The sequence below is a fragment of the Herpailurus yagouaroundi genome, unplaced genomic scaffold, assembly GCF_014898765.1.
Source record: "Herpailurus yagouaroundi ecotype Mexico unplaced genomic scaffold, PumYag 100, whole genome shotgun sequence".
In the NCBI taxonomy this organism is placed as follows: Eukaryota; Metazoa; Chordata; class Mammalia; order Carnivora; family Felidae; genus Herpailurus; species Herpailurus yagouaroundi.
The window spans coordinates 53,396,290-53,531,840 of record NW_024412391.1 but is presented as its reverse complement, the minus strand read 5'-3'; the positions used below and the strand labels follow the sequence as shown (position 1 = coordinate 53,531,840).

Here is a 135,551-nt window from a genome sequence, read left to right as displayed (position 1 = left end):
AAAAAAAAAAAAAAAAAAAAAAAAAAAAAAATCTTAAAAAAAAAAACCTCTTAAATAAATAAATAAATAAATAAATAAATAAATAAAATTTCCAGATATTTGTTTTTCTAACATTACTGGTTTCTACTGTAATTTCATTATGGTCAGAAAAGATACATATTCTATATGATTTCGGAGTTTTTATGTTTATTGAGACTTGTTTTACAGCCCAGCACATGGTCTATCTTGGTGAATGTATCATGTGCATTTGAGAATAATGTGCAATCTGCAGTTGTTGGAGGGAATATTCTATGAATATATGTAAGATCATGGTGGTTGATGAAATTGTTCAGAGATTCTGTCTTCAATGATTTCTTTGTCTGGTAGTTATATTAATTGCTGAAACAGGGGTATTAAAATCAACCTCGATTGTAAATTATCTGTCTATTTAATTTGATCAATTATTGCTTCATGTACCTAGAAGTTCTGTTATTAGATGCATACACATTTATGATTGCTATGGCTTTCTCATGAATTGGCCAATTTTTCCTTAAGAAATATTTCTCTTTACCTCCAATGACAATCTTTGTCTTGTGAAGTCCACTTTATCTGATAGTATAGTCCCTCCACCCTTTTTAGGCTTCCATTTGTATAGCATATCTTTTTTTTATCCGTGCTATCTGTGCCTTTGTATTTAAAGGTAGACTCTTGTACACTGCAGGTAACTGAGTCTTGCTTTAAAAAAAAAAAAAAATCCAACCTGATAATCGTTGCCTTTTTAAATGGAGTGTTTGGTCCATTATTGATATCATTAAATTTAAATGTACAATTTTACAATTTTTTCCTACTTCTCCCCTCTGGTTTTTACTCCTTTGTCTTTTGTTTCCTGCCTACTTTTATAATTAATTGAATGTTTGTTACAATTCCGTTTCAATCTGTTGCCTTCTAACTATACTACTTTATGTTATCTTTTAGTGGTTGCCCTAGGGATTATAGTGAACAAATGTTATTGTTCAAAATTATAATGAAAAAGTTTCAGTCTAGTTAGAGTTAATGCTGTAACACTTTACATAAAATATAAGTATATTGTAACAGTACAGATCTCTTTACCCTCTCCCCATTCTTTCTTATAAAACTTGTTGTACATACTGCATCTATAAAAATTAAACCCTCCAGAAAACAATAACCTCTTGTTTTAACAGGTCCATGTGTTTTTTTTTAATTTAAGACAAACTTGTTTTATGCCTATCCATTTATGTACCATTTCCGGGGCTTCTTTTCTGCGGTCCGAGTTTTCACCTTATATCATATTTCTTAATGATAAAATCAAAACCAAAAAGCCCCATTTTTAGAATTTCTAAAGGTATAGATCTGCTGACAAATTATCTTAGTTTACTTTTACTTGAAAATGTCTTTATTTTGCTTTTATTATTAAATAATATTTTTACTGGATATAATGTTCTGAAATAGTAATTATTTTTTAATGTTTATTTTTGAGAGAGAGGAGACACAGAGAGAGAGTGCAAAGGGGGTTGCAGAGAGAGAGGTAGACACAGAATCTGAAGCAGGCTCCAGGCTCTGAGCTGTCAGCACAGAGCCCAACACAGGATTTGAACCCACGAACCATGAGACTATGACCTGAACCAGAATTGGATGCTTTACCAACTAAGCCACCCAGGTGCCCCTGGTATTATGATTTTTATCTTTCAGTGCTTAAAAAAGCCTGTTTCACTGCATTTTGGCCTCCACTTTTTTGGATGAGAGGTTGGCAGGGAGAAGATTCGAATCAGTATTCCAGAACTGCCCCCACGTACAAAGCTTTTACACACGCACACACTTTTTTAAAAGTATGGAGGAGACATACCCCACCCAGTGCTCTTCTCTTCTAAGTGTCAACTCCTCCCATTGTTTGCCCCCCAAGTAGCATCTGCCTGATTTCTTGTCATTCTCCAGTGCCTTCACATAATTGTTTCTCTTACTTTGTTTGGAGTTCATAGTTGTTACCTATAGAGAGTTTGATCTCATAGACACTACTTAGTCATTAGCAGAAGCAGAAACTTGAGCAATGAATTCTTTTAGGAATCTTATTGACGAGCCCAACATTCCAGCTTATAGCTATATACATACAATGCCCACACCTCTCCTTGTTCAGGTATACATTTATTACATGTAAGCTTTTTTCAACTGTTACATTTGTCTCATTTAAAAACCTGGGGGGGGGGATAAAAAAAAACCTGGGGGTTCCACATCTGGAGAACTAACACTAGAAGCAATTTATCATATTATTGTTAATGGCCTAGAGTGGGATGCAGCTTACCCCAAAAGTCAAGAGAGACCGAAGAGATAACAAAGAAGAGCCTATGTCAGGAACTCGCTATAGAGTTGTGACTTTAAAAACTCAGGTAATAGACTTGAATTGCTCAAAACAACAGTGAACTAAGGAGTAGGGCCCATGACTGTTCATTTTGGAAGGGAGCTGTGCTTACCACTCTACCGGCATTCTTCATACTAGCGTCTGACTCTACGACCCACAAACAAAATTCACATTCTATACCACGCCTAGATCCTACTCGGGGATAGGTATGAGAGTCGGTTAACTTATGTTCAAATCGATTGCTCACAGTTCCAAGGAGAAAGCTCTGGTTCTAGAAATCTCCTTGTACCTTAGATATCATCCCCATCAGCCATTAGTTACCTGGCAGAAGCAAGAAAAGCAGATGTTCTGCAGGAATCATCTTAAGTTCCATAAGACAAAAATCTCTATTAAAACTTACCCACGAAGACAGTTATGTTCACCACTATCAAAATAATAATATTGATAATCACAATAATACATTTTTAAAAAAGATCAAGGACTGGGAATTTATGTGGAGAAGAGAGAATTCCTTTAGGTCATGATTTATGTAACGAAATTATTATAACTCGGTGAATGAGCATCAATATCACACGTGGGAGTAGGGGCAGGATTTTTTTGTATTCTGATGGGCACCTTTAAAAGCTATTATACCTTGTTATTTTCTAGTTGATAGGAAAAACACAAAATTGTAAATAATGCTGTGTATCCTTGTAGTTTTTTTTTTTTCAACGTTTATTTATTTTGGGGACAGAGAGAGACAGAGCATGAACGGGCGAGGGGCAGAGAGAGAGGAAGACACAGAATCGGAAACAGGCTCCAGGCTCCGAGCCATCAGCCCAGAGCCTGACGCGGGGCTCGAACTCCCGGACCGCGAGATCGTGACCTGGCTGAAGTCGGACCCTTAACCGACTGTGCCACCCAGGCGCCCCGATCCTCGTAGTTTTAATGTCACCTCTCCTGGCAGCCTATTCAAAGCACTTAAAGACAATGATGACAACTTTAAAAATAGACTGTGGGTTTCATTATGTTACAGAACTTATTCAATGATTCAGTGTTTTTAGTGTAATATGATATCCAGATATAAGAATACCAAAATCTGTATTGGTCAGAGTTCTACCAGAAGAATAAAACCAGTAGGAGATAGATAGATAGATAGATAGATGTCTATCATTCGTTTATTTTTATAATAGCTTTGGAGGATCATGTTTGTTTATGTTCAAAGGCTGGAGTAATGTGGTTTTGGGGACAAGTGCATCATATGGGATTCAAGAGACTATGGTCTCTCCCTCCCCAATTTTTTTTTTATTTAAAAAAAAGAGGCCATGTGCTCTCTGTTCTTCATTCTTATCTTCTCTTGAGTTACTTCTCCTGCAAACTCCGATGATTAGACATGATGGCCTCTAACAGCATATATCTTTCTACACGTGTGTGATGGCATAATTCCATGCATACATAGGCCCTGAGACTTGGAGAGACTCCAAAACTGCTTTCTGACCTCTTTGAACGCTACATCTGTGCTCTCAGGACACCATAAAAGAATGTTGTAATAAAAAGATTTAAGGATTTGTTAATACCACAATCACAATTTTTAAAAATGCTAACAAAATTAATAAAAAAACACTGATCAGTTCCTCCACTATCCTGTGGTTAAAAATATTCAAGTCAAATGTTAATTCCTAACGTGGTTTTAGATGGAGTCCAAAGATTTGCTTGTCTTTTCCCTTTGTATTTATAAAGAAAATATTTTCCATATACGATGACCAACAAAGTTTCAAGTAAACAAATTAATTCCCCAGAGCTTTTTATGATTTGCACATGTGGGGAAACTATGTTGGTTCTTCAAATCATGCGGAAAATTAAAAAAATAAAAATTCTAATAGCGAAAGATTTGTAAATAATTAAATGAATACAGTAGATGTCTTTGAAGATGGGCTTGCAAAATATGTTAGAGATGTGTGCATTCAGGAAAAGTGCCTAGAACTCATACACGAATATGAGGATTTAAAAAAAAAAAAAATTAGCAGCCAGCTGGCAAGGGCTTATCAAATAGTGGTATCAAGTTAGCTACTAGTCAGGACAGCCTGACTCCCACATGTGCCATTGTCAACTCCCATGCTAGCTTCACATTTTGTCCCGGGTGCTGTTCTTTCTTCCTTCTGACATATGATCACAATGGAAGAATGAAGAGCAGGGGCGCCTGGATGGCTCGGTCGGTTGAGCATCTGACTTCGGCTCAGGGCATGATCTCGTGAGTTCAAGGCCCACCTCAGGATCGCTGCTGTCAGCCTGTCAGCCCAGACCCGTTTGGGGTCCTCTCTCCCCCTCCCTACCCTCCCCCAAATGCACTCTCTCAAAAATAAATAAACAATTAAAAAAAAAAGGGAAAAAGGAATTGGAAAGGGATCTCAGGGTATAGAGATTTGAAGGGGCAAAGTTAGGGCTGATGAAGCGCTTGCTGTAGTGACTCACTTACTTCTTTTTGTCCATCTCAGGAGTTGGCTCTAGAACCCTTTAAGGTACTGTTTCCGAAAAAGTCCTAGCTCATTTTCTAAGAAATATGGAGTAGTTTAGGCAACTCGCTGTATATTTCTGACTTTAAAAACTCAGGTAATAAACTTGAATTGTTCAAAACAATACTGACCTAAGGAGTAGGGCCCATGAGTGTTCATTTTGGAAGGCAGCTGTGCTCACCGGTCTACCACCACTCTTCATACTAGTGCCTGTTTGGGATTAATTAGGTTTTGTTTGGTTTTGTTTTTCTTATCCTTATAAATACTGGGAAAAAAATTAAATTAAAAGACCTAGTGTTAAAGATCTAATTTTTGAAACTTGATTGGGATGTTTAGAGGTAGTACTAGCCTCTAGAGTAGTAAAACCCAGAGTAAACTAAATATAACTTCATGCCATGCCTTGTTAAAAATCTTTTCTCTTAGAGACCATCTTTCAGCAGAATTTCAGCCAACAAAACTGGCGGGCGTGGGCACACACGTACACACACAGAGACACACACTCAGACACTCACATACACGCTATCTCTGAGGTTATTATCTCAGAGGGTAAATGAGGGAGGAGATGAAAAAGCAAGAATAAAAACCGAGAAGAATAAAAGGAGACAGGCTCACACTCTTAATTTTACGTGGAAGCAGAAGTAAGCCGTAGACAATCTGGGCTCTGAACCAAATAGGAAAGAAGATAATCAGAGGAAACCTCAAAGATCGATATTTAATTAAAGAGAATAAAAGTATTGCAGTTGGGAAACATTTTTCGTATCAGTGTGGTCTGATTGTTCCAGACTTATCTCAGAACAATAAAGGTTCAAGATGAATATATTCTACTCAAATTTACAGGAAACTCAAATCAGATTAAGCAGTGATGAAGAGCAGTTGAAACTTACTGATTAGAGTCACTAATTGGGTTCAGGTATTGCCATTTCCTTGAATGATCCTCTAAGTTGTCTATCTTATTTAAAATTAATTTGTTAGTGTTTTTATTATAGTGAATAGCTTTCTAATCTGTATCTTGGGTAGGGACACGGAAGAGAAACCCAGCTATTTAGTATAAGGCAGTTTAGGCAGCCCCATTCACCTTGGGTTTCAACCACTTTTTAGGCCACTAACTGGAGGTGCTCCTTAGAGCATTACTGACCTCATAAACACACCTAAAAGCAACACCACAAGCAACATATTCAGATCCCATAAAGGGATGAGTAAAAGCTGCTTGCAGACCATTGTCCTAATTTCCTCCCAGCCCTGTAGCAAATCACCACAAATGCAATGGCCTACAAACACACAAATTTATTATCTTCCTGTTCTGGAGGTCAGAAGTCTAAAAGGGGTCATCAGAACTGTGTTCCTTGTGTAGGCTCCAGAGAAGAGTCCTGGTCTTTGTCAGCTTCTAGCAGCTGTCTTCCTCCGCTAGTGGCCCCTTCCTCCAGCTTCACAGCCAGCAGCATAGCCTCTGGCTATGTGCATCTCCCTCTTACAGGACTCTTGTGATTCTATGGTAATTCCATCACACTTGGATAATACACGACAATCTCCCCATCTCAAAAATCCTTAATTTAACCTTATCTGCAAAGTCCTCTTGCCCTATAAAGAAACATACTCACAGGTTCTGGAGATTAGGACATGGGTCTCTTTGGTAGGGAGTGGGTCACATTATATAATCTGCAACAATTGTCAAAATGCCAACAGGATATAAAGAAACTTGGTCCTAATGCTCATTCACAATGAACTATCATAAGAGGAAAAAGAAACGATTAGCCCAGGATACTTTAACTCCACCTTGATTAAGCTAAAGGAAAAGAGCCAATGTAGGTAAAGATTCCTAAAATGTAACCTGAAAGGAAAAATAAAACAGTACTGAAACAATTAACTCCAAGGATTCAAAGTACCAGGTCAGCCATTACTATATGTTTAGAGAGATAAGGAAAAATTATGAAGAACAAAGAATATTTGGCCTTTATTTGCCATGTATTCTGTTCCTTATCATCCTAAAGTGAATACCTTAGCCTGTTTACTAAAAGAAGTGAAATTTCCCCTAACATTTCAATTTTTTATTTTTTTTTGTATTGATATTTAATACGTTTTTATTAAGTATTCTCTAAGCACTCTTGACCTTAGAACTACTTTGACCTTAGAACTACTTTTTAACAGGAAGCAGTGTTTGTGAAAATACTCATTCTGGAGAATTGTTTGTTCACTTAAAGTTGTAAACAATGTTTGTCTTAGGAGGTTGAATTGACTCACCAGCCCTAATAATTTCTGTGACTTAATTGATCCTGTTAGAAGCAACTCAGCCAATAGGAAAATAAAAGTTTAGGCATTTAAATGAGGAGAGTGTCCCATAGCCTTCTTATTTGTAAAACTTGATTTTGTAAAAAAATACTTTGTTGATTTTAAAAACAGTTGTTTTTAGGGGCACTTGAGTGGCTCAGTTGGTTAAGTGTCTGACTTTGGATCAGGTTATGATCTCACGGTTCATGAAATTGAGCCCCTCATCGGGCTCTGTCCTGTCAGGGAGGAGCCTGCTTGGGATTCTCTCCATTCTTTGTTCTCTCTGCCTCTCCCCTGCTTGCTCTCTCTCTCTCTCAAAATAAATATATAAATATTTTTTTTAAAATGTAACTTTTTAAAATCAGTGACACTGTATTTTTATGAGTCTTCTGACCCAACAAGTCCTTCAATAGCATGCAATTGAATCTTAAATGTGGATATCCAAGCATCCCAGCAGCTCTCTTCCTTATACATTTGAAACTTTTCGTATTTCAAAGTGAAAAAAAAATATTTTTACACCTATTCTAAAATATACACCTAAACTTTTATTTTATTATTATTATTATTAGTTAGAGTGGGAGAGTGTGAGCAGGGGAGAAGAGCAGAGGGAGAGAGAGAATCCTCGGGACACCTGGGTGGCTGAGTTGGTTAAGTGTCTGAGCCTTGATTTCTGCTCAGGTCATGATCTCACAGTTTTGAAGACTGAGCCCCTCGCTAAGAATGAAGAGCCTGTTTAGAGTCCTCTCTTCCCCTCTCTCTGCCCGTTCCCTGCTTGTGCACACATACGTGCACTCTCTCTCTCTGTCTCTCTCTCTTAGAATAAATAAATAAACGTTAAAAGAGAGAGAGAGAGAGAGGGAATGAGAAAGAGAGAGAGAGAATCCTTAGCAGGCTCAGTGGGGAGCCTGACATGGAACTCGATTCCACGATCCCAGGATCATGACCTGAGCCAAAATCAAGAGTCGGATATCCAACTGATTCAGCCACCCAGGTGCCCCTCAACTTTTAGAATTTTGAAGCTGTACCTGGTGAGAGCTCGCACAGAGCCTCTGGGCTTTGAGCCCCCAAGCAGCCACACCTGGGACTACTTGCCTTCTTCCATGTGGAATATAATACCTACGGCTCCTCCCTGGGCTGTGTCGATGATGGGCAGTGTCACCCGTAGCCAGATGACAGAACACCTCTTGTGCATCACCAAGGTATCAGAGGAGCGGTGAGTACCGCTGTCATTCATTTTGCTTATTGTTTTGGAGACCATGACATGCCCTTAAACTCCTCTCACTTCAAGAGCCCCTGAGGTAACTGACTGGGGCTAGAGGTCAGCAGACTGGGACCTCCCACAGCCCCAGAGCCTGCCTGGTCACCAAAGAGCTGCAGATGCCCTGTTGCATTAGATAGCAGAGTCTTCTTTCTGTTGGTGTTATTCTTACTTAACTCTTAACAATTTGTTTGTTTTTATCGGGGCACCTGACTCAGTTGGTAGAGCACACAACTCTTGGTCTTGGGATCGTGAGTTAGAGCCCCACCTTGGGCGTGGAGCCTACTTTAAAAAATTTGTTTGTATTATCAGTATTATTGTTCTGCAAGCTGGTGAACACTTTTGAGCACCAACTTGCTCTAGACTATTGAGTATTCAGAATACTTGCAGCATCTTTTTGGCTCTGTTAGAGACTGCATTGGGTAGTGGCTGTCTAAAGGCTAACAAATACAAACACATAGAAGGAAAGTCATAATAGTATTTTAAATTTACTGTGGGTTATTGTGTGCCACTGGGCCCAAATCTGTAAAATGTGACTTGCTAGTTCCTTCTGAATCATTTGAAAACCCAGAGTGGTACATAAATAATTGAATAGTGACTTTTAATTAAGGCTCTGTAGTGAAAGCTGCTTTATGCAAAATTAAATGCTTTTTAATAGCTAATTTAGAAATCACGTTTAAACACTGGAAGTACCATACAAGGAAACTCAGCAAATTACTAATTTGATTTGGCAAAGTGTTCTCAGGTGACACTTAGGATTCAATTTCTTTTTGTAAATGAGCGTTTCCTTTCATTCACAAAGCTCAGAATTTTATTTCAATTGCCTATACTTCTCAAAGAAGAGAAGATATCAAATGAGAAAACAGAGACCACATAATATATTAAATAATATTTTATCTTAATGTGAAAAACTAATATGGCCTATGAATACGTGGGAACTAAATAAGGTTTCCTATCCTTGTCTAAGTTTTATACTTTTAGAGGTAACTAGGTGTTATGGATTGAATTGTGGCCCCCATTCGTATGTTGGTGTCCTAGCCCCTAATACCTTACAATGTGAATCTATCCAGAAGTAGGACCACCGCAGATGTATTTAGTTAAGATGAGGTTATTCTGGAGCAGGGTCGGCTCCTAACCCAATGACTGGTGTCCTTATGGCCTGGGGAGAATTGGACACAGAGACACTCAGGGAGAACATTGTGTGAAGATGAGGGCAGAGATCAGATTGATGCAGCAGAAGCCAAGGAATGCCAGAGCTTGCCAGCAAACTAGCAGCGGCCAAGAAAGTGGCATGGAAGAGGTTCTCCTGCATAGCTCTGAGCAGGAACGAGCCCTACTGACATTGATTTTAGACTCTCAGCCTCCACACCTGGAAGACAATAAGTTTCTACTGTTTATACCACCCAGTTTGTCGTACTTTGCATGACAGCCCTAGAAATGTTATGGACTGAGTGTTTTCATCCTTCAAAATTCATACGGTGAAATCCTAACTCCCCATGTGATGGTACTTAAAAGTAGGGTTTTTAGGGGTTAAATGAGGTTTAGATGAGATCATGCTGGTAGGTTCTCCATAATTGTATTAGTGTTCTTATAAAAAGAGACATCGGAGAGCTTGCACTGTGTATCTCTCTGCCCTGTGAAGACACAGTGAAAAGGTGGCCATCTGCAAGCCAAGAAGAGAGCTCTCACCAGAATCCAAGCATGCTACCATGGCATCCTGATCTTGAACTTCCCAGCCTCAGAACTGTGAAAAATAAATGTGTGTCATGTCAGCCACCCGGTCTATGGTGGTTTGTTAGAGCAAGCAGCCGAAGCCGGCCAAGACACCAACTAACACACGAGGTGATGTGTGCGGAACTCTGAGATGCAGCACCAGTAGGTCTGCTGGCTGTCCCAAATCAAGCTGACATAAAATTTCTTCTAAAGTATTACATGTAATTATGATCAAAAGCCACATTTTTAAGCATCCTAACATCGATCAGAAATTGCTTTTAGAAACAGATGAATATAACAAATACCATTAAATATGCAGTATAATACCATTTTCTAAAAGTCTTCAACATTGGGAATTTTATCACCCAGAGCTAATTTAAACATTTGCTAAATTAAAACATATGATAACCAAACACGGTTTCCATAAATGTGACTAAGGCAAATAAAATGTTCATTTCAGTAATTATACTTCATTTCCTAAGGCCAAATAATTATATTATCTTTTAATCTTCAAAGCAGCACTGTAGGATAAAGCTAGTATTAATCTGACTGTACAGTTGATGAACCAGCTTAGCAAAGCGAAGTTACTCATCCAAATTTTTACAGAAAACAAGTCATGGAAATCTGATTTTACTTTCTTTGACTTAGTTTTGCCTTCCCACACATGTTCCTCCAAGCCTCCCTTTATTAATGTTATTATAGTCCCTATTAAAAAGTTTATTAACTCCTCATAGGGTCACAGCTGAATGAGATGAAAGTTATTTCACAGCACAATATCTCATATATAAAGAGTATATATCTCATATATAAAGTTATTCAAGTTAGCCTCTAATTGTAGTCACAATTAGGTGAAATAATATATATAATATGCTTAGCGCATTGTCAGGCCCCCAGTAAGCACTGACTACATATCACCTGTTAATAGCAACAAAATTCTTTTAATAATGGATAAAGAGATTTATGTTACAATAATGGGTCATTATTATATTATATGTATACATATACACTGATAATAAAAGGATGGTGAAAAAGGGAAATAAATCTTTTGCCTATGCTCAATAAACTTAAAACTATGTAATTTTTTGTCTTTTCTTTATACCTGTACACCTTTGTACTTTTACCTGTTTATCTGTAGGGATGACCCAGAAAGTTGAACAAAGAGACCCAGATTGCTCATGGGGGCCTGGACTGCTGTTGTACTTGGTCTCTACAGGTGTTTTATGACTTGTCTCATTCATTCTCCAGGGCTGCCCTGAGACCAGAAAACAGGTCTCCAAGCCGTGGATGACTCTATTAGTTGACTGCCCTGAGATTGCTTCCCATTATTTGCTGTCAGGAGGTGCTTAATATATTGAAATTTGTAGCTCCTCATGCAGATGACTGAGCTCATGATATCAGATATCTGGAAGGATGAAGGTTACGCATGATGCATTCTTCTGCTGGGTAATACTTTCAGGAGTTCCAGCAATTTCTTAGTCCCAGAACCTGGTTAACTCTGTCATTGTCAACTAGCTGAAGCCAGATGTATAGGTAATTATGCCTGTGCTATCTTCTTACATAGTTCTAGGTACTAGAGTCTTTCTTTCTTTACACTTACTATTTGCCAGATGTATAAGTAATTATATCTTACAGAGTTCTAGATACTACAATCTCACTTATTTTTTACACTTATTATTTTCTGTAAAAAAGTAGATTGTTTTTCCATTGGTGATTAAATTATTAGATGACTGACAAAAAAGAATAGATTACTCTTCGATTGTTTTAATGCCGTTGGGCCAGAACAAAATTTGCATAAGCATTTTATATTTCTGTGAGTAGCTTCTGAAATAGAAATGATTCAACCAATCTTATTGAATAGAAACTCTAGTTACATAGCTGATATAATAGTGGAGGAACTTTAGAAATGTCCATGTGGTAAAAGGTTAAGGATGATTCTAGACTGTATAGCTCCTCAAGAAGAGATACATTAATAATGTCGCTGGAGCAGGGGATGGAATCACTAAAGTATGTTAATGGTTGGAAATTTCTTGTTCCCCTGGTGTCCCTGGGTGATTCGAGTGGTATTCCTAGCTGTCACACCTCCCCCACAGCTCATGTTTTATGAGCTACATCACATCTTGCCTGACAGATCTCTGCTTTAAAATAATACTCAACAGTAATCCACCAGACCCTTTGGGCAAACAGGCACATGGTTTTATCCAGGAAGATAATCTTTCAAACCATAGACTGGCTTTAAAGAGCACAGATTACGAGGAAGCTTCAGTGTTATACCTACCCAGTTAGGATCGTAAAGTCTCTTACAATCTTGATTTCCTCATCTTCAGCTCCTCTCTGTGAGAGCCAACCTAGGAATAATGAATACTTCTCAATCTTCCAGTCAAGAGAATCCCATGGATATTGATACCACGAAAAGAGGGAGCTCCAATTTTAATCATTTAACAAATATTTAGTGTTTGAGGACTAGGAGACCCGTACGGTGATCCTTCGTGGGCACTTAGCACCAATGAGACAGAACTAGTCTATGACTTCGTGGAACACAAGTTTTCCTGGGAAAGGAAAATATAAAAACACAAAAATAAATGCTTAATTGCGATTATTGGAAATGCTTTGAAGGAAGAATACAAGGTGTTAGTGCGTTTATTAAGTGGACCTGATTTAGAATGAGGGTAACATTTAACTTGAGAAACCCAAGGTGCCCAGAATTTGGTCAGGCCAGCATGACAGGGAAGTGGTATGGGGAATAGGTATGTGGGACTGGGGAGAAAAGATGTGAGGACGGGTGCTTCAGGCAAAATGAACAATGATCCCGTATGAAGGCCGCACAGGAGACCAGATTTGATGCGGCCTAGAAATAAAAAAAAGAAAAAAAAGTCGGTGAAGACATAGAAACAGGGTGAGTTAGGGGTGGGGGTTGGGAAATTAGCCTGTAAAAGTGGACTGGGCCAAGTAGGTCAAATTAAACAAGTTGAATTTTATTCTTAGAGCAAAAGAAATATCTTTTTTTTTATTCTGGGTTTATTGAGATATAATTGACATATAATGTTGTGTAGGTTTACAGTGTATAACCTATTGACATGACGCATTTATATATCGCAAGAGGATTACCACTGTAGCATTAGTCAACACCTCCGTCCTATCACATAATTGCCATTTTGTTTTTGTGGCGAGGACATTTAAATTCTACTCTCTTAGCAACTTTAAATATATAATACAGTAATGTTAGCTATAATCACAATGCTGCACAAAGAGCCCCAGAACTTGCTAATGTTATAAATGCAAATTTGTACCCTTAGACCAATACCTCCCTACTTCCTCAATCTCGACCCTGGTAACCATCAGTCTGAGAAAGATCTTGAATGATCTTCAGCAAGAGTGAGTCATAACCAAATGTATGTGGAGGATGAATTGTAGGAAAACAAGAGTAGAAGAGAAGCTGGTTCAAAGACGATCCTAGTAACCCAGGTGCATGTGAGTGGGGACTGGAGCCCTCTGAACATAGGAGACGCACGGGGAAATAGGTAGATTTTCCAAAAGTAAAGTCAGCAGGACTTGATGACTGAATGTGGGGGGTGTGAGGTACAGCAAGATGTCAGGCAGTTTTTCCCACCAGTCAGGGGTGATGATGCTTGTTTGAAGTGATAAAGATACCTGGGAGGAGAGGGCAGACACAAGAAGAATGAAGTTGAATTTTGGGGAGAGGTGTATAAAAATCAAGAGTTTAAGTTTGGAGTGAAACAACACGTGTAGTTACAAGTGTAACTGTGGTCCCATGGATAGTAGTCCTTATAGCAGGAGGCTAGCAGATCACCTAGGGCAGAGGTACTCAATTCTGGATTTTCATTAAGATCACCTGGAGGGATGTGTGTGTGTGTGTGTGTGTGTGTGTGTGTGTGTGTGTGTGTGTTTAGTATGGATGTCCAAGACCCAGTCTGAAGGAATTGGATCAAAATACGTGGAACTGAAGCCAAGAAACCAGTATGTTTAAAAGCTTCCTCGGGCAATTCTTGTAGGTCACCAAAATGAAGAATTACTGGCTAAGATGAGGGAAAAGCTAACATTAAGTTGCTTCTCACCTCATGTTCAAATTTTCGTATATCCTTGTGCATCTTAGGGCTAACATCACCTAACTGATGATAACCTCATTTGCTCACACACACCATTTCTTTTGCGTCTACTATCACCCTGGACCTGGGTTCTTGCTCTTCCCTATTGTCTGGATTAAATCTCCTGGGTCTAACAAGAACAACACAATTTTACAGTGGACAAAATCAAAAGCGGGGACATCATCCATGGGACAATTTGAAGGTTTAAGGATCTTCTGAATAATTAATATTTGGAGGTCTCCTTAGAGAGTGAATGCCTGTGGATAACATTGCCACACACAAAGAATCCAGAGGCAAACAACAATGCTCTTGCCAAGCTGTGTAACATCTCTTTTCAAATGCAAACATCTCAGAGGCTGGGGTATCTTTTACTCATTCTAAAGAAAAGGTGGATACCCTCAGACCTCGGCAGGACTTCACCCCATCAGCTCAGCTCTTCAGTCACTGTCAGTGCAACTAAAAGAATAATTTCCTGCCTGGCGAGCTGCTGTGGCTTGAAAATTTAAGTATAAATAACAAGTGTCAGAAAGTCTTTAATCAGTGAATTAGCATTTCAAAGATCAAAGATAATAGACCTTGAAGTCTCTGCCTGCTCTATAGAGCTGTCACTAGGCTAATAGTTTAGACACTCCTGTCTCCTTCCTTCCTGTCTCTTTATAGCCCTTCTGTGGCCTAGAGTGTGGCACCCCCCTCCAGTTTCAGGAATGTACTGGTCACTCCTTTTCCCTTTGTGGTTTTTCTATGAATGTCTTTTTCTATTTCCTGTGCTTGTCCAGCTCTTCTTCCGCCTGTATCTTTCATTACACAAATACTTACTGAGTTTTCAGTTAGTTTTATGCTCTGTGCTAAATTCTGGATAGTTAACAAAAAAATAAAACAAATATGATCCTTGCCCACATATGCAAATTTCCTGTTTGCCTTTTCCTTTTCCTTCAGTTTGTCTACTTCGTTCTTTTTCTTTCTACTTTGTTAAGAAGAAAACCACAGACCCCAAAGGCATCATTTAGGTTAAAGGCCCCAAAATCAGTAAACTAAGACTTAATACCTAACCTAACTGCAGTTTCAACCCCCTAGAAATAGAACCTTTAACCGGAGGACATGGGAATTTCCTGGTCAGCACTAGGAAATTTACCGATAGTCCCCTTCTTTTTTCCTCAGAAGGGTGACCTTGCCTAAAACAATTGATTCTTTGCTAATGATTTCCTTTTTTTCACTCCCTCTCTACCTGTAGAAACCTTTCCTTTTCTGTAGTACTTTGGAGCTCCCCTCTGCTTACTAAGTGGGACGCTGCCTGCCTGATTCATGAATCAATTAATAAAGCCAGTTAGATATTTAAAATTTACTCAGTTGAAATTCTGTTATTTAACATCTTACATCTCCATTAACTGGCTATAACGTGGAATTAAGTTTTTTAGAAATGCAATTTATGCATATTGAATCTAATCCCCCTTCTTTTCATTGTGCCATGTTTTAATGCTTTTTTCCTTCAAAAATTAAAGTAAAACAGTCACTAAAGCTAACTGAGCGGAGTCTGGGATATTATCTGGTATTCAAGCACATTAGTAATTCTCAGTAAAATATGTTAAAATTATTCACATCAAGTGGAATAAATAAAAGACTGTGCTTAGTCTCATGTCATTTTAGGTCAAGTTTTGCTAAAAAAAACAAACAAAAAAAGAATCTCTGCACCAAACTTATAAAAACTTTATAATTTTCAGAGCCTTTTAGATTTTAGAATAAGGATGAGGGGCGCCTGGGTGGCGCAGTCGGTTAAGCGTCCGACTTCAGCCAGGTCACGATCTCACGGTCCGTGAGTTCGAGCCCCGCGTCAGGCTCTGGGCTGATGGCTCAGAGCCTGGAGCCTGTTTCCGATTCTGTGTCTCCCTCTCACTCTGCCCCTCCTCCGTTCATGCTCTGTCTCTCTGTGTCCCCAAAATAAATAAACGTTGAAAAAAAAATTAAAAAAAAAAAAAAAGAATAAGGATGAAGATTTTGGACTTGTCTAGCACATGCCTGCCCACAGTAGGTGTCCTTAGAAATATGTGTTCAATTTGCATTGCATCCACGTTATTGTCTGGGACACTAAAATAAAATAAAAATACATGCATAATGCAAGGATAAATATAAATTAAAAATAAGAGAGACTTGACCTCTCTGTTGAAAATAAAAGATTTTCCTCCCTTTGTTTTTTCAGAAAAGTTGTAATTGGAAGTACTTTCTCCTCCCTTTGAAATGTATATAAATCCTTTTGAGGACTAGATTGGCAGTTGGTCAGTGATAGGACAGAGAATGTGCTTCTCAAGGACCTGATAACCATCTCTTTGAACGTAAGGGAGATAGGACCCTTGTTTCCCAGTTTCTGGGGCGAGGGAGGGGGAGATAATGGCGGCCTAATTTGGTGGGCACCTTGCTCCAAGTTGCAAAATTACTTTCTGTTATAAAGATATGAGAAGTTTGTTTTTCATCATGATAAAGCCAATTAGCTAACATAGGGTCGTCAACCAATTGCCAGGTAAAGTTAGGATGAACTATGTGTGACAAATGGTGTTGTCACATCTTCTTACTTGAGGAGTAGTTATCATTTATCTTGCAAGCATGTACATTACGGGTTGTACCTTCTTGGCTATCTAAAGTGGTGTGAGTCCTTTCTGTTTTTGCAGTCACTTAGAGTATTGCCTGTGATGCGTATGACATCTTGGTTTAATGCTTAATTGGTTAAAAAAAATTTTTTTCTAGGGGAGCCTGGATGGCTCAGTTGGTTGGGCGTACGACTTTGACTCAGGTCATGATCTTCCCGTCCTTGGGTTGGAGCCCTGCCTCAGGCTCTGTGCTGACAATTTGGAGCTCAGAGCCTGGAGCCTGCTTCAGGCTCTGTGTCTCCCTCTGTCTCTGCACCTGCCCGTTCGTACTCTGTCTCTCTCAGAAATAAATAAACATTAAAAAAAGTTTTTTTTAAGTGTTTCTCAACTACCTTTGTGGAGAGGATTTCTGGGTTGGAAGAAGATTTTGTTTTTAATTTTACTTCCCCAACAATTTATACCATGGTATAGTAGCCACATTTTAAAGATCGTGTTCAGCTAATTTTAATTCCTTCCTACCAAAACTTTTGCTTGCTAATTAATGATAAATATCAGTTAATGTTAAATTAACTCCTTGCATAAAGTATGGGCAGTTGGCAGGTACCACTTGTAAAAGTAATATGTGTACCTCTTAAATATTGCTGCATAAGTCAGAGACTTCTGGGACAGTGAGAAAGGGAGGATTTTTGAGTAAAATGAGAGAAAAGATAAGGAAATTTTCTAAAGTCTGTCACAAAAGGTAAAGAGAGGAGAGAAAAGGATCAGGGCTGAGCTAGTCTGAGAGATTATTTTATTCAATGAGTGTGAGGGTTAATTATATGTGTCAACTTGACTGAGCTATGGGATGCCCAGAGATCTGGTAAAACCCCATTTCCTGGTGTGTCCCTGAGGGGGTTTTGAGAAGAGATTAGCGTTTGGATCAGTAGATGAAGTAAAGAAGATCTACCCTCGCCCATGCCAGTGGGTGTCATCCAATTGTTTGAGGGCCTGAATAGAACAAAAAGACAGAGGAAGCTCAGATTTACTCCTTTTGCTTGAGGTCAGACATCCAGCTTCTCTGGGCCTTGAACAGCAGCACTTTGGATTCTCCAGTTTTCAGACTCAGACCTAGACTTATACCATTGTCCCCTTTCCGATATTGGGGCCTTAGTACTCAGACTTACACCGTTGGCTCCCTTGGTTCTCAGGCCTTCAGACTGAAACTGAATTACACAAGTGTTTTTTCTGCTTTTCCAGCCTTTAGATGTAAATCATGGGACTTCTTGGCCTCCACAATTGGATAGGCCAATTCCTATAAATAAATCTTCTCCTCTCTCCCTCTCTCTCTCCTATTGGTTCTGTTTATTTCTGGACAACTGTGACAAATACAATGAGACTCATTACAGTGTTCCTGTAGAGTTATCAATTTTTAACTCAATTAGGATCCCAAACACATGCGCTGTCATGTAAACTTAGTTTATTGGTCAGCTCACTGCATGTATTTGGACTTATTGTAAATATTGTAGACCTGCAGATATTTTCAGAATTTAGGTGTTAAATCTGTTATAATATCTTTGGCTGCACAGAGAATGCCTGACTCAATGGCCTTTGAAGATTTACGCTAACTCCTCTGACTGCAAGTTTAGAGGAAGGGCAGGACTTCATCATTGAGTAAATCCAGGGCTTCAGACTCCATTTCTTTTTTATTCTACTAGTTGTGATTTTGCATTAGCATGATCCTCAGACTTTATCATGGTATGTTCCATGCTTTACATCTGCCTACCACGTAAGGAAACTGTTGACCAACTATTTCAAGCAAGACTACTGAGATTCTCCTTAATCAGACCACTTAATTGACATCTCTACATCTGGATGAGAGCTTCTGGACAAGGGAAGGCCATTCATCAAACCATGTAAGATCCATCCTTTAGATAGAGTGAAATTACCTTCCTCTGTTACATGTACTGCTTGGGAAATTAGTGTGTACTTTCATCAAGGAAGAAGGTAGTTGGAACAAATGGACACTGGGGAGATACCCAACACATCATGTATTGTATAGGCCAACACGTGTCTGTTACATCGAATTGTACAATGTACCATCTACCAAGGAACATATGAGTTTGTTTTCCTAGGTTCTAGAGGAGACTCAGGGTGTATCTGCTTTGTGTATCTTTTCATGCAAGTAATATCATACTAGCAATAAGTCATTGCCATGTGACATGCCTGTGGGTAAGATGAACAGTGCTGACTACATTTGGCTTTCTGAACAACACCATAGTCTTTTGCAGTAGTTATTTTAGAAAATGAGCTATATGGAGTATCTGGGCCATAAGTTCCTTATGCCAGTTTAAGCCTGCCATGCTCCCTCTTCCTGCGCTATGACAACCTTAGAAGCCTCATGTTGAGATATTCACATCACTAGGTGATAGAGCCTCCATTAACCCAAACTGGGTGATAATATAGAGCCAAAGGCTCTGCTATCTCTGATGAGACAGGATAGGCCAGAAATAAACCTTACTTCTGTTAATCCATGAGATTTCTAGGTCATATGACCACAACATAACCTAGTCTATCTTGATTAGATATTATGTCATTATTATATCATATATGGGGTTATCTGAGTATTATTATAACTTTCAAGTGTTTTTATCTCATATTTATAAGGTAATATTTATATTAGCAGGTGTTGACTGTGGGCTTATTGGAACATTTTCTCCTTATGGTCCATCTTTGTCTCTTTTAGGGCTATAAATTAGTATATAAAACATGTTTTCCTTACCCAGCCTTCTCATTGCACCTATAGTTTAACAACAAAAGTATGTTACTTTTAGGAGTAAAAATTTTAAGCTTTGAAGTATGAATTTCATGGTTAAGGATTCAAGTAACTACTATACAAGAGTCCACTTAAGAGCACAATTGAGCTACATTGAAAATGCTGCTTTGTTGCCACTAAGTCGAGAATATACAATAATGTTTTACATTATAATGCTTTCATGTTTTCAAACATTTTTTTAAGTATGGTTTCTCTCTTTTTCTCTTCACTGTGATTCAATGAGGTATTACAAGAAGAGTATAATTACAGGTTACAGATGAGTACACTGAAGGTCAGATCTAACCAAGGTCTAATCCATGGCTAAAACAAGATTTATAGACTCTCAAATCAGTGGTATTTATATCATGCCACATGTCAAAACCGCTTCTCTAAATAAATGTAATAGTCATATTTCCTATGATTTTCTAAAAAGATGAGGCAATAATTAGTCTTACTTTTAGCAGTATAAACTAATTTACTGCATTTTGCCTTAAGCTAATTGGTTAGAACTGGAAGTTTACTTTATGCTTGCCAACTAACACAACAATGATTGAAAATTCTCTTATTTAATGCTATTTAGTAAGTAAGCTCCAAGTGTAAAACTATGTATCTCTGAAAATTAGCATTGGCACGTTTTATTATACAAGAGTTAATTATAAAAAGCACTTATTTTCCAACTGGGATCCTAGCCACTAGAAGGAGTCAGAAAGGCTGTTATATGCATGTTGGAGTTTATTATTTACCCAGTGAGAGGATACAGATTAAAATCAGCAAAGGAAAAAGGTGCATGGGGAGAGGCCCAGGAGTCATCAGGTTCAAGTTTTCAGGCATTCCCTCCAAGTGGGGTCTCAAGGGGACACGCTTATTCTCCCAGCAATGATGCATGGCAACACATACAAAGTGTCGTGAACTATGGAAGCTCACTTAAGCCTTGATGTCCAGGGTTTTTGTTGGGGGTCTGTCATGTAGGTGTGCAGCCCAGTGACTGACCACAACTCAGACTCCTGTCCTTCCCCTGCTCCCATCCCCTGCTGGAACAGAACAGACATTCACTATAAAAACAGCATACCCCAAGGCCTTGGGCATACAAACACACTTAGGTAAGCTATTCCAAGGGCTCTGGCCTTCTCTCAGGAACTGGTCCAGGGCAGTCCTAAAGACTGGCTTTTCTTTGGAATGTTCAGGATTTGAGCAATGCAGGCCTGCACAAAATAGTGAACGTTTTTTTTTCCCTAGATATAGAATGGGACTTGAAATTAGAACAAAGGAAGTCTGCCATATGACCAATAATGAATCCTTTGTGATCCCTAAACCTCAACTTTGTGATCTCTAAAATGGAGTAAATAACATAAAAAATCATAATGCTCTCACTGGAGTATCATAAAAGCCAAGTAAAGGAATAGACGTAAGTAAGTTTTATAACATACTTTATTCAGGTGATTATGGAAAGTAGGGGCTAGACATCTTGTAAATACATGATAGCATCAATATTTTGTGCATTTATTTATTCATTAAGTAAACACAAATTGAATGCCTAGAATTTGCTGAGACTAGGAGAGAAAAAAAATATTAAACCATACTAACATGTTTGTTCTCTCACAAAATGTATCATATACTAATAAAAGGTAGAGAGAGAAGTGAAAAGACCTGGGAACATTGTGTTAAAGATGGTGATGGGTCTGGTAGGAGCTATGATGGGGGTAGCTTAGATGAATAATGTGACTAAGTTAGTGGTGTTCACCAATTACTACAGTAATTTGATACATTCTAGTCAAGCAGAAAGTGCATGGAGGCTTTAATAGCAGGTCTGTGTTCTCCAGGCTCTTGGGTCACTGCATGAAGAACAGCCCTTCTGATTTCGACTTCTTCATGTGGGAGGAATAAATGTCTGTATTGCTAGGATTATGAAATTTAATGGTCAAACTGTTATTGCAGCTTAGTCTACCTTAGTTGGCTGATAGGGTACCCAACCCAGACCTAGGAGTGAAGAAGACCCAGAGTGAAAGAATACCAGGGAATTAAAATAATTTAATGTGATTGGATTAAAGAGTGCTTGAAGGGCAGTAAGAAGTACTAGGATGAAAGGTAGTTATGGTCCAAGCTTTGAAAAGGCTTGTAAGCCATGTTAAGGAATTGGACAAATGGCAAAGAACCACTGAAAATTTTAAGCTAGGGGCACCTGGGTGGCTGAGTCATTTTGACGGCCCTGATTTCTTGATTTAGGCTCAGGTCTTGAGCTCACAGTCATGAGAGCATGCAAAGCAGCATGGAGCCTGCTTTGGATTCATTCGCTCGCTCTCCTTCTCTCTCTCTGCCCCTCTCCCCCTCAAAATAAAGAAATAAACATCTAAAAAGAAAAGTTTAAGCTAGCATGACAATCAGGTCACATTTATGTTTTAGAATGATTACTCTTGTTGCAGGATAGAGAATAGATTTAAGTAGGCCAAAATCTGAGGTAAGGAGGCTCATAGAGGCTAGTGAAGAAAGCCCCAGGAAAGGTATCCTGAATTGATGACGAGACCGGGATGAAGGGTGGGGGTGGGGTGGAGAAGAATATAAATAAATCTTTCACAGGCTTTGGGAGGGATTCTAGCAATGTGTTCAAATAATTCAATGTTTTTGTAAAATTTGCAAACACAAGATATTTTAATGCTAATCAGGTGACTCTCTCTACTCCAACTTGCCCTCTGTTAATCTTCTCCATCTTGTTGAATGGCTTTGTAGAGACTGTGAACATACTTGGGTTCAGTGAGGGGAAGTTGAGTTGGGAACACATTTAGTTTGGGCTTAGTGTGATATAATTATGTAGCCTGCAGCCACTTCCATATGTAGTTAGTTATTCCATATGTATATTGCATGTATAGTTTAGCTAGTCCCATGTAGGAATGGCTTCCAGGAAAATTCATATTGACACTGTGTCAATTCACCCTATGAAACAAGGTGCAGTGCCAGAAGTCATAATGTGTTATGGATTTATCCTATGGAACCCAGCACAAAAAGAATATGAAAAAGAAAGTTTTGTGATTTATAGGGCCAGAAGGAAGTCTGTAGAATTTTTTTTCAATCATTAGGTATGTAAAATTGTAAATGGAAGATTCCATTTCAATCACACCTCATCAAAATGGAAGTTTTCTCATAGCAGATAGAATGACATAAAACTCATAATATTTCACTGCACATGGACATCCATGCAAACTTACTGAGTGTTGTCAATTCAAGAGTATTTAGGATTATGAAATGCCTTGAATTGGAAGAAATTTGTTAAGTGGTGGCAGCTAGCATCAAAGATAGCCCAAATGCCTCCTGGCGGCTATGCCCTTGTATATAGTCTCCTCCGCTTAAATCTGGGTTGGCCATATCAGGCTTTGACAAATAAAATATGGTAGAAGTAGTATAGGGGAGTTCTGAAGCTAAGTTCCAAGAAGTCTTTCAGCTTCTGCCTGGATCTCTTGGAACACGTACTCCAGGAGCAGCAATACATTGTGTAAGAAGTCCAGTTACCCTGAAATTGCCATGTGAGGAAGCTCATGCTACTCATGCGAAAAGCCTGCATCCTCCACCTGCTTCAGCCATCCCAGCTGAGGCTCCAGACGTGTGGTGAGGAAGCCATCCTGAATATCTGGCCATTTTGAGCCTTCCGATCACTTTAACAGTCTCCAACTGATAGCAACAGAATGAGAAATCTGAAGTGAGAAATGCCGAGCTGAATACACAAAAGACACAGAATCATAACAGTTGATGACAAATTGTTGTTTAAAAAAATTTTTTTAATGTTTATTTATTTTTGATACAGAGAGAGTGAGAACGAGCTGGGGAGGGGCAGAGAGAAAGGGAGACACAGAATCCAAAGCAGGCTCCAGGCTCTGAGCTGTCAGCACAGAGCCTGACCCGGGCTCAAACTCATGAACTGTGAGATCATCACCTGAGCCGAAGTTGGATGCTTAACGGAATGAGCCATCCAGGTGCCCCACAAGTTATTGTTTTAAGCTTTGGTGTTTGAGGGTGGTTTGTTTTATAGCTGATAGGTAACTGAAATAGAATCACTGTGGTATAATTAAAGCCACAAAATCTTTGCCACACTCCCATCAAGAGGGTGGGTCTATTTTCCTTTTCCCTTGAATGTGGCCTGGCCTGTGATGGCTTTGCCCAACAAGTTCTGTGGAGGTGATACTGTGCCAGTTCTGAGTCCCATCTTTGAGAAGATTATTACTGTCTTCCTTGCTTTTAGAGCACTGAGCCACGTATGTAGTCAATTCACAGACACTACATGAAGAGGCCTTGAGATGACATGGAGAAGGGGTGTCTCAGGTGAACTCCAGGACGTGAGGATGGACCCTCCAGACCAACTTAGCTGCTACCTGAATATCACCAAACAACCCTGTCAATTCTGTACGGAACAGAAGAATTGGCCAGTCAAGCCCTGCTCAAATTCTTGACCTATAAAATGGTGAGATATAATAAAATGGTTATTGTTTTAAGCTATTAAATTTAGGGGTAATGTGTTATGTAGAAATAGATAATGATTAGGGGTTTCCTCCAAATTTATATAGCATTACCAATAATGCATTGTGATTGTAAGTTGTAAAGCAGAAAATGTTAAACTAAATTATTGATAATAAAAAATAGATTTCAATCAACCATGCTAGAGGAAACACTGAATTATGTTTCCATCCTTTTTGTGGAAAATACTACAAAATGGTTGTCATGTAAAGAAGAAATCAGAGTAAGAAGACAAAAGAGTAGGGAAAATGTATTCTAGAGTTAGATAAGTGGTTAGTAAAAACAATATGAGTTTTGTGAGGTTTGTAGAATTTATCGTTTATTTTAAAAATTTATAATTTGCTGTGTTTTCTTTTTCCATTTTAGACAATTACTTTTTGCACCTAAGTTTTTTTTTTTTTTTTTAATTTTATTTTTGTACTCTAGTATCCTTTTTCTTAAAGAGCTCCTCCAAGTTTTCAGAACACTGCAGTCAAAGGGAAGGTCTTACAAGCTTCCAAAGAGAGAACAAAAAATATAAATTGTCATAAGCAAAGTATCAGGAATCAGAAAGGCTGGATTTTTCAAAAGCACTGCATGATAAAATTTATTAGAGAAAGACCTTCAAACTTATAAAGAGAAACAAATTCCAACCTAGAATTCAATACATTAGGAGCCATTAATAAAATGAGAAAGCAGGATGAAAATATTTTCTGACTAGTGTATGGTCTCAAAAAATTTACCATGCTTCCTATTTCAGGAAAGTTTTAAACATGTGCCAGTATACTTAAACTTGTGTAAATAGGATATGACTTAACTCTGGCACACATTTATTTCCAAAAACTAGGTCTCTTTGCCCTAAATTGTACCTGCTAGACTTTGCCAAAAATATCTTGGAGACACAATTGGCACTTTATGGTAGCAACAGTTAATATACAAAACCCTCTGATGTGAAATGACAAAGGTCACCTTATCAGCTACATTCCCTAAAAAAACAGTTACTGTTCAAAAGAAAAATTTGTGCAAGAAACTAAGTTTGAAAATACACTGATGATTTTTTTTGTATTTTTTCTAGAATAACAATAATATCGTTTATATGATATAAAATCTCAGATTACTCGTACTTAAGGCTGTAAGTTTTTTTCCCCTCCTCCACTCTTCATCAGAGTAATCATCAGAAAGGGATCCTCGAGGAACATGAGGACACTCCAGGAGACCCCCTTCACCCTTTTCCAATCACTGTTTCCACACATACCTCCCCAAACGCATGACTATCCTGATGTTTATGGTTACCCACTCCTTGCTTTTATTTATAGTTTGCCTCTTGAGCGTTCATCTCTGAATACTGCATTAGAATTGATGTTTTTGAGTTTTATATAAATGGAAGGATGCACTATACATTCTTGTATTTCTGGTTTCTTTTAACCCAGTGTCTGTAAGACACATGCATATTATGGAGGTAGCTGTATTTTGTTCAGTTTCAGTTTGGGATACGTTTCCATTATGTGAGTGTACCATGATTTCATTATCTATTTCCGGTACTGATGGATATCTGAGTTGTTTCCAGCTTGAATGATTTCCAGTGTGCCAGGACCTGCATTATACTATATCAATCTTATTTTAGAACTCATAAACTGTTTATAGGTAAGAGTCAGAAAGATACTTTAAAAAAAATTAAGTACATTTGGTCACCCTTATAAATGTCAGATTTCCTTTCATTTTCTCAAACATAATGACAGCTTATTTTAATAAATTCAGTTGAGCCCTATAATTGTACCTTTTCCTATTCATTTTTTACCTATTTTTCTCTGATGTATGTGTCTTAACGAAGGCAGTATTATTATTAGCTTTCAGATATAAAAATTACGTATTTACTGAAGTAGCCACTGGACTAAATAAATGCAATACATACTGATCTACAGTACTCAAAATGGAAAGCCTTAGATTTCCAGAAATTTCTTTCATGTGATGGAACCTTAAAAATATCATCAGTTTACTTCTAATTGTACTCTCATTGGTACATCATTAATATAGCACATGAAAAAAAAATGGAAGGGAAGATGTGGAGAAAACCGAGGCAAAGGGTAAGCAGATTATCTCATGCTTAAAGCTGATTGTCCCCCCTCATTACAGGCAGCTGATCGGTGGTCTGGTTGGTTTGTCTGGCCGTCAAGCTGGATTTGCCTGTTAGGCCCTGGAATTCTCTGCAATGCTATAAAAGCTGAATTTGCTACTACAAATGGTCACAGAAATTTAGAATTGAGATTTTAATGCCATAGCATATGACAAGATAGTCACATATATGCATATATTTTAGTCCCATTGACATTACATAGAAGGAAATAAGAAGTCGGTAAAAGCAAGAAAAACTTCAAGTTTAATTTGTGGTTGGAAGAAAAACTTTCTCTGAAAATGAATTATCATTTGAAGTCATTTGGCATTAATGTTGAAACATTCTGCGTAGCAAAAGGGAGACAATATTATTGTAGGATGGAGGAGTATGTCACATACAATTGCTAAAACCTGGCAAAACATCAAAAAGGATAACAGGGAAAATAGCGGAAGAGAGAGACTTGGAAGGAGAGAAGTAACAATTGATCAGCTGCTTTGTCTTATTCTTGGCCAAGAAGTTCCCTTCTTATGCTTCACCGGATCCAAAAGATTACAAATCATCTCAACTAGAAGATTCTACAGTCCTTTCTTTTATTTGTCCAGGAGACAGAAGAATATCAGAGAATAATGGACAAAAAAAAAAAAATGTGGAATAAAAAACGTATTTGTCATTAGAAATCATTTAGCTGGATCAATTTTAGTTAAAACCATTGACAGACATTTTAGGAATTGGCATTTAATTTATTTAACAGTATTTTATTGGTTAAAGCAATATACTGGGGTTTAGCTATAACAAGGTGTACTGTAGTTGAAGTGTTTTAAAATTGCTATATTATTTATGTGGCCATAAAATGTGCATGAACAATTTCATATTCGTATTTCTGAGAAGTCTAAAAAGTTTTTTGGTAGAGTAGTTAACAATGTTGTACAAAAGCTTAGGAGTTGTTTTGTTTAAGATTTATTGAAAACAATGAAATCCTCGTATTGAATTATTAAGAGGAAAATGTGGAGGTGCGCTTGGGTGGCTCAGTCTGTTGGGTGTATGGCTTCAGCTCAGGTCATGATCTCACAGTTTGTGAGTTCAAGCCCCGCCTCAGGCTCTTGTGCTGACAGCTCAGAGCCTGAAGCCTGCTTTCGATTCTGTGTCTCCCTCTCTCTCTGCCCCTTCCCTGCTCACACTCTGTCTCTCTCTGTCTCAAAAATAAATAAATACTTAAAAAAAATAAAGAAAAATTAAAATATATATATATATATTGACCTTAAACTTGAATGGCAAAAAATAATAAAAAATTAAGGGGCACCTGGGTGGCTCAGTTAATTGAGTGGCTGACTTGATTTCAGCTCAGGTAATGATTTTGGAATCATGGGATGGAGCCCCATGTCAGCCTCTGTGCTGAGCATGGAACTTGCTTAAGATTCTCTGTTGATCTCTTCCTCTGCCCCTCTGCCCTGCTTGTGTGCACACATTGTCTCTCTTTCTCTCTTTAAAAAAAAAAAAAAAGATTCAAATAAAAAAGTTAAGATAATATCAAGCTAAATCTAAACCATGAAGAATTTAAATTTATTTTTTAATATTAAAAAAATTTTTTAAAACAAATTATTCTCGTTAATTTTTTTTAAATCTGTCTTTTAAATGTTTGTTTTTTTGAGAGAGAGACAGACAGAGCATGAGCAGGGAAGGGGCAGAGAGAGAGGGAGACACACGATCAGAAGCAGGCTCCGGGCTCCAAGCTATCAGCACAGAGCCTAATGTGCCGCTCGAACTCATGAACCATGAGATCGTGATCTGAGCCAAAGTCCGACACTGAATCCACTGAGCCACCCAGGCACGCCCCTGTTTAAAATTTTTTAAATAGACTCTTTTTTATTTTTAAGTGAACTCTACACTCAACATGGGGCTCAAATTCACAACCCCAAGATCAAGAGTCACATGCTTTCCCAACTGAGCCAGCCAGGCACCCCCATGAAGAGTTTTTAAATGTTCGTTACAGCCTGAAGTGGATTACCCAGATGAAGTTAGAGAATTTCCTTCCCTGATAAAATGATGAGGACTGAAAAATTCAAAGACGGTTTGAAATGTGACTAGGGAAATATTTTTAGGGGAAAATGTAGTTTGACTTATTTTTCAAGAAAATGGACCTCTCAGATCTATTGTGGAGAGCATAATTGAAGCCAGTCCCAATGTCCATCACTGCATTTGTGCTGATGTTTCTAGCCAGTGACTGAGTGTGGCAAGGATACTGAGGCAGCTGCATTTCAGGAGAGTGTGCTAGATTCTTTGCACATCTGACTCAAAGACTCTTTGCTGGCCTTGCCAAATCTTCTTAAAACTGCCCTGAAGTCTAACACCTTCCTCTCTCCCTCCTTCTCTCCCTTCTTTCCTTCCCTCTTTACTTTCACAGAAGTCAGACCTCTGTTGCATTCTTTTAGTGCTCACAGCCTTCTGTAGTACCTGGGAAACCTCACAGATGTGTCTTCCAATAAATCTCTTGCATATCTAGTACAGTCTTGGTGTCTGTTTCTCAGAGGATCCGGACTAACGCACAAGAATGCTGTTTCCCTGGCTAAAAAAAAAAAAAAAAAAAAAGAAAAAAAAGAAAGCAAACAAGCAAAAAAGCAAAAAAAAAAATTAAAACAAAGGAGAGAGGAGTATAGCAATCTCCTAAATTGTTAAAAATTCATTTCACATTCAAGGACCAAGAAATTATATGTAAAACTAATTAATTTAGTTTATCTTTGTTATTTCCATCTAAAACTATTAAAAACAATATGCTTAGGAGACCCAATTTTAATTAATTAATTAACTAATTAATTATTTTAAATACTTATTCATTTTTGAGAGAGAGAGAGAGACAGAGTGAAAGTGGAGGAGGGGCAGGCTCATACTGCTGTGGGCATACCAGTAGGTAGAAGTGACCATTCCTGGATCTGTGAGTTGATATCTCTTACTCACTTTGGAAAATTCCTGACCGTTATTCTCTTTATATATGTCTTTTGTCCCATTTTTTTTTTTTTTTTTTTTGTTTTCTCCTTCTGGAACTGCAAACACACTATTCGATTTTGTCCTAAAGGTATCAGAGGCTCTGAACCATTTTTTTCACTTTTTTTTTTTTAATCTTTGTGTTTTAGTCTGAGTAATTTCTATTTATCTCTCTTTCAACTGAATTTTTTCTTCTGTTTTATCTAGTTTTCTTAAATCACATTAAATTTTTTTTCTGATTGTATTTCTCATTTCATTTACATTTTTTCCAATAATCTTGATCTTTCTGCTGAAATTCTCCATATGTTCCTGCATGTTTTCCACTGAATCTTTAACACATTTATCATGTTTAGTTTTCAGGACCTGTATGAAAATTTGAACATCAGGATCATCTCTGGGCCTGATTCTATGGATCATTTTTTCTTTTGACCATAAGCCAATTTTTTTTGATTATCCACACCTTTCATAATTTTTGATTGTGTGTCACAGAGTGTATATAAAAGAACTGTTGAGAATGTATTAAATGATACAGGCCTTATTCTATCAGGCTGCTATGCTGGGTGCCTACCTCGATAGAAGAAAAAATACAGGTTTAATTAGATTCAGTCAGCATTGGCTTCAAATATTTTGATCAAGACCTTTTTTCTACAGGAAGGAGGTCTGTATGGAGAACGCTTTGTACTTTGTGCTCAGTCACCAGCTTTCTGAACCTTGGAAGTTCTCTGTTTTATAACCTGGCTGCTGCCATTTTGTTTGCTGTGGAGTGGTCTTTGTTCTCCAGTCATGTTCTCTGCTTTCAGTCATGTCTTTGTAAGATCTCTCCTTATCCTGCTGTTCTATTTCAGGCATGGAGGATTCTTACAATATATCATAGGGGGATTTCTCTCTTCTACCCCCTTAGCCTTGAGTAGCCAATGCCTTGGATTAGGTCAAGAGTCAGATTGCTCCATAGGGGTCTTTCTTGTCTTGCCCATCCTGATCCAGCTGTTAACCACTTTCTTGTATTTGGGGAAGATCTGTGAACCTTGAGATAGTTGGGGAAGGAGTACTCTTCTCTGACCACAGACTTTGAAACTTGTAACCCCTGTACTAAGTGAAGGTTCATGGGTTAAATCTGGCAAGCAATCATAGACTCACTCTGTAGCTGGAGCCCCCTGGATTATACACTGTCACACCAGTTCACACATGGGCAATAAAACATGGTTAAAAGATCACCTCATTTCTCTTTGTCCCTCTCTATGCAGTCTTCTTTCTACAGCCAACCCACAGAAGATAATGGCAACTGTGAACTTTTCTTCCTAAGACTGTCTTATTACTTCCCGGATTTTCGTTCTTTCAGATGTCTTTAGGTCTTCAATTCTCTGACAGTTTTTGTTGTTGTTTTGTTTTAAACTGTGAATTTGTAACATATCTGGCTCATTCTTATTGGGATGGAAATAATTGGTCTTTTATAAATCCTAAGGAGAAATTCATCATGTTCACTACCTCCCACCCTCCTCCCAATTTGCAGTAGTTCCTCGGTTTTCCCCATCAAAGCCCATAAATCCTATGAGGGAATGCTTCTACCACTACAGCTCTTGCCCGGCTTCTGTAATTGTTCCCTAAATTCCCCTTTAGACTTCAGGAAAATCATAACTACCCATTCTTGCTAGAGCTGAGCTGCTCCATTATTTTTTCTTGGCTTCCTTTAACTTTGTCCACACTTTAAAAAATAGTCTCTTTATTAAAATCTTTTCAATTATGCTATTTGAATGAACTATATCCTTCCTGCTGGACCCCTAACCAATATTTGGCATTTCGTTGAGATAAACAAAGAGATTCAGTCCACAGGGAGATAGTAGAAGATATTATGAAGGAGACAAAAAAAGAGTTGCCATGACTAGGGGGAGCAATGAAGTGGTACAATATTGGTGGCCTCCAGGAATGAGAAGTGGATGAACCGATCTCCTCGCTCGGACTTCTTTAGTAAGTTTTTGGCTTTTACAGTGGAAGGCTGAGCAGCATTGTATTGTTTGGGTTGGATGGTCATTTTCTAGAGTGATTTTCGGAATACTTCGGGGTGTACAGAAAAGATTAATGTGGAATAGAAAAGCAAAAGAATCAATGGAGCCTTCTTGGTGTGGTGGGATTTGGGGAAGTAAGGAGAGCTTAGAAGACAGAGCAGGAAATTCCAAGAACACTAACTATTTCAACCAAGTGTAGTGTTCTACTTAACATATGTTTTAGGGCCACCTGGGTGGTTCAGTGGGTTAAGCGTGGGACTCTTGATTTTGGCTCAGGTCATGATCCCAGCATTCCATTTGTGAGTGCTGACAGTATGGGGCCTGCTTTGGATCCTCTCCCTCTCCCTCTGCTCCCCTCTAATAAATAAATAAATTTAAAAAAATCCATATATTTAGCATTTGCTATCACATAATTTACTCAGTATGAACCTTTAGGTTCCATATAAATATCTGAACATTTCTTTATAAGAACTTGTTTTGGTAGATGGTACTATGAAACAACCAAGCCTTTACTAGCTTAGCTTAGGTGCCTGAAACACAGTAGGCATTAGAAAACTATTAGTCTTGGGGTGGCTGGGTGGCTCAGTCAATTAAGTATCTGACTTCAGATCAGGTCATCTGTGGGTTCCAGCCCTGCCTCAGGCTCTGTGCTGACAGCTCAGAGCCTGGAGCCTGTTTCAGATTCTGTGTCTCCCTCTCTCTGTACCTCCCCTGCTTGTGCTCTCTCTCTTTCAAAAATAAATAAACATTAAAAGAAAAAAGCCTATTAGATCTACTAATACTGGCCTACACTTATTGAGCACTTACTTTGTGCCAGGCACTGTGCAAAAAAGTGCTTAACATAATATCTCAATTTATAGGTGAGAAATCTGAGGATACAAGATGCATTTCCGCAATAGACAGTCAATAAAGTGATAATGGACTGACTTGAGGTGAGAACTGTATCACTTAAATATTTTTCACAATTCTTATTTGGGAGAAAAAGAAAAATTTATTGATATTTAGTATTGAAAGACAAAAATAATCTCTCCTGATTTTCTCTGGCATGCACGTATTCATAGTTTATCAGTATTTGGAAATTCCTGTAGGATAAATTTGACGTGACAGGAGTCACATTTATGGGCCATGTACTGTACCTACTTTCCTAGAGAAGCCGAGAATTCGCTCTCTCCTTTTATTCCTTCCTTTATTTCCTTACTTCTATTTTCCCCCACTTCATTCTCTCTTTTAAATCATTCACATTCGTTTATTTATTTCTCCATTTATTCCTGCCTTCCTTCAAACAAGGCCAGGTGCTTAATTTAAAAATCTCATTCAAAATGGTGCCACGTCATCCACCAGGGCCAGGAACCGAGAGGTGCTGTCATATTTCTCCCTGCCAGCGTGGATCTCCGTCGAGCCCCGCCCTCTTCTCCTCACCTGCTCCCCAGGAAACGACAGGGAGGCCGCTGTCACACGGTCTGGCCTCGAGCTAGGTCCCCTACGGCCTCCACCCCCTCCCCCTCGGCCCCGGGCCGTCTAGCCTCTCCCGGCTGCCGGCAGGCGGAGCGCATTTATTTGCATATTTCTACCTTTGTTCCCTGCCGGCGGCCAATCAGCGCGCGGGGCGAGGCGGGGGTGCTGGGCGGGGCTCGGGCTCAGGCTCCAGCTGCTGCGGCCGCAGGTTCCAGAGCGGGTTCGAGCCGCGGCGGGCGCGCAGCGCACTGCAGCCGCAGCCCAGGCCTCCCACCCCGGCCTCGGCCAGGCCTCAAAGGCAAGGACAAAGAGGCTGTTCCGGAGGCTCCGCCCGAGCCTCGTTTACCTGCGGTTTCGGCAACCACAGGCTCCAACATGGTTTGCGGGGGCTTCGCGTGTTCCAAGAACTGCCTGTGCGCTCTCAACCTGCTGTACACAGTGAGTACCCTGAATCGGTTCCTCCCCGCCTGCGGGCTTTGCACCTGCTCGGTTGCTCCTTGGTTCCCCTGCCTGACCAGCGACTCTGACTTCATTCCGCACCTCTTCCCGTCTTCCCACGCTCTGCGCGCCCCTGACCTCACCATCACTCCCCGCCGGAGACCAGGAGCCGGCTCTTGTCGCAGTCTCTTCCTTTCCCTCATTGTGAAGCCGCCGTCTTTCTGGCTCACTGGCCGCGTCTCTGCCACATTGCTCTACCCCGCCCCCTCACCCACCGCCTTGTTTTTCTGTCGTTTGACCAGACCTTTCCACTTACCATCCTTATCCCTTCGGATACTCGCTCCTGGCTTCCAACCCCGTCTGGGGCGGGTTTGGAGGCGGGAGAGCAGCCTCAGGTTTGAGGACAGTTTTGCAAAAATAGCGTGATCTGAAACTGACAAGGCGGCATATGGATGGTGTGCATCTTGGTTAGCTGTCCGTGCTCTTGTGATTTAAATTGAGGTCACCGAGTAGGTTCACAGGATATCCGCAGCTTCCGAAGTTTGTTTCGTGCTTACATAAAGGGATGCCTTTTTTTTTTTTTTTTTGTCAGTTTGTTCATACTGGATGCTTTTTCCATGTGGTCTCCCGATTTATTAATATCCTAACTCCATTTTAAGCAAAATCCTCCAGTAAATAAGCAAGCCTCCACCCAAGTCATTCCTTTCTCTGCTAATAAGCTTGGGCCTTTTAGTTTTAATGGTGCAGTCTACCTCTGTGATTTTTGAGGTGCAATTCTGGGCGAATGGAGCAGTTGCCGTTTATTGATTGCCTATCACAGCCCAGGTCTTCATTCATGATTTCATTCCTCATTCTGACAGCCATCTGAGGCAAGGGGCATGGTGTAAATCTTAAACATAAGATAACAGACCAAAAAAGGTTTTAATAAGTTGGCAAGTCAGGAATAGAACCTAGGCTGTGAGATCCAGATCTTTCCAAAGGCTTCTCTCCCAGGTGGAAGAAACTTCCTCTTCTGTCATCATCCCTCCATCATAGTCTATCTCCCTTCTATAAATACACCTGCTGGTTTGCAGCACCCACCCTGAAAACAAACCCAGTTCTCCTGTATTAGCAGCGAGCTAGGCCATCTGTGCAAGCTTAGGTTACATCCTAGGAATGGAGAGGCTGCCTTGTGGTCACCAACAGGAGAGAGAGGCTGGATTGGTTTACCATTAATGTTCCTTTGTACATGAACATGCTTGCAAAGCTTTGAAGGCAAGACAGTGGAATCAAGTATGCTTTTCTGGTTAGTTAGTAGGAATCTAATCAACACGGTCACAGATAGTAGACTCGGGAGAAAAATTGTAAAACACCTGGTGATTCAGCTCCTTGTAATTGGAGAACCATGTCAAGTTTCAGACCAAAATTCACCTTTGTCTTGCTTGAAGCATGCTTATCTTATTGACTGTATATTAAGTAAGTGCTGACCAATTCTCCAGGTATTTTCTTTTCTTAGCATGAATGGCCTGCTATTCAAATTCATCATTTTGTGCCCTGACTTTCGCCCTCTCCCCATGATTTGGTCACCTGTTCCCCAGACACTTAGTCTTATAATATCTGCTTACACACATTAGAAAGTCTACTTTGCATGCTTACTTGGCTGTGGGGTCTATATAAATTAATGTGCAATCTATGTATGTATATCTATATATCTATACACACATATATATGTATAATATATATTATATATACATGTTAAAAGACAAGTTATTTTTAAGTCTAGTTGTTTTCAAGATATGTCACTTTTGGTTGTATTTAGTGTGTATCAGGAAAGCAAGGAGAAAGGTGATCTAAAGGAACATTTTAAGATTTTTATATCTATTCCAACTTATTGGCCTTCAGAATGCATTCTATTGATTTTTAATAGTTATGTAGTAAACCTTAATTAGAAGCCACAAGGCTATATAATAGTTAGCACCCTATTAAATCCTAGACTTTTTAGATAAAACGGGTATTTCTTAAGATGAATTAGTGTCTACTCTTTATACATTGTGAACAAGCTTAAGTAAGTTCAGCAGTTTAAATTGGAGGTGAATGAGACATACAATTTGGACCAGGTCTTAAATAGATGCCGACAGTAGCCACTACTATTATTTAGATTCCATATCTTCCTTGGAACATTTTAAGATGAGAAATGTGAAGTAGTTAGGATTGAGGATTGAGGTTGAGGGTGGATTGAGGGTGAAGGATTGAGGGTGAAGACTGAGGAGACATTTCCTTCTAAGGTGGAACTAGGTGGACCTTTCATAGGTTCCAATCCCACCAGGGTAACTACCTCTAAAATAGGCGCAAAGTTGCAAGATGAGTCTGAGATCATTCCTGAAAGTGTTAGTAAGATCAGGATTGCATACGGGAGTGGCAGGTGTAAAGGCCATGGCCTGCTTTTGTGTTGAAGCATTTTCTTGAGGAACTTAGGACTCTACAAGCCCAACTGTCCACATGCTCAAGTGGCCTGCTGGTGAGCCTAAATTGAGAGCAGAATTCATGATCAGACCAGAATGCATGTCACTAAAATAGCTTGGAAGGAACTTCCCCTGAACCTGTCTTGGACTTCTGATCACTAGCCAACGGAACAACAGTTGATTTTTGTTGTTATTTATGGTTGGGTCATTTTAAATCAATAGGATCCCTAGCCTTGAATAAGTTTAAGTTAGTGTAGTGAATATAAACTGTTTATAGATATGGTAGGAAGAGGAGAAGCCGAGTTCTCTTCCCTGCATTTTCATGGTGTTATGAGAAAAAGAAAGGCTTGCTTCAGAACTTCGTATTAAAGTAACTGAACATTTCTTCACTCAGTAAATATTTATTTATTTATTTATAACAGGCACTGTTCTCAGCCTGGGAAGACAGCAGTGAACCAAACTGGGCTTTAAAATTAATGCGCTTTGTGAAGCCTCGTTTTTTAAAATGTACTTTTTTTTCCGTATGACCTCAGGAGCTTTGTTCAGTGAATAAATTTGCCTTGTGTATTTCCCACTGAGAACATTGAGAGGTAATAAACACATACAAAGGCAAATACCAATTCTGTGAAAACAGGATCTAATTGGGATTCGTGAAGTGGGAAAACTAAATGTGATATAAGGGAGGGACTGACGTTAGCTGACGTAAAATTTAGGACTAGGAGACATCTTTGTGGATTAGAGAAGTGGGAAGGGAAGAAGCTGTAATAGAGTCAAGGGAAACATAGAAAGAGTGTGAAACTTTTTCATACTGCTTAGGATATAAATGCAAATGAGAGCTACTCTGGGAAAATGGTCTATTTTATTTTTCATGGTTTATTAGAAAATAATTTTGGTTGGAAATGTTCTGACAAATCATGAAAAACAACTTTTTTAAATTATAAGGGGCGCCTGGGTGGCTTGGTCAGTTGAGCATCCAGCTCGGCTCAAGTCATGATCTTGGGGTTCTTGACTTTGAGGCCCACTTCCGGCTGGGCTTGCTGCTGACAGTGCAGACCTCACTTCTGTTCCTCTTTCCCCCTGTCTCTACCCCTCCCCCGCTTATGCGCTCAAAAATAAATAATTAAAAAAATATATAAAATTATACTTATGATTTATGGGGAATTTTCAGAATATGAAATAAATGTTATACTAAAATATGTTAACATTTATAAGATTTATAATTTATCTCCTTGTGCTTCCTAAACAGAGAAGAAGAGGCTTGAAGGAGTTGTGCTAATTTTCAATATATATATAATATATATAAAATACACATGCACATGTATGAATAGTTTTAATTGAGAATGTAAAGAACATAAATAACTAGTCTTAAAATGAGAAAGGTCATTTCAGGAGTTTGTTTCTTTTTCCATATTCATTCTTTAAATTCTTTCCAAGTTTGTTTTCTTGATTTCTTTTATTTTTTGCAATTTTTTTCCCCTATACCTTTGGTTGCTTTGGGAAAAATCTCCATACAGCATCAAAAATTATACTGATTTACATCCATTCTAAGACCTTGAATTACAATGATTTTACCTCTTTCTCTCTCGGAAATTGGATTGTCTTAAAATAGATAAAACATACCATATTTATAGATAAAAAATACATCTATACAGTCTGTAGGGAGAAAAAGAATTGGATTCAGGAAGAGAACGTAAGTCTAAATACCAGCTCTACAACTTGCTTGGAATTTATCGTTGGGCAAACAGCTTACTTTATTTGAGCTTCAGTTTTTCCATTTATAAACTGGTGATGATATTTTTCACTCTTCCCAATGAGTTTTTAGGATAAAATGGAAAAATGTGGGCAAACGCTTTGGATGTACTACAGAAAGCCAAAAAAAAAAAAAAAAAAAAAAGTTGTTTCAGCCTCAAGTGGAAAAAGTTTATTTTAAATTTCTGAATTACAAACCTGCGTGTGATGATGAAAATATTTTTAGGCTATTGGGGTTTCTAACACTTAAGGGTAGTTAGTGTTGACTCAAGCAGACTCTATGGAGGCATGAGTTCATGGCCTGAAAATAATAATGTTAATCTTTCAGTTGTAGGGAAAAAATGATGGAAGCACAGTAGGTGTAAATATGGAATGATTAACCTGTGTATTTTTTTTTAAATTTTTTTTTCAATGTTTTTTATTTATTTTTGGGACAGAGAGAGACAGAGCATGAACGGGGGAGGGGCAGAGAGAGAGGGAGACACAGAATCGGAAACAGGCTCCAGGCTCTGAGCCATCAGCCCAGAGCCCGACGCGGGGCTCGAACTCACGGACCGCGAGATCGCGACCTGGCTGAAGTCGGACGCCCAACCGACTGCGCCACCCAGGCGCCCCTGTATTTTTTTTTTTTAGTCACTCTGGTCATTAGGGTGCTGGAAAACTATAATTTTGTTCAGTCTTAACTCTAAAATAAATGCCACCAGCACTGCAGCCAAAGAAAAACCCATGTATTGCTGTTACTTTCAAATGATGACGCTTGTCATTTTTCAAAATTCGGAGCGTCAGTTTTCAAATTATTCCTGTTTCATATTTTAATGTGTGGTTAGGTGTATGTGATTTTTCCCTGTGTTCCTGTTCACACTGCTGAATGAATTTAAAATGGTTACGTGGTTGCTGAATATTTTCTTGCGTTTTGAATTTAAAAATGATTCACTGTTGACAAAACCTGAGATTTTTCACATGATGCTGTTGTGCTGATATTTATAGTCTGCCTTTGTGCCAAATGCGTTTGTAAAATTTCCCAACTTTCGATTTAAAAATGGTAACCCAAATGTGCTATTTATGCCATTTCTCACTTGAAGTGAGGTTATTGACTTTCGTAAAGTTTAACAACATGAGTCAAGAGGCATTGCAAAAAAAGAAACAATTCATTTTGGGAAAAATTGCATTTCAGCCCAAATTCGAAAAGTGAGATTTGAGTATGTCAGTGGCTTGATTTACACACAGTTTTAAGTGGTTTAAAAATGGGCTATTATCACTTTGAACACATTTGGATTACTGGTGAATGCAGGTTAGGTTTAGATACTCTTCCTTCACCTGAATTTATCCTCCCAATTATTTTATGGCTGTGAAATGAATGACCCAAACCCATTTGTGATAATAGAGGAAAACTCTTAGTGAAATCAACCCAAATTCTTTAACACGCCATTCAAGATCTTTCCCCACCCACCCCTCCTGTCTGCATCCCTTTACATATTTTAGCCACACAGAATTCCCCACACAAAATGCCCTTTGTTGCCTTTCCATCTTTGCTGATCCTGCCCTCAACCTATAGTACCTTGCCCTGTCTTTGTAAAGTTACTCGAATAAAGCCTCATTTCTTTTCAAAGGCGTTGTTTCCTTAAATTTTTCCTTGGGTATCTTAATACTTGAGTGCCACTCCAGACTAATTCAGTCAGATCCAGGAGAGAGGGAAGGCATGTGATTATTTTTTTTAAACCTTTTTAAAACTTCCTACCTAATTCTAAATTACACTGAAGGCTGAGAGTCAGTAATGTAAGATTTTGTTTTACTCTGTCTTTGCCCTTGACCATACCTACTCTCCATATTGTAGATTGCTTTGTGTTTGCTATTTACCCCAGCTAACCATTAACCGTTTGTTGTTGTTGTTGTTGTTGTTGGCAGAGCTCATCGCTTTCCCTTTGTTGGATCCTTCAGTGTGTAGCATTTTCTTTTTTTAAAACACAGAGGCTATACTCTTCAAATACTTCTTGAATCAAATTGAGAGAATTGGCTGCCCCCTTTTCACCAGGAGTAAAACATACCTAATGAAAACTTCATAAAAATGATAATTTGACCAAAATTAAATCTAGAAGACAGCCAAATATTTTAAAACGTGGAAGTTAGCATTGGGTTACAAAATAATATTAAGTAGGCATTACATTTATATATCCAACGTAGAATCTAATGTGTTTCTTGAAATACTCTTTTTTCCTCTACTGTTGACCAACATTTCATATACTTCTACTCAGGTTTTCCTGTAACGTTTCCCATGAACAAATCCACTTCCTCTAAAATTGGACTGTAAATCATAGTTGGCTAGGGATTTCACATTACTAGTCTAATATACTGTTAGTCTAATATAAATACAAGATGAAACCAAATAATTTTCTTTTCTTTATTCATTCCAATAATAAATACCGACTGAGCATCAAGAGCAGTGAACAAAACAAACCAAAATGTGCTGCCTTTATTGGTCTTTTATTTATGGGACAAAGTTAGATGATAAATAAGTAAATACATTATATATCTTATGAGAAGGTAGGCAAGTGCTGTGGAGAAAAATGGAGTAAGAGGAATGAAGAGTGGTGAGGCAGTGGATAGGTAGGGGAGGATAAGTACATATTTAATATATGGCCAGGAGAGTAAAGATTTGAAAGTGATGAAACACAAATAGGAAATAGGAAGTGATGAAAGACAAAGAGGAAAAGTATTTCAGATGGATGGAACTTTGAAAAAGATCCACTAAGAGGAGTATTCCTGGTTTATGTAAGGGACAGAGACGAGTCCATTGTGACTGGGACAGAACGAGCCAGGTGTGGAGTGGTACAGGATGTGAGTCAGAGAAGGTCTGAGGTGAAGATTGTGAAGGGCCTTGAGAACCCTGGAAGCATGAGAGCTTTTATGCAGAATGAAATGGGCAGCCATTGGTAGCTTTGGGCCTGATTTTCATTTAAAAGATTGTCTGGCTACTGAATTGGGAATAGATGATAGAGGGCAACAATGGAACCATGAGATCATATGTAAGGTTACTGCAGTAATTCAGGCGAGAGGTGTACCAGTATAATATCAATGGAACAACATTATTTTCTGATGGTTTGGAATGAGGTGTGAGAGAAAGAGAGGAGTCATGGATTACTCATGATTTATGGCTTAAGCCACTGTCAAGATGGATCTTCTATTAATAGGAATGGAAAGACTGTGGGTGGAGAAAGCTTTGGGAGGAAAATAAGGGGTTCAGTATTAGATATGATTGGCCAATCAGATACCCAAATGGAGATGTCAGGTAGCAGTTAGACTACCAACGGTGCAGTTCAGGGGAGAAAAGTAGCTGGAAGTTTAAATCCTGGGAGCCATCAACATAGAGAATGGTAGTTAGAGATTATGTTGGATGACGTCCACAAGTTAGTGAGGTTAGAGGGAGAATAGCACTTATCTGTGGATTGATCCAGGGGCACTGCTAGTAAGAGTTTCAGGAGCCAGGAAAGAAGCCAGAAAAGGTAAGAGGAAAACCTGGTAGAGGTTGGTGTCCTAGAAACCAAGTGCAAATCTTTTTAAGGAGATAGAATTGAACATCTGTGTCAAATGCTGTTGAGTAAGATGAGGACTAAGACTTGATTCTAGAATTGATCAGTGGAATCATTGGAAAGAGCAATTGCCCTCCTCCTTTTCATATGATCAACTCTGTACCTCTCAGCAGTATGGGCAAGGTCCCAATCACTTTTCCTTTCCTGGGTGCCCAACACAGCCTTGACGTATAGTTGACATTTAGTTAATTGAATGAAGGAGTCAGTGCAGGGCTCTTGCTTCCATAACTCTATTTCTTGTCTCCCAGAACTGCTCCAGAGAAGGAAGGGGTAGGATACAGTTGGAACTTGGTTGGCAGCCGTGAGCGCCGCCTCAAACTGTGATCCTTGGAACATGATAAGTCAGGATCCCTTACTTTTGATACCTTCTATATCATTTCTTAGCAGATATTATATAATAAGTATATGTTATTTTGTGCCTGGTAAGTATAAAATCTGCTTGGCACCAGGGAGAACATAAGGAAGAAAAATATGTGACAAATGCACTTCAGGCTTCTTTGTGTCATTTGAAGAATGAAAATGACACAAAGAACTGAGGTCTTGGCTTCAACACTAAATGTCTGGGTATTTAGCAATATCTAGATTATTTATAGAATCTTCAGATTTCTATCCAGATGTTTGGCATGGTAGAAACACATGCTTGATCATCCATAGCTGAGTTGTTCTTCAGTTTTCCACATTAGGCAGAAGTTCAGAGGGAGAATTGAGCGTTCAAGTGTAATTGCTCATTGTGAATGTTGAAGCATGTACAGGGAAGACAGTCTGGGGCCTTTGCTTTCTTTATATGCCTGGGTGGGGGGTACATTTTGGTGGTATAGTCCCTCTGAACCTTATTACTGTTTTGAATTTCTTATCCTCTGCTACCATCACAACCTCTCTCCTGTTTTAGTGCTGACAAACCATTTTTGAATAATTTAACTACAGAATCGAATCCAGTTCTTTTCAAATGTTCTATCTTCCTTTTTCATCCTTAAAGCAGTTCACTTACATAGAATTCAGATGCTAAAAAAATGCAGAAGTAACTAGAAATATTTTGGAAACAATTCACATTTTTCTTTGCATCTCATTTTGAAATGTGGATATTTGATGAAACAATGAAAATCTTTTTTATAGCTTACATAGAGAAAGGATAATCTGGAACATCATTAAGCTAAATTTCTTTCTCCCAAATACTGTATTGGTTAGGGACTAAGCATTTGCCTGTCCTTAAAACATAATGAGTGCTGTCATGAGCTCTTTCTCATTCAGCAGTGTATTTTAAGTACCTCTTCTGTACCAGGCACTTAGCCAGGTGCTAGGAATATCAGAAAAACATGTGCCTTGCTTGTGTGGCACTTAAAGTATAGAAGGCTCATTGGAAGAATTGGAAGTATGGCTGGAGGTGGGGAATAGTGGCCAATGAATTACCTCCAGTGGTAATTCAGCCTCTGCACATCCTTGGATTTGTTCGCCTGGGATTTGGACTTTATTCTAAGATGAGAGGCAAAAGATAGCTGGCCTGAGAATGGCTTGATATTGCTGGCTTTAAAAAAGGACCAAAGACCACTGTATTAGCAATAGGTAATAGAAACCCAGCTACTGCTGCTTAAAATAGTAAGCTTTGGGGGCGCCTGGGTGGCGCAGTCGGTTAAGCGTCCGACTTCAGCCAGGTCACGATCTCGCGCTCCATGAGTTCGAGCCCCGCGTCGGGCTCTGGGCTGATGGCTCAGAGCCTGGAGCCTGTTTCCGATTCTGTGTCTCCCTCTCTCTCTGCCCCTCCCCCGTTCATGCTCTGTCTCTCTCTGTCCCAAAAATAAATAAACGTTGGAAAAAAAAATTTATAAAATAGTAAGCTTTGTTATTTTCATGTAGTAAGATGTCCAGAAGCAGGTAGTCCAGAGCAGGGGCACAATTCAAGGATCTTATCAGGCATCAGTCTTCATTGTTTTCCTGCCCTACCATCCTTGGCATGTAACTTTCTTCCTTTTCACCAAGTTACATCAGCAACTCCAGGCATTATGATTTGTTCCATTCCAGAACAAGAATGATACCGTAAAATGCTTTTCCTTGGAAAGGTGTATCTTTCTTTGAGACAATTTTATTGAGGTATTATTTACATATCATGAGCTGCCCATATTTACAGTATAGAGTTGATAAGTTTTGAAATATATCTGTGAACCCATTGCTACATTCAAGACCTTGAACATATCTATTACCCCTCACAGTTTGCTTATCCTCCTTTGTAATCCCTCTCTCCTGCTGCACAGCCCCTGCTCCCCATGTACAAGCAACCACTCACCTGCTCAGTAGTAAAATTTAGGCTGGAGTTAAATTTGGTAATTCTCGAGAGCGTGTTTGCACAAAGAAGATGCTGTGGACATTTTTCTGGATCATTGATTTAGCTTCTTGTTTTGTCCTTAGAGTAAAGAGTTTTTGGGAGGGAGGTGTTTTCAGCTAAAAAGGAAGGGCTCATTTTTTTTTAAAAGCCTACATTCAAGGTGAATGATTTAGTCTATGTAGGGAAAGTGGTCTCAATTGTGAAGGCAAAGTCTCTACAAGTATAGAGGTATGAAAAAACTTATGATAAACATTTGCAAGATGAAGCTTGTATTAACCAGAATTCTTGATGGGTTATAGATGAGCTTTAAAGACTACGTTGATGAGAGAGCACAAATTCTTGAAATAATACATAGAATTGGGACATCCAGTAGTTGGATTGTCAAGTATGGCTTGACCAAGGGGATCAGAAAAGGTCAGAACTCTCTTGCTCCTTTTATCTACTTCTCAGCTCAGCTTGCTTACATTCTTTTTGAAGATCTTACCATGTGCCAAGATGGCCACTGGCAGAATCAATTTTAATTGTGCTTGTAATTTACTGTGCCGGAGAAACTCATTTTTTTTTTTTTCTTTCAATATCCCTATTGGTTTATGGACCCATCCCATGGACCAGTAACTGTGGACAGGAGGATGAACAACCACGGTTGATAGGCCTATGTTGTGTGTCTCTGCCACCGGTACTGGTCAGATGGAGCCAGTGAAATACTATAATTAAGAGGTTTACAAGGGGTGGGGCACCTGAGTGTCTCAGTCAGTTAAGTGGCCAACTTTGGCTCAGGTCATGATCTCACTGGTTCATGAGTTAAAGCTCCATGTTGGGCTCTTTGCTGCCAGCTTGGAGCCTGGAGCCTCTTTCAGATTCTGTGTCTCCCTCTCTCTGCTCCTCCCCCACTCACACTCTGTCTCTCTCAAAAATAAACAAACATTAAAAAACATTAAAAAAAAAAAAAGGTTTACAAGGGATGAATGTGCTGGCTTATAAAGGAAACATGTGTCCATTACAGAGGTCATTCCTCTTCTGAGCAGTAATTTGGTTCTTCTGTTCCTAATTCTAGAATATTCTAGCAGCTCCCTCATTCGAAAAGCTTAGTGTTTTGTTTTAGTACTTCAACACAAACCTAAGCTAGATTATAAAGAACATTATACACAATGTATTTTTTTCCTTGTTCTGTAATGGCATTGCATGTATCCAGAAGTGTACAAGTACATGTTTATTAGTGTTAAACGATTTTACCTGCTGCAGTGATGTTGAAGATAGACTTTTTACTCTTCCCCTCTACTCTGGGCGATGCACTGTGTGCTTTTGTGTGAAAGTAGGCCTATGTGACAACATTTCTAGGTTGGGTAAAAGGAAAATAGAAAGCACAAAATGAACAAGCTACCATTTGGTGGTTAATTAATAGAAAAATCCTGTGAGTAGAAGACTTCCCTGTTCTTTTATACATGGCTGTGCAGTCAGGTCTCATAAGGAGTAAGCTAAAGAGATACTGTACAAACCCGTAACGATCTGGGTGCAAGGCAAGAAGTACATCTTATGCAGTATAATACTGTCTTCAGTATTATATTTCAGTGTTAATAATTACCTAAATATAATGCTAGGCACTATGATATGGAGAAAAAAATGCACCAAGCAGAAAGCTCTGCTCTGTGTCGTTGGGCGTGTGACTTAGCCGTTCTGATTTATCACCTCTAAGGAAGGGGATATGTCACTGGCCAGGTAGCTTTGTGCCTCACTGTTCTGTGAGTTTGTGCTGTCTTGTGAGCCCTGGTTGAGAATTGCTTTCTCTTCCGCTAGCACCCTCCTGTTGCTTCCTTCCTCACAATCCATCCCTGTGTGAACTACTGTGTCTCCCACCACCTCCTCGTTTTAGGACTTGGTTGGGGAAGTAATGCCAGTTGTAGATACTTTTATAATCTTGCTTTGGTGTGGCTTTTCCATTGTAGCTCATCTAATCTCTCTTCTAGAAGCTCTTTTTATGTGATGTACTTTTCTTTGTTTTAAAGAGAAAACAGGAAGGGTTGGTGCTTCCTGCTCATAAAAACATTGCTGTTGCGGAGTTAACGGATCCATAATCTGTTTTTATCAGTACTCTGTCTCCCATGCGAAGGAAACTATTTGTTATAGATCTAAATTTACTTTCTATTACAATTGGTCTCATAAGGAAACTTGTTATTATTGAACAAAGGATTCTTGCAGTTTCTTTGTCTACCAAGTTCTGGTGACAAACTTAGGCTTTTTAATTACACAGTTAGAATTAATTTTATTGGAATCAATAATTTTTAGATCACTAGTTTGGAAGACTTCATCCAGTCCTATTCTCTTCAAAATTACAAACCAACCATAACGTATAATTACCACTACTCAGAAATAAATTGTTGCATTACTGTCTTTAAAGGGCTTCTTTTCAGTAAGTCAAAGAAATGTTTATAAGCAAGTCTAATGAAAACCATATCATAAACCTTTGGGTGCTATTTCTAAGTAAAAAAATTGTGTATATTGAGGGCTTTGTGTTACAATGTGTTAGAAACACCAGCCACACAGAACAAAACATTTATATTGTTTTCAATTATTTTATTAAAAAAAAACAACAACGGGCGCCTGGGTGGCTCAGTCCGTTGAGTGTCCGACTTTGGCTTAGGTCATGATCTCACGGTCTCTGAGTTGGAGGCCTGCGTCGGGCTCTGTGCTGTCAGCTCGGAGCCTGCTTCGGATTCTGTGTTTCCTTCTCTCTCTGCCCCTCCCCTGCTTGTGCTCTGTCTCTCAAAAATAAATAAATGTAAAAAAAAAAAAATTAAAACAAACAAACATTTTGGGGGTTATCAGAAAATTGACTAGCCCAATTAAGTTTATGTCTGGACAAAGTGTAGTCATAACTGCGAAGTTTGTTTTGGATTGGACAGTTAAATCTATGGTCTCTTCCATCTTACAGATGAGGATGTATGTGTGTGTGTCAACATGCCTGTGTTTGAGAGCTGGATACAGGAAGGGGAGATAGTGTGGTGTCATTTGCACACATGAGATCATCCAAGTGTGATAGATCTAGGGTGTTGCTTTCTGTTATAAACAAGGGAAGATTCAGCAAATTATTGGCTACTGCTTTCAAGTATATACCACCGTTGTCTTAAAGCCTTCCTTTTTCCTAAACAGAAGCAACTTACAGGATAGATGTGGACAGTACTTGCAGGTGCACAGATGAAAATTAATGTGGAATATTTGAGAAATGAATGAGAATATCTTGATTTATATGGCTGTGTTTGAGGAATAGTGGGAACAAAGGTTTGATGAGGCAAGTTAGAACAATTTACAAAGGAAGGCACAGCAGGAGAATTGAGAATTGGTGCCCTGGTAAGAAAGGGGATGTTAGATTTTCAAGGCTCATTTAAATTAGGAAATATTTCATGTGCACAGAAAATATGGTAGACTCTTGGGAACCCAACAAGCTAATTACACAGATGCCAGTGTTTTGCCACATCTCCCACTTTTTTAGAAGTTAAGTGTACAGGGGTGCCTGGGTGGCTCAGTTGGTTAAGCGTCTGACTTTGGCTCAAGTCATGATCTCTCGGTTTGTGGGTTCGAGCCCTCCTTTGGGCTCTGTGCTGACAGCTCTGAGCCTGGAGACTGCTTAGGATTGTGTGTCTCCTTTCTCTGCCCCTCCCCCACTCTCACTCTGTGTCTCTCTCAAAAAATAAACATCAAAAAAATAAAAAATAAATAAAGAAGTTCGGTGTTACAATACAGGTAAAGGATCACTCCATTCCCTTTCCCATTTTTCCCCTCTTGAAAGTAGTCACTATTTTAAAATCAACATCTGTCATTTCCATCCATGTTTATATACTTACGACAATTTTAACTATTAACCACAAAGAACATACGGTGGCTTTTTATGTGTTTGAAAATTGATGAAGTGGTATGTCTTATCAGTATTTATGTAATGTGTTTCATTTCTTTTCTGTTTGAAACTTATTGATTTAATAGAAATAGATTAAAATCATTTGTATTCTACTGTGTGATCACATTAGAGTTTATGAATGTCATATTCATGGTCTCTGAGATTGTTTTCAATTTTTTACTGTGACAAACAAGACTGCAGGAAAATCCTGATGTATGATGTCTAGTTGGGGACATGGGTATTTCTCTTGGGTATTAATCTAGAAGCAGAATTGCTGGTTTAGTAAGGGGTACATTTCTTTAATTTTCTTAGGTGCTGCCAGATTGTTGTGTAAAGTGACTACAAAAATTTACACTTTGACTTAAATGAGTTCTAGACTGTCCACATCATTAGTGTCATCAGGCCTAATTTTTGCATGTGAGATGGTATCCTGTTGTTCTAATTTTTGTTTTCCTGATATATAATGTGATTTAACGTCTTCTGCGTGTTAATTGCCTTTTGGATTCTTCTTCGGTGGATTGCCTATCATTGCCTTTGGCTACTTTACAGTGTGCTTTTTGTCCTTTTAAATTGTTTTGCAGGTATTCTTTAATATTTATGTGCTGGAAATATCCTCGAGTCCTAGGCTTATTCCACAGTTGTCTGGTGGTTTTTTTTTTTTTTTTTTTATCATGTAGAAGTTTTAAATTTTCACACCAGGTGTAGTGTGATAGGTAAGAACACAGAATCCACAGCCATACAGCCTCCGGCTTCAGATCCCCTCTTATCCCCAGTTCTGTCTCCTCTTTGCTGTGTAACCTTGGGCAAGTTACTTCACATCTCTGTGCATGACTTTCCCCATCTGGAAAATGGAGGCAACAGTATTACCTACCTCTTATTGTACTAAGTGCTTTATGTAAAGCACTTAGAATACTTCCTTGCACATAGTAAACATTACATTAGTATAATATTTGATTTTTGGGGCGTTGTGTTTAAGAAGTTTTTCTTTAACCACAAGGTCAAAACAATTTTCTCTATTTTTTCCTAAAACTTCAAGTTTTGCCTTTTTTATTTAGGGTTTAAATCTATGGCATGAGGTAGGGACTACTGCTATTTTTTGTTTGTTTTAATGGGCAGGGAATTGTCATAGGGCTATTAATTAAAGACTACTCTTTCCCTACTTATTTGGAATTCTATCTCCTTCCAAGCCCAGACTATTGGCTTATTTAGTTTTGTGTCAACGACTTGATTTTAATTACCAAACTGTTACAGTAAGTTGTGATACTTGTTTGGATTTGTAACTTATTTGGTTTTTTTTTAGTTTTATTTATATGTTTAATTGTACTAATTAAAAAAATAATAAAACATGCCCAAAAGATATAGAGTCAGGCTCAGGTTTTGCAGAGTGTGGTGAAAGCAACAAAAAAGAGTCTGGGACAGTTCTTGTAAGCACTGACAAAGTCATTTCCATTTGCCACTAAGAGCATTTCTTATGCATAGTGCTGGTGAGAGTGCAGCCGGGCTGAGAAAGAGTACAACAGCTATAGCCTTTCTACTTAAGCTTAAAAATGTTCCTAGCCCTTTGGTGACATTTATTCTTCCATGTAAATTAACGGATCGTTGTATAAAGTTCTATCCAAAACAAACCTTATTGAGCTTTGACTAGAAATACATTGAATTTGTAGGCTAAATTGGAGGTGAATTGATACTTTATTATAGTCAGCGTTCCCACCCGTGAACATGTTATATTTCATTTTAGTTTTTTATGTTCTTCAATTAATTTTATAATTTTCTCCATGAAGGTCTTTAATACTTTTGGTAGATTTATTTCTGTGTACCTGATATTTGCAGGGCTATTATGGATCACCTCCGAAAAAATACATTAAAAATTTGGGGGAATGCATGAGCACACTGTTGATGTTTGTATATTGGTCCTATTTATAGCAACTTTTCTCATCTTACCAATTTTAATATTTGCAGTCTCTTGGATTTCCCATGTGGATACTCCTATTAATATGGATAACGAGAGCTGTGTTTCCTTCTCATCTGTGTTCAGTGCTCAGCCTTACTCAGTTGTCTAAGATCTCCATTACAATGCTGAATAGAAGGGGTGATAGCACCTTGGTTTTATTCCTGAATTTTGAAGGAAAGTTGCTCAGGTTTTATCATGGAGTATGATTTTTGCCTTGGGTTTTTGATGGCTATTCTTTATCAGTTAAGGAAATTTGGGAGAATTTACTCTTGTTCTCTTTAATAGAAAATAATTTTGCTGAATGCCTGTCACCTTTTTTTTTTTTCTTTTTTAATAAAGCTTTATTTATCCTTCTTATAATATGCTTCTCTTCTTCCTACTTTCTTTGACTTTGCTCTGTTTGGCTCTTTTTCCAGTCTCTCTTTTTAAATATGGTTTTGTTTTGTTCATATTGTTTGCATTTCTTCTTTTATCTTTTGAGTCAGTTTAAACATAATAATTTTAGGGGCACCTGGGTGGCTCAGTCAGTTAAGCCCCAACTTCGGCTCAGGTCATGATCTCACTGCTCGTGAGTTCGAGCCCCGCATCGGGCTCTGTGCTGACAGCTCAGCCTGGAGCCTGCTTCCAATTGTGTGTGTGTCTCTCTCTCTGTCCCTCTCCTGTTCACTGTCTGTGTCTTTCTCTCAAAAATAAATAAATGTTAAAATATTTAAAAAAATAATAATAATTTTAGTCTCATTTGGTTAGTTCTAGTACCTCAACGTCTTGGGGACTCTAATTCTTCTTTTGCTGTGTCTGTTGTATCTCTCTAGTGGTAGATTTTTTTTTTTTCTTATGTGTTTTGTGATTTTTGACAACAGAGTTTTTACTTTTTTCCCTGGGAATGGTGTGAGGGCTAGGACTTGCAGATGTTCCCCCTGAATCATTTTGAATTTGCTTCTGTGAGTTTTCCTTCCCTAAATACCATCACTGCCTGTGATGAGCTTTTATCTGGATTGCTTGGCGTGAAGCTTCCTGCACGCCTGGGTAGTGACATTGAGACTCCATACATTTAGACTATAGACTCTAAGCTTGGAGTTTCTCTTTTTTACAAAAAGCTTTTTAAAAGGACTCAAAATTGTTTGCTGTCTTCCTGGATGTGGTAGTACAGTTTCTATAACTGCTTACCCTGAAAATATAGCTTTCTGGAAGACCTCATTATGTTAGCGTCTTTAGTTTCACTTCCCAGTCCTGCCTGGTTTGAAACCCAAGTCCCTCCTCTTTAGGGACTCTTCTGATCTAGGAACTCGTTTCTATCCTTCCCATCCAGGAACACCTGCCCACCCCCTACCAGTTGTATGCTTACAGTCTGAGTTTGCATTTTCCCTTCCTTTCTGGCCTTTAGGACTTTCCCATAGTTTTTTAGTGCTCAGCTACATATTTAAACAAAATATTACAATCTTTTTCAATATTTTTTATTGAATTTCAGTCTTTTTAAAGTATTTGTAGTAGGAGAGATTCTATGGTAGCTCAGTTGCCCATTATCCCAGAACCCTCTAAGGTAGGCTGAATATTATCCCTCTGCCCCCAAAGCTGTACATCCTAATCTTTGGATATGGGTTGCTATGTTACCTTACATAGCAAAGGGAACTTTGAAATGTGATTACATTAAACATGTTGAGATGGGGAGATTATTCTGGATTATCTGGGAAAGCCCTGTGTAATCACGAAGGCCCTTATAAGAGGGATGCAGGAGGCCTATCCTCCAAGAAAGAGATATGCTGAAAAAAATAGGTTGTAGTCTGAGAGGTTTGAATATGCTGCACTGCTGGCTTTGAAGGTGGTGGAAGGAGTTACAGGCAATGGAATGCATGTGTCTTCTAGAAGGTGGAAGGGGCAAAGAAGTGAATTCACCCCAAGAGCTTCCAGAAGGAATGCAGCCCTACTGACACTGTAATTTAGCTTAGTAAGAGCCATATTGGACTTCTGAGCTCCAGTATTGCAGCAGAATAAATTTGTATTGTTTTAAGCGACTAGACTGGTAGTAATTTGTTAAAGTGACAATAGGGAACTGATATACTTTCTTCAATGTTCTTAAAGGAGGAGTGCTTTGTATTGTTACAGGGATAGACTGACAACTATGTTAGAGACACAGAGAGTAAACTTGGTGAGGAATACTCTTGACAGAGAGCTATATAGAAGGGAGTAGGCTGTTTCTTCCCCTACTTCAAAAAAAAAAAAAAATCAGAGCAGAGATACCCGCTAGAATGTTCTAGATAATGTTTCCAATAATAGCATAATGCCTAGCCTGAGATTTTATAGATGTGATAAAGTATCCTTCTCTTTTAGTTGTGGACATTACTTTTCAAAAGGCAAAAGATTCTTATTAATGAGCCTGTAAGTTGGTAGCTGAGAGAGCAGAAGACAGTTTTCTCATTTTGCTGAGATGTTGCTGCTGTACATAAAGGATTTGGTGTGCTAGGAGGGTGCTGACAAGGATCCCTGAACACTTCACTCCAGCTGCATGGTAGGATTTCATTAGTGGTAAAATATTAGGCCGGTTTCTGTAATTGTTAAGCTAGTTGTTCCTGCCTTGTCCAGTGCCAGGCGTGTGAATTGTTCCATATTCGTTTCCTAGGGCTTCTTTGATGAATTACCTACCACAGACATGGTGGCTTAAAAATATTAGACATTTATTCCCACAGTTCAGGAGACGGACGCCCAAAGTCAAGGCATCATCAGGGTTGCACTCTCTCTGAGAGCCCTGGGGGAGCATCTCTTCCTTGCCTCTTTCACCTTCAGGTGGCTGGCAGCATTCCTTGACTTGGAGCCACACCGCTCTCTGCCTCTGTCATTACGTGGCCAACTCCTCTCTGTGTCTCCCTCTGCGTCTGTCTTATCAGGATATTTGTGATGACATTTAGGGTCAACCTGATCATCCTGAATAAGCTCCTCCTTTTAAGATTTTTAATTTAGTCACATCTTTTGCCACATAAAATAATATTCATTCTTTTGTTCTACAAAATAATATTCACAGTATGGTCATTTTTTGGGGCTTACTACCTACTCCTTTACTATTTCTTGGCAGTGTTTGGCCTTCTCTATTTATCTGGATTTTTTGGATTATTGTTATGCCCTCTGACCCATCCTATAAAAATGTCTGATAAAGAGATTGTCCCATTGTAATTTTTTATTCTCTCCTACACTGACTTCTAGAGCAAGGGCCCGCAAACCACGGCTCATGGGCCACATCCATTCCACTGCCTGTTATTGTAGACTGTCAGCTAAGAATGGGTTTATATTTTCAAATGATTGAAAAAAATTAAAGGAAGAGTAATATTTTAGTGCATACAAAAATTACATGAATTTAAATTTCAGTACCTGTAAATGAAGTGTTATTGGAACACAGACCTGCTCATTCATTTGCTGATGCTTTTGTGTTACAGTAGCAGAGGTGAATAGTTGTGGCAGAGACTGTGTGATCCCCAAGGCCAGATGGTCGCTATCTGGCCCTTTACAGAGAAAATTGGCCCACCTTTGTTCTAGTAGGGCTTGTCCCTGGCCTTTAGCGTATAGTGAGCACTAGTCATTTGTTACTGAGTATTTGACTTGTAAGAATTTCATCAACATAGTAAGGATTTGATATGATTCCCAAAAGGATTTTTTAAAACTAGGAGGTCAGTGGGGCGCCTGGGTGGCTCAGTCAGTTAAGCGTCCGACTTCGGCTCAGGTCGTGATCTCACGGTCCGTGAGTTCAAGCCCCGCGTCGGGCTCTGTGCTGACAGCTCAGAGCCTGGAGCCTGCTTCGGATTTGGTGTCTCCCTCTCTCTCTGACCCTTCCCTGTTCATGCTCTGTCTCTCTCTGTCTCAAAAATAAATACACATTAAAAAAAAATTAAAAAAAAAACAAACTAGGGGGTTAGAAGAAGTGTAATTATTCTATTATTCATGCTTCTGATCTTTTTGGCTCTAAGATTTAAAGAATTAGAGAGTGATAACCCCGCTTCCAAATTTAATTGAATTAGGAAATAGGCATCATACCTAGGAACTGAAGTTGGGAAGTGTGATGGTTATTTTATGTGTCACGTCCAGGCTGTGGTGCCCAAATATTTGATTGAATGCTAGTGTATCTATTGATTTGAAGGCACTTTTTAGATTTAACATTTACACTGAATTGACTTTAAGTAAAGCAGATTACCCCATTGTGGTGTGACTCATCCAATCAGTTGGAAACCTTAAGAACAAAACCTGAGATTTCTTTCTTTTCTTTTTCTTCTTCTTCTTTTTTTTTTTTCAATGTTTATTTATTTGAGAGAGACAGAGACGGCATGAGTGGGGTATAGGGCAGAGAGACAGGGAGAGAGAGAGAGAATCCCAAACAAGCTTCATACTGCCAGCACGAGTCTGACGCGGGCTCGAACTTACAAACCCCGCGAGATTATAACTTGAGCCAAAACCAAGACTCAGACACTTAACTGACTGGGCCACCCAGGTGCCCCAAGTCTGAGGTTTCTTAAAGAAGATAGATTTCTGCCTCAAGACTGTATCATAGAAAGCCTGCCTGAATTATCAACCTGCTGTCCTTGTCCTACAAATTATGAACATGCTGTCCCCACAACTGCATGAGCCAATTCCTTAAAATACATCTCTATTTCTAAATATATATCCTATTGGTTCTCTTGCTCTGGCTAACCCTGACTGATACAGCAGGTTACTGTGATGTGTTGCAAATGTGGAGCATCTGAAGTGTTGGGTCCCACGATGCAGTGAGGATGCTGAGTGTAGGCAAGGCAAAGGGCTGTCCCTTCATGAACTCCCCTCGTTCCATACCTTGTGCAAGGAAATGTGTTATATTTGGATACCATAGAGTCAGAAATAAGCTCACTGGTGATGGAGTAGAAGATTTTTTCTCAGTCCAAGATAGCCTGAGGTCCTGAGAAGATGGTAAGTGAGGTGATAAAAACAAGACAGAAGCAAACGGGCTTGCTGATAGGAGAACTGGAGAAAACGAGAGAGGGACCAAGCAACTTCCGGATGGCAAAGTTTTTGAGAATTTCTTCCTTCTTCTTCAACCTCTGAAGACAAAAGCTTTTTGTGTATAATAACTGCAGAGGAGAACACCGAGTCCATGTATCTCCCTAACTTGGTTCTGTCACACTGCACACTGTTTCTTTCCTTCTCAAGTTCTGCTGTATGATAAATGGATAAAAATACAAATAGGTGTCCTATTTGTCAATGTTTGGCAGCTTTGCTTGTGTCTCGACACGTGTAAGAATCTTTAGATACCAGGATATTTAAAATTTGTGTTAATAAACTGTAATTACATATGGAAAATAAAATATTTGAATAAAAATCCATTTGAGTGACTGTTGATTTATATTTCACAACAAATTTTATTGGGTCTTGAAATGGTGCTAGAAGTATATTTTATGATTTTATGTATTTTGATTCCTCTCAATTGTATTACATTGTCACCTGCTCCAAGAAATGGTTGGCTCTCAATTGAATTGAAGATACTGTCTCCTTCCTGCCCCACAACACCGACCCCATCCCTCCCACATACCTGTTTGAGCTTTATCTTCTATCAGTTCATCATAATCTTTCTAAGGCATGCTCTTTATTTGCTCTTTTAAAGAAGTAATTGTAACTTTGAGTTTTACAGGTAAGTTTCACTTACCTCTTCACTTGATTTTATTTTATGAGTAAATGATTAGAATGTAAAATAATTTCTTCCTGCTCAGAATGCCATTTTACTCAAAATAGTGCAAGTCTCTTACACTGTTTTTGTCCTAAGAGTTTTAATGATCTTTCACTGTCTGAATTCAAATAGAATACATAATGACATCTAAAGAAGTTATTTTCAACAGTTCCTTGAGAAATTTTGGACTGTTCATAAGGCCTGGGTTCTGAGATAGGTTTCAGGGCTATAGACAGGTAAGAAGATGGGGGCCCATTCTCAAAGTGCTCTGAGTCTCCCAGGAGAGACAGGCTTGGCGACAGAATGTGAGTGTGTTGAAGGGAACAGTAGAACCATACTTAAAGAACAGAGTTTATTAGGGATGGGGAAGGTTACAGTGCAACTGGGCTTTGAAGGAAACATAAGTGATTACCATGTGAAGAAATCAACATGTTGGATTGAGGTGTATTGGCAGTGATAAGTTCTTCATATGCCATTATTTCAAAAGCGTAGGGAGAAATCATATAGGGCTTAGTAAACCAGATGACCTCTGAGTCTCCGTAATAATTTCATAGATTATTATTAGTTTTTTTAAAGCATGACTGATTTGTTAAAACAACATCATCTACTAAGATTTGGGTGTATTCTAGTATTGAGTATGAGCAGTCATTTGCAAGATACTGAAAAATGTTCTTGATATTATTATATAAATTGATGTTTTTCTCCCCTGTTTCTCTTTCCTTTTTCCCCTACCCCATCCCTGGCCCTTTTGGTTGTTTTTGCAGTTGGTTAGTCTGTTGCTAATTGGAATCGCCGCATGGGGCATTGGTTTCGGGCTGATTTCCAGCCTCCGGGTGGTCGGCGTTGTCATTGCAGTGGGCATTTTCCTGTTCCTAATTGCCTTGGTGGGGCTGATTGGAGCTGTAAAACACCATCAGGTGTTGCTTTTTTTTGTATCCTTTTTTAAAAGCCGAATTTTTACCCCAATTGAATTTGTTCTTACCTTTATTGATTATTCTTTCGATAACTTACAACGGATTTGGAATTATCATTAGCAAATTAATTGCCAGACGGCAACTCCTAGCATGCCCTATGTGTATTTGTTGTGTAATCACAACAGTTTGTTGTGTAATCAACATTAGGAATGTTTCTTAACGGTGAAATTACTGTATGTTCATATGTTTCCATTTTCTCCTTTTCCCATCGTGAAGAGTGTATTCTGAGAGTTCAGTATAGTCCTCTTTATGTGTTGCAAATTCAAAGTTACGTTGAACTGATTCAGTGACCTATAGACCCTTTCTAGAAGGTTAATATTTGGTTGAGAATTTCAGTGATTGTTTTTTAGATTTAATAGTAAGAAATCTTACGTATGTTTATCTATACTTATTTCTTGTTTTATACATGTAAAAATGTTTATTATAATCTAAATGAAGTTCTGGTAGATCAGCTGTTAGTTAAATATTAGTATTTTTTATTATGAACTTATACCTACAGTGTATTAATGAAAATAACAATCGTGTGTCTTCTTTTTGAACTTTCTCTAGGTGCCATTTGTTCTGTTTTCTGATTGAATCCCTTCTAGTACATTCTGATGTTGTCAGTACCTCTATTTTATATTAAGAGTATCAAGAAATGCCTTAACTTCAATTCTCAGTACATGATTATTCTCTTACTCGTATTCGTTGTTCAGTTTTCTGTATCATGTGCTTGCTTAGCCCTGAACGAGGAGCAACAGGTAAGCAAAGGCATTTATCTCCAGCTTTGTTAGACCACGTAGGGTGTGTAAGAAAAAAGGGGGAGAAATGATTGGAATATAAAGTAACTTCTTGCTCAGAATGGCATTTCACTCCACATACCTAACATCTTTTGTTCCCGATTGCCTTCATGGGGCTGATTGGCGCCCTGAGACACCATCAGGTGTTGCTATTTTTTGCATCCTTGAAGTAGAATTTGGCCTTCCCTGGGTAAAAAGTGCTACTACTAAAAGATGTCCACCCAGTCTTTCCCCACCATTATGCAATGAAACATTTGTGATTCCATTCTAACAACTACACTTTCCAAACTCTAATTGGTAAAAGAATAAGGATCTCTGGGGCAATGGAAAATTTGTCTTGTTTCAGTCTGAGAATTTTTTGAACTAAGTGCTTTTTTAAAAAATGCATGTAAAAATTGAGACTTTTCATTCTTGGGATAGACACAGTGCTTTAATTTTTGTTGCAGATTCAGTTCTTGCCCTTTGAAAACTTCTAATGGTCTTCCAAAGAGTATTTATTTTAGATACTTTCAGTATTAAAAGTTGCAGTCTCTAGCTTTATACATTTTGTCCAGGGATAACACATTTTAATGCATATACTAATGCATTTTCTAGGGTCAGCTTCTCGAAGTTGGTTGGAACAATACAGCAAGTGCTCGAAATGACATCCAGAGAAATTTAAATTGCTGTGGGTTTCGAACTTATAACCCAAATGACACCTGTCTGGCTGTAAGTACAAAGCATAATGTATTTTTTGGAGATGTATTGCTTACAGATGAATAATGATTACCATGAAAGAAATGGATTTTCTGATGCTCAGTTGTATTTTTAAAATGCTGTACATACACCATGGACATTATTGTATCATTTGTCTGTCCTCAAGTATCTACTGCTGAGAGTGCTAAATATCCCAGGGCCCTGCCAGACAGATGTTTCTGGTTCTGCCCCTAATTCATTCCCATTCAACTCTTCCTAAAACAAGTTGTGAAAGAAAAGAGCCCATCAGCCTTCAAGATGCAGAGGAGCCGTACAAATATCTTGGTTTTGAAACATATCAGGGTAGTGGGAGGAGACCTGTCTATCCTAAATTGTGCTTTTTAACCATTTAAATGTCGCGGGAGAAGGATATGTGGATCCCATTTCCTCCCTCCCTCCTTCCCCATTACAACTTCATGCTCCTTCTGTGTGGGAGCTGAGCTAGCAATGGGCAAATTAGAGCCATACTGTTGTCCCAGGCCAGACCCCTGTATGAGGTTGGAGTTGGAGCTTAGCTCTCCTAGGAAGTTCACATGTGTTAAAATTTTGGGGAAACTCTATAACATCTCTCTGAGCCCTGAACTGGCTTGTCCCTCAATGAAGCCTCTTTCATGGGATTATTAACTTTCTACTGCTGTGGAACACACGAACAACACCCGTGTATTATCTCAGTTTCCATGGGTCAGAAGTGTGAGTGTGGCTTAGTTGGGTCTTCCACTTAGGACCTCCCCTGGGGGAGATCAAGGTGTTGGCCAAGGCTGCAGTCTCATCAGAGGCCTAGGGTCCTCTGACAAGCTCAGTGGGTTCTTGGCAGAATTGGGTGTCTGTCTGGTGGTTGTAGGACTTAGGTCCCGTTTTCTTGCTCTCACAATATGGCAGCATCAAAGTCAGCTTGATAATTTCCATTCTGTTAAGATGATATCTTATGTAACACACCGCAAACATGGGAGTGACTGTCTATCATATTCACAAATCCCATCCACAGTCAAGGGGGGTGATTACTCAAGGTGTGTACACTGGGGGTGGGAATCTTGCGAGCCATCTAAGAATTTAGGACAGTACTAAATAGCCAAGGCCCAGACTGGGTATAATATTCCAGCTACTCATTTTTATGTGGGTTCAATTTTTATTGGCTTTTTATGACTGTACTTTGAAATAAAAGTCCTCTTTTTTTTTTTTTTAATTGATACAGAGCTGTGTCAAAAGCAGCCACCCATGTTCACTGTGTGCTCCAATAATAGGAAAATATGCTGGAGAGGTTTTGAGATTTGTTGGTGGCATTGGCCTCTTCTTCAGCTTCACAGAGGTATGTGCAAATATCTCGCTATCTTTCCACTTTTGTCATAGGGATCCATTTTATATGGCGAGAGAGCATTACATTTTACCTTAGCATGTCCCTTAACTTTTGGAATGTATCGATGAATATTTTCACTGAGACTTAGTATTATAATTGTTTGAACCCTGGCTTGAAATCAGAAGACCTCACAGATCTAGCATGAACTTTAGACAGGGTGAGATGCTTCATCATTAAATCATTTAAAATTTAATGAACTAATAAAATGAATTTGGACTGGTTTATTTCTAGAGTCTCTTCTATTTATAGAGTTGTATGATAAATTATAATTTTAAATTTTGGAATAGGTAAGACATTCATACTGTTTAATATATATAGTATATAACACATACACACATATACACATATAAAGAAAAGCTTTGAAAAATTGCCTTCCAAACCCATCCTCCATTGTTCCTAGCCTTCCAAAACCTACAGGTAAACAGTATTATTAATTGCTTATTTATATAACTTGTATTAATATATTTTTCATATTAATACAGTTACAGATAATATATGTGTCTGTAAGCAAAACCACACTCATATTGTTTGATAATTGTAGAGGAATGCTAATTCCTTTTGCATTGTCTTTATTAAATTCTCAATCTCTGTGGACATTTCTTAATAAAGCTGAGTTGGCAATATGTATCAAAATTTTTTTAACTCATACATTATTTTGAGAGAGCAAGCGTGAGACAGAATTCCCAACAGGCTCGGCACTGTCAATGCAGAGCCTGACATGGGCTCAGACTCATGAGCCATGAGATCATGACCTGAGCCAAAATCAAGAATCAGGCACTTAACTGACTGAGCCACCCAGGCACCCCTATAGCACATTATATATGTGCTATATATTATATATTTTATATATAATATATTTACATATATATTTATATGTTATATACATGTATATATGTTATATATTTTATTGTTTTCAGTTTCCTTTTTTTTCTCCTCGTGAGAAGAAAAAATTCACACTTGGCTGTTATTTACAAAGTGGAGATAAAGACCAAGGTTAATATTCATTTTTTAAAAGAAGTCTCCCCTGACATCTCTTCCTATTCTAAGCATTTTTTCTGTTTCACTTTTTCTCAAGAAAGAGCTGTCTAGTGGGTTGGTTGTGACATCGGACAAGAAAATTGATGTATTGTTTAAAAACAATTCTGTGCATTATTTCTTCCTTTCCTTTAATCAGTATGATTTTTTTTCCCCATGAAACAACTTAAAATACAGATAGAAAAAAATCGGGATGAGCCATCTCCATTACCCCATTAGCCAGATTCAACAATTATCAGGATTTTGCTACTTGGTTTCCTTTTTATTTTGGGATTTATTTTGAGAATTTAATTCTTTATTTTTTATTTTTTTTAAATGTTTATTTAAAAACAAACCATGAGATCATGACCTGAGCTGAAATAAAGAGTTGGATGTTTAACCAACTGAGCCACACGGGTGCCCTGAATTTGATTCTTTTGAGCAGCTCCGTTTTGTTCTCATCAGGTTACACTACCTTCAATTATGCCTATTTTTTTAAAATTTTTTTTAACATTTATTTATTTATTTTTTTTGAGACAGAGAGAGAGACAGAGTATGAATGGAGGAGGGTCAGAGAGAGAGGGAGACACAGAATCTGAAACAGGCTCTAGGCTCTGAGCTGCCAGCACAGAGAGCCTGACGCGGGGCTTGAACTCACAGACTGCGAGATCATGACCTGAGCCGAAGTCGGACACTTAACCGACTGAGCCACCCAGGCACTCCACCTATTTTTTTTTTCTAAAAACAGACTTTATTTATTATTTTTTTGGAGCAGGTTTTGGTCCATAGCAAAACTGAGAGAAAGGTACAGAGATTCCCATATACCCCTGCCTTTAGAAAGGCATGCATAGTCTCCTCCACTGTCACCATTACTCACCACAGTGGGACATTGTTACAATTGATGAACCCACAATGACACATCATAATCACTCAAAGTCAATAGTTTATGTTAAGGTTGACTTTTGGACATCATATGGTTTGGACAAATGTATAATGACGTATTATAATGACATCATTATAATATCATACAGAATATTTTTTGCTGTCCTGCCCTGTAGGTCTTCTCTGTTCTGCCTATTCATCCCTCCTCCTGCTGTTTGTTTGTTTGTTTGTTTGTTTATCATTTCTGTTAATATAAACTCTTGAGTCTTAGGTATCTAAGAGGTAAGAAGACATTGTTCTTTCATAGACTCTTGCTTTATATTTTATATACCATGTCCTTTGAAACCTGGTTAGAGATTTTAAAAATAATTTATCCCACATGCTATTTTCTGGTTAGTAAATATTTTATAGGTACTCTCACTTTTCAATTTTTTGTTGTATTCAGTATTTCACCGAATCATAGGGATGAGGCTAACTAACCGAACCAATGATTTCCTCTCATAGGTGAAACAGATTGATTTGATTTGAACTATTTATCATGCCTGAAAATAAACTTAAACCGTAAAAAAACCATTTAGAATCTGAAGAAAAAGTTAAAAAGTTAGCACACGTTCTTTGTAGAAACTGTAGAAAATACAGAAAATTATTAAGATGAAAAATTACATGTATTTACTAAATAAAATTACAAATACCAATCTTTATATTTTGGCATATTACCTTTTGTCTTCCTATATTTAATAAATAAACATAAAGCATAATATATAGGCTTATGACACAATTTCTATGTTGGTGACCTGCATTCTAGATGTAGGTTCTAGGATCAGCTGAGTTCATGATCCCTTCTAGTCAAAGTTACCCTTGAAAATCTTCAAATCATTTTAAGCAGCTTTGTAAGCTTAAAATCCATTACCTAACTTTGATCTTTTTGCACTTTGGGTGTGGCCTCCCTTCCAAACTCCCTGGAAATGAGGGATGAGATAGTGGCTCAACAATAAGCCAAAAGAAGAGACTGTCTCATTTTGTCACTTACAGCTGAATTGGAGGAATTAAGTTTTGGTAAAATGTGGCCTCCGATTATGAGGGTCTAATTTTACCCATTTGCTTTGTTTCCCCTAAGAACTGTAACGTACACTATCGGTATATATCCAGGGCTGATAGTCAGAATATTTAAGGGGCGTCTGAGTGGCGCAGTCAGTTTAGCATCCAACTCTTGATTTCTGCTCAAGTCATGATCTCCTGATTTGCGGGATCCAGCCCTGTGTTGGGCTCTGCAATGACAGCAAGGAGCGTGCTTGGGATTCTCTTTTTCTGCCCTTCTGTCTCTCCCTCTCTCTCTCAGAATAAATAAGTAAACATTAAAAAAAAAAAAAATTAAAACCTCAAAAATTCTCACCAAAAGCTCTTCCCGTGTGCAACATTTCTGAGGCAGAGTGAAGGAAATGATGCTTGGGCGGGTTGGGGGGTGTCCATGGAGTTGCTCTTTGACAACGGGTGTGTAAATATTTGAGCATTGTAACAACCAGCCTGGTTGAAGTGGTAGGTGGAATGTAAGCCTGAGAATGGCCTTCAGCACATTAGATTTCACGTACAACCACAAACACTGAGAGCATCACTCCAGGTTTGAACCACGGTTCTAGCACTCATGACCTGTGTGACTATCACTTGGTTATTTAGCCTCTCTTGGCCTCAGTTCCTTTGCTGGTGGAATAAGGATAATGATAGTTCCCATCAAGTAGGGTGTTCGGGAAGTTGTTTGAATTTGTAAAGTGTGAAGAACAGAGCAGTACTCTTGATGTGTTAAGTAAATTCCTTTTCTACCCCTGTCGTATGTATTTCAACCCAAACTTTCCACTTCCTTAAAGTAGACTTATTTTTCCTTGATTCACCTCAACGATCGTAGTTCCATCAGCTCTTACGTGTTGTAACTAATCAGTGCTGGTCGTCAATTTTATAACAACACCGGGGTTATTATTGTGGTAAGGGAGAAAATGGTGGAGTGATCATAATTCTCCAGAAGTAGTTTAGAGGGCTCATGAGTAGTAATGAAGTCAAATATACAAAATTTAGGTGAAAAGTTGTTACAGATCTAAAGTGGAAAATATAATTTGAAATTCATTTTGTTCCATTAAATTTTTATATCTTTTCAGTCTAGGAATTTTTGATTATTTTAAGTAAATCAACTTTGAGAGGGCAGAAACAGAATGAACACATTTCTTAATTAAAAAAAAAATTATGTTGGTTAACGCTTTGGTAAACCTGGTGTAAGAAACAGCACAATAACAACTTAGTACTTTTCTAAAATTACGGATCTTTGTGCCCTTCGGGAGGTAGGAATTGTAACATTTTTTAATGATCTCCATTAGCAAAATTTGTTACTGTGGGGTTTTTGTTACTGCTGAATTTTCCCTCAACTCAGCTTGTTTCTGAATTATCAGAATATGTGATATTTTAGCTATCCAGACAATTCAGTGTTTGTAAGAGTTGCTTCAAGCAACACGGGTTTATGATTTTATGCTGTTAGAGGTCAGAAGTGTCAAATGCAGACTCCTTCTGGAGGCTTTCTGGGAGAGCCTGTTTCCTTGCCTTTGGCAGCCTCTAGAGCTTCCTACAGTGTGCAGCTTGTGGCCGTGGCCTCCATCTTCGAAGGCGGCACGTGGACTTAGCCTCCATCGTCGAAGGCAGCAGTGCAGCATCCTTTCTCTGACTGTCCCCTCTGCATCTGTCATCACATCACCCTTTCTCTGTGACTCTGATTTTGTTTGTCCTTCTTCCTTCTTATGATTACATCAGCCAGCCCACCCACATAATCTCCCTGTCTCAAGATCTTTAACCCAATCACATCTGCATAGTCCCTGTTACCATGTAAGGTAACCTATTCTGTCAGGTTCTGGGGATTATGTTGCAGACATCTGTGGAAGGCCATTATTTGGCCTACCACAGTAGTCATAGTAATTGTTCTTAGGGCCTCTAATTTGGGCTAGTCACTACACTTTAAAAGGAAAAAAAGAAACTTCTTCCTCTTTGAACAAATAATGCAAAGCGCTTCAGAGGTCCAGAATTATGTATTGATGCACTGAAGAAATGTATACAACTGTTACTTTCTCTTTCTTTTTCTTTTTCTTTTTTTTTTTCTTCCATTCCAGATCCTGGGTGTTTGGCTGACCTACAGATACAGGAACCAGAAAGATCCTCGTGCTAATCCTAGTGCATTCCTTTGATGCGAAAACAAGGAACATCTTTCATATTCTGATCTTGTTCACTTTCTCTAACTTAAAGTTCAGCTAATTTGCCTGTTTAAGGAAGCAGTATCTGAAAAGTTACATTATTGACAGTGGAATTATATATTTTTTATTCTTACGTTTCTCTAAATGTTTTCCTTTTCCATTGCTGAAAAAAATTAGATACTCGTGGTCTCCTCTGAACCTCAGTGGTACCTGTAATCTACTGTATTCACAGTGTCTGGCACTGTCCACTGTGGCCTTTCTTAGCATTTTTACCTGCAGAAGAACTTTGTATGGCACGATTGTGTTGATCATATTGTAAATCTAAATATACATCTCACTGGAATAATTAATTGTATGTAGCACTGTGCTGTGTAAATAGTTCCTACTGGAAAGAAGAGTTGACATTTATTACAGCCAGAAAGGGTGAAATTCTGTTAGGTTAAATTCAGTAAGGGAAATCCAAATTCCCCCATTTTTTTTTTTTTTGTCTTTTTAGGAAAGCTGTATTGTGAAAATTGTTAACATAAAAGTGATAATTTAGTTCCAGTAGTCTTTTATGATTACACTAATGTAGCCTAGAAATAGCTATGTCTTTAGGAACGTGTGGTTTAGTTTTTGATTCTTATAGGTAAGTACAAAGGAGAAATGGTCTCATGAATGTTCTGATGTGTAACATTTGCTTCAGGTTTCGAGATGTAATGAGTTTGGGAAATTGAGAAAGTCTAGCTATGTAACCTTCTTATTCTTTTATAATAATTTGAAGTCCAAAAGACTGCATTTTTAAACAAGTTACTATTAATGCATTGGCCCATGTAGCAAAAAGATATTTGATTATCTTACAAATTGTTAAATACCTTTTTCATGAATTTTCTCAGTATTGTGACAGCAACTCGTCAAATCCAAGCATATTTGAATGTGAGCTCCCATAATTTGAATTTGAAATAGTATTGTGGTTCTGTAGATTATGTTAAAAAATTAAAGAATGGAAACCTTTCTTTGTGTGTGAATGTTTCAATTAAATTAATGGAAGAATTGCTAAATGAATTCAGTGAAATGGAATTCTTTTCTTTATTGCTTTATTCACTCTGACCGACAGTCCAGTCCTGCCATTGTAGTGTATAATCTAGCCATGGAAATGAACTCCCAGCATTGATGTCTACTGGTAGTCCTCCCCACATTCTTTCTTGAAATGTTTCAGTGTTTAATATTTTCTCCAGTGAGAATTCTCCATAGCGTTTTTTTTAAAAAGAGAAGTCATTCGTATTTATTTGTGGAAAATATGTAAGTTCCTTCATGTTATTGACAGTTCATAAGTTCTTGCATTCTATGTGCTATATAGTCTTTCATTGGTAATTGTCACAGCGATGGGTTTTAGGCCAAGAAAGGGGGCAAATGGTCGATATATAGAATTTTAGAGCATTTGGTGGTGGTGTCACCTCTATGACTCTGGAAGACCGGCTGATTTTACAAGAAAACCAAATTGTGCAGTTCCCATGGTACTGTCAGGAAGGAAAAATAGTTTTCTCTTTGCTCTTCCGAGTTCTTGTCTTAGACCATGTGTAAGAAAAGTCAGATCAACAAGGGAAAAACAGGTTTATTAACATGAATATCTTATGTATACATAGGAAATACCCCCGAAAGCTGAGAAACTCCCCATGATAGCCCAAGACATCATCTTAAATACTGTCTTTAGCTAAAGACTAAAGAAAGGGGTGTGTGTTGGGAGGTGGAAATTGGAGGGAAGGATAGTTACAGGGGTTAACAGGAAAAGCACTGTAAACAAAGGCACATCTTGTAAAATGGGTTTTGGCCAGTGACTTCTACATGGCTACCTTTCTTGTGATTTAGAGTCATTCTCTTCCTGGTGCAGAGAAGGAGACACCTTTACATATAGGGATTTCCTTTATAAATGTAAATTTTCCTTAAAGAAGGATTAACCTCTACTCTCATTGCAGAACTGCTCCTGTGTCCTCTTTTTTTCAAGAATAATCAGCTCAAGGGGTGCCTGGGTGGCTCGGTTGAGCGTCTGACTTCAGCTCAGGTCATGATCTCATGGTTCAAGGCCTACATTGGGCTATCTGCTGTCTGCACAGATCCAAAGATCGTCTCTCTTTCTCTCTCTCTCTTTCTGCCCCTCTCCTGCTCATGCTCTCTCTCAAAAATAAACATTAAAAAAATAATCAGCTCAAAATAATCTTTATGTCAAAGAGTGGCATAGTCTGCTCTCCTTCAATGCCACATTGAGCCCTGGGCAACCGTAACATTGTTCCTACTTATCCCATAAGATGAGATTGGAAGTGATGCATGAAGCAAGTGAGATTTTTGAACACTGTCTTTACTTTAAGGCATTTTGTATTTTCCTCGTTTGCTTTGTTAAATTTGGAAGTTCCCTTGAGATTCTGGTATCTCTTGATGTAATACTTTTCTTGGTACAAAATGATTATATGTGGAAAGGGCTCTTCCATAGCCCTGTTTGCGCTCTAATTGCAGTGACCTTATTTGGGTCAACCCAATTACGAATCAGGGCATGGGAAGCATGAATCTTTAGGGCTACTAAACTATAGCATTCTAAGAGTGGGTGGTAGCTAATGATTAACCATTCAAGAAATAATACATTCTCAAGTACCAAGAGCAGCCTTGTTAGATTAATCTGGGCCTGCTGTTCCCTTGGGCAGATCTGAAGGTGATGGATTGTCTAGCCTCTTCTGGGAGGTCTCCTGTGGATCCTTGTGTTCTGCAGGCAGAGATAAAGCTCCCATTGCACACTTTATTATAAACCCACTGGAAAGGCCTCTGAATGGGTCTATCCTGAATCCCAAATGGCCGCTAATGCGGCTACAGAAGTCAGGCTGATCCCAGCATTACAGGAGGGCCACTGCCTACGTGCACAGAGATGTTGCTACAAACACACGGCATCAGAGGAGGGTGAATTTCAGATCAGGGTCAGTCCTTGAGTTATGACAAACGGCTGTCATGCACACTCAAGACTCTAGAACTCCTCTCTTCTAAAACTAACATTTATTTTAAAAAAAGAAGCTACACTTGTTTTTTAAATTTCTTTTTTTCTATTTACATATTCCATTAAGAGGAATATTTATTTCTTAGAACATTTGCCCAGTCAACCTTGATATGAAGGGTGAAATTTTACTTAATATTATGCTAATACAAGGGAAAAATGTGAGGCTATAATTCCTAAAATCAGAGTTCATGTAGCATACATTCATCTCAGATGCTCTGTGATCTAAACAGTGACTTTGGTATGAAAACCAGTTCTGCATGTTCAGCCTAACTAATATGCTACTGAGTACAACCGTGCAAAGAAAAGAAAAGAATCCAGAATAGTGGCTTAAAATCTTAGTTCCCTTAAGCCAAAAACCTCCTCCTACCTTTTTTTTTTTAATATTTGTTTATCCCTGTTTTAGTTTATGCGTCCTTTTGAAAATGCACTGAGTAAATGTATGAAACGATTTCACCTCATAGCTGGTATTGCACAAATTAGAATCACATTTTTACACCGTATTTTGTGAGAGAAAAACACTTTCAGACATTGTGATTGTACAAATAGGATCATTCACATGTCAATTTTATTATTAGAGTTGACAATAAAGTTAAGTACCGCGTTTTTCAGGTTTCTGGAAATTCCAGGGGATTTGTGTGGAGTTGCTATGCACTTGTTATGCTTGGGGCTAGCAGTTAATTTTCCACCTGACAATGCCAAATGTAATTAGAGTGTGTGTTATTGGTCAATGCTTTCTGAACAATTTTAAGGGAGCAACCCAGTAATGCCCTTTACCCCACGCCTCCATTCAACCCCAGAGAGAGAGAGAGAGAGAGAAGAGAACAGAGGTCTTCTTGTTTGTCGTGATCACAACCGGGCAATTGTAGTCACTGAAATACCTCTGGAGATAGTGGGCAAGGGGGAAAATCAGATTCCTGTACCATGTGCCAGGCTACTTCTCATCCGTCTCCTCAGGAAAATCAGCTTTTGGAATTCATTTTCTTTTGACTTTTTTTTTCAACGTTTTTTATTTATTTTTGGAACAGAGAGAGACAGAGCATGAACGGGGGAGGGGCAGAGAGAGAGGGAGACACAGAATCGGAAACAGGCTCCAGGCTCTGAGCCATCAGCCCAGAGCCTGACGCGGGGCTCGAACTCACGGACCGCGAGATCGTGACCTGGCTGAAGTCGGACGCTTAACCGACTGCGCCACCCAGGCGCCCCATGGAATTCATTTTCAAATGAGGGCCGGAGAGCGTTGCTTGGAGTTAGAATATATGGCAAACAATGGACTGTGATACCACTCGGAGGGTGAAACCACCTTTGCTTACTTTCAAGTTCTTGCATTTTACAGTTTAGGAGGTCACAACTTGACGAGTGGCTTTTTCAAAGGTTAGGCTCATTTTACTTGGACTTTGAACTCTGACTCATTGGTGAGTGACTGAAGAAAGTTCTGTTCTTGACACAGAGCATGTTTTAAATTCTCCGCCAGCTCCTGTGCTCACCAGTGATTGCTAAATATAAGGACCTTAGAAGCTACTTAGGGTTACTGACTGCATGAAACACACAAAAAACCAAAACAGAGCTAAGCAGTCATAGATGATCATTTGAAGCCTGCAGCTCTTAAGCAGGTGAAAATGGTTTAACCAGGCATGTTGAACATCCATGTAAATGACTCACAGGTGATTTATGTTACCAATTTTTTTTTTCTAAATTACTTTCTCTTTTTCCACCTAAGCCATGGGGCCGCCAATAAAACTGAGAAAAAAAAATTTTTTTTTTAGTGTGGTAAAATACACATAGCATAAAATGTATCATTTTTAACCATTTGTAAGTGTATAATTAAGTGACAGTAAGTACATTCACATTGTTCTACAACCATCACCATGAGCTTTTTCTCTCCCCCCTCCCTTTTTTAATCTGGTCTAGTTAGTTAACATACAGTGTAATATTGGTTTCAGGAGTAGCATTTGGTGATTCATCCCTTACATGCAACACCCAGTGCTCATCACAAGTGCCCTCCTTAGTACCCATCACCCATCTAACCCATCCCCCACCTCCCTCCCTCCATCAGCCCTCAGTCTCTTGTGGTTTCCATCTTTTTTCTTTCTCCCCCTCCCATACATTTATCTGTTTTCTGAAATTCCACACCTGAGTGAAATCATATGGTATTTGTCTCTCTGATTGACTTATTTTGCTTAACATAATACATTCTAGCTCCATCCACATCATTGCAAATGGCAAGACTTCATTCTTTTTTGATGGCTGAGTAATATTGCATTGTGTATATATATACTTCATCTTCTGTATACATTTATCAGTTGATGGACATTTGGGTTCTCTCTATAGTTTGGCTGTTGCTGATAATGCTGCCATAAACATTGGGGTGCATGTACTCCTTCAAATCTGTTTTTTTTTTTTTTGTATCCTTTGGGTAAATACCTAATAGTGCAATTGCTGGGTAGGGTAGTTCTACTTTTAGTTTTTTGAGGAACCTCCATATTGTTCTCCAGAGTGGCTGCAAACTAGTTTGCATTCTCAACAACAGTGCAAGAGGGTTCTCATTTCTCTGCATCCTCACCAACACCTGTTGTTTTCCTTCTGTTGTTAAGTTTAGCCATTCTGACAGGTGTGAGGTTGAATCTCATCATGGTTTTGATTTGTATTTCCTTGAAGATGAGCCATGCTGAGCATCTTTTCATGTGTCTCTTAGCCATCCGGACATCTTCTTTGGAAAAGTGTCTATGCACCATGAGCTTTTTCATCTTCCCAAGTTCACAGTGCACACCTGGTATACAATAACACCTGCCTCACCCATTCCCCTTAGCCTTCAGCCCCCGGCGACTACCATGCTCCTTGCTGTGTTGGTGAATCTGACTATCCAGACACCTCATGTAAGTGGAAACAACGTATTTGTCCTTTTGTGACTGACTTATTTATTCACTTAGCATAGTGTTTTCAAGGTTCATCCATGTTGTAGTATTTGTCACAATTTTTTTTCCTTTTTAAGGCTGCATAGCATTCCATTGTATGTGTTTATCGCATTTTGTTTATGCATCCATCCACCGATGGACATTTGGGTGGCTTCCTCCTCCTGACTATGTGACAAATGCTGCTATGAACATCAGTACACAGATAGCTTTTCCCTGCTTTCAGGTGTTTGGGGGACATACTCAGAAGTGGATTTACTGGATTATATGGTAATTTTGGGTTTAATTTTGTAAGGAACAGCCATATATATATATATATATATATATATATATATATATTATAGTGGCTGCGCCATTTTATGTTGACAGTGTGCTACCAACCTTTTTATTCAGCTGTTTGAAATAACACTCCCTTGACCTACAGCATTCTTCCAATTCTGTGTAGTTAGGTTGTCAACATATGCTTTCACTTAAATTTATTTGAACACAAAGGAAAGATCGGGAGATGGCAAGAAAGGGTTTGTTAGAACAGGCTTTGCTGATGTTTCCATATGCTTAAAGCAAAAGTTTGTGTGTTTGCATCTTCTCTTTCTAACCTGTGTGTGCACACACTTCCTGCTTTTGTCATTACAGCACATATTCTTAAATTCTTTTTCACTTATCCTTTTGTTTCTTCATAGTGTTTATTTTTATAGAGGACAACATAGTGCCCTGTGAGTTCATAAACTATAACCATTATATTTCCAGGTTGCCTTTTTTTAAAAGTATGTTTAAATAATGTTGCCATTGGCATCTTCACAGAACTCTGTTTTTCTTGAATGATTTTTGAGAGATCAAATGTATCATAAGGCTAGTTCTTAGCATTTCTTGAGGGTATGTTCAAGGGTGCAGATGTTCTTTGAATGACCTTTTCACTGAATTAGTGCTCTGATGGAGAAAGCTGTCTGCTAGAGGCTTTCTCTGAGAGGGTTAAATTGTGCAATATCTAACTAAAATTGAATTCTTAAAGTGTGTATAAGGAGTTCCCCACCAGGGTGGGGAGGGGTTGTCTTCAGTTAGGTGCCCAATCTTCTTGGGATGCCTTTGTACATATTCTTTTACACTAACACATATTCTGTTTTGGTGCTTCTGTTGACTAAGCTCATGACTATTTTTAGGCACCCAGTGACAAACTACATAATGAGGTGAGGTGATAACTTTGACTGTCTTTGGTCTTCATTGCTCCAGTGAAGTTTGTCTTGTCTCCTCTTTGAACATTTTGTGTGTCCAGAAGTCCTATTTGGTGAATGAATTAAATAGCTTTTCTCTGAAGGACTAAGTTGGGGGAAGAAATAACATTGAACACCCCCAAAAGGATTTATTTTTTAAAAAAAAATCATGGCTGACCTTGGTAGTATGCAAGATTGTTTTCATACATATATACTTCAAATTAAAAAAAAGTAACTGTTGTAACAATAACCCTGATCTAATTAATCAGTGTGTCCATCTGTGTTCCCGCATTCTCCAAAGTCTTCTAGGATCTTCTTAAGTCTCAAGGCCTGACACAGAAGGAAAAGCTTGCAGATGTTGCTTTTTCTCTACAATTCAGTCTTCAGCAATTTGAGAGCTTTCTTCATGTTGTCAAGCACTAATGGGGGAAAAGGTTGCCACAGTCAAGATGCCACCAGCAATTGTGTTGATAGATCTAGTAAACCCCTAAACTTGGGTACTTTATTCATTGTCTAAATGGGGTTCTATTTCATGATAGGGTGAAGAGTTGGTAATTTTATTATGAAATTTTTTCCCAAAAGTATGTGAATGGCTTTTACTTACATTCCAGTTCTCTTCCAATATTTATTACATGCCTTTTCTACAAAGCACTGTGATATTACCTGTGCAGGATACCTGCCTTTAAGGAGTCCAAAGTCTTATTAAGATATATGCTCTTATCTCGAGAATGTCCAGTGCTTGGAATGTGCTTCCCTGGTCCTCCCGGCACCCACCAGAGGCATTGCCAATGGACCATGATAATCTTTGCTGCTGCCCAGATGCAGCTTCACTGTCTTTCTCAGCGTAATATTTTAGGTCAATGCCGCTCAATAGACATTACTGTGATGATGAAAAATATCCAGTGCCGGTGCACTGAGTACTTAAACTGTGGTTAGTGTGCCAGAGGAATTGAATTTTGAATTTTAATTAATTGAATGTTGAAGTGCTATGTGTAGCTCATGGCTCACATATTGGGCGATATATAGTTCTACGCGGCCACTAGTCATTGAGCAGAATTGGTTCTTGGGATAAGCCCAACTTTCTTCCCAGAAGGACTAATTAGATGTGACAACTAGGTACAGTCTCCCACTGAGGTGCTTTATCTGCACTGTCTTGTCTTTCCATTTTATGGCAAATCCAGGCAAAGTGAGAATCTTTCCAACTACTGGGAGCCGTCTTTCCTTCTGATCTTTAAAATTAAACTTAAACTCAATGTCAACAAACTGGACTACGTTATTTCATTTTCATCTTTTGGAAAAACTACATAAGGCATGCAGATTACCACTATTACTATTGTAATAAAACAATTACTACTGCATTTATTCTTTGGTAGGAGTTATGGGATAGACTGCCTAAGGGAAAGTTGAAAAGCAGGTAATGTGGTCACAGAATCCTCCAAGAGAAAAGGACACCTAATCTAAATAATCTTTCATTGAGATTTAAAATAAATGAGATCTAGGTGAGTATGATTTGCACAAGGCTAGTTAGGGTCAAACTGATTCTCCTCACCAGAGCTCTACTCCTAGAGCAACAGTAATAGGTATGTTCACAGGAGGTAACACTTACAGAGCGCTACATCTGAAGGTTCGTAAGCGTAGAGACGATTCGAGTATCTTCCAGTGATGTCAGCTCTAACTGTCAGGGATGGGTCTACAAAGAAAAACCAAACAGGAATGAAGTCTCTGTTTTCAAGTAAGCTCTGCTGTGTGAGGAAGCCTATGTGTTTGTCCGTGGCCCACGCAAGGAACACAGCGTGTGATCTGTCTCACAGAGTTCCATGCCATCCACTCTGCATCCCTGCCAGTGGCTGCAGTCCCCCAACCAGGGCCCGGAGTATTTGACAGCTGTGGAATGCTATTTGTGGGAAAGGTTATGAACCCTGCTGTCCTATCTATAGCAACTCGAAAACAGAATAATACATACTTTCGGGGTGGTGTTTGGTGCTTTGGTGGAAACATTGGCATTCCCTACTAAAGAATTATTTTAAACTTTTGAAATGCTTATGTGGTAATTGCAGTGTGTTACCAAGAGCAACCTAGATAATTAGAAACCTACATCCAATGCTAGTTTTCAGAACCCAAGGTTGTTTTTAATCAAGTAAAGAATGCCAACCTGTAAGAGAAGCAAAGTTCAAATAAGCATGTAGTTCCCCTGTTTTTTTTTACTTTATTGTTATCTGGATGCATTTGAAAAATAAAGACTTAAGAGTCTTCCCTCATGCATACATATGTCCCTATAGGTTTAAGTCCATTTTTTCATGTTTTGTATTTAACTTGAAGCTTTCAAGTTAACTTTTCACTTAATGAGAAAAAAAGGTATTTTAACAATAATGTGTATCAAAAAGGGTGATACTAGGGTCTACACACGTCTAGGCACCTTGTCTTGCAAGAGAAGATTGAAGGAGCTTAAGGTACATGTCCTGAAAATAAGATGAAGAGGTCCTGTGAGAATCAGACGCTTGTATGCAGAGTATGTTGCTGGTACTTAAGTGGGCAATCTTTCATTTCAGAATGTTGGAATGGTACCAACTGACATTAATTACAGAAAGCAGACATCTATTTGTTCAACAAAGACTTAAAACCTATTATACTTCTGGTACGTGCACAGGATACAAACACACGGTCTACTCTTTGTAATAAATTAACATAAGAAAAGCTTTTTAACAACCATTGGCTCACAAGCCATGGCCTGCACCCTGAAACCACTAAGAGAGCTTTAAGAAATACCTCCAGCCTCCCCCCCCCCCCCCCTTGCCTTCCCCTGCGCAAGATTCTGCTTTAATGGGTTTGAGATGTGGCTGGGCAGCTTGAGTTTTAAAATCTTCTAGGTGATTCTAATATGCAGGCAGTGTGGAAACTCCTGAGCTGGAAGAGCAAGCAAGCTGCCTGAGGTGGGTTTTTGGAAGGCATTGAATGTGGGTTAAAATGCCCTTAGGGGCGCCTGGGTGGTGTAGTCGGTTAAGACCTCAGCCAGGTCACGATATCGTGGTCCGTGAGTTCGAGCCCCGCGTCAGGCTCTGGGCTGATGGCTCGGAGCCTGGAGCCTGTTTCCGATTCTGTGTCTCCCTCTCTCTCTGCCCCTCCCCCGTTCATGCTCTGTCTCTCTCTGTCCCAAAAATAAATAAACGTTGAAAAAAAAAATGCCCTTAGACAGGGATACTATGAAAAGAACTGCTGTACAGAATGTAACTGGGTGACCTATAAAGTCCCGGTTTAAGGGCTCTCAGTTTTCTAAATCCTAACAAAATGGAATCTGTACTATTAGCTCCAGTTCAGCTTTTTTCCTTTATATCCCTCACTTGTTCCTCTCCCCTGTTAATGTGTCTTTAGTGAGTTAGATGGTCCAATAGTGAGTTAGAGCTCAGTGAGCGTGGGCTCTGCCATGGGGTGGATTTATTTATACAGTGTCCTTAAATCACTCTGACTTGGTTCCAAGCCACTCCCAATTCATTTGTTCAGTCGTTTAACAAATATTTATTGCCAGCCTACCAGAGGGCCATTCTGCAAATAGGAGGGTGAGAAGAAACAGACACAGTACCTGCCCCCAAGAGCTGTGGTCCCGTGGGGGAAAATATATACTAAACAATCACCCACTTAATGCAAACTTATCACTGAGGTAAGTGTGTCTCTTGAGAGGAACATGATGTCACAAGAGCACATAGTGGGGATTGTGCCAGGTCAGTGAACGACAGGGATGACTGGGGAGTTAACTCGGTGATGGGGGAAGTGCATAGGGGAAGCAGAAAGAGCTCTCCAGCAGAGAGAACAGCACCTGAAAAGCACCGGTGGCTGGAAGGAGCAGGACTCCTCTGATTTCTTTTATTCCAGGGCATCTTCCTCACTTGCCCCAAAATAATTATCAAAAATGTCAGAATGAAAAATCCAACATACGAATTGGAAGTTTGCCAGATGAAAAATAAGTATTTACAGGCCTGATGTATTCAGGAAAATGGGCAATGCATTTAAAGAGTTAATGGGAATGCTTCCTTTTCAGATGTATTTGTGACAGGACATGATAAGTTAATGTTAGCAGACGAGAAACAGATGAGGAAATAGGTAGAAGCTTGAATTTTCTAATGAAAATAGGTTGAGAAGTGTAAAGGAATGTCATACCCCTTGTTAGGGCATGACAATGGCAATGGCCATGACTGAATAGCAGATGGGGAGGGGGAGTCAACAAGAGATACTGCAGCACGTGGGAAATGACAGGTGTGCTTAATCTCACTGTCACTTTTACTTACCAACAAACATGATTCTGGGGACATACTGGCCATCAGGAGAAAGGTGTTTATCAGTTGTTTCATACTAAGATTAAAAGAAAAGACAGCTTTTAGTTGGTCTGTTCTTTAGTTGTTTTCATACTTGTTAATCCAGAAATGTGTCCATTACAGGGCTAGGCATCTTGAGATACTCTAAGGCACATCTCTTCCACAGAGAGTTTATAATACACATGGGGAGGCAGGTTATACACATGAAATAAGAAATAAGATAGAGCAGACTGTAATTCAAAACCTGATGTAGAGGACTGAATGATAGGATCAAGAGGAAAAACATTCAAGAAGTGAGAATATGGAGGGAGTTATAATGTTTGGGAAGACATGTTGGGTGAGATAGGAAATAGAATAATTAAAGAAACAGAAGTCACATTTAGAGAAATTACAGAAACAAACAGGCTTGTCTTATAGCACTTACCTTTAAGGAATGCACTGTCAATTGAGAGATACAGGTAGGAAAATGAATATCGAGGATCCAGTTGGTGAAGTGTTATGATGGAGGCTGTTCAGGTGAAGTGGGTGACCAGAACAGGACATTTAGCCCCGTGTGCAAGTTTTACTAAGACTTTCTGAAGTGAGTAGGAAGGAGTCTTAAAAAATGAACAGGAGTCGGTTACGTGGAAAATGAGGTCACTGCAGACAGTGGGGAATGACTGCACAAAGGTAGAAGAAAGGCACAGCACTTTCTGGTCTGACTATGTGTTTTGGGAGGATTGAAATATAGGGCATGCATGAGGTATTGGCGAGAGAAGATGCTAGAGAGCTGCTTCTGGGGCTGGCTCTTGAGCAGTCTTTCACACTATGCCAGTGTTTGCATTTGTTCATAAGTAGACAAGAACATCTGGAGAGATTTAGAAGAAGTACCATAACCCCAGTTTGGTTTTCGGAATCGTTACCCTGATGGCCATGTGGGACTAGCTGGGACTTATTTTGTAGGCACAGAGCCATTTAGCAATGCTGTAGTCAACTAGGCGGAGAAAAATTGTGACACTAAATAGTAGTCCTCACTCTACAGGGAAATGACCAATAGCAAGAATATGTAGCAGTTAGACCACAGGGTTTCTTGACTGCTGAAGGTGAGTAGGAGATTGCCATCTAGAGTAACACTTACAGTGAAACAGGGAATAATGAAAGAAGAGCTCCTTGAAAATCTTGAACCAAGCTGATAAATTCAGCATTGGACCTGTTGAATTGAAGCTTAACTAATGCAATATCTGGACCACGATTGCACACACAAGTTGGAAATTGTCGCGTGTTTGGATGAGATGTGGGGATTACCAGTGTATGGGCATTGGTTAAAGACAGTTGTCGATGAAGTTGTCCATAGAGAATATAAAATATGAAAAAGACAAGTATGTCAAGTAGAGATTCACCAAGTCACTAATACTGAAAGTTAGAAAGAGGAAAGTGAGCCCGTGGAAGAGTGCTGAGGAAGATGAGAATGTTCTTTTTTTTTTTTTTTAATGTTTATTTATTTTTGAGATGTGGGGGAAGAGAGAGAGAGAGAGAGAATGAGCAGGGAAGGGGCAGAGAGAGACAGAGACAAAGAATCTAAAGCAGGCTCCAGGCTCTGAGTTGTCAGCACAGAACCTGACATGGGGCTCAAACCCGTGGACCATGAGATCATGGCCTGAGCTGAAGTCAGATGCTTAACCAACTGAGCCACCCAGGCGCCCCAAGAATGCTCTTTGAAGAAGCCAACCTATGTCAACTTGGAAAGAAGGGGGAGAGAGAGAGAGAACTTGCAGTAGAAAGAACTTGCAGACAGAAAGCCTGACCAACAGGAGGGGTGTTGATGGTGAAGGAAAGTGGGAATGAGGGGAAGCTATTTTGCATGTGCAGTGATTTCATTTAGACCACCAGGAAACTGTCTCTCCCAGGGAGAGAGGAAGACAAGGACTAAGAAGGACTGCAGGCAAAGGGGCACAGGAAGAGACTTGCGAAGACAAAAACCTTCCAATTATTATAGCCACAGAGAAAATCCTGACCACAAGAGCACATTTTTCAGACAAGCTAAAATTATTAATCACTAAATAAAAGCATATGCATGCGAGATAGATTATTAATAAACTATGTTTCTCTCTCTCTCTCTCTCTCTCTCTCTCTCTCTCTCTCTAATCTGTGAGAGGAGACATTTGGAACAGACCCCAGTCCGTGCCGTGTGGCTAGAATGCATAGGAAAAGATGGATTGTCGATTTCAAATAATGAGTCATGGAGGAATGTCAGCAATGAAAAAAGTGAACTTACAACTAGATTGAGGAGGACGAACTGCTCTGCCAATTTCTGGATTTCTTTATTTTCAGCAAACACTTTCTTTAAAGCTAGAATACAAAGAAGAATCACTAAGTATCCATCTCATCAGTGGCTGAAAGCATTGCTTTCTATTGTATTTTAAGTTGAACTGTACTTTTATTATTTTTTTTTAATTTAAAACATGTGTATTTATTTGACACACACACACACACACACACACACACACACACACACACACAGAAGGGGAGGTGCAGAGAGAGAGAATCCCAAGCAGGCTTCGTGCTGTCAGCGCTGAGCCTGATGGAGGGCTCAAACTCACAAAGTGTGAGATCATGACCTGAGCTGAAATCAAGAGTTAGATGCTTAACTGACTGAACCACTCAGGCGCCCCTGGAGTTACTTTAAAATAGGTTCTTACTACATAAGATGTTATGTTTTATTCAACTATGCTAGGTGCTAAGGATATAAAGATGAATGACCTGAACCTTGGCCCTAAAGCTAAAAGCCTATAAAGGAAATTATATTTAGAAGAACAAATTACCTTGACTGTGTGGGCATTCATCCAAGTGATGAATAATCATTAAGGGTTTGTTGCTGTAAGAGACAAAGAGAGATTGGGTAATTTTTAACAAGATTTCATGTACAGCTATGTATCACTAGGTGGTGCACTTGTGAGCTTTAGGAGAACTCTGTAACCCTTCTCTTTACCTTGTCTTGGATTTGTATAAAGCTTCTTCGTATGTCTGAGTCCAGATGAGTTGGTCACCCCAACCTAGAACAAAATGAACCAGTATATTTAAAGCTATTATAATTTCAGACTAAAAATGTTGAAAAGCAAAGGTGAAGACTGGGATAAATATACAAAGCAGAAACATTGATAAACTTTGATGAATTTAGGAGAAACACATGCAAAAATATGTTTGGCACACAAGTCTCAGCTTCTCAATTAAGTGGCATTGGAAGCCGACCGGAAGCTCTCTCCTACCTCTGGAGAGGGTCTGGGGCAGTTTGGGTGCTGAGTCCTTTGTGTCCTTCTTAGCTCCTGATTTGACTGTGATATCTTTGGCCAGTGTGTAAGAGAGGGCGACAAGGAACAAGAATGCTGACACTGAGATCTTCTCCATGGCAAATCTGATGTGGAAATAAGCAAAATATCAGTAAAACAAAAAGGAACGAGCAGCTTTAAAACCTTCAGACTGCATCATGGCCATGGGATACAAAGGAATTGAGGCTTAGCTGGTATGAAAAACTACCTTCCACATAATTTTCCTAAGAATACATAGTGTGAATATCTATTGACTTTTCTACTAACAGGCGTACAGCCATATGTGTGTGTGTGTGTATGTGTGTTTGTGTGTGTATACTGATGTAGATCTCCATAGAAACCTACAGTATAGAAATAGGTATATAGATATTTTTTAAGAAAATAGATAGATGTATATACTCTTATAGCTAAAGGAGTTTACATTTAAGCTCTATATTTTGAAATTTTGAGTACTGGACGGCACCCTAGGGGCTACTCCTCCATTCCCACTACCCATGCCTGATGTTATAGATGGAGAGTCTGAAATTCAGAGAGTTGAAAGCTTAGGAGGTCTTATGGATCTTTCCATCTTGCAGGGCTGGCTCCCATTTTCCCATCCTGAAACAAGGGCCCTAAACATACACACATCTCCGGCCTTCTGGTAAAATGGGGGCATTGCCGTTAAAGAGTAAGATCTAAGTAAAATGAATCCTTATTTAAATTAAAACCTGCCAACTTCGTCGCTTCACTGAAAACTTGTACCCACATAACTCCCTAGTGTAACATTTACTCAAATTCCATTTTTAGTTCTGAATTGACTAAAATATGTCGGTGCAAGTTCAGTCTATTGAGACAGTTCTTCGACTCTCTCCACGGGTCTGTATCAGTAGGTGACTGTGGGCATGTCTTTCAGTGCACAGAATATTCTATGGGACTCATAATACAGAGAACCAACCCATGGGTATCTCTTTGTTAATTGTTTTCCCTTCCTGTATTTCACAGTTAATTCTTTGGGAAAGCTTCACTACTACAAAGCAGATGCCTATAAGTAGGAAAGTGAACGGTAAGATGAGATCTATGAGTGAGGGAGGGAGAGAGCTAGCTAGTAAAGAGAGTTGCATTAGCAAGTTGCTGTGGTTATTGATCACATGCAGAATTGGGGATGGGGTTCCAGGAAGGACAAAGACTGAAATTGCTTAAACATATCTCACTAATATTGGTGTAGCTCTGAATAAGTTCTGCGGAGGAAACAGGATGGGTTATCAACGGTTAGTATTTTTAAGCTGGGGGTAGGGGGGGCCTTTCTCATATTCTGATAGCTTGAGTGGAAATTGTTGTTGAGCATTAGCTGTTTTCGAAAAAAAAAAAAAGCATTGCTAAGTTACCAAACCCAGATGATGGCTTGGATTAAACTGACCAGTTACTATCCAAACCATCACAGGTAGCCACAAATGTCTAACTCAAAAAAGACAAACAAAAAGCAAGGATACACTTCCTTCATTTTCTACACAGATAGCCAACAATTCCCAGCCTTCTTAGTACAAAGACATCTTTTTAACACTAGAAAAGAAAAAAATAAAACAAAACAGAACTTTGACATGAGAATAATTGTACTTTTTAGATGTTAGTTGGTTCATAACAAATCATTACTTTGTGGCAAATAATTACTTTATCAACAAACATTTGATTTTGTATTTTACTTATAGCAACAGCACCTCTTTATGTTAGAAAAAATAATCACGAACTGGTAGTGAGACGTTTTATCTATTTTGCTCACCGGCCGTTCTTGTTGCCTGACTGTCAGGACCCCTTGTAATAGCTGCACAGCTTACCGGCTGGAACTGCTGACATAATACATGCATTTTATGGCAGGGTGACCCATTGAAGCCTAATGTCACTCCTGCTTTATAAATACACCACTGTGGGCTCACTACTGACATTCATTCTACTGAGGTTTCATACGAAGTGGACTCTGCCTGCAAATTTCCTGCATAAACCACCTCAAAACAGAACGCCAGGGCGCCTGGGTGGCTCAGTCAGTTAAGCCCCTGACTCTTGATTTCAGCTCAGGTCATGATCTTAGGGCCGTGATATCAAGCCCCTTATTGGGCTCTGTGCGGGGCATGGAACCTGCTTAACATTCTCTCTTCCTCTGCCACTGTTCATGCTCCCTCCTCCTCTCTCTCTAAAACAAAAGAAAACAACAACAACAACAAAAAATCACAATGCTAACCATAGAAAATGATGAGAATTTGGATACAAACACACACTCTATGAAACGGTGGCTGTATGTCCGTCCTCTTATCTTTAGCAAGGAATGAATTTGCAGGAAGTTTCAGTGTCCCTGTTCGTAAATGCTTCAGGAAAGCCAGCCCATCTCTTTTCTTGTAGCCCATCCCATGAATTTCAAGATTGAAGGTGCAACAAGAATATCTTTACAACAGAGAAAAAGAACCATTTTTCTGATCTGCAGTAATATTCCCACGTGTAGTTCCTAGCAGGCAGTCTGAGCTGAGATTTCGTAGTCCTGGGGAACTGTGCGTTAGCCAGTGGGAAAGAAACAGAGCATTAGATGATGAGCAGTGCATAGTGACAGAAGACCGTAGGCCCTGTCCCAGGCTTGAAAAGCTCTTAGAGCTCACCCACTCTTAAACCCCTTGTTGCTAAAAGGAGAAAGCATTACCTTGAAATAGCTCAGAAATGCAGCCCTCCACCAGCTCTGGCCAAGGAAAGGCCCTGGTAAGACTCTGATGGAAATTCCTTCCCCACATCTCATTTCATTGCCCTGGGAACTACCTTGCACTTCTTTCTCTATTGATTCCTGTAACTTTACACGGTAATCAGAGCCCCAAACTCACTCTAGCCAGTGCCCTGCCAACATTATTGTCAGGAGCCTTACCTGGATTTCCCCACCCACTTGTCTGTGTGAGCCAGCTGGCCTCACTGCGGTCCAAACCTCCTAGTGAGCCAGCTCAGCTGAGCCTCTATTTATGCTCCCGAGCACAGCTCAATCCCACCCACTAATCCCGTAAGGACAGGTTGCAAACTCAGAAAGGAACTTTCCTTTTCCCCAGCAATTAGCTCAAGAGTCCCTTGTTTTTAAAAATAGCATCGCAAAGGGTATGCTTTTCAGTGTGCCTGTTTTTAACTGTTTGTGAAAGTCTATTGTTAAAGAGATTTGGAAAGTGGGCAGCGTGCCAAATCCAGGTAAGCTTTAAATGAAGACATTTGATTTGCCTGGAGGCTGATTTGTCTTTACATGATTGGATGGAGTGTGTGGTGTGTAGAATTTTTTTCTCCCCCTTGGGCAGATTGCCTTTTTTGAGTTGAGAACACCCAGGGGTGATTCACAATTCAAACTTCGGCAGTCATTGCACCTGCTACTCTCCATTGTGGGACACATTATTTTCTGCCATACACTTCCTCTTCCTGACGAACAAGATGTACATTCACCATGGCTATGAAAAAATTGCAAATCAAGCATGCATGCACAAAGTATTTCAAAGCTGAGGAAGTCATTGAAAGAAGATACCTAACACTATGAGTTTTTATTAATTACATTGTTGTTGAAAATATTCAACAACTTCCCTCCAAAAAAGTTCAAAAGTGATCCACACATACTCTCATTTAATGGCAAACTTCCCTGCTAGGCATGCAGAAGCCATTTACCTCAGTTTTCAGACCTGGAGCCTCATGTCTGCGACTTCTTTTTTCACTCAAAATTATGTAATTATTCACGAAAGATTTTAAGACTGAACTCAGATTTTATGTAAAACATTTCAATCCTGTGTTTTGTTCATGAAACTATATGCAATCCTTAAAAGCTCAGAATGGGTAAATCTTTAGCAACAGAAAATTAACTAATGGGATACAAGCCCTATGAAAGTAACTTTTTTAAATGAGTTAAGATCATAATGTTTGCAAACACCGTCATGTAGATATATTTTTTTTGATAAAACCAAAATTTCCATGGGAAAAATAGTGATTCCCAAAATGCTGAATTTTCTTTCACTTCTAAATGAGTTTACAGAGAGGGGGCACCTGGATGGCTTAGTCGGTTAAGTGTCTGACTTTGGCTCAGGTCATGATCTCGTGGTTCATGAGTTCGAGCCCCGCATCGGGTTCTGTGCTGACAGCTTGGAGCCTGGAGCCTGCTTCAGATTCTGTGTCTCCCTCTCTCTCTGCTCTTCTCCCACTCATGCACTCTCTCTCTCTCTCTCTTTCTCTCTCTCTCAAAAAATGAATAAACATTAAAAAAAAATTTGGGGCGCCTGGGTGGCTCAGTCGGTTAAGCGTCCGACTTCGGCTCAGGTCATCATCTCACAGTATGTGAGTTCAAGCCCCACATCAGGCTCTGTGCGGACAGCTCAGAGCCTAGAGCCTGCTTTGGATTCTGTGTCTCCCTCTCTCTCTGCCCCTTCCCTGCTCATGCTCTGTCTCTGTCTCTCTCTCAAAATAAAATAAAAACATTAAAAAAAACTAATAAATAAATGAGTTTACAGAGATAATTTCTTTAGATATTCGAAGACAATTATTTGAGTTGAACTTTATTTAAAAAAAAACTTTTAATGTTTACTTATTTTTGAGAGGGAGAGAGAGACAGAACAGAGCATGAGCATGGAGGGGCAGAGAGAGGGGGAGACACAGAATCCAAAGCAGGCTCCAGGCTCTGAGCTGTTAGCACAGAGCCCAACGCGGGGCTTGAACTCACAGACTGTGAGCTCATGACCTGAGCCCAAGTTGGACCCTCAACCGACTGAGCCGCCCAGGTGCCCTGAGCTGAACTTTAAAACTGGAAAGTCTTTTACATAAACCCTTAGTCTATTCAGCTCTTAGAGGATTCAACTCAGCCCCCGTATTGTGCAGATCAAATAGTAAAGATGTTAAAAAAATGAATGACTCTGAAGGTCCCACAACTAGTTTAGGGCATTGTCGAGACCAAAGCCCAGGTGTCATCCAGCGCATCACCTGCTCAGAGTGGACAGTGGGTAGGATTTGGGGTCGCAGGATTTCAGTCTGAATCCTGCATCCTGGTGCATGCTCCCTGGACAATCAGAGCTGGCATTTAACTCCTCTGAAACTTTGGTTCCCTTTCCTATAAAATGGGGGTACTATGATCATAGATGACTGTTTTGAGTGCTAGATGAGATTTTAATGAATTAAGAAATGAGAAAGTACCTGGTGTATTAGTTTGCTAGATCTGCTGTAACAAATGACCACAGGCTGGGTGGCTGAGACAACAGAACTCATTGTCTCACAATTCTGGAGATTGGAAGTCTGAGATCAAGGTGTATCAGCAAATTGGGTTTCTTCTGAGGCCTCTCCTTGGCTTCTTGATGCCATCTTCTCCCATCTTCACCCAGCCTTCCCTCTGTACTTGTGTCCTAATTTTGTCTTATAAGGACACCAGTCATCTTTAACTTCATTACCTCTTTGAAGACTCTATCTCCAAATATGGGCATATTCTGTGGTACTGATGGTTATGACTTCAACATGTGAATTTTGAGGGGATAATTCAGCCCATACACTTGGTGATTAAAAGTGTCTCTGGTTTGTTATAATTCATTGTAATAATATCGTAACTATTTTGCTATACTCCTGTGCCTGCTGTTTTGTCAACAAATACCCAGTATTTGTCGTAGTGACTAAGATACAGCAGGAAGGAAGTAATTATTCGAACATATCTTACACACATCGTAATGACTGTGGTATCTTTGGCTCACATATCTGTCTTGGTGTGAAGCAATGAGGGTTTTGTAGATGGTACCAGTTTTTCTTATATATTATTAAATGTCGTTACTTTTTTTTTTTTAACTTTTTTTTTTTTTTAACGTTTATTTATTTTTGGGACAGAGAGAGACAGAGCATGAACGGGGGAGGGGCAGAGAGAGAGGAAGACACAGAATCGGAAACAGGCTCCAGGCTCTGAGCCATCAGCCCAGAGCCTGACGCGGGGCTCGAACTCACGGACCGCGAGATCGTGACCTGGCTGAAGTCGGACGCTTAACCGACTGCGCCACCCAGGCGCCCCATGTCATTACTTTTAATAGCGATGTCCTGTAATCAGTCTTTCAGACTTGCCTGATACTGTAAAAATCTGTTGTTAATAAATAAACATTTTATTAATTTTCTATTTATTTTGAAAGGGAGCGCATGCACACGAGTGAGTGGGGAAGGGACAGAGAGAGAAACGGAGAGAGAGAATCCCAAGCAGGCTCCACGCTGGCAGTGCAGAGCCCAGTGCAGGGCTCGCTCTTAACAACCAGGAGATCATTACCGACACTGAAATCAAGAGTCTGTTACTTATCCGACCGAGCCACCCAGATGCCCCTGGAATTCATCCTTAAGAGGAAGTGTCCTGTAGTGGTAAAGAGGGCGAGTTGTAGATTCAGACTGGTTTGAGTTCAAATCTACCTTTATGATTATTACATTTTCTACTAACCCCTTCAAATTACTTCAACTTTCTGTACTTCACTCATCTCATCTGTAAAGTGTGGATAGACAGCAAGACGTGCTTTATATAATCCATGTAAGATTATGTAAAATAACTGAAGAGAACTGCTTAGAATGGTAAGTAGCACATAGTACGTGTTCAAAAGTATTAGTTATTGTTACAGAAGGTATCACTTGCTTCTCTGTATTATAATCATTGAGGCAGTAGTCTGTTAACTCCATTACATAATATTGAGTGTGTGAACTCCGTGACAGAAGAATCTTTGATTCCTCTCTGATTATAGCCTATCATAGGACTTAAACTTTCAAACCATGTTGTTGGAAAAATGAATTTATCATCGTAACAACCTCACCAGATATGATTCTTTTAAAAATAAAGAAAATAAATTCAGATGTGTGGTGGTAACTGATCCAATGACATGAAACTGATGAGTAGAGAGATGACTCAAAGCCCTCATAATTGCTGATAATGAATCCAATATTCCTTTCGGTCTACCAAGCTGCCTTCTGATGTTAGGAAGTAAAGAGAGGAACCCGTAATCAAATGTTAACCTTCCCAAATGGAATGATGATGAGGTTTGTGTAGAGGAAGATGAAAATAGCTTCATGTCCTCAAGGACTTTGCCTCTGCTGGAGGCTTTTCAAAAATATTCATCTAACCAGCAAACCAGACTGCTGAATAAATAAGCTTTCTCTAAACTCTAGCTTAGAGAAATAGACACATAGCATTAGTGTTTTGACATATAGGATGAGTTGATTGCCATTGCAGTTTAATCTTGACATACGATGGGGGCTTTTGTGTACAAAATTAATTGTTTCCCACGTCTTGGGGTTTAATTGCTATTCAGTTCATTAAAGGTAAAAATTTCAAGCCTAGCTTTTTCCTAAATCTACAGGTTTAAGACTCAATTTCAGTAAATTAAATTTACCAGATTAAATGTAACCTATGGACTTCAATACATTAAATTAAAAGATCATAAATTGGAACCCCCAGGTGGCTCAGTTGGTTAAGCGTCTGACTTTGATTCAGGTCATGATCTCACGGCTCGTGAGTTCGAGCCCCACGTCGGGCTCTGTGCTGACAGCTCAGAGCCTGAAGCCTGCTTTGGATTCTGTGTCTCCCTCTCTGCCTACCCCTCCCCTGCTCATGCTCCGTTTCTCTCTGTCTCAAAAATAAATAAACCTTAAAAAAAGTTAAAAAAAAATCACAAATTGATATTTTATTCCAATAGATTAAACTCAATTAATTATTTATTTACAAACTTTGTTAATGAAATTCCTTCAAATGCTTTTAACTCGAGTTCACAAATTTGATACCTGCATAACTAATTCTTTTAAACTTTACTTGTTTTTATGTTTATTTGTTTATTGTGTGTGTGTGTGTGAGAGAGAGAATCCCAAGCAGATTCTGTGCTCTCGGTGCAGAGCCTGATGTAGGGCTTGATCCCATGAACCTGTGAGATCACAACCTGAGCCAAAATCAAGAGTCAAACACTCAACTGACTAAGTCACCCCGGCACCCCAGTTCTCTTAGACTTTTGAAATGCCCCATAGGGCAGATTTGCAGATGTCATTAGCAAAACCTTTCTAAGCACTTTAGCAATTCTTGTAAATATTGTAAATAGAAATTACTGGATAGTAATTTGAGTACTATGAATCATTTAAATATTGCTCATGAACAGTAAATATCGTTTTCAAATTAATATTCTAATTTTGGTTTATTTTTAATCAGTCACAGGCTAATATTCAGATTCTTTAAAATATTAGCTTTTCTTCCATCTTACCAACACTTAAATAACAAACACATAAAGGTATTCCAATGCTTTCAAAACTTATTCTTCCATTTCACATAGAAGTCTTGATACTATGAATCTGAGTGAGGAACTTCGTCAGTTTTATTCTTACTTCCATTCCTCCTAGGGGTTAGCAAAGAGAGAGCAGATTTACCTCTCACGTGGACAAATGTTTCTGGGACTCAAGTTTGGGACTATGATAGGCATCAAAGGCTGCAACATTGTCACTGACCTGTTATATTGAGAGTTGTACAATTAGGTGTGTTTCTCAAGGGCAAGTGTAGAGCAGAAGCCTCAGCACCAAGCCTTGGTCATATTCTTCCATTTAGGAGAGTGAGAAAAATGTGCTTGTAAAGCACACAAAGAAGCAGACAGAAAAGTACGAGGACATCCGAGACGTGCCATGCCCTGAATCCAAGTGTAGCAGGACCCCCAAGCCCTAGTCAACAACCAGCGTCAAATGCAGGTGAGACAGTTCAGGGCTGGAGCAGGGTCCCTATGCATGGGCTTATGAGCATTCGAATGGTTTCCAGAACTGTCTCTGGAAGAATACTCACACACGGATGATTTTACAGTTATTTCAGAGGGCTCATTTGTACACTGAAAATAATTTCAGGATCCTTTTGCAGGATCCGTACACCCCAGGTTAAAAACTCTTGCTCAAGCATTTGTGTATCTATTAGCCATCATAAGGAGCGCACAGCTTTAGGATTTTGCATTTGTACTTGTTTTTTAGCACAGTCTAACATTTCTTCCTGGCTATCAGAAATTTTATACCTGGTACTAAACTGGAAGGAATCTTAATCTCATAGGCATTAAAGTCTCTTGTTTGACCTGAATGAAGGTCCACATTTGGAAATCCTTTTAGATCATGGTAGAGGTGTGCCTTATTATAGGGCAGAAGAAATAAAAAGCAATTTAAAATGTATCCAGTGTGGGTAAGTGCTTTCCCTATGAACTCTAAAATCTTTTTGAAGGTGAGTATTTATAAAGGAAACATTAACATCATCCTGTTAAATTGAATTGAAAATCAGGAGAATTTGAAGTGAATAACCTCATAAATACTTAGAACCTTCTGTTGAAGTGATATGCTAGTGACGAGTTTGGATAGGCTGGGATCAGGGGTAATTAAAAAAATATATACTAGATGCTGTAACTACTTTAGCTATACATGAATGAAGGTTTCCTAATACATTAAGGAGACGTGTCCTTAGCAGTTGGAGTCTGACCCTAGAGTCAATATTGTTACATGACAAATACACTTCTGAGGGTGGGGACCTGAACAAGCAAAGATGCTGTCTGAAGCTGTCATTCCTCCTTATGCAAGTGACGTTTTTAAAAAGCCTAATCCTACCTTCTGAGATAGTTTTACTATATAGTTTCAGATCCATGAAATTTCTTCTGGTGATTTTTTACCTTTATTCCTTTGAAAGCTATTATACCATTATTTCATATCCAAAGTGAATACATTGTGATACAGTCACGAGTAGAGTTTTCTATCTTATTATCTGGCCCTCTGTGCACTGACATGACAGGTGTTTTGTAAGGAACAGTGGTAAATGAATACAATATGCAATATGGAAACACAAAAACATTACATGTCAATATCAGCTTGATATATAAAACACATGGTATACTCTATCACATAATACAACACTTCAAAATTAGTGAGGTCTTCTTTAACAAGCAAAAAGCTTATAAATTTTAATATTTTCACCTACAGCAGAAAACACTCTTTACTATTAAAACAAATGGGTTAAAAAAGAAAGTACTATTATACTTTTCTCACCTTACAAATAGTCGTAAGTAACTTTCTAAAACCTCATTTTTGTGTGTGCCTATACTTGAATATATTTCTTGGAAGATCAAAATAATCCTTCTGTGACTCCAAATTTCCCTTGAGTGTGCTTGTGTGTGTCTTTTATATACCAATTAATTCTGTTATATTGTTTCTCCAAATGGAATAATTGGTTTCAAAATCAGAGTTTGGATAATTGTGAGGTTTTCAAAAAAAAAAAAAAAAAACACTTCTATAATGTTGACTTAAAGAAATATGATCACTAATGGCTTTCACAAATTGATCTTTTTGGGACACTTTGCACTATCCAATTTTTATGTTTTATCCTTAAAGTTAAGCACCAATGAAACAGTAACACGTACTCGTGTTCTCAGTATTCTATTTGCCTGTGTTTTCTGTGTGACTCATTCTGTAATAACTTTATTCTCAAAGTCCTCAGTAATCACTCAGCCCTGAAAGCAAACAGGGAAGAAACTCGTCACATTTACTTTCTTCCTGATTTCTTTAAGACCTCGTCATCATTTCAAGACTAAGTTTTGTGGTGTTCACTACATTGCATTTTTCTCATTTTTTTCCAATGTAAATATCACATTTCGACTCTCCACAGTAGGACAAAGTGGGTTCTAATTCAGTCAATATTTAGGATTTAATTTTATTTGTTTATTTATTTATTTATTTAGTGTTTATTTATTTTTGAGACAGAGAGAAATAGAGCATGAGTGGGAGAGGGGCAGAGAGAGAGGGAGACACAGAATCCAAAGCAGGCTCCAGGCTCTGAGCTGTCAGCATAGAGCCTGACGTGGGGCTCAAACCCATGTAAAGATAGTTTAAAAGATTTTGAGTGTCTCCAGAGCCTGAGATCCAAATTTTCTTTTTTTTTTTTTTTTTTTTTCCTTAAAGAGAGAGAGCAAGTGTGAGCTGGGGAGAGAGGGAGACTTTTTTTTTTTTTAATCTTTATTTATTATTTTTGAGAGAGAGAGAGAGAGAGAGACAGAGTGAGAGCAGGGGAGGAACAGAGAGAGAGGGAGACACAGAATCCGAAGCAGGCTCCAGGCTCTAAGCTGTCAGCACAGAGCCCGACACAGGGCTCGAACTCACGAACTGTGAGATCATGACCTGAGCCGAAGTTGGACGCTTAACCGACTGAGCCACCCCAGCACCGCATAGAGAGGGAGACTCTTAAGCAGGCTCCACGCTCAGTACAGAGCCCAATGCAGGGCTCAATCCCAAGACCCTAGGATCATGATTTGAGCTGACATGGAGAGTCAGACGTTCAACCAACTGAGCCACCCAGGTAACCTGAAAGGCAGCTATTCTATAAGGAGGTTTTCATTTGGAATCATTCAGGTCATTTTGTTTAAAATACTAGAATTAGTACAAGGATTTTTTTTTTTTCAAGCACAAATTATGTATAGGACATTTTTAAAAAAAAAATTCGAACAAATACATGGACATCTTTTTACAACTTAAAGATTATTCTTATCTGATTCATTTCACTAGCCCTACTCAGACTCATTTTATACCACTCTTAAATGAAAATCTTCACTTCCTCAAAGTAATTGCAAAAGACTTTTAGGTGACATGTCCAAAATTTGTGTCATGTACAGCTCAGATCAGTTTAGAAAACAGGGATTAATGGCTTTCTGAAGATGGACAAAGGAAATAATGCAAAAAAAATCTGTGCAAATGATTGAAATTTCTGAAATAATACATTTTAGTGTATGTCTTAAATTGTTATTGATAGCCATAGCTATGATCTCTGAAGTGTTATTAAGGTGGTAACACAAACACAGTTTTCTCAAAATGTAATTGACTACTGATCCTATGTTGAATATTCTTTTGATTTTTTTTAATATTTATTTATTTATTTTGAGAGAGAGAGAGAGAGAGAGCATGCCTGTGCAAGAGCAGGGTGGGGGGCAGAGAGAGAGAGGGAGAGAGAGAATCCCAAGCAGGCTCCATGCCTTTAGTGCAGAGCCATACACGAGGCTCAGACATGGGGCTCAGTCTCACGAACCGTGAGGTCATGACATGACCTGCTGAAATCTAGAGCTGGTTGCTTAAGCCACTGAGCCACCCAGGTGCCTCTCTTGACTCTTGGTAGTAAATTGGGTGCCCTGGTTAGACCATGTTCCCCTTGCAGTCCCATTTGTCAATGTTTATCATAGCTTTTCCTGCATAATTTTGCCTGTTAGAGTCATTTAAATAGTTTAGTACTACTGCACTATGGAAAAGTGGATAAAAGGACTTCAAATGATAGCTTTGGGATTACTAAACTAACACATGAATTTTAATGAAGAATTTTTTTCTGCAAAATTACTCTCATAAGTAAAAATAAAATTTTTTATTTCTATTGGTTTTGGGTGTTACTTTTGTAACCATTCCAAACAGTATACATTACTGAAGTTTGGCAAAACTGCCTGCCTTTGTTGACTGACTACATGTTCTGAGCTAGATTAAACCAGAGATCCAATATGAAGTAACAGAATATTTATTCTGGCATGTGATCCAAGAAAGGCTAAACTTAAAAAATGAATCCCCAAAGCATATCATGCTGGAAACAATAATACATCCTAGGAAACACTTCAGGTTTCAGTGGAACTGCAGATTGAACTAGCTCATGATGTTTTTAAAATGACAGCGTTCACAGGTAGCTTTGCATACCATTCTGAGTTTCGGATTCTGTGGCCATTTTCCCTTTTGCAAGGCACTCTGGAAGAACGTTTCAGGGTAGGTAACAATGCAACACTGATGTATGATGCTCAGAAGAAGGACACTACCAATGCAAAAGTGGTGCCCGGGGCACCACTTTATGCTAGCCTATTGCCAGGTGCTGGGTGAGTATAAAGAGTTTCATATTTTATTTCCAACCACAAGTCAGCATCGAATATATGGCTACAAAAATGCATTGTTTAGTCTGTCTTGTTATCTGAAGTCCAAGAAAAAAAGTAATTCCAGAGTCATACCTGAATGATTAATGCAGAAGAAGAAGAAAAAAGTCAGTGCTTTTTCCACCTAACAGCAAGAGCCAGAAGACCCTGGGCCCTCTTTATACCCTCAGCGTGTCTCCGCAGCTCCATGTGCTGCTCTCAAAGCTCCTCTTCCAGGGTTGCCTGTATATTCACTAGGCAGAGCACTATGTTACAAGAAGTCGTGCAAACCAGAATGGAGTCATTCCTCTGTTAGTATAATGGCACTGGGACTCTGAAGAGAATTATCGTGTGTTCTCATTGCTAGAGTTGGGGCAGAGTGCCGTCCTTGGACATTTTGGAACAGTGTCCTTTTATAGAATTCAAACGAACTCACTTCACGTTTTCCTGGAGAGCACCCGGATGACGTTCCACTTACACTACCCCAGTTCATGGATATGGTATGCTCTGATTATTTTTAAATGACGTTTTCTGTCATTTCTAGAAGTTTAATTGGGTTATCAACCCACCTGTTTATATCGCGTTATACCATTATTGTTTCTTTCCTTTAAACATTTCTTTAGTAATTTTAAACCTACTTATTTGAATTGGCAGTGCTAACCAAACCTCTTCTTTGTTAATTGCTCGTTAACTCTTCCTTGGGGAACCAGTTTTTGCAGAGGTCTGTACTCTTTGCTTGTGAACGCATTCTTCCACTGGGGTTATTTTTCTGCGGGAGTCCAGTTGCTGGGTTGTAGATACGTTTCTATAGAGAAGTTTCAAATTTGTGTGTGGCAGGTGCCTGAATAGTATCTTTGATGAGGACAGTTTTTATATTCTCCTCTAGAAGATTCCAACACAATGGGGATAGGGTAAACTTCATTTCCATATCCACGCATATGACAAGCATAGAACTTGGCTTTTTCAGAAGACCATGTTTGCTTTATTTTGACTTTCTTTACTAGGTCTCTGGAAAGACAAGTTGTTTTCCTGTGTTTCTTGGCCACAGGGTGGATTTTCAAGCCCCTTGTCCCCTGTTCTCTAGTTTCAGCAGAGATCGTAGTTTTAGCTCTCTATCTTGGACCAAAATCACTTTTCCTGAACCATTTAGCACTGTCTGGAACGGTCAGTTGGCAATAAGTAGGGTATAAAAGCAACCCAGTCCCCTACAATATCCAGGTCTGAGTTGATCTGTGTTCATGCAAGTGATTACTTTTTACTCTGTATTTGCTCAGCGGAAAAGAGGATCCAGTGGGACAGCATAGTGTGTTGCCTAAGAAGTGATTATTGCCATGGTGACGAGGGAGTGTCTTTATTTAAGGTTGTGGTGGAGCCAGCCCTAGGCTTTACTTATTGATTGGTGAGAGGAGACTAAGGAAGGGAAGTAGGTGAGGAGGGGAGCTGGCCACAAGCCTGGGATGAGCCAGGTGGTAACTACAAATGTAGTACATAGCAGATGGGTACCCAGTGACAGGCCTGATTCAGGCTGGGTAGAATGACAATACTATCTAATTCTTTCTGTAAGGGTAGAAGATGGCCTCTATTTCCTGCTTTTATATATTTATTCTCAAAATAGGAAGTGATAACATTCAGGATATGTGTGCCCTAGTGTAAACATCTAAGAAAGTAAGCTAATGGGATAGAGGATGAGTTAGAATATTTCCTAGGATGTGTGTCTTTATTACAAGAACACACAGTGTTTAATACTAACCATGCTATTTTTTTTTTTAATTTTTTTTAACGTTTATTTATTGTTGGGACAGAGAGAGACAGAGCATGAACGGGGAAGGGGCAGAGAGAGAGGGAGACACAGAATCCGAAACAGGCTCCAGGCTCTGAGCTGTCAGCACAGAGCCCGACGTGGGGCTCGAACTCACGGACCGCGAGATCATGACCTGAGCCGAAGTCGCCCGCTTAACCGACGAAGCCACCCAGGCGCCCCTATTTTTTTTGATTTAAAAAAAAAATGTTTTATTTATTTTTGAGATAGAAAGAGACAGAGCATGAGCAGGGGAGGGGCAGAGAGAAAGGGAGACACAGAATCTGAAGCAGGCTCCACGCTCTGAGCTGTCAGCACAGAGCCCAACGCGGGGCTCAAACTCACGGAGTGTGAGATCACGACCTGAGCTGAAGTCGGATGCTTAACCAACTGAGCCACCCAAGCGCCCCATACCATGCTCTTAATTTAGCTAATATTCTATCCAGGGCTGTTTGTGTGTACATGTGAGTATACATATATGTATACATATAAATACATATTTATATGTGCGTGTATATATGTATATATCATCTATATTTATATCTACATCTATATCTATACCAGGTGCCTGAGTATTTTGGTGGTAATGAACCATTATAAAAGTGAAGGAAACTTAATTCAGTCGAAAAATGATTGTTATGTGCTACCTGTTCCAGGTACTTTTATAAGCATAGGGGATTCAGTAGTGATGAAAACAGCAAAATTCTTGCCCTCATTAAATTTACGTTCTTGTGAAGAAAGGCAGGTGATAAATAAAGTAAGTTAGCCAAACCTAGAGTGTGTTAGATGGAGGTAAGTGGGGTAAAGGAAAATAAAGCGAGCGAAGGGACATGGAGAGCTGGTGGTGGATGCCTGCAATTTTAAATCAGGCGTTTCGGGAAGACCGCACAGAGTAAAAGGTTAAGGGTGCCAGCCAGGCAGAGGCAAGAGCAAGGGCAAGTGTGTGGAGGAAGGAGTGTCTGTGGAGGTGGAGCTGCGTGCTCTAGGAGGGGAGAGTAGGAGACAAAGCCAGAGCTCCACTGAAGGACTGTGGAAATTTCCGGGTGCGGCAGAAGGCACCTCGTCCAATCTCCATGAAGCTAAGAACACTGGGCCAAAATGCTGGGATGTTTGTGTGAGCAAATTCTTTGGATTAAAGGGTGGAGCAGAATTCTGGGTGGTGTTAGAGGGGGCGCACTTTGTTCCCAGGGTTGGCCTTGGCAATGGCAGAGCCCATGAAACTTCCTGCTGAAAGCCAGCTCAATTCCTACTTCGACAGTTTCAGCCTATGTTGCATCCCTGAAGCATTGCCTCAGAATCCTTGCTCTGCGGTGATCAGTCATCTGACAAGCCTGTCGACGCCTAGGTCCTGGCTGATACCTGGTTGTCACCCACTTTGCCTCTATAGGGTGCTTGAGGACGAACTTCCTTTAAGACTCAAAGAGAATTCAATTTGATTCCTCGCACATAGAAATTTACTTTTGTATTTAATTGCACGTATGGCATTATGCTAGGTTCCTCAGGGAGGTACACTGAGGAGGGAGACATGACACTTGCCCCCAGGGAATTTACTGTATAAGATAGGGATGGAAAGGAAACGGACTTGCATAAACAACCACAAATTCTAATGACAGAATTTCAGGGATGGTTACTGAGAGTATGGGAGATGTGTTTTGGGAGGGGAAACTTACCGGTAATTTCTATTTTTATTCTTTGTTTTTTTAAATTAATTTATTTATTTTGTGAGAGAGAGCACAAGTTGAGCGGGGGAGAGGAACAGGGAGAGAGGCAGAGAGAGAGAATCCCAGGCAGGCTCCACAATGCCAGTGCAGAGCCTGATGTGGGACTCCAACTCATGAACCATGAGATTGTGACCCAAGCTGAAATCAAGAGTTGGATGCTCAACCGACTGAGCCACCCAGGTGCCCCTCGCTGGAGAGTTTTATAACGTAAAACCGTGAACAAACGTAAAAATTGATTTATGTTGAGCTGTGATCATCAGTGCCCTGCATTAGCCTGGACCATGGCGCGGTCCTTTGGGACAATCTGATGCTGTGTTACCAGCATGGGACACAAAGACAGCACTTGGGTTTGAATCTTGGTTAGTAACTGAGGGATCTTAGATAAGTTACTAATCTTTTTGTTGTTCACTTTCCCATTGGTAAACTAGGGATAAGATAGTAGCTATGGTACAAAGTGTTTTAGAAGAAAAAATGATATTAATGTAATGGACTAAGAATAACACCTGGAACACACCAAGACCTTTGCAAATGTTACATATTATCCCAAGTAATAGATTTTCTCCTCTTTCCCCTTTTCTAGCCCTTACTTTTCTCTAGTTACACTATCTTTATAACAACATTTATTGCATAAACAACACAAATTATTGCTCCATTAAGAATAATCTGAAGGCTTTCAAGAGAAAAACATATGGAGAGATCCTATGAGCCTTGGGAAAAGAGATCTTAATTCCCCCAACTGTTAAGGATGACAGAAATTTCTAGATAGCTTCTAGAATTTAACTTTTGCAGATGTTACACATATACTGTGTGAGGGGTGGTGTAAAATAAAGACTGAAAATAGCCTTAGGGAAGCAGTGGAGGAATTCTTGTGGAAAGGTTTTCCTTGACAAGAAGGTGGAGTATCTTTTCTTGAGCAGCAGGAAGAAACGTGGGAAAGAGGCAGAGGGTAGTTGATGAAACTTGATGTGATTTGCTTTAGTGTCCTTTGCAAATAAGCGATGATTTTGTCTGCTTAAATGAAGCTGGAAATTGGAGAAGGAAAAGGCTCTTTCATTCATCATAAATAATAAAACTCCACTTACCCAAAACTGAGGTAACTTGCACACCCTATGTGTTGGGGATGAAGCACGAGTTGTGAATGGGATAAGACATAATAAGAACGGATAAAACAGGTATAAGTCAGTAAGGGCCAAACTGAGATCAGAGCATGACTTTGAAGTCATGGACAGCCGATGTTTATAACCTTTCTTCAGAAGAACAAATTGTTTTTGAATTAGAGAAATCATACAGCGGTGGCTCGGCAGTTCCAATTCATTCTTAGTGGTTTTGCCTGTTTGTTTTTAGTCTAAAGTTTGTCATTGCTTGGATTTTTTTTTCCTCTCTGACCGCCCCCCCCCCCAACAATTTCACACTAGTAGGAGATAAGCTGATAGCATATTTCATGGATAATTTAGCAGATAATTTGGATAAGGGGGAAATATATTCGAAGTAGAGAGGGAAAGAAGAATTTCTTTCATATTAAATAACACAGTAATATTTTTTATTGTATAGCACTAGATTCATATTCTATCTAAGCTTTTTTTCTTGCTAGGATTAAATCTCATTTGCATAGTCAAATGTACTTTGGGTATACAATTTTTAAAAAGCTAAAAATGTTCAACTTGATGACTTCCTTCTCACTTGACTCATAGAGTGAGGATAACATTGATGGTTACACTTGATCAATTTTGTATGCCTTGGGGCCTCAGCTTCTTCATTTCTAAGAGAATATGATAGTAATGAACTAATTTGGGTTGCTAAGAGGAAAATAAACAGTAAGATTGTAAAAGGTTGGCTAAATATTAAATGCTATACAAATACCTTTGGTGCTGCTATTCAGGAAGAACTCATGACCTTTAGATAAAGTTTATTAAATTTCCGAGGTAAGAAAATGAATGAACAACAAAGCAGTCATTGCAGCTGGAAATCAGTCCTGTGGTGCTTTGCTGATAAGTAGACTGTTTTCCAGTTATACTTTCCTTTTGAGGAAGTACAAACACTTTAGTAACATGATCTTATGAATAGTCCTAGTCTCATGAAACAGGGGGCCGTTTTTACAAAGAAGGAGGCTTGAACAAAGAATATAAGCGACTTGATAAGGAAAAGCAGTATGTTAGGTGAGAGGGAAAATTTACATCAACATCTGGTTCTGTAGGTAATGAGTCACTTACTCCATAATTCAACCACAGTTGCACCAAGAGCAGCTCCTGGCACCTAGTAGGTGTTCAATAAAGTGTTCATGGCTTGAGTGAATATTGTTTCCAAAATGTCCTGTTGTACAACCAGCAATCTGTTAAATACTGTGAAATATGCTATGAACAGATTTGTTCATGACCGTGAGTTTCATACATGTTTTAGCACCGTAATCCTGAGGTTTTTTTTTTTTTTTCTTTTGGCCAAATTTTATTTCTATTTGGCTAAATTTTCTTTTTATTTCTTTTTCCACAAAAAGAATAAGCAGTGGCCCAAGTGGAGTAGAAAACAGTCCCTTTTCTAAATGTTACACATTAACCATTTGCAGAACACCTTTACATTCACTTTCTCTGAAACTCCATGAGGCAGGAAGGGTAGGGATCTGTGCCACTTTTCTGAAGAGGAAACTGAAATCGAGGTCACATCCCTGCCCAATGTATTATGACTACTACTTTGCTAGAAACTAGTGTGACTAGAAAGGATGTCTCCTGATTCATATCCCCAGGTTCTTTTTCCTTCCTAAGAAAGATCCTCTGGTAAAAATAAACAAATGAGTACATAAATAAAATTTGAAGCTCAGTCCTTCAATAAAAGGATTAAAGTACTAAGAGCCTCTGTTAAGTAGGAATAAATTGCCTAGAAGAGGTCTATTATTAATACTCATGGAATTTTTATGTTATATTAGTTGGAACAGTAGGATTAGGAAGTACTCACTATGTGCCAGTCTCGTTACAGATACTAATTTAATCATCACAATGACTCCACAAGGTAGGTACCACAAATACTCCTTGCTATCAAATTTATTTAGTGTTTGGGTAGCAAAGTTGGGTAACAAGGGATATCATGCCATCCAAATCAATTTGATTCCTGATTTTCAGACAGACGTAGTGGGAATTCAGACAGGAAGGGATTTATTCAAATTTATTCAGTTCCTAAATTTAAATACTAAGGATAGCTATTTTATTCTATTTACTCATAAGGAAACTGAGGCCAGGAAACGTGAAACAATTTGCCACGCAGCTAGTAAATTCTGGATGTTGAACCTAGGACTCGAATCCAAAGTCACGGGACTTCTTATTTACTGTGATATGCTGTCTTTCACCAGGGTACTCGGTGAGTCCCAGTAAGTTTAGGATTTTAAATGCTGAATAGAAAAGCAAAAGAAATCGTTAGAACACGAGATACTAGAATATGGGCTCGCGGTGGGGGGTGAAAAGGGAGACCAGCTTTGTGGTGTGGGTGTGTAAATTTCCGCCAAATGACATCGGCTTACCTGTGCTTTCACTTTAAATCCTGGGAAGCAAAACAAAAAACAAAAACAAAGACCTTGTCTCTAGAATATCTGCTGCTCAGAAGCCCTATTTAGCAATTTAGTTTAATGTTGTTACAAAAGTGATTAACCCAGCTGGAATCAGTGTTTGCTACTCTGGCTTCTTCCTGTGTGTCTGAGGCACATGCTGAATAGGTTCTGCTTCATTCAGCAAGTTGCACCAAAACCAAACATTTTTATTAGTGCTCTGTTTTCTAATGATACTCTGTGCACATTATTGCTAAGAGATGTTGCCTGGGAAAATGGTTTTATAGTCAAATAAACTTCGAAATCACTGCATTCTACAGTGCCCTTGGTGTATTGCACATTAGCATATTAAAGGCATTATGAAGCTCTATGGGAAAGAGGTCTGCTTAACTTTGCTTAACCAAGCATTTTTCCAAATTATTTGATCAAATACAATTTGTGTTTTGTTGTTGTTCTTATTTGCATAATATCTATTAGCATTCAATGGAACAAACTTCAGGAAATCTTGCACGAGTGTAAAAATATGTTTATCAAAATAGATATTTTATAGGGGGCACCTGGGTGGCTCAGTCACTTAAGTGTCTGACTTCAGCTCCGGTCATGATCTGATCTCACGGTTTGTGAGTTCGAGCCCCACGTCGGCCTCTGTGCTGACAGCTCAGAGCCTGGAATCTGCTTCGGATTCTGTGTCTCCCTCTCTGTCTGCCACTTCTGTACTCGTGCTTTGTCTCTCTCTCTGTCAATATAAATAATCATTAAAAAAATAAAAAAAGATATTTTAGAGAATCAGACTACTGCTTTGTTGACATGATAATGTGCAACCTTATCCTAGAAAGATATTCCTACAAAGATTTCTTATTCCTAGAAAGATAGAGCTACTTATACATTTGCATGTCAGAATGTGTCTCTGTTCACAAAGTTCTTTCATGTGCATCATCCCATTTGGCTTTTAAAACCATTGTTTGAGAAACTAGGTCAGCTCTCCTTCTCCGATGTGACATAAGGAAGAATATGGCTTGAAAGGGTGGTGTCACTCTAACTCCTCAAACAGCCAGAGCTATGAGGATGGCTGTCATTTTGTTTCAAAAATGTGTTGAATTATTGTTGGGGGTACTTGTGATCTCAGTTGTGTTTTTCATCCTGCTGACTGGCCTAACATTGATCCATCAACATCCTTTGCGGTCGTCCCCATTAATTGTCAGTGGGAGACATCTTATATAATATCTGGCTGTTGTGGAAAGAGAAGTTTATGGCCATGAAACTGAAAATAGAAAAAGAAATGTTCTGTAAGAAAACAGTGGTATCGATGTGTGTTCTATACAGTTGAAATAACTAAACACCACTAAAGCACTAGAGATTTGTATAAAGATTGGTCATTGTGAAGTTGTGTTAACTTTTGGAAAAAATACTAAACATTGGGTAATAACCTGGAAGCTGATGGGAATTATAAGTATTATATTCTTCAAACAATCAGGGCTAGGGATATATCCCTAAAATATTTTTAATATTATCATGGAATGTGACTTTTGGAAATGACTTTAGAGATCACTTACTCCAGATTCCTTATTTTACAAATGGGAAAATATGCCTAGAGGAGTCAGGGGGCCTGCCGAACACTTACTGCTTTAGACAAGACTGGACAAAGAAAAGCACAAGAAAAGGCCGCTTGCTACAGTGAAAGACAGTGAGGGGAATTTTCAGGGCCAGATCTAGATTGCTTTCGATACGCAAGTATGTCAAAATCCCTCAAGAAAGCCAGACTGAAGAGAAACCCAGTCACTGTATCAGAATCTGTCTATAAGACTCATCCCTTCAAAGGCCCCCTTATGTCTAGAGTAACGCTTGAATACCTGCTATCCTCTAATTTATAGAATTCCCACCCATGATTGATTCCTGAATAAACAGTACTTAGGAAGCTCCTCCTTGTGTGAGAACCTATCAAGGTAATTCGATGACTCTCCCTCTTACTTCATGGTGGCCATAGAGATTTTTCTTTGGTTCTCTCTTCATTGGGTGTCCATATATTCAGTCTACTCTTCTGGCTATTCTGGGTTGCCTTTTAACGTTGTGATTGTAATTCCTGTCAGCAACTTTTCTCTCTTCTAAACTCAGGATTTCTCCTGGTATCTTCTCTTGACGCTTTGAAATGGCGAAAAAACATTTTTCCAATAAAATTCTCATACCGTCACAGTCTGACTGAGTGGAGACAGACAGATACAACTGGGACTTTTGGCTCAGATACTTGTAAATGAGATAATATACTTCCAGGACTTGTTTCAAAGGTTAATAATAATTTGTACAAGATATCTGGTACGTAGCTATTTAAGAGGGGCTCAATAAGTGGAGGGTATTAGGATTATCACTAATGTTGGATGCAGGACTCCCTCTCTGCAAAGCTTTCACATCAGTGTAGCTGACAGCTTGTGCCAAAATGCAATATAGTAAAAGCTATTCTGTATGTGTATGAGGGAGGGAGGGGGGTACAATTCAGTGCAGTCCGAGTGCCCTTATCGCATGATCTTGCTTAATCCGAGGCTTTATTAAGTCTCTGGGAAAACAGGCCTCTTGTTCTTCCGATAGTCAGCCCTATGTATTATTTTTCTCAACACACATTATTATTGATATTGAGTCTACGACTGTAGTGGCTATTGGGGGGGGGGGGCACTGAGTATAGACCCATGTGTTGAAATTTCTTTTTAATGTTTATTTTTGAGAGAGAGAGAGAAAGAGAGAGAGAGAGGGCGGGGAGCAGAGAGAGAGAGGGAGATACAGAATCTGAAGCAGGCTCCAGGCTCTGAGCTGTCGCTCGAACTCACGAACTATGAGATCATGATCTGATCGGAGGTGGGACCCTTAACTGACTGAGCCACCCAGACGCCCCTAGACCCATGTGTTATAATCAGCAGTCACAGTAGAAGGAGGTTGAAGCTGGGGAATAGCTTTGTATTGATGAAGAACATGACTAAGCCAACAGCAATTTTTTTAAAGTTTATTTATTTTGAGAGAGACAAGACAGTGTGAGTAGAGGATGAGCAGAGAGAGAGGGAGAGAGAGAGAGAGAGAGAGAGAGAATCCCCAGCTGGCTCCACACTACCAGTGCAGAGCCTGTTGGGAGGCTCAAACCCATGAAACTGCCAGATCATGACCTGAGCCGAAACCAGAGTTGAACGCTTCACTGACTGAGCCACCCAGGTGCCCCAGCCACCAGCAATTTTTACCCAAATCTTAACAGAATAAGATTCCCCTCGCCCCCGTCTTCATTAGGTTACTTAAACATTTTTAGAATTCCATTTTGAGTTATCTATAGTATTTTTGAGTGTATCTGTGTATATTTTCTAGTTGTAGTAATAGGTTATTCACTTATATATTCATAACAATTTATTGCCATCAACATTTTACCAATTTGAGTGAAGAACAGAAATTTTACTTCCCTTTGAGTCCCTTTATCTTCCTCTTTTAATATAAGAGTCTTACATATTTTTCCTCTACATATCTTGAGCACCAAATGATATCTTATAATTTTTGCTTCAGGCATCAAACATAATTTGGAAAACTCAAGAGAAGAAAGCACATTCATTGCATTTATCCATATTTTTACTCTTTGTTATTCTTCCTTCCTTCTTGAAGTTTCAAGATTCTCTCTTTTAACATTTGTATTGTGTCATGTTTTCTTTTTTTTTTAATGTTTGTTTATTTTTGAGAGAGAGCAAGTGAGCGTGAGTGGGGGGGTGGGGGCAGAGGGAGAGGGGGACAGAGGATTTGAAGCAGGCTCTGCACTGACAGCAGTGAGCCCGAAGTTGGGGCTTGAACTCATGAACCAACCATGAGATCATGACCTGAATAGAAGTCAGACACTCAACTGACTGACCCACCCAGACACCCCTCAAGTGTTTTTTTAGCCATTCTTTTAGAGTAGGTGCCGGCAAAAAATTCTCAAGTTTTCCTTACTGCAGAATATCTTGATTTCCATTTAATTCCTGAAGAATATTTCATGGGATACAGGATTCTGGGTTTACAGTTTGTTTTTTTTCTTTCAACATTTGAAAAATGTCCCCTTTCTCTGGTCCTCCATGGTTTCTGATGAGAAATCTGCTGTCATTTCAATCATTATATCCCTGTAAATAGAGGAATGTGTTATTTCTCTGTTTTCATTCACTTTGTCTTTTCTCATTGAAGTTGAGATTTTCTTTGTTCTTGGTATGTTGAGTGTTTTAACTTTTTTTAATGGATTTTGGACATTTTTGATATTATGAGATTCTGGGTCTTATTTAAATCTGATTTATTAGTGACACATCTGATGCCATACTGATGATAGAAGTGGGGAACTATCTCCTTACTGCTCAGTGGTGATGGAAATCCAGATTTTTCATCAACCTCTGTTGACCCAACCTCTGGGGCCGAGTACCTTGTTACTGCTATTAGAGGTGGGACTTCTGACTTCCCACTGGGGATATCCTACAGGGATAACATCCTGCCAGAGAAAGGAAGGGGTGCCTTGTTACTCTTCCCTGCATACCTTTACTGACAACCCAAGGGTGGAGAGATGGCGTAATTAATGCTGGGACGTGGTGAAAGTCTTCTCTTCTGCTTGGTCTCCTTGACACCATTGCACCTGGGAGGGGTGCCATATTACCACCAAATGGTGGTGGAACTCTTGGCTTTCTGCCTAGCCTTTGCTGACAAGGGTGATGGGGAAGCCTCAAATTTTCCCATAGTGTATGCCTAGAGTAGAATGGTTATTGTCTAAAAGTTTTCTGTCTTGCTGGGTTGTGTCTTTCCTGCTGTTTTGACTAGAAGTGCAGGCTTTTCTTGGAGATTATTTTGCGTGTATTCATTACCTGTTTCAGGTTGCCAACTTCTTCAGCCCCATGTTTACGATGTCTGAGGCAAGAAGAAAACCCAGGGAACCCAACACAGTGCCATTCCTTGGGTCCTGAGGTGTCTACCTGCTTTGCTTTCTTCTTTCTGTTTTTGAGAGTCCCTATCTCTGTTTTTCTCTCTCTCTTGGTCTCCCCCTGTCTCTCTCTGCCTCTTTCTCCTTTTAAATCCATGAATAAGAGGTCTAAGGGAAGGATATACTTTATCGTGTCCCAAACTGGAATTTCAGAGTGAGATTTTTATCCTTACAAAGACTCAAATAACTCAGTCTAAGACGAAAGCTTAGAATTAGGCAGAACTAAGACAAAGAACTGTAACAATGTTGTTCCCATCTATCAGAGTCAATTCCGTGCCAGGAACATACAATTATTTGTTCTAATCCTTATGATACCATGATAAGGCAATTATTATTCCAATTTTGTAGATGAGGTGAATAGCCTTGTAGAGGTCAGTAATCTGCCTGAGGTCTCCCAACTCATAAATGTTGGAGCCAGGAATCAAGTCCTTGTCTCTGTGATCCTAAAGGCTGAGCTTTTGTTTATATACCAAAATATACAGATGAGGTGGGTATGGAGGCCGAACCTGCAGACAGAAAAGAAACGAGTACCCCAAGTTTCAAACAAGTATGAGGTGATATAAATGTGAAAGTATAAATATTCCCTAAAGGGTTAGGGTTAGGGTTAGGGTGAGTGTGCTGGAGTACATGAACAGGCTGGAAGAAAATATGCCCACTAGTGGCAGAGAATGCAATATTCCCTCTTTTTGTACTTGGATCATTGTAGTAAAGAGCTCTGAATATACGAATATTAGGATGGGATTCCCTTCCATTTGTATGACTCATAATTCTTTGTAGCTCAAAAATGATAACATTGGTAGTATTGTATCCACATTTATTGAATAAACAATCATCATAATCAAACACTTGTTAGGCTCTGAGCTAGGTGCCTTGCTACAGTATTTCTCTCCCCTGCAATAATATGTCAAGTCAGTATTCTTATTATTACAATTTCTTACATGAAGAAGCAGAGGCTTTGATACAAATTAGGTGACCTACCTAAAGTAGGATAGGTAAAAAAAAAAGAGAGAAACTAACATAGGTTAAAAATGGCTGAACGAGGATTTGAGTCTAGCACCACTCAAAATATGGGTGCTCGACCACAACCCACACTGCTAAGGAGTGCTGAAGAAGCCAGAGGTATGACCATGACTCAAATAGGGAGCAGAGCATCTCTGTAAATTGTCCTTTATTCGAGCCAAGAATCAGATTATGTGATTAATTAACAGCTGTCAGTCCAGCCACTTAGGAAAGCACTTCAAATTTGACCTTTTAGGGAGGGTTGTGGTTTATTTTGATGCTAAGACCCAAAGACATGTGTCCCAAGTTTATCTTAGTCTGTTAGTTATTTCTAGAAAGCCCTAGAATAGCTTCGTGACATCCCAAGGGATGCCCAAGGGCATCATTTTTACATACCATTATTTCTCTCTGGTCCCTTTTTGTTCTTTTAATCCAAATCTTGGTGATTGGTGAGTCTGAGTTTTTAGGTACAGTAGAAGGAAGAGACAGGTAGCTTTGTATGGACCACTTTCATAATGCAATTGTGTAAATGGTAAGTTCCCCTTTGGAACAGTGCCTTTGTGTTGTCATGAAGTCATACTGCCAATTATCATTAACTCGGACTTTATGATAATGTATATCCGGCTAGTTTGACGTTAAACCTTGATACGCCTTTGGGAAAGGGAGCCTACGCCAACAAAAATGGTATAAATAAGATTTCCAGTGGGAACATTAACCTATTTAAGACAACGAACTAATCAAAACCTTGAGCAGTTTAACATAAAACCTAGTATTAGTGAAATAAATGTTTCTTACACAGTTTACCTCCTGTATTAAAAACAGACTTTTTTTTTTTATCCATTTGCTAACCATTTAGTAAAGGATCCAGTTATTATCTAAACTTGAAAATAAACTATATTTCTTTTTAACTAGTCTATTTTATGCTGTGTCCTGCAGTAGGAATGAGGCATTTACAAAGGATCCAGGGGTGGGGGTGGGGGTGCCGAAGTGTCCAGATTTTCAACAAATTTAAGAGTGTTTGTGAATCTACTGACTGGTGGTATTTGATGGGTGTCTTCGAGGCTCTGAGAGCTGTGAAGGTGGCAAACAAAAACAACAAACGACTACTTGTAGGGAATGGTTTGGAAAGCCTGGCACTGTTTCTAATCCAAGGGGATTTTCCACACCCTTAAGTATATGTAGTTCCTTCTAAAAAACTCTTCCTAAAAATTCTCGGGCTTCTATGATGCTGTGCTCAACATATGAGTGTGGGCTTGGGCTTACTAACCAGTTATCATCGCCTTGGGTCCCACTTGTACTTCCAGATCAAAGCTTGAAAAAATGGCTCAAAGTATGTGCAACTCAATGATGGATTTGAATTTTGGTCCTTAGGCGCAAATGAATAATGAGGTTCATTTCCTGAACAGCATTTTTCCTATTTCCGAAGGTAAGTTGAAGATGGTAAAGTGTGGTCCTTTGCGTACCTGTAATTTAAAGGAAGGTGAACATTCACCAAGTATCAGGATCTGAAATTTCTTCTCTTTTTAGGGACTAGGTTACAGCAGCCAGAGCACTTACATAAGCCAGGAAGCACAGGATTGATCTCTGGTGGTTTTGTTCAAGTCTATCTGTCCTGAGTCAAATGACCCAGAGGGAAATGGCAGACAGATCTCCTGGTAATCCTTTGCTAGCTGCAGAAATATTTTATCTGCTGGGTCCTCCCCCCCCCCCCCAAATGATGATGTTATGGTAAAATGGTAAAAAACACGTTCTTAACTGGTTATTCTAGATTTTGAAACTAAAGCTTGAAAAAATCATATCTCTGATATAAAAGCTTTTGAATAGGAAAGGATTTAAACTACCAGCAGCTAGCTTTAGGTAATATAGAAAGATACTTAAAAGAGAGAGAGAGAGAGGACTTGTTTTGTTTCTTCACTTCACTGTGTGTCTGTGTATGTGTGTGCGTGTGCACATGCAGCATTTAAAATTACTCTTACATGGAGACATCCAAATTTGTGTAATTAATACCTTGGGTCAATTTGACATTTTGTTATAAAATGGTATTATGTAAGCGCTTACTGTCAGAGACTTCAATAAAGGGCTTCCCCCCCACCCCCCCTTAAATAGTCAGAACTGGCTTATTTGTGGAAAGAATGTAGTTTAATACTCTTAATTTGCTTTTCCATTCTCTACTATGGACCTGTATGTTGTGAGGTGTTTCCATATTTTAATTTAAGAATGAAAAATTTCGCCTACCTTCTTCAGTAAGATGTTGGATAATAGCCAACATTCTAGGAGAGCTTAATGCACTCCTTAGATGAAAAGTATAAGGATTAGATTATTTTTCAAAAGTTAAGTTCTATCATTTGTTTTGTGTTGTGACACATATATTTAAAAAACACCCAAGGGTGTTGGGTGGCTCAGTGGGCCGACTCTTGATTTTGGCTCAGGTCATTATCTAATAGTTCGGTTTGTGAGATTGAGCCCCACATGGGGCTCTGACAGCACAAAGCCTGCTTGGGATTCTCTCTCTCTCTCTTTACCCCTCCCCCACTTTCTCTCTCTCTCTCTCTCTCTCTCTCTCAAAATAAAATAAACATTAAAAAATAAAGAATAAAATAAAAAACACCCAAGATTCCTTTTTGTTTAAGTAGCACAATAAAATGTCCTTATGGCACTGTCTGGAAATAAAGCTTTCTATATAAAAAAGTTTCACTAGCTCATTAAAATAATTTATTATCTGACAGAAATCTGGAAGGTCATGTTAATTAGTGAGAAAAAATGCAACGTGACTGTGTCTCTAAGGAAATTTCAGGTTATAGCCTAAGAAGTTAAAGAATAAAGAAAATAAATAAAGGGCCTTTTGAAGAGTCTGCCATGTCAATACTTTTGAAATATTTTGCTGTCAGTGTCGATTTTTTTTAATGGCATATTGAGCTTGAGAAGCATTGATTTGACATTTATATTTATTTTTCTAGCCAATTAGCACAAGTTTGTATTTCTCTTACTCACTTGTTCCCTAATGATTTCTAACATTTACTTATTTTTGAGAGACAGAGAGAGACAGAGCACGAGCGGGGGAGGGGCAGAGAGAGAGGGAGACACAGAATCTGAAGCAGGCTCCAGGCTCTGAGCTGTCAGCACAGAGTCTCATGAGGGGCTCGAACTCATGGACCATGAGATCATGACCTGAGCCAAAGTCGGATGCCCAACTGACAGAGCCACCCAGGTACCCCTATTTCATTTTATAATAGGAGACATTTACCTTCTGTTTGTTATTTTGGAGGTTTTCTCCTTTCCCTATACTTGGGGATCCTGTTGACCTTGGTGTTATTCTTTAAAATTTTTTTTTAAAATTTATGTTTATTTATTTCTGAGAAAGAGAGAGACAGAGCATGAATGGGGGAAGAACAGAGAGAGAGGGAGACACAGAATCAGAAGCAGGCTCCAGGCTCCGAGCTGTCAGCACAGAGCTTGATGCAGGGCTAGAACTCATGAACTGCAGGATGATAATCTGAGCCGAAGTCAGTTGTGTAACCCACTAAGCCACCCAGGTGCCACATGACCCCTAATAATTTCTGAAGCTACCTATAAATATCTGTACTTTTTTGTTCAAAAATTAATGTCTTGTCTCCTTAGGTAGTCTCCCTGAAGATGTCTGTTTTCTATCTGTTTCTGTCTTTCTTTGTTGGCTCATGTTCCTCACAAAAATACTCCTTTCAAAGCATGTTGCTTCAAAGACCCATTGAGACCCATTGCTGTTGACTGGGACATTAAATGCCCTCTTCTTTAGAATGTTTTTGGTATGTTAAAAATATAAAGCTTTCTATAATACTTCGATTTTTTTTTTTTTAAAGCAGACTTCATGCCCAGCACAGGTTTGAACTCACAACACTAACATCAAGACATAAACTGAAATCAAAGTGTTGGGCACTTAACCAACTGAGCCACCCTATAGTAGTTTGTACTATAGTACAAAGAACCTTATAGTACTACAGGCACCCCTATAGTACTTTGAATTCTATTTCCCTATTTCAAACTCTGGCCAGAAGTGTCAATTTGGTACTTTCAAATATCCTCTACAAGATAAATTAAATCAAAAGCATTGTATAGTAATGGAAATTGTATAGAATTAGGAATCAGGTAGAAGGGCAAATCGGTTATACCTTCGAGCCTCAGTTTTTTTACCTATAAAATGGGAGCAATTATACTAATTTTATAATGTTTCACAGATATGAAAAAGCAAATACTCTAGTAGACCACACTACATATAAAGGCACAAGAAAAGTCATTATTTTTAACTCATACGAATTCTTTAATCTTATTTTTAAAAAAAATTTTTTTAACGTTTATTCATCTTTGAGAGACAGAGACAGAGCATGAGAGGAGAAGGGGCAGAGAGAGGGAGACACAGAATCCAAAACAGGCTCCAGGCTCTGAGCTGTCAGCACAGAGCCCGATGCGGGGCTCAAACCCACGAACTGTGAGATCACGACCTGAGCTGAAGTCGGACGCCCAACCGACTGAGCCACCCAGGCGTCCCACGAATTCTTTAATCTTAAACAGAATGCTTATAAGCAGAGTTGTTTTTGCTTGCTTTTCTAGGCACATGCTTGCTCTACTGAATTTCTCTCCTTACTCAGTTTGTGATGGGTCCTGAGTGTCGGTATTTCTGACAACTTTATTTTCTGTTAGCTTTGCTCAATGTAGCTAGAGAAGCAAGTTTGAAAATTTTGTTAGCATCGGCTCTCTTTCCAGGTGTATGACCCTAATGATCTTTTGACATTTCTGAGTGGGTTTCTGCGCATGGGCAGTGGGTACTTGACGTTTCAAGAGTAAGTGTCTCTCCCAGATGTTCTCTGAGAGTTTCTTTCTTTTTTTTTTTGAAGGAGAAAATGGCTAATAACTAATTATTTTAAAATTAAATGAAACCTCTATTTCAATTAATACTATATAAATCATTATAATTAAAAGTAGACAGAACTTTTAAGTCATTATACTGTATGTGATGAAGTCTGAGAAACGTAGTGATTTCCAAGACCCCATGGGTAGATAGCTGGCATGTATAATGTCACAGTTTATTAAATAAACCAGAGTTAAGATGAAGTGTTCTGAATTAAGATCAGAGGAACAAAAGGAATCAGCCACTTGAAGAGCTGCCGGAAGAAGAGTATTTTAGGCAGGAGCAGTGAGTGTAAATTATGTGAGGTCTGAAAGAACTTCTTGGCATGAGAGGGCAATATGAGGGCCAATGTACCTGGATATGGTGAGTGAGAGGAGACTGGTAACAAGACTGCTGGAGAGAAGGCCCGGAGAAGGGAAATAGATCATTAGTATCTTACAGGTCATGAAATGTGGACATTGTTGGTTGTCTTCCTAACTTCCAATTCCCCCTTGTTATGGAGTAAATATCTTTGTCCCCCTAAAATCCATATGTTGAAACCTTAACTTCCAAGTGTTAAGGAGGTGGGGCTTTGTGGAGGTAATTAGGTCATGAGCATGGAGCTCTCATGAGTGGAATTAGTGCCTTTATTTTATTAATTTTTTAAAAATTTATTTAAAAAAATATTTTTTAATGTTTATTTATTTTTGACAGAAAGAGAGACAGAGCATTGAGCAGGGGAGGGGCAGAGAGAGAGGGAGACACAGAGTCCAAATCAGGCTCCAGGCTCTGAGCTGTCAGCACAGAGCCCGACTTGGGGCACAAACTCACTGACCACGAGATCGTGACCTGAGCCGAAGTTGGACGCTCAACTGACTGAGCCACCCAGGAGCCCCTTTTAAAATTTATTTTTGAGAGACAGAATGAGCAGAGGGAGAGGGAGACAGAGGGACACAGAGAGAGACAGAGGGACACAGAGGGAGAGGGAGACAGAGGATCTGAAGTGGGCTCTGCGCTGACAGCAGCAAGCCTGTTGTGGGGCTCGAACTTACGTACCTTCAGATCATGACCTGAGCTGAAGTCTGAAGGATGCTCGACCAACTGAGCCACCCAGAGGCCCCTGGAATTAATGCCTTTATAACAAGAGACCCGAGAATGCCTTCTCCCTTCCTCCCTTCTTTCTTTCTCTTCTTGCTCCTCTTTCCCCCTCCCTCACTCCCTCCTTCAATACCATGTGAGGATACAAGGAGGAGACAGCTGTTTCCTGGAAGAGGCCTTCACCAAGAATCCAGCCATGCTGTCACTGTGATCTCCGACTTCCAGCCTCCAGAACTGTGAGATATAAATGAGTGTTGTTGAAGTCATCCCGTCTGTGGTTCTGTCACAGTAGTCTGAGGCAGAGCATCCTGTTTCCATTTTCCTGATTTTCTGGCTCTTGTCTATCTTCATGCATTACCCTTGCACTTCAGTGGGAAGCTAACCCCATCTCTAGCTCTGTGATTGGGTTCTCATTGGCTTAGGCCAATCAGCTTATTCCAATAACTCTGGCCACAGTCATTGTTTCAAGGGTGGGCTTGTGACTCAAGAGACCAAATTGGGGCAAACCACTGGATCCTTGCCTCCTCCTTTTGGACACAAACAAGAAAATCTACTTTCCTGATTGTGTCTCATAGACTCCTTATGAGCTATTACTGGGAGATATTGACCACGGAGGACAGTAGAAGAGCACAGAAAATGGAACCTTGATGACATTTTGAACTGCTTTACTGTTACATTTTTAAAATGTGAATCAATAAATTCCCTTTGCTGTTTAAGCCAACATGATTTTTTGCTTTTGTTTTTGTATTTAATTTCAGCATGCACAGTCAATGGTTCACCCGGAAGCCATTAAGTGGCTTGATATAGGGAATGGGTTACCCTTGTTCCATTTTTTAAAAAGGTATTATTTAGATTAAACAATAAATTAGATTTATTAATTTACAGAAGGAAAAACTAGAGGAAGAAGAATAGTAAGAGGCGACTATAGTAGTCTATGTGAAACATTACAGAGAATAAACCTAGGGGGTGACATTGGGATAGAGGAAAGGCTATACAGAAAGTCATTTCAGCAGTACTATCAACAGGACTTGTTGAAGGGTTGTGGGGGATGAGGAACAAAATAATTCTGGATGACTTCCCCCAAACTCTACCTACTAAGGTTTTGATTGTAATAATTAAGTTGGTGCAATTGACTGAAATGGAAAAGCAGCTGAATTGGAGTCTGGGGTGGAAAACAAGAGTTTTAGTTTGGGATATGTTAAAGTTTGAGATAACTGTTTCTTTTGTTTTGTTTTGTCTTGTTTGTTTTCTAATGGGGAGATATCAAACATACAGTTGTATAGGAGTCTGGCATACAGAGGAGCAATCAGGGCTGGAAACCAAATTTGCAAGTCATTAGCTTATCAGTGGCGGATTTTTAAAAAATGCAGTTAGATGAGTTAAGTTACCAAGAGATTGTAGATAAAGAATAAAGGAGGGCCTGGTATGGAGTCCTAGTGCTTTCAAAGCTTGGGGTTTGATTAGAGCGCATGGGAGGATATCGGGGAAGATTGGTCAGAAAGGCAAGTGGAAATTCTGCAGTATGGAGAGTTTAAGGAACAAAAAAAGAAAATATTTCAAGAGAGGCATCCATTCTGTGGATTTCTCCTGAGAGTAGTAGGGAGAGAACTGCCCATTTATTTGGGCATGATGGAAATGTAAGGTAGAAGAAAACTCAATAATCAAAGAATATATATTTCTTATTTATTTAAGAGAGATATATTCTAATATCTATGCTTTATTTATTTATTTATTTAAAAAATTTTTTTTTCAACGTTTATTTTTGGGACAGAGAGAGACAGAGCATGAACGGGGGAGGGGCAGAGAGAGAGGGAGACACAGAATCGGAAACAGGCTCCAGGCTCTGAGCCATCAGCCCAGAGCCTGATGCAGGGCTCGAACTCACGGACCGCAAGATCGTGACCTGGCTGAAGTCGGACGCCCAACCGACTGCGCCACCCAGGCGCCCATAATATCTATGCTTTAAACATAGTATTTCATGGATTATGAATCCTAATTAAGCAGAATGTTTTATGTAAGTAATGATCTTAACTCAAATAACTCCCAGGTCCTATAAGGCTTCATCCAACAAAAGTAATTAAAAATGATCCCTATTTTCACTTGCACTTCTCAAAAAACACGAATGAAGATTCATGTAATAACTCATAGCCCCCAATTTTTTAATTCTCTTTGCTTTGCTCTTCCAATTCTCTCAAAATTGCAGAACAGAGAAAAAGAGAAAGAGCGAGAATGAGAGAGACCCACAGAGAGATGGAGAGAGAGGGAGGGAGAAGGAGAAAATGTGTGTGTGTCTCTCTCTCCTGGTATTTTCACCAAATCTTTCCCAGATACCCATCTTTGACCTTCTCTTTTCTTTTACCTTCCTCCACCTCTCACCATATTGCCTTCTCCCAATGGTTGCTGAGATTTTTGGTCCCAGTAGTGGCCATTTCAGGCCACTCTTGGATAATTGGAAGATCCAATCACTGCATTTCTCTGGACCTTCATTCTGAAGGGAAATGCAAGAAGTCTTTGGGAAATTGTATCTCACTCTGATTGCTTTTTCTTTGTGGAGAAATTCAGATGAATCGAATTCTCTTCCTTCTTAAATCTAATTTTCCATTCAGGCTGGAGGAGGTTTATGGGTCCAATTATTTTGCTTTTTGGAGGAATATTCATTTAAAGAAATTTTCCCACTGCTACTAATTTTCAAACGTTAAAGTACCACATTTTAGACGACTTCAAGTTCATGGCATTTGTGAAATTGATTTTCATTCCAATGGCTGACTCTTGCTTTTCTTTTGTGGCTGCTTCGGAGAAGGTTATCTGCTTTCTCTCATGTCATCACCCGTTGGAATCCATCTGTTTCATTCCCCCCTACAGTGGGACAGCTTTTTCAAGTTCAGCTGGGAAGCTAGACTAAATATGAATCTCCACCTTTTCAGTAAGTCATGAAAAGCCAAAGCAAAAACAAAACAAAACAAAACAAACCAGGCCCACACGGAAGTGACAAGTGACGAGCGCATACTTGTGTTGTAAAGACATTAACATGAAACTAATATTCTGTTAAATCCATTGAGCACTTCCTCGTGTTCCTTCCTCAGTACATTCACATTTAGGATGAAAAATGACCATGTCATACTGTGCAAAGAAAGGACATAAATTGTTAGAGAAAGAAAACTAGATTGGCCACACTCTGGCTCAGTCTGGGAACTTGACTAGTGTCCTTTTATTAGAGCTAAAGTATGCTTATGCTGTATACTACAAAGAGCTCTCCAAATGGGAGAAATCTACTATTTCCCCAATACACCTCACTACACTTCTGCCTTCCAGCCTTTTTCCTTTATTGGTTAGGGCACGATCTAAACACGAGAGGAAGGAGAGGACTTGCGGCACATTCACCCCTCCTCCTACAATAGTTTGAATGCTGAGGTGTCCTAAAACTTCAGATATTCGTTAGAAACCAAGCCGAGGAATTTTTTTTTTCTTATTTATTCTGGTCCAGTGCAAATATTTGTCTATTGAGAAATGTATAATACATTAGAATCATAAACCCACCATCTGCTTACAGTGAGTCAACACCCACCTGGAAGGAGACGGATACAGGCTGGTATCCTGTTCCTCCTGCTCCTAAGTGAAGGCAGCTGACGCTAAGGAGCCCTGCTTTGTTTGAGCTGCCCCCTGCTAAGATTTCCTGATAAAATTACATACGGGTGTGTACATTTTCACAACCTGTAAAGATTACTTTCAGGCTCTCTTAGAGAAATCTTTTTTACAGTAATTGGGTCAAACGGAGGCTAAAAGTTACCATCAGCTTTGGGTATATGGGCGCATGTGTGAATTCTTCACATTAATGATCTAATGCAACGAATGAAAGAAAAGAATAAATTACCTCAAGTTTTGCAATGACCACAACAGGTCTGACTGGCCACATTCACTGAGGGATCTTTACTGGGAGAAAGAATGATAGCAAAAAAGGATGCTCTACTCAAAGTGGTTGGTCTTTTTTTTTTTTTTTAATATTTTTGTAATGTTTATTTATTTTTGAGACAGACAGACAGCATGAGCAGGGGAGGGGTAGAGAGAGAGGGAGACACAATCCGGAGCAGGCTTCAGGCTGTGAGCTGTCAGCACAGGGCCTGACGCGGGCCTGAACTCAAGAGCTGTGAGATCATGACCTGAGCCGAAGTTGGACGCTAAGCCGACGGAGCCACCCAGGGGCCCCAGTGGTTTGTCTTTTTAATTCACCGTAAGTTCTCATTTTAACTGACCAAGACATTTAGGGTTCTCCTTGAAATGCTTGCTTTTGCTACTTAGCGTAAATGTATAGAATCTGGAAAATGAATTTATAGTGGAGCATCGTTCTTGAAGGAGCTGCCATTGCTTTTTGAAGCAGCTCTCCAGAAGAAAAAAATGCCAAGATTTCAGAATTTCACATCACATAAAGCGTTTCCCTGAAGGGCTTGCCTCTGAGATTGCCCTTCTTTGGGAAGACTTTAATACAAAACAAAGATAGAAGGATGACTAGTCATTACGTTTTAGAGTTTGAAAAATTTTAAACAAATTACCAAAGAATTTTAATGAAGATTTTAGACTGGTGTTAACATGACTGAAGCAAGAGACAGGAGTGTCTATGATGATTGGGTGGTTTGTACAGGTTATTTGCCAAATAGAAGTACAAAAGCAAATCAAGTTAACCTGCTCTTATGGTACACATCGCTTTACTCTGAATTTTTTCTTAGGAGACCAAAGAGTTACATGACTAATGTAAATAAAATTCTTAAGTGCCCCTTAGGATTAATGCAATGGGAAGAAGTTACTTCAATATGATAAAAGATAATGTTTTTAGGTAGACAGGTGATTTTAAGATGTAGTTGAAAGCCCACTCTTGTTAGTATTTGGAACCTTTAGCGCTTTGAAATCTCCACGTTTCCCTTGTTAAACATGGAAGGTCAGGTGGAAGTATTAATCACAAACATCTCGAGAGCCAAGGTTGCTGAAGTAAGGCTTTCCCCAGAGCCATTCTACAAGGAGGGGCTCTGGATAGTAGTTGATGTTGAAGGCAATATGTAACTCCAGAAGAGGTCTTCAAGAGAAGGGAAGAATGCTACCAAAGGTAACCATCCTCTTTACAATTTTCCTGTGCATATAGTGTATAAAGTAAGAATACTGGGTCATTTAGATCAGAGATTTTATCGAGGGAGTGTGTTGAGGATATTGAAGTCCTGCTCTCCTGTGCCTCGTCTCATGGCCCCTACAATTCTCAGATGGAGCCTCACTGAGTCACCAAAAGCTGACAGAAACTTGTCCTTGGGGTTGTTGGGGGTGGAATCTCAATGCTGGGAAGGGTGAGTGAGACTGCCTACGATTTTTCTATACAAAGTTAACTGAAAGCATGTGAACTGCCCTTCTTTTATAAAGGACATACTCTGAAAACTTTTGGTTGTGACACGATGTTAGTTTTGATTAAATACTGCATTTTTCACAATCTACAAATCCAAAGCAGAGTAACATGGCATTTCAGGGTGTTGACTCTGGAGCCAGATGTGCTGGGTTTGACTACTGGCTCCACTAATTACCTGTGTGACTTTTTTTTTTTTTTAAACCTACTTATTAAACATCTTCAGGCCCTGGCTAACCCAGAAGTAAAATGAGGATAACAATATTTGCGATCAATTAAGGAGATGATCCAGGAACAGAGTTCAGCACAGCCCTAGAGTGCAGGAGAGGTTCTGTTCATGTCTGCTTTCATCATAACTGAAAGTACCAAAATAATGGCTCTTTCTTGGGGTGTGACTTGTGCTTTTGAATTAAAACCACAGCATTGGTTTTGGGTCTTTCATCGCACGACTTCATCAATTTTATAAACCGTCTTGAGTACTGAAATAACATTTCACTGGGCAGAAATGTGTTTGGAGGGTAGAATTGGAATCTAATAAACTTACTGTAAATAAACAACTCTTGCATTCTGGCAAGGCTTCTTGGTAAGTGCGTGACGAGAAGTTGTGATGTTTTCTTTGCAGTCTTGGAAATCCCGCAAGTAAGGGAGGGAAAGGCTAGAACCTGAATTGGTTTGCCATTGCTCTTGTAATAAAGTCCCACATATGGGGTGGCTTGAACAACAGAAATTTATTGTCTCTAGCTTTGAAGGCTAGAAGTCAGAGATCAAGGTGTTGGCAAGCCTGGTTGCTTGTGAAAGCTGTGAAGGAGAATCTGTTCCATGCCTCCCTCCTAGCTTCTGATGGTTCGCTGGCAATAGTTGGTGTCTCTTGGCTTCTGTTGTATGGCCAAGACTCTGCCTTCATCTTCACAGAGTTGGCTCTGTGCGCATGTTTGTGTCCAGATTTCCCCCTTCTGTAAAAACATCAGTGATACTGATTCAGGGGCCCACCCTACTCCATTATGACCTCCTCTTAATGAATTATTCAGTGACTATTTTTTAATGTTTATTTTTGGGGTAGCTCAAGTGGGGGAGGGGGAGGGAGAGGAAGACAGAGGATCTGAAGCAGGCTCTGTGCTGACGGCAGAAAGCCCAAGGTGGGGTTCAAACCCTTGAGCTGCGAGATCATGACCTGAGCTGAAGTCAGATGCTCAACTGACTGAGCCACTCAGGTCCCCTTTAGCAATTATTTCTAAATGAGGTCACATTCTGGCAAACTGCGGGTTTAGGACTTCAACCTGTGAGTTTTGGGAGATAAAATTTGACCTGTACCAGTATCCTATCCTGGAATACTATGGTAGAGTTATAAAATTTACAGTAGCCAGTACTCAACAAAAATCAACTTGCTTGATTTCAAAGCTGTGGGCAGCATGTTTGTTTGTTCTTTTACCAAAAAGTGTTGATAAATTGGTGTTTGTCAAGTTAATCACTGCAAACACCAGGGGAGTTACACATTTAATAGCATCCTGTTGTTGATGCTTGCCCAACACTGAGACAATTTATTTTGTGAGTGGATGTGTGTGTGTGTATGTATGCACGATTATGCAGTGGAGGGCAGGGGAAGACAGAGAGACTTAGGCTTTGTGCTTTCAAAGTCTTTCCATTTAGAGAGAGAGAGAGACAGAGAAAGAGAGAAGACCTTGCATAAAAAACAATTTTTAAACACAGCAGAAAGGGCTTATGTGTCCATATTAAGATGTCTATGAATGTACAGACTGTGTAGTTTATATCAATTTAAGTGCAGTATGTTCTAAGGAGTAGAACTGTAAAATATGAAGCAAATCGTACTGATTTCCATAATGGTGGAACACAGTCTTGTATCATTCAAGGTTCACGAATTCTGCATCTTGTGTAAGGACAGCTCTACTTACAGGTGGGGCCATCTCTTCTCTGCTCACGCATCATCCCATTATGCACCACTGAGCAAGTTAGTGCCCATCACCTGTCTGATCACTAGACTAGGAACTCCCCAGGAGAACAAAATTGCCTTATTTTCACCTAGTCCATCTTTTGGGCCACAATACAAACACAGTAACTGATGAAAAATAGAAATTAAATGTTTGAATAACTGGGAAATCTTAAATACTATAAAAGGAGGGTTTTTTTGAACTCCAATTGTGAAAATGATTTGAAATAGAAAAGAAAGGTCACCATTTTAGGCAAAAGAACAAAACAACAAAGAAAGGGAAAACAGTGGAGAAGGAGCACTTACTATTTTTTTTTTTAAACGTTTGTTTTTCAGAGAGAGAGAGGACAAGAGGGGGAGGAGCAGAGAGAGAGGGAGACACAGAATCTGAAGCAGGCTCCAGGCTCTGAGCTGTTAGCACAGAGCCCAATGTGGGGCTCAAAACCGGGAGCTGTGAGATCATGACCTGAGCTGAAGTCGGTCTGAAGTCTGTCTGAAGTTTTAGCTGAAGCTAAAACTCCTGAGCCACCCAGGTGCCCCCTTAGTAGTTTTAAACTGGGGTTGCCAATATTAGCAAATGAAAGTACAGGTCACTGATATGTTTGAATTTCACATACACAGTGAATAAATTTTTAGAAGTATGTCCCAAATATTGCATAGACCTACTTGTACTAAACAGTCGTTTATTTCTAGTTTAAATTTAACGGGATGTCCTTTACAACCGTATTCTAATATCTTTTGGAGTATGTCGTGTTTTTACTGTTTTATCTCTTTGAAATGCAAATAAGAGCTCAGCTCATTTATAAACCTGCCTGTACATACAGAATTGTGCACCCTATTTCAGGTAGTCAACGTTAGTAATAATTAACATTTAGTGTGTTAAAGAAGGAATGAAGAATATTTTGGAGGTTATAAGGCTAAAAGTAATGGAAATCAAGTTATACATAAATATATGTATTCTAAGACTAGTCTTTCATTTCAAAGCTAGGGATAACATTAGAAGCAATAGAACCTAAACCACTAATTTTATAAAGGTTAAGAAATGAGATGAGATAGAAACATCAACCAGGATACAGAATTTAATTGTTAAAGTAGGTAGGGTAGAGAAGGAAGCTAAATTTGTTATAGGCCACACCAATAAAACTAATGATCAAATAATTATATGTATATGTATTTGAATATTAATATATTTATACTTATATTCATAATTATGTGTATCAAACTACAAAGAAACATTCATTTTTATGATGAAGAATAATTTATTGCTTAATAACATTTTTGCACCAATTGAAGACAAGTAAGTGACTATTCGGTTTCATTTTTTAATTTTTAATTTTTAAACTTTTTAATTTAATTTAATTTTTTTGTTTTTTTCGTTAAAAAAAATTTTAAAACAACAACTAAATTGTCAACAGATCTCTTTGTGTGTTGCAGACAACCATTCACATTTTTCACCTCTCTACTCTTGTATGCATCAATAGAATCAGCTATATTACTTTAGCTTTCATGTTAAATTTTTAAATCCAAGAATGTCATTTCACTCTGATATCTTAACATTTATTTTTAATAATGTTTTGCAAATAGGACACATCTAGTGTCCTATCTAGTACTATCTAGTACTCATGGTCTTGTAATGCATTTATATCCAAGTAGATTAGTTGATAAAAGTCTACTTAAAAGAACAGAATAGGGATCAAATAAAACCTGAAAAAACTTATGAAACATTGAAACTACTCAGATACCTATATTATATAAAGGTGTACTTTCATATCAAATTCAAATTATTTAATACAATTCAGCCCTATAGGTTAGGAAAATTTCTGCCCGTGGGAAGCATTCTTTCTTGGGAAAATTACTCCCAGCTGATGATGAGATTTCCATTAGTAATTAGAATTATTCCCAGTTGATCATGAGATTTTTTTTCCCATAAAAAAATTAGAATTTTGGAGGGTGTTATTTAAAAAAGAATGAAAGACATGGTAGTGATCCTCCTGAAACTTCGTGTGAAGAATTGAGTTGGTGGTTGGATGTTTGATAATTTCAGAATGGATATAATCCTCTCCCGCTAGGCAATTGAAAGTTTTTAATATTCCAAAGGCAGGTATATTTTTCCTAAAATTATCAAAAGTAGGAAATATCCACCCAATAATTAAGATAAATATGTAGTTAAAATTTTAAAACATACTTAAATTGTTGTAATCAGTTTTTAAGCGTCTACTTGAGAATAAGAAAAGAGGTCATAGTTAACTCTGCCATACGCTGCTAAAGGTTCAGATAATCAGAAAGAGAAGCACTCGTTTGCTAAGAGAAGCCCTCGTTTGCTTTGGCAACATGTGGATCATTTAGGGCACTTAGTAGCAGGTTTGATACCGTGGAGGGGCGGAGTTAAAATGAGATTACTTGGAGTGAATGAGAGGTGACAAAGAAAGAGCCAGTGTTGACCTCTCCTCTTCGGGTCTGTTTCTACCACAGCCCTCAGCTCATGACACGCTTTCTTTACTACCAACGCAGGCAGAAGTCAAACGACTGAATTGTCATGCTCAGATCTTGACATTTGTTCTCAAACATTTACCTTCGTAAGAATGTTGCAAACACCTAAAAATCTAAATGGTTGTGCTACAAAATCCATACCTTTGCACATTTAATATTAGTCAATTAACCAAAGGTTTTCAGGGCACCTGGGTGGTCCAGTTGGTGGCATCTGACTTCAGCTCAGGTCATGATCTTGGGGTTCGTGACTTGAAGCCCCACATCAGGCTCTGTGCTGACAATGTGGAGCCTGTTTAGGATCCTCTCTCCCCCTCTCTCTGTCCCTCCCCCACTTGTGTACTCACTCTCTCTCTGTCTCTGTCTCTCTCAAAAAATAAACATCAAAAAACCCCACAAAGTGTTCTTCATGACTTTTGACCTCGTAAAAGTAATCCTCTACAACTCTGAATGTTTTAATGCTTTGTTCATGTTTTTTCTATCACTGAAATAGAATATTATCTATTTACTTTTATCAGTAAAAAGAAAGGATCAACTATTACCTTCATCTGAAACTGGCCCATTTACATTAAGAGCTATAAGAACATGGGAACTTACCCACAACATTAAAGAAGGTTATGCCAATGGCATACGTGTAAATTTAGCAATTAGACCATTCAGAGTTGATAATCAACTTTGTTTATGTTAAACAATTTCATCAGAGGGGTTTTGAGGGAGTATCTGTCTTAACAGATCATTTTGTACCATTATTGCTGGATCTGACTGGCATTATTCTGTTAGTACATATACTTGATAGTGATAAAAAGATCGAATTACTATTAGTTTGGGGAATCACATGTGACCTTTGATACCACAAGAATGGACTGGCTCTCTTAAGGTTTAATTCCAAACTGTGCTCTATTCTTTTTGGTGGTCCCAAATTCAAACGTCATAAAAAGTATTGGATTTCTCTGTTAAAAAAAAAAAAAATTAGGCGGTGTCTCAGAAATTCTCCACCACGACCACCAATTCCAGTGATGGTGTTTTGTGAGTGGCTGGTGAGTGGGGCAGTACTGACCCTTCTGTCACAGTCCAGTACTAGCTTGTGGCCCTGTTTAAGATAACTTGTGAAGACTTAGATACTGTGAGTCCTGAGGTTCACATGTATATAATCTATGAGAGTATCTTCCAGTTATATCAGCTCTGATTGTTAAAGAAAGGTCTGCCAAGAAAAAATAAGCCACTGATGCGGTATTTAAAACGTTCCTAAAATTGTTCTTGCCTCTTATTCTAAACAAATGCTAGGCCAGTGTATAAGCAAAATCAGTTTTCATGCACGTGAATTCATGACGAGTTAACCTGCATCCTCTTCGATTGTGTCCTGACTCCTTCACTACAATTTGGGAACTAGACTGAAAGTACATTGGGATATTGATTTAATAGCATCAGTTAATGTAACATATATTTGAAATTTGCACATTACAGACAAAGTGGATTTTGATTATAGAACTTAAAATAGCTGTTAATGACTGGGTTAGTAATATCTTCTCTCCAAGAAGAAGAGTACTTGAACTAGCATTTAAAAATGGGGGAAAAAAAAAAGCATGATGCTACTGAGTTCGTAAAACTGATGGAATGAGACATCACATACATAACTACAAACATGATTCTAGGCACATATTGTCCATCAGGTGATAAATTCTTATCAGCGGTCTCATGCTAGTGGGAGAAGGAAAACGTGTTATTGGATTGGATTGTTTTTGACAATTCATTTTGAAAATATTTTATGTGAACAAAATTTTAAGTAGATTGTATATTTTGACCGTTGACAATTATAATTGTCATTCTGTATTAACCCACACTTTGTATCTTTTTGGGGGGGTTTAATAATAGCAAAACATTTTTCAAAATTTCCATTGAATTGTGATATTAAGAAAAGATTGCAGAGGTCATGTATCATGATATTCAGCATGATGTTGTTAATCTGAGCCATTTCCTGTGTTTCTTAATTTTGGGCAAACAATTTTTTTAGTGCTGTGGAGAGAAACAAAATGCCAGTTAGTTTTCAGGATAAGGATACTTTCAATATAACAGGAAAATAAAACTAGTATTTTGCACTTGTTTGCATTTAAACTTTGACATAAAATTCTAAGGGCATGTAATATCAATACATTGAATAGATTGCTAACAATCATTGTAGTCTTGAGGAGGCTTAGTAAAATGGTTGTATTTTAGCGTTTGACATTTTTCGGTGGTGGTGGCGGGGGGTTTGGTGAGGGCCTTCTTAACAATTCTTATGAGGTTACTTTTTCCAACTCATGTTGGAAATCCCATAAGATATAAGGAGCTAAAATGATCTTGGGCAGTATCGACAAGCCTCCAAGTGGTGAATAACCATTAGTGCCTTCTTATTGAACCGAGAGTATAGAATTAAGCAATTTGAGTCAAAAGGTACAAGGAAGTTGGATTTTAAATTTTTGTACTTCATACAAGACATAAAGTAAAATTTGATTGACACATGATAGCAATGTAGTCTGTTGTAGTGGTACTCAAAACATGGCCCCAGAACTGGGAGTTAACACCACACAGCTCATCAGAAATGCAAGTTCTCTGGCTCCATTCCAGACTCACCCAATCAGGATCTCTGGAGGAAGGATCTAGGGATCTATAGCTTCACAAGCTCACCAGGTCATTCCATTAATTAATTAATTAATTAATTAAATTTATTTATTTGTTTATTAATGTTTATATTTTTGAGAGAGGGCAAGCAGGGGAAAGGCAGAGATTGAGCAAGACAGAGGATTCAAAGTGGGATCTGCAATGACAGCAGAGAGCCTGATGTGGGGCTCGAACTCATGACCCCTGAGATCATGACCTGAGCCAAAATCCAGAATCAGACACTTAACCAGCTGAGCCATCCAGGCACCCCTCACCAGGTACCCCTCACCCCTATTTTTTTTTTTAAGTTTATTTTATTTTGAGAGAGAGACAGACCTACAATCAGAGGCAGGCTCTACACTGTCAGTGCAAAGCCCGATGCAGGGCTTGAATTCTGAACCATGAGATCATGACCTGAGCTGAAGTCACCATCTTAACTGACTGAGCCACCCAGGCACCCCAGTCATTCTTTAGTACACTGTAGTACAGCTAAAAAAAAATAAGAATCAAATCTGTCTCCAGAGATGAAAGGATATGAACAAAATAATCATTTTCACTGAACATCTGGTGTAGGATTTCAAGAGTCAGAGTTTTTATTTGGGGTTTTAAAAAAGTTTTTATGGAACAGCTGATGATTTTCACGTTTTCATTCTTGTAACAACTCACAACATAGAAGCAGTCTCAGTAACAGTTATTTCTCTAGACATTTTTCAGTATCCATTTGATTTTAGCCTTCTGAAAAGTTTTTTTTTTTTTTTTAAGTTTATTTATTTGATGGGGAAAGGGCAGAGAGAGAGAGAGAGAGAAATATGCTAGGGACGGTAAGGGTAAGATGGTTAGCTGACCGAGCCACCCAGGCATCCCTGAAGAATTTTTATGGTAGCTAACTGACTATCCTTCTCTTTAAGGTAACACAAAGATGAGAATTTTAACGATAGTGAATGATAAAGAAAGAATGATTTGCATATATAAGATGCTTTTTATTTTTTTTAAATTTATATGTATTTTGAGAGTGAGAGAAGAGGCAGAGAGAGAGGGAGAGCGAGAAGACCAAGCAGGGTCTGTTGCTGTCAGCACAGAGCCCAAGGAGGGACTCGAATTCATGAACTGTGAGATCATGACCTGAGCCCAAGTCAAGAGTTGGACACTTAATCAACTGAGCCACCCACATGCCCCAAAAATGTTTCTTTATTTTTGATGGCATTCTGGGTACAAAAAGGGACTCTGGAGTATATATATTTTAAGCGTAAGTCTTCAAAAATAACAGAAGTAGTCATAAATGACTTGTCATTTAGTAACCCTATTTTTTTTTAATTTAGTCTAAATTTTTTTTAGTTAATTTAGTAACCCTAATTTTTTTAAATTTCTAAATAAGAAACTTTGAATTCTTGGTAATTAATTCTGTAACTTGGAGCAAAAATAAATTTTAGTTAAGAATGAATCTTACAACTTAGCTTTTCAGATTTATGATGTAGATAGAAAGCTAGCATTTGCCGAGGTGCATGAGTGGCTCAGTCCGTTGAGCGTCTGACTTCGGCTCAGGTCATGATCTCACAGTTCTTGAGTTCAGGCCCCGTGTTGGGCTCTGTGCTGACAGCTCAGAGCCTGGACCCTGCTTCAGATTCTGTGGCTCTCTCTTTCTACCCCTACCTTGGTCAAACTTTCTCTCTCTCTCTCTCTCTCTCTCTCTCTCTCAAAAATAAATAAACAATAAAAAAATTAAAAGAAAAGAAAGCTAGCCTTTGCCAACAATTTCAAACTTACTGGTGAAAAGCCTGGAAATCTGATGAATGACATATTATTGCTGCCCCCCCCCCCTTTTTTTTAACTAAGCCTAAGAATATATATTGATGTTTTAGGCAAATAGAGAACTCAGACCTCCCAAACATTAAGTAGTAATCTTTCTATTAGATAATTCTTTCTCAAGTTAAGCTTTGGTACAAACAAGTGTCTTGAGGCACAGAACAGTGTGATAGCATGGGGCTGTCTGATTCCTGAACCTGAGCTACCATTTCTTCCCAGCACCTGCCCCACAGCCGGAAACACGGTGTTGTGTCTTGTGTCTTGTATACAAAGAAAAGGCATTGATGTAACTCTTGGAGAACTAATTTCAGCATCAGATTTCTGGGCAATTGGAGTCCAAGAAAAAATTTATCAAGACCACGTCCTACTCACTCTTAAGAGTTCAACTGTGAATGGGTTTTTCAGATATTTAAACCTAGGCTCTATTTCATTTCAGGACAAGCAAGAAGTGCTTCTATTCCTGGTAGATATTGAAGTAGAGAAGTCTAAAAAATAGCTTAAAAACATTGTAAGTGGAGAAGCAGATAGTAAATATTTGAGGTTTTACAGGCCCTTATGGTCCCATTTGCAACTACTCACCTCTGCTATTATGGTAAAAAAGCAGCCATGAACAATACGTAACAACATGAGTGTTACTTTGTTATACTAAAATGATTTGTTACACATGTAACACAATGTCACACATGTAACTTTCATGTGCCACAAAATACTCTTTTCAAAAAAATCTTAGATTTTTAAAAATTGGAGTGTAGCTGACACGCAATGTTACGCTAGTTTCAGTACAACTTAGTGATGTGACAAGTTTACACGTTGCTACTTTCACCATCCGGATAGCTACATCTATCCCATTACGTTGCTACCACAATATCACTGACTATATTCCTTGGGCTCTTTTGATTTAAAAAAAAAAAAATTACGGCAAAACTTGTTATTATCAGCTCACAAACTAAATAAAAATAGGTGGCCACTCATCTAACATCTCATGAATTAGCCCAGCAGATTGTGAGAAAGGGCAAAAATCGTTGGTGGCTGAACATCTGAGGGTCTAAAACTAGAGCTTGTCAAGTCTAGTTGCTTATCAGCCTCCTTTGGTGAATTATCTGTTAAAATTCTTACGTGAAAAATAGGTTACAAATGCAGATAGTTTAAAATTCAAGTTAAAATGGTGAAAATTCTTCCCATTCCTGCCTTCCAAGCTTAAGCAATGGTAACATTTCTTACAGTTCCTTCCAGAGGTTGTCAGTTCACATAACTGAACGTACATATGGATTTGTATATATATAATAATGGATATGGGTGTGTTTATGTGTTTATGTAAATGTGTAAATTATGAGAAGGAATTGTATATGTTTAATGGGAAGGAAGTTAATGTGGTTTTACTTTCTTACAAAAAACAGTCACTCTGTGATCCAGCAATTTTACTTCGGGGCATATATTTGAAAGAAATGAAATTAGGATCTCAAAGAAATACTTGCTCTCCATGTTGATTGTTCTTTGTTACATTCCTATTTGAAAATGAGATGACTCTCTAGACTTCTCCTTTTCCCTTCTGTAATGTTGTCCAGTGTTTTAGTCAATTCTCATTTGGAATCTACGCCTCTTCATTTATTGGAACTGAGGGGCACCTGGGTGGCTCAGTTGGTTAAGCGTCTGACTTCAGGTCATGTCATAACCTCACGGTTCATGAGTTTGAGCCCCATGACAGGTTCTCTGCTGTCAGCACAGGGCCTCCTTCAGATCCTCTTACCCCCCCTCTCTCCTCCCCTCCCCTGCTGGTTCTCTGTCCCTCAAAAATAAATAAATACACTTAAAGAGTATTGAAATTGAGTGTTATTTGGATACTTGATAAATTCTTGGAGTTTTTAAAAATGAAAGTTTCCTATCTCCATACCCATTTAATTGATCTTCAGGGATAAAAATGGTGTCACTTAGTCACTGAGCAGAGAACAGTGATTGGCACATAGCACTGGATACTCAGTAAGTACTTGACTGATCGATCTACTTTGAATATCAGAAAGAAAGAAAGCTCTCTGAATTGTTCTGATGATCAGACAGGCTTTTTATAACTGCTGGTCTGAAACTATTTTTCTATTTAAGCTTGCATAATACCTAATTGAATGACGCTGTCTTGTTTACGCACCTTATATTCAAAAGCTTGCTTCTTGGGTGTTAACTAGACTTGAAGTGGTGATCTTATTGTGTTATATACAAATTTCAATCATTACTGTATACACCTGAAAGTAATATAATCTTATGTCAACTATAGTTCAATAAAAGCTTGTTGGGTAATTAAGAAATCAAAACAAATGTGGATAGAGAGCTTGTCACTAAAAAAAATGCCAGTGGCAACTGTTAGTCAAAACAGCTTACTATAGCAGAGCAAATACCTGTATCCCTTTAAAAGTGGACACACTAGTTTTTAGTTGTTGTATGAGAAGATGTCTTACATCATCTACCAAAAATAACTGGGGGTGTTTTACCTTTTTTGAATATGAAAAGACCTTCTTCATATGACTATATCCAAGTGATGCCCTCTCTCCATCCTAAAACAGAATAGAGGACTAAATACATTAACTCAGGACCACGGCAGAGCTCTGAAATGGGCATTGTGATAAGCAGGTGTCTATCTACAGACAGTTAACTAAGTTAGCAAGCAACTGTGTGATGGTATAGAGGATACGTAATTATAACTAGATAGAAAGATATGGTGTCCTTGCTGATGACAGTGCTGAGGTTTTGTGACTTTTTCAAATCTCCAGGCCCATGTCAGTGCTCATTCACTGGTGTTTTCATTAGTGGTGATTGAGAGAACATCTTTGGACCATGCAGAAGGTCTGACTTTCAGAATGTACAGGAGGAAATAACAGATAATCTTTGCATAGTTGGTAAACATGAATGCTTTGGACTATACTATACAGTGCCATTATATCTTGAGTGACAAGAGATGTTGGCCCTTTCAAAGTCAGAATAGATAATGTTGAAACAAATTCCTGATTTTACTTTGAGCTCTGACATGGAAAAAGTCTGGTGAGGGAATTTCATGGTTGAGAGACACAATAAACAAATGTGCTTCAGAAGCCTCCAGAAGAATGGAGGAAAGGGAAACAGAACATAATGAGTAGAGAGAGAGAATCCACTAGGCTTTAAAAAAGTGAAACAAGTAGTTGGGAAAGTTAAGAGATTAAAGAATAAAATCATTGAGGAGAATGCACAAAACATTAAAAAATATTGCACAGTATATTCAGGAAATGTCTCAAAATACAGATGAGAAACATTGAATTAATTTGAAAATAGAGTTGCAGACTAGTTTGGACCCAACTGTATATTTTAATTGTTGTCAAACTGTGGTTTATGGTTTTGATATCATGGTTGAAAGATGGCCAGGAATTAAGAAGCAGAATTAGGAAGCAAGGCAAACATGATTGCTTAACCTTGCTGATGGGTTTGCTTTTGTTTCCTTGTTTTTTTGGCAACAACTTTATTAAAATAATCATGCATTATTAATACAGTTCATCCATTGAAAGTATGTGCTTTTTTTTTGTATATTCACAGAGTTGTGCAACCATCACTGTCATAACTTTAGAACATTTTAGTCACCTTAAAAGGAAACGCTATACTCTTTTTTTTTTTAAGTTTATTTATTTTGAAAGAGAGAGAGAGAGAGAGGGAGATAAAGAGAGGCAGAGAGAGAATCCCAAGCAGGCTTCATGCCAACAGCACAGTGCCTGACGAAGGGCTCGATCCCAGGAACCAGGAGATCATGACCTGAGCTGAAATCAAGTGTCAGATGCCTAACCAACTGAACCATTCAGGGGCCCCAGAAACCCTGTACTCTTAAACTATCACTACATAATCTCTGCATTTCCCCTGGCCCTAAGAAACACCTAACCTACTTTCTGTCTCTATGGATTTTATTTTTCTGGATATTTCATGTAAATGGAATTTCCCAAGATGAAGTCTTTTGTGACAGGCACTTGCAGTTAATAGAATGTTTTCAAGGTTTATTTGTGTTGTGGCTAATATTGACTTAACTCCTTTATATGGCCAAATATTCCATTATATGTATATACCATGTTTTGTTTATTCATTCACCAGTTAATGGACATTTGGCTTCTTTCTTGCTTTTTGGCTTTTATAAATCCTGCTTCTATGAACCTATGTGTACAAGCTTCAGTGTGAATATATGTTTTCATTTCTCTCTTGTGTGTATACCTACAAGGGAATTGCTGGATCAAATGCTAAGTCTACACTGAATCTTTGGAGAAATGAAAAGACCATTTTTCTAAGTGGTTACACTATTTTACACTCTGTTATTAGCAGTGTAACTGGTTCGTTTTACCTGATTTCAAAATCTTAACATTGCAAGACCTCTTCTATTAGTTGAGTGCCCCACCTTAACGAAAATTCCTTGCTACCTATACAAATCCCAGAAGATTTTCTTCACAGCTTTACTTGAACCTTTGTAGTAACTTCACATCACTTTTTGCATTAGGTAAGCGTTACTCTTGAAATAGCCTCTAAGACTGTGCTCCTACTTACTTTCCCTGTCCCGTTGCAAATCTTATTCATTGCTGCAACTTCAGCAGTGAAAAGAATTAATTTTCTCTGCTCCCTATTCAGCTTAGTTCCACAAACATTAAAGGAATGTCTGCCATAGGCCTTAGTCCACTTAGCACTGGGTGTACAAATGTAAAACAATATAATGTCTGCTCTCAATTCATTCATGGCCTTGTAGGGAAGCCATATTGTAGTATAATTCTATTTATACACTGTATCTCATAATAACAGTAGGCTGAAAGTGGTACAGAGTTTCTGTTCTTTACCATAATTCTGTCTCCAGCTCTGGCTATGCTGATCTGTCTTCTGAGATGTTATTTATTTTCTAGTATGTGTTTCCTGAGTACCTGTTTTATGCTGGGCCGAGTGCTGAGCAGTTCTTTTGATTCAAAAGGAGTTAGGATTTGGGGGCTCAATATTTTTTTTTCTTGAACCAGTTATTACCTTTTTCCAATTAATCTTCCATTTTCTCCCTAACATACATAACTGTTGGGTGCTGTCCTCTGCACTGAGGGTCTCCATATGCTACTCTGTACACTATCTCAGACTCTGCTTTCTGGGCTTCATTTTGTCAGTTGTTTCCTACATGCTGCTAGATGGTAAAATGCTCAACCAAATGTAAACCAGCTTTTTCTTTTTTAAGTTTATTTATTTTGAGAGCGTGTGTGTGACAGAACAGGAGCAGGGAAGGTCAGAGAGAGAGGGAAGAGAGAATCCCAAGCTAAAAGTGCCATTAGTACCGGAGCCCGACAAAAGGCTCAATCCCATGAAGCATGAGATCATGACCTGAGCCAACATTGAGGTGGACACTTAATTGACTGAACCACCCAGTTGCCCCAATTCTTTTTATAAATTAAAGTTTATTTATTTACCTGGAGAGAACAAGAGAGAGAACACGTGTGGGAGAGAATCCCATGCAAGCTCTGTATTGTCTGTGCAAGCCTGATGCAGGACTCAGTTTCAGGAACTGTGAGATCATGACCTGAGCCAAAACCAAGTCAGACAGTTAACTAACTGAGCCACCCAGGTGCCCCCCTCACCCAAACAATTCTTAATGGAGTTTCCAGATGATGTCAGGCATTTTTTCCAGTAAAATACTTTCTTAATTGAAATAGCATACTCATCAAGTTGTTTAAGATTTATGGCACATTTTTAATGTATTACTCACAAATTTTACCAAAAAGTTTAATGGACATTTGAAAGTGAATACGCGGAATATTGGTGCCCTCTGTTACCCCATGCTGTTTAACTCTGTCCTGGGGGGGGTGGTCTTTAAGGGTAACAACTAGTTTAATCTTTGGTACATTAAGGTTACTGAGCTCACAGTTTTAAAACTATTGTGTTCATATACAGAGATGCCTGGTAAATTATACTTAGGGAAGTATTTCCCTTTTTGAATTTATTTTGCAAAAGTTTATTGCTTTTTTAAGTATGGAGTTTCTGTGGCTGTTAAACTGAAGTAGAATTAACTTGGCTGAACACAGATGGATAACTGGCTTGTGATTAATACAACTGTGAAGTTGTATCAATGAATGAACTTGGAAAGAAAGTCACTATTTTAGAATTTAAAATGATGCCATTGTTGTTCGCTCTTGGGTCCATTGATGTTACCATTTCAAGGAGTGGTCAAGTGTTTTATGGTCATACTGCTGATTTTTGAATTGGCTATGTGAAGACAAATGATTCTATTCCTATTTCTGTTCCATAGAGATGTAGGAATCAATTTTGAGAATTTTCTTTATATAATATCTCTTTATAGATGAAGATTCATGTGTTTGTTGCCTAGGTCAAGGTAAAACACTAAGTATAAAATAGAAGTGGTTTTTCCTTTTTAAAAAACAAGTGATTTCTAAACATAGAACCAATGACAAATTTAGATTATGAGGTCGAAAATCACTGCAGCTGTTAACTGGAATCAATATAGCAAATACTTGATGAACTGAAATTCTTAGCGGGTGGATAAAGGATAATTCCCTGCAGACCCTTCTATAAAATCATTCTACAGTATTTTCTTAATAAATACAGGTCAGGGAGTTGGAGCAGATTTTCAGGGGTCTTAGTTGGTTTTAGAATATCATTATGACCTGCCAGTCAATAATTATTTTCCAGGACTCTGGTTACCGAAGCTGTAGGCAAACAAATCAATTCTTCCCTATTTTTATCAAAGATGGAACAAACTGTTACTGTCTTTCAATTGTTGTTGATCAGTCCTTTAAAAACATCTGACTTCTGATTTCTGCCTCCCCCCCCCCCCCCATTTGGAGGTAGTACATAACACATTATTCCAGTTAATTTTCTTTTTAAGTAGGCTATGGATAAGAGACTAGGTATCTTCAAACAATCTAAATGACATAGCTGAGAAAATAAAATGAGATCCCAATACCACCTGAGAGTGTCAGGGGAGTTGTCTTTTCCTTACTGAGAGCAAAGGCAAAGTTAGAAGGAAGTGTGATGAGGACGAAGTGGAGGAAGGAAGCTACATGTAACGTAAAATCTGGTCCAAAAATTTCTCACAAGAAGCTAGATGATAGCAAATCATTTAGAATCTAGTAGGTTACTTCAGGCTGTTATTAAAAGACATTGACTAAAAGTCAGAACAAACCTATGGTGACAGATGGCTCTGTTTATGTCAGTTGACATGGAACAACCAGTTAGAACTTGGATTCACATTTTAGTTAAAAAGTATTTTAAAAATATCATCAGCTCAGTTCGAGTCCACTTGGTGAAAAGCCACATCCTGGGATTGCTGGGAACAGTACAATGAAATTGAAAGAGAACTGAAGCAGGACACCAAAAGTTTGCTTCTGGCTGCAAGGCATGAAACTCAAATAAGATGATGCTTATTAAAGGCCTTGCAACTGTGAAGGGCAATGCAAAGGTGACTCCTGGCATGCAAAAATACTCTTTTGACTTTTTTTTTTTTGATTCTTCTTGATTGAATAGATTGAAACCTCCTTTTAAATCTATACCAAGATAATAAGAGTAGGCATGAGCAAACATTGCTTAAAATGGAATTCAGAGGACTGTCATTCTTGAGTTCTTTTGTGGTCACTTATCTTTGTAATCCTTCCAACAGTTACTCAGCCTTTGCCTTTTCAACTTAGAATGCTGTCCTTCTTTAAAGTTGTTCTTCTCACTCTAATATCTCCCCTTGCCAGCAGTGGATCCCTTTAGAACTCCTCCAGATTGAACATGGTCGCCACTCCAGATTGGCTGTATTTAAATTACTTCTGTCCCTAATCTGCAGTGGACCCATTTTTTTTTTAAGTTGATTTAAGTCATCTTTATACCCAATGTTGGGCTTGAATTCATGACCCCAAGATCAAGAATCACGTGCTCCTCCAACTGAGCCAGCCAGGCACCCCTGCATCAGAGCCTGCATTTGAACATGATTTCTTTGTGTTCAAACATTGGAAAACCCTGTTAAATGGTAACCATGACACCTGATAAGAATCTCCATTTCGGCTTCTATAACCTATACCATACATTTCAGAATGCCATCTTTACCTTATGGACTGGTCATCTTATACCTTAAAGACAGAAATAAAAGGGTAGATTTAGTAGGGGGTAGGGACACTTGAATCTGGAGCACAAAGTCCAGTGTGAGGAGACCGCAGGCTCTCTGTCAAGTTTAAGTTGCCATGGAGAAAGGGAAGCAGTCATCAAGGGCAGAGTCTTTACCTGGATCCAGGGGGCTTCTAGATGGTCTGTGTCAGAGCTGCAGTAGAAGGCTCAAAAAGCCCTGAAGTTGTATGCAAATTTCTATGTGCCTCTGTTCATTGTCCTGGGGAATAAAGCTCCTAATTGCCTTAAGATTCTTCCTAGGGTTTTGTATGCAAAGAAGTGTTAAGAAAAAGTGAATGAGGCAAAAACACTTAAAAAGGGCTCTCGATGGTAGAGTTAGAGCTAAGTAGGCGAAATCTATATCAAATCTGTATTAAATCTCTATCAGAATCGATATATCAGAAGAGAGAAAGAATAATGTCACTGTTTTCATATTTTAAAGCTGCCAAATTTAGAGTTGAGTGGGAAACCATCTTTTTTTCAAAACTGAAGTTATGCTGTATTATTGTCAAAGACTGTTACACTTTAAAAAATTAAAATAGTGGTTTTTCATTTTATGCTGATGAGTTGTAAAACAGAGGTCAAATACGTTCTATGACCAAGCAAATCAATTCATATATTATTATTTTTGGATTCATAATACTTCACTTGGTAAAATAGAATGTTTATTCTGCCTCTAGTATTTTACTTTTTTTTTTTTTCAACGTTTTTTTATTTATTTTTTGGAAAGGAGGAAACAGAGGCTTAACGGGGGAGGGGCAGAGAGAGAGGGAGACACAGAATCGGAAACAGGCTCCAGGCTCCGAGCCATCAGCCCAGAGCCTGATGCGGGGCTCGAACTCACGGACCGCGAGATCGTGACCTGGCTGAAGTCGGACGCTTAACCGACTGCACCACCCAGGCGCCCCTAGTATTTTACTTTTCAAAAGTATTTTAATACAAGTCATTTACTTAAATATTACATTTAAAAATCTCTATTTTAAAATAAAACAATTAAAAAACAGGACCAGTTGTTCTTTGTAGAATAGTTTTTAAAGGGTCATTTTGGCTAATGTCAGTTTATTATACTATCATTAATGAAAGTAGAGAATAAAAATAGGAAGTTAGCAGAGGAAATCCAGTTCAGTTAAAGAAGACTACTACAATTTCATTTAACTTTCCTCACCCACAACTGAAGACCTCACTTCGGAATAGTGACACATCGATCATTTAAACGTAACTGAGCTTGACCAGAGATTAATTAATCTGGAAATTTTGCTTGCTTACCTGAACTAGCATGTGGTCTTGTTGGAAGTATATTCTGGATATTTCTGGTTAAAAATGGGTGTGCATTTATAGACACACACACACACACACACACACACACACACACACACACACACCCCTGATCAACAGCCCCACCTGCATTGAAACAAGATCACAGTCACCTGCAAACTTAGAAAAATAGGCTTGTCTGAAAAACTGGTATTACTTTGCAGTTCTCAGGATTCTTATACCAGAAAGCTTTTTTCTTTTTCTCTAAATTAAGATTGAATGTCGTCGTAAAACGAGTCTAGATACTGTCTTTGGGCTTTTTTCTCTTGTACCTTTTTTCACTTCCCAAGGTAATTTAATGTTTGGCTGGAGTTCAACACCAAAGGTGGGGGAAGGAAGAAAGGAACTTGTATGAATGTAGGTACTGTGTGTTTACCATTGTTCTTGTTGCTGCTGGAAGTTAAGTGAGGCTTGCAGATTAGATAGAAAGCACACAGAAATTCCTCAGGGTTCCTCTGTTTACAGGAAAATAATTAACAGAGCGCAGATCTTTTTTTTTTTTTTCCTAGAGAAAGAGAAATAAAAATGCTGTTTTAAAATTTAACACTTCGCTAATCTTATAAATTGATGACCTTACTATGCCAAAAATAGGAAAACAGGCAATTGGATGAGTTTGTTGATATTTATCTAATAGTTAGAATTTAAAAAACAATTACAGTACATGATTGTGGTAAAACATTTTTTAAAGTACAGTGCTGGGTCAAAATAAAAAGTAAAATCCCGTTCCTCATTCACCAGCCCTGCCTTTGTCTGTTCAGCCCACCTCCAAAATACACCTCTGACCGAGTTCTACTTCCTTGAGTTAATTACTATTAAAGTGCAGGACAGGTTCACCACATCTGACCTACCTGGTTTTTTTTGTTTGTTTTGTTTTGTTTTGTTTTATACAGCTCAGGAATGAAGAATGATTTTTACATGTTTACATAGTGAGGGAAAAATGATATTTTTTGACATGTAGAACTCAGAAGAAGTTCAAATTTTAGTGTCTGTAAGTAGAGATTGCTGGATGGAGTGCAGCTGTGTTCAATTCCTTATGTATTGTCTATGGTGACTTTGGAATTCTAACAGCAAAGTTGACTACTCTGACAGGGAGTGTCAAAGATAAAATATTTACTATATGTTCTTTAACAGAGAAAGTTTGGTGACCCCTAATCCAGGGTGTTGTTCCATGAGTTTTCCTCTCCATTTCCCTCTTTTCTTGTTTCTCTGTTTTTGTCTAATTACTCAATATATTAACAAATACACTGTTAAAGAGTGGGAGAATTGTTAAAGAGTGGGCATGAGTTTATCTTCCAATGTTAAAGTGTGCTTCTAGTATTTTAACTTTAGACCTAGTGATGGTTTGATTTACCATGTTAACAGAAACATTTTTCCTATACTGCATCTCTTGAAAGAAAGAATACTGGTTTTGTCCTACAAACATGGATATGAGGTTTTTCATTTTATATAGTAAATTTATAGTTTTCCTAACTGAACCTTCCTTGTGGTCCTAAGAGAAACCCTATGTAGCCAGGTTGTATTTTTCTTTAACTATACCATTGGTTTACATATTTCTTCAATTGTGTTTTCTTCCTTACATGGGTTTCTCCGAGGGAATCTTCCTTGGAACATGCTTTTTAAATAGAATCCTTCTTTCCATACTTTGGGTGTTGTCAAGTAGATGAACATA

The 135,551-nt window shown here is 38.8% G+C and overlaps 2 protein-coding genes across 6 annotated transcripts; one reads left to right on the top strand and one right to left on the bottom strand.

Annotated features, from left to right (window-relative positions):
• Positions 1–32,778: 32,778 nt before the first annotated feature.
• On the top strand, positions 32,779–64,588 carry TSPAN13 (tetraspanin 13). The gene is made up of 6 exons (XM_040472516.1): positions 32,779–33,021; positions 55,397–55,564; positions 56,266–56,346; positions 56,980–57,093; positions 58,313–58,426; positions 63,514–64,588. Exons 1-6 carry the CDS (start codon positions 32,959–32,961, stop codon positions 63,586–63,588), a joined length of 615 nt encoding a protein of 204 aa, XP_040328450.1. The 5' UTR covers positions 32,779–32,958; the 3' UTR covers positions 63,589–64,588.
• Positions 64,589–65,708: 1,120 nt separating this feature from the next.
• Positions 65,709–81,327, bottom strand: AGR2 (anterior gradient 2, protein disulphide isomerase family member). 5 transcript variants are annotated; one of them, XM_040472515.1, is made up of 8 exons: positions 81,221–81,319; positions 78,283–78,428; positions 78,006–78,069; positions 77,839–77,891; positions 77,292–77,365; positions 75,011–75,074; positions 72,337–72,420; positions 70,284–71,149 (listed from the first exon to the last, which is right to left on the bottom strand). In XM_040472515.1, the coding sequence occupies exons 2-8, from the start codon at positions 78,419–78,421 to the stop codon at positions 71,100–71,102; spliced, it is 528 nt and encodes a 175-aa protein (XP_040328449.1). In that variant the 5' UTR covers positions 78,422–78,428; positions 81,221–81,319; the 3' UTR covers positions 70,284–71,099. The 5 variants fall into 5 exon arrangements, with proteins under 5 accessions (XP_040328444.1, XP_040328447.1, XP_040328445.1 ...); XM_040472510.1 differs by lacking the exons at positions 70,284–71,149; positions 72,337–72,420 and adding an exon at positions 65,709–66,397 and having other exon boundaries at positions 81,221–81,327; XM_040472513.1 differs by lacking the exons at positions 70,284–71,149; positions 72,337–72,420; positions 81,221–81,319 and adding exons at positions 65,709–66,397; positions 81,005–81,212.
• Positions 81,328–135,551: the final 54,224 nt, after the last annotated feature.

Excerpts from the sequence above, each read along its gene's own strand:
- TSPAN13 (XM_040472516.1), top strand. The coding sequence starts at position 32,959 with ATGGTTTGCGGGGGCTTCGCGTGTTCCAAGAACTGCCTGTGCGCTCTC. Across the intron at positions 55,565-56,265 it reads ATCAGGTGTTGCTTTTTTTT|TACATGATTATTCTCTTACT; the intron begins GTATCCTTTTTT and ends TTCAATTCTCAG. Across the intron at positions 58,427-63,513 it reads TCTTCTTCAGCTTCACAGAG|ATCCTGGGTGTTTGGCTGAC; the intron begins GTATGTGCAAAT and ends CTTCCATTCCAG.
- AGR2 (XM_040472510.1), bottom strand. The coding sequence starts at position 78,421 with ATGGAGAAGATCTCAGTGTCAGCATTCTTGTTCCTTGTCGCCCTCTCT. Across the intron at positions 77,892-78,005 it reads TTATACAAATCCAAGACAAG|CAACAAACCCTTAATGATTA; the intron begins GTAAAGAGAAGG and ends TGTCTCTTACAG. Across the intron at positions 75,075-77,291 it reads TCGTCCTCCTCAATCTAGTT|TATGAAACAACTGATAAACA; the intron begins GTAAGTTCACTT and ends TTTTAATCTTAG.